Below are 144,179 nucleotides of genomic sequence, written 5' to 3'. Positions count from 1 at the left end.
CTAACACAGTAGGCAGAACAATGGGAAAAAACAATGGAGACATAGAAAAATGTAATGAAAATAATAATACATTTTATTTATAAGCACCCTTTCAAGTTACCCAAGGCCACATTATTATAGCGTTGATCTTTTTGAATTGGACTGTTTTTGCAATGAGGCTCATTTGCATCGAAAGGGGCTAATTTTACACTAAATGTATGCATGTATACCTAATGTAAATATGTGCAAATAGCAGGAGCACTGAGACACTATTTTCCTGGCAATGCAGTTAGAGGTGCATTTCGCCCTTTGCGAGTGCTTTGAGAATTACACAATTTCTTTTTCACTTGTTTGTGCAGGTCTAGCAGCCGCAAAAGCCGCACAATGTCATAATACCAGACTCCTACCCATCCTGTTCTCCTGTGTCCAGATCCACCACGCCTGCCAGCCGCTTCCGCTCTGCTCGCCTGCCACTCTCCTGCCAATTCACTCTCCGTTGCTCTTATTTGGCCCTCACAGTATTTTTGTGCTCTACTCTGGAGGATTTTGGAACTCGCTCCTCGTGCCCTGCCGGCCCACCAACGACCCACTTTGTCCCCAGGACAAAACCCCCGTGCACACAAAGAGAATGCAGCAAAAATAATCAGTATTAATCAGCCAACTCTTAGACAGCTCTTGATATCATTAAATAGTGCATTTCCAAATGGAAAACTTTCCTAAAACGTTTTTTTTGCTTCAAACAAAATAACATTTTTATTTTAGGAAAGGAAACATATATGTATATATGGCTCATTATTTGTTGGACTGGATAGTTCTGATATTGTTTACTTGCAGTAGCCTTCATTTAATCTCATATGGAGCGATGTGTTACATTTCGGGGGATCTACTGGCAGAAATGGAATATAATATTCATAGCCATGTTTTCATTAGTGTAAAATCAACTGAAACTATGAATCGTTGTGTTTTCGTTAGCTTACAATGAGCCCTTCATATCTGCATAGAGAGCGGGTCCTCTTCACTGAGTTCGCCATGTTTCTACAGTAGCCCAGAACGAACCAACCAAACATTGGCTCTAGAGAGAGCCTTTCCCGTTACCAGAAGGCCACCGTAGTTCTCCGACTAGCTTGTGAAACTGCGGTAACGAGAGCCGCAGAGTGAAAACCCGTGGTTCCGCCAGCCGCCGTCTGACTTCTGTTGCTTCTAAAGTAGTGTTATTATGGTAAGGATGGCCTCTGAGCGAGGTGAATGGCGTTACCACGGGTATGCACTCGGCAGCTCACGTTACCGCAATCTTGGAAAAGGAGGAGTGATCGGAGGGGTACTCAGTTGGTTGCAATCTGCAACCACACTACTAGATGCCGCCAAATCGTACACACTGTACCTTTAATGATTATGTTGTTCCAGTTGTAGTTCAGTAGAGTAAATGTTCAGTATTTTTAGCTTCTGTTACAATACAAAAATGTTCTGTAAGGGCTCTTATGGTCATTTGGCGGGGATATATGATAAAATGTGATATCAGTGATTAAAGTGGGTTGCAGTAATGCCTTTTATACAACGTAAGTATAGGTCAAACTATTTCTGTAAGGATATATTCAAGTAATTTAGTTTCAGTATTTCTGTAAAAATGGTTTCTATAGACCCGTCTCTGCCTTTCATCAGTATAATTGTCTGGTATCACTGTCAGACATCAACCCGCTGCCTCTTCACATTGAAAGGAACCACTTGGTGGTTCTGGCATCTGAGGAAGTCTCCTGGCCACATCTCTGCATCAAAGCTTATTGAAAGAGGCTGGGACACGGTGTTGAGCTATAAGGTATGACACATGTGCTGTGAAACTGGAGCTATGGTCATATGTTGCTGTTGGCTCAATTTTGGCTTGTTCAGACCAGATTTGACTGCAGATGTGTTGTACCCCAATGATATGACGCAATGATGACGCGGGACACTTTTTTCACCTTCCTTGCCCCGCATCCAACTTGGAGGACATCCTGAGGGGATTACATGTCCATCTGGCCTGGGAATGCCTCATGATTCCCCAGAAAAGAACTGGAAGACATGACTGTGGAGACGTACGTCTGGGCTACCACGTTTAGCCTGCAGCCACAACTGCTTGCATAAACTCCAGAAAATGAATGGATAGAAAGTCTCTGTAAATATACTACTTGAAGCAGACCAATGGAAAAAGTCACCGCTGTTTGATGTTTTTTTAATTGTTTATTCATTTATTTATAGGGACACATTCATCATCATCTTAATTAGCCTGATTAGCTGAAGCGCATTCACACCCGCATATATCAAACACACAAAAAAAAAATTATTAAAGGATAGGTTCACATTTCAGACGTGAGAAGAGCTGCCCAAACACAGCTGTTCAGCCTTTCCTTCAGGTCCTCTGAAGGACACATCTTTCTTTGTGGCTTCAACATATCAAGCTTTTGTAAAGAGATGCACCTGTGTTAGTACACTACTAAAAAAAACACAACAAAAAACAATTCTAACAATTCATTTTCTATGACGAAGTGTTACAAATAAATCTTTTTAACCCTAATCCTACCAATCTATTTAACATACAAGGACTACCGACAGGAACATCAACAATACACTACTGTAACTCATTTTTTTCTCAAAACATTATTAATTATATAATTGTCATCTGAAGAAAAAAAAAAAAGACGGTCTATTTTTGTTTTACAATATGCAAATTAACTGTAATTTTTCTAAAATAATAATCTGAGCACATGAGGAAATCTGTGTCTGCGGTTTTGGTCTCTATAGCTAATTTCTCCGTTCATAACAATTGCACGGGGGGTGAATTTTTCTACAACTCACCCGTTTAAATTATATTAAGGCTTAAAGTTTGGCATAATTAAGGATGTTGCCGCTTTGAGTGACAGGTGGGTGCCATACCAGGTCGCTATCTGCTTGCTATCTGCTCTGCTGCGTCACCCGGCCCGCCTCATCTCCACCAATGATCCACGTCTTTGCCCATTTTTGGATTAGCCGGGAATTAGGCATGTGTTCTCACTGCCAAGCTGGCGACGGCCGGAGCCATCCACTTTGAGCTTCACAATAGCTCTTCAGAAACCTATGGATGACGTCACGCAGACTATGTTCGTATTTTATATAGTCTATGATTAGGACCCATGGCAAACATTTGATCTACCTATTCTATTTTAGCTATTCTAAAACTACATAAACTGCAATTGGGTGCTTTTAACTGGGATCCCCCAGGATTCCAATACATGGGTCTTTTTGTTGAAGCAAAACAATGATATGAAGCCATTAGGAACAGATTGATTGACAAAGTCGTGAAAAATGTTAAAGTGAAGCACCTGTGACTGAGATATGACAAAGAGTATACATGTTGGGTCTGCAGGGACCCCAGTCTGTAGGATGAGGGTTAACATAACCAAAAAAATCTGCCAAGATGTGAGATGTTTTTCTAGAATCATTCTGCCCACTTTGTCTTGTTTCAAGATATTGACACTTACTTCTATTATATTCCTGGAACAAGAAAAATCTATACTGGGAAATGAGTGGTGTTGTCTCGTGTGTTGAGCTGAATATTTTCTCGCTTTATGAAAGTCTTGGAAGCTGAACCTGAGACCGAATGAGTTGTTGAGATGAATATTTTTTGCAGTGATATAAGTATTTTTTCCAGCCACAGTTAGATATTAAAGTTGCAGAATAATCAACGTCACTCACATCTCCTAATGGTCAGATATTTTCCAGCTTCCTCTCTCGCACACTCTGAACCTTTTCTCTCACCCTCATTTCTTGGTACCATCATTCAACACCTAAGCTCATGCGTCATCCTCCCTTTCTTTGAAAGTCAGCTCACAGGCAGTCCATGTCATCATGACATTTCATACCCAGATCCTGAATAAATAATTCATTAGAATTCACATATTTTCACACCTCTATATGTCAGTGACATATCAATGAAAAATCTTTCGTACAGATACCAGCCAGATTTCATATGATTCATATAAATTTACAAACATCTGCTACATCCAGGTGCCTGTGAACACTGTGGCTGCATGGAAATGAGTGAGAGCCATGAGTTCCTGCTCATAATAACTGCAAGAAATGTGGCCACCTTACCACCATCGTCTATGAGTTTTTACACTGTAGGCAGAGTAAGAAACAGGATCTCACCTGCACTGTGAAGAACAGAACAAGAGAGCTTTTGCCCTCATAATGATCCTTCACTTATTTGAACCTATTTCAGCCTCCTTTTCAGTCAGAAAGACTTGATTAAGAAAAAAACCTTTGTGTAGTTTAAAGAACCTTGAATTCTTTTTAAATGATTATGATATTGTTTTATATTATTACTCAAACAAAAGACCAATGTTTTTTGTCATTAACAATACGGAACATACAGTACATCAGCGAAAAGACTGGAAAACAGTAAATTTGCTTTAGAATACTTAAACATTTTGGGAAATACTGTATGCTTATTCACTTTCTTGAGAGTTAAAGGTGCTAAGGGATTGGGAGCATTTATATCGCCTCTCAACACAGTGACGGGCTAATGGTGCAAAAAGTGCAAACAGCGAAAGTGCTCCCATTCATTCCTATGAAAGTTGCTCAGTGGCAGATGAAGTAGAAAAAAAAAAAGCTTGACTTCGATCATTCGGCGATCTTCCACATCCATTGGACCCATAGAGCAGTCTGGGTCTCATTCACATGAACGGAGGAAGGACAATAACTCTGGATTCGGCTATTAGTGCATTTTACAACTTTTAAAACCTAATTTAAATAAGGGCTATTCAAGTGTTCGTACTAGGAAGTTGATTTACCTAAAAAAAAAAAAAGTTATCCGCTGAGTTACAGACGTCTTTCCCAATGTAAGTCTATGGGAAAAAGAATTTTGGGCCCAATGGCATTACGTGCGAACACGGAAGTTGTAGAACCGCCGTTTTGCTACTACGAATACAGCCAATACGAACACTCTCTCTCTGAAATTACCTGTGAGTGGCCAAAGTCTCCCGTCACGGGCTATTTTTTAAAGCCTGAAAACAGAGCCATGAGGAGGTGCAGAAGTCTAGTTTTCTCTCAGAACACTTGAATTACAATATGCTGAAACGTTATTATGGAATTTTTGCCCAATGAAGCCAAAAACATGTTGCCTACTGAAGCTTTAATGTAATTCAACCATTGTTCTTTTTCATTATTTATGCCTGTGTTTTCCCTGCGTTCCGTGAATAAGTCCTATTACTTCATACCTATTGCTGAGCTATAACCCGTTGACATGGTCAAATGTTTAAATGAGAGACAAACACAAAATTCGAGTTAATTTAAGGCACCACGTTGTTGTCAGCGTGCACATTAACAAATGAGTGTTCAAATATTTTTCTAAAATTTAGGATACCTCTTAGATGGCACTGAAATACAGAAACAAGCTTTTAACAGCTGAAGGATGTCTTCTACATATTTTGGTTTCTTTGGTTCAATAACAGGAACAGGAATAGCTTGAGTGTTATGAATGAAAATACCACACTGTCTAAACTGTGGTGTGTCATACCCAAACAATGTCACTAGATGCCTCTGGCAGTGAAAATACAGTCAACTATTAAATGGGTCCATAATTAACATTTACCGTAATGTTTGAAAATAAAGACTAAACACGGGCATGGAAAGCTCGCCTGTCATAATGGTATTTGGTGGGATATGGAAGGAATGCTACCCGCAGTCTGGCTCATTAATCAGGCTTGTGGCAGGTATTTGTGTCCAACATAGTTATGCATCCTGGAGGAAACATTTTCAACAACATTTACGTTCATGTTATCCTAACCAAGTACAACTGCTTTGATAACACAAGGGCAGGTCCAAGGGGTGTTGTGCTGCTGGAGAGCACCAAAATGAAACTCCACCACTGTTTATCTACAACTGAGGATATACAATACTCACAGTTCTAATAATCTGATTGAAATTCATATATTTTGAAGCACATATATTTTGAAGCGCTAAAGCGTATGTCATACTAACCTGACCATCCAGATTGTTTGTTACACAGAACCATCTGAGAAGGCGTCATTGGAAACTGTTTGGAAAAGGGCAAACACTTTCAAAAAATACTTGACAGGTGATTGGATGAACCATCTGTCAATCAAACTCTTGCCGAAGCCAGTCGGGAGAAGAGCGATAACATCTTTTCCATCGAGAAAAGCCTTCTGTGTTGTTCTTTGCTCTACTGTCAATGAAGAAATACTCTCCAGTTCTGATGCTATTGCAGCTACGCTAACCGCTTTAGGAGCCACTATTTATGGCAAGCCATTTTAACATTAAACAGCTAAGCTTGACTATCTGGAATTAACATTAGAGATATCCACAATTGCATTTTGACTAGTCGCAATTACATTGTGTCTAGTCAGAATTCTTATTCAAGATATTTATAACGTCATTCTGACTAGTCAAAAAGACAGTTAGAGATTAGAGAGAATTGTTGTGCATGACGTTGCTCATGCAAGGCTTCCCATTGGATATCGGCCCAACAAAGCATTTGAACAGTGTTAGCAGAAGCTTTTGCTAACTTGGATAGTTCGGTAAAGTTGGAAAAAGATAAAAACATCACTGATCAATAACTCATAAGCGAAACATTGTTAAAACACAAACTACGGCGCTTTCTAACCGTAGTAAGGTAGACAAAAAGCTACAACCTCATTTGCATCAAAACAAGCCGTCCTCCGAGCTGGACACACAACATCGGTCTCTATGTGCAGCCAGCTGTGAGACGAGTGGTCAGGGACCGCTGTGGATAAGATAATTAGAAAATGCCGTGAAATAGAAAGAGCTCATCATCAAGGAATTTGTGGCGAATGAGAGCTTTGTTAGCTAGAGAGTTGTGGTAGAAATTTACAGCGTTTTGTAGATTTATTGTCTTCAGACACACTTTATAAAACCCAGCTTCAGTGCAGCGCCATAGTACGTTTGAATAGCTTCCGCCTCCCATCCCATATATCTGCAACGTCATTTTGCCTAGTCAAAACTTTAATTCAAGATATCTTGTAATTACATTGTGACCATCCCAAACTCCAGTTAGAGATATCTACAACATCATTCTGACCAGTCAACATTTAATTTTAGACATCTAAAAAGGACAATGTAGATATCTTCAATTGAGGGGAATTAAAGATATCTTGAACTGGAATTCTGACTAGTTAGAATTAAATTGTAGATAATCTGAAAATGGAATTACGACTAGTCATAATTCAGTTGCGGATATCCGCAAAGTGAATTACGGATATCTGCAACTGAGTTGTAGATATCTGTAATGACAAACCCCATACACATGAATGGCAAAAGTAGTTTGAATCGTACTACTCAAAATGTAATTACGGATATCTAAAATTAAAATTTTGCCAAGTCAAAATAGAATTAGGGATATCTTGAATTAGAGTTTTGACGAGGCAAAATGACGTTACAGATATCTCTAATGAATATCCTGTCTATCTATTAAATGTTAAAATGGCTTGCTATACACCATTGTTGTTTTGAACCAACAGTCGCCTCTCCGTGTCATCGCGTCACACATAAACCATGCTCATAGCTGCCAGTAGCTCCTCACAGGGCGCTGTTTGGCCCGAGGTCTGGCTTGCCGGACACAAACGTATTACTTGAAGCCTGACAAGACGGACTTTCGTGTGATATATGAGATCGCGAGAATCCAGCTGCCGTGCAAGGTAAATGTCAGGCAAGAGGGTCAAAGTTGTCATATTGACATTTCAGATGTGTTGATTGATTCACAACGCTGGTAGCCTCTGAGTCTATAGCTAGCTAATGTTAAACTAGTAAAGATGAAAGGGCAGCAAAACATCCTTTCATTCTTTTGGAACAGCTAAAAAGGTAAAAGTTTACAATGATCTAACATCATCATCTATATTGTTTCAAGGTGCAGCGTGTAGGATCTGCCGGTATCTAGCAATGAGGTTGCAGATTGTAACCAAATGAAACTTCGGCCATGTGCCAAGCATTTAGGGGAACTACGGTGGCCGACGCAAAAATGCAAATGGCCCTCTCTAGAGCCAGTGTTTGGTTTGGTTTCTGGGCTACTGTAGAAGCATGGAGGCCAGCTCCGTCTGTAGATATACACATTCTTAAATCTGTCTAATATTTAATCGTGTGGTCAGTTATAGCTGACTAATAACTTGCCACCAAGAGTTGTTGCATAACCTTCGAAACGAGCTACAACTAACGGTGCGCGCATCATAGATGCGCTACGGTACTTAAACAGATAGAGCTACACCCCTGGTCCAACCCAGACTCCTGAATAAGGAAAGGCATCCTTGGACTGGAATGTGATCTATGTATGGAGCCAATCCACTCATTTCAAAGGTTAGTCGTCATCTTGATGTTAAACATTTCAAAGCGGACAATTAACGAGGTGTCTCAGGAAGTAACAGCCCTTTTACATTCCATCAATTCTTTAGCTGTGTGACTAGAGATAAAAAAAAAAATCCTGTTTCCAAATTCAGTGTTATTCACAATGGTATCCCTCATTCCCTGTCTTCCTTTCTGCTTGTGTTTTCTCTCTCTGTCCCTGCCTTCCTCCTCCCCTCAGTGTTATTCTCACCTCCAGCTCCCAAAACTGCAGCCTGGCTGACTCATCACTGGCCTTGCCATTAGGCTCCTGCCAACACTCACTGATTAAATCATAAAGGAAGAGAAAAATGAGGGTTATTGAACATACTGGGCCCTATGCATGTGCCAGTGATAAATAAAGAGAATACAGTAAACAAGGCGATAAAGCTTGCACAGGCAGCAGTCAACAGTATATTTAAAGCATATTTGAAAAGTTGAATTCTCTCATGTCTGGCTAGTATATAACATGAATTATAGATGTATACAGACTGGACAGCAGAGGACAAATTCTGAGAATGTGGACACGTGTTATTTTAACAGTGACCATGGAGATGATGAGTCCCACACTTAAAGCTGCAATAATCAATTTGTGGCCACTAGAGGGTAGAAGAACTCCAAAACCAGCTGATAGACACACAGCTCTTAAATATTCATCATCTCATTGGAGTCGAGTTCTGGCAATAAGTCCTACAAATTAAACAATAATATGTTTTTTGATGTGACGCCCCTATCGACAGGACAACTTAATTTGTATATGATGTTACAGCACTTAAAGAGGTAATAATCAATAGTTTTATAATAATGTATTAAATGACAATGTGTAATGCTCATAGTGATGAACCTACAGAGAATTATCACCCAACAGCAGCAGCTCCTCTCGGCTTTATGGCGCTTTATAATGAGTTTCAGCTCAATGGTTAGCTTTTCGGCCCACAAATGTATCGTTTTTGTTCACTCACTGCTCTTATGGCGTCGTTTTTGGCCCCAGTAGGCAGCTGTTTTCAGATAAAAAAAAATCTAAAAACCCGCTGTACACTACCTGCTCCGCAACAAACAGCAGACAGACACAGTTAGCAACTAGCTGTTGAATACAGTGGAGTATTTAACAGCTAAAGAGCCAGATAGGAGTTGGTGGAGACCAAAAATGGAGCTAAAAGAGAGTGAATATTTGACTTAAATTCATCAGATGGCCAGAAATACGACTCCAAATGAATGATAATGCAGCTTCGTAACTGCTGAATGTTTAAATAAGCAACTGTTTGCAAACAAGTTTGTCCAATCAAATTAAAAGGTGATGATATGTCATTATATCAGAATCAGAATTTGGTTTATTGCCGATTAGATTTTCACATACAAGGAATTTGCATTGCTTTATGCATAAGTGTGCAAAATATTGTCCAGGGGATGTGCAAACGTTCACAGTATTAGGTATGAATAGAACATGTGCAATGTACAAAGATAATAGACCAAAAGATGTGCGTTAATGTAACACATAGAGACAGATGTGCAGACGTTAAAACAAAAAGTAGGCTACGTTATGAACGCGACGTAATCTCTGTGACTTAACGTAACATGACTTAAGGAGCAGTAGTCAGAATGACTTCGCCGGCTGTGTGTCTCAAATACTCGCTGCCTTGATAACCCAGCTGCACACGGACCACAGAGAGATGTGCCGAGGCTTTTCAGGTCAGCTAGAATCTAACATTAACGTTATCTCTGTTGATCCAGTTCGTTTGCTTGCTTCCATGGCTGCAGACGGCTTTGTTTGCGTGCCAATTTGTTTCATATGTGGCAACGGGGTGTTGAAATGGGCAGTGGACGGGATCACGCCAATCCAAAACAAAAACAGACATTTTGGACCGGAAAGGAAATTTCAAAGGAGAACATACTGTCTGTAGCATTGTTGTCGGAGAAGCAAGTATTTCAATTTAGCATGTTTCCTTAATCTCTGATGACATATTATGGTAATTTTATGATTTATTACAGTAATTATATTACATATTGGTCCTTTAAACATTGACTTAAATTAAATCAAGTTTCACATGGGACACAAACACCAGTCTCCTGGGTGATAGTCCTGGGTTTTTTCCGTACATTGACTTTATCACTCTTTATACTATGGCACCTGACTTCCTCCTTTACTCGCGCCATAACTACGGCCACGTAGAGCGTCCGTTTCACGCATAGGGCCATATTTGATGACTTGGGCGTGAGAATGGGCTGGTCTCAACAGTAGTGCTTTTATTCTTGGAACGCTTTTCACATTGCTGTATCTTGTGATGCGAGGAACGTAAACAACAGTCCAAAAATAGCACCTCACATTGATGTTTCCAATTCTTTTTCGAACACTGATTAGACCACCTGCTTTAGGTATTTAGAAACATTATTTATCTTGTCATCTATATGATCTACCGAACATATTTTTCTTTGCTGCAGGGTAAATTTACCTTTTCAGTAAATTTCAGTAAATCTACCTCTTCATGACATCAGAATCCCTCGATCATATAAATAGATATACAGTTTACAATCAATTTGTCGCCCCTCTCTGCCTTTTGCATCGGCTTCTCCATTTCATTATAAGGTGTGTGCAGTAAAGTAATCCTGTAGTCCGACGATGGAGAGTGAGTGCTGCTCCCTGTAATAAGGCAGGGGAGATGAGTCATCAGCAGAAGTGAGGCTTGGAAATAAGGAATGTGGAGACTGTGGCCTCTGGCTGAGATGAAAACCTTTGGTTCTGAGAAACAGACACACTCCCGCACAACTAAGGTGACCCACAAAGATCGCTGCATCAATTGTTGTATCAGTGAGCCTCTTCTCAGTTACCATAAATCAATGTTGTTATAATTCCTCGTGGCTCCAACACAATAATTCACTTTACTAATAAATAAAGGTGACAACATTTAAACCCCTGTGATATTCTTTTAATTTTGTTTAATTAACACATGAATGCTGATAATTCAGAATTAATGGACACTCATTGCCTTAAAAAAAAAAAAAATTCTGGTCAACCATATCCTTCAGTAGTATGTCTCATAGGTTTGCAAAAATGTGGCTAACCACACTCTATTAAAGATATACGCTACGCTATATTCCTGCAGATATATTGGCAAATATAGGACTGCAACCAGGACAACAGAAAAATACTAGTCATAATAAGTCTAAAGAGCTCCTCCATTCCCAGATAATTCCTACAGTAAAAGATTCTGTAAAATATGTAAATGTGTATTTATTTAAAAGTCCCAGAGTTTTTCTATATGAAGTTCTTTACTCAGGAACAATTTCTTCATTTATGTATTTCTGAGTTTTTCATGGCCTAAATATTGTCACATTTCAAGATACTACACATTATTGATATCTGATTTTTAAAACTCCACTTTTTTTTAACTTGAAATTCTAAAATATAAAATACACTTCAGGTCAGAATATTCCCTTGGGGGAAAAATACTGCAGACTTCTGTGTCCTCAGTGGTAGCTATACAACGCTGTTTGCAACGTACTGAGCATATGGCTGGTCAGTGAAGAGGTGGATTATGCAGCATGGTTTGTTGGAGAGGTTTTTGTTTTGATTCTTTTATTTTCTGCAGTAAAAATGTGTCACCATTGGAACTTATTTTTGCCTGAACACAAGCTGACCAAATATATATATATGGTTACTTTATGCAAATATATATATGTACACACACACATTTACAGTTACCTTAGCTGCTTTTTTATGTCAAGGTGCTCACTGACAACATTTACATCAACTCAAACATTATAGATAATACTTTAATGAGCAGAGACATACCAGTTCTCTAACTCCATTATCTCAATGTCCGTGTCTAAACAGTGTTCTGTGTTCTGTCAGGCAGGGACGTCGGCCGACACCACAACCAGTCTGGTGAATCTAAATAAAAGTGAGCTGGTTCTTTTTGTACATCACGCTGGAAGAATGCATAGTATGTGCAGTATTTTGCCAAATGGACACGACCCAAGTCACGCGTACGTCATTTATAAGAAGAGGGTGAAATGATAAATGATGAGGTGCCGTGGGTTTGCCCTCCAACCTCACAACATGATGCTCCGCGATTAAGGTAATGTAATAAAAGTTTACTATGAGGAGAGAGGGGCTGGTGAGTCATAGGTCAGCAGTGGGTGTAAGGTGAGAACATCGGAAAGCCTGAGGCGTTTAGGGAGATAATGAGGCCTCGTGCGTCTCCCAAGTGCCCAACATTAAGAGTTATTACTTCCTCTCCTGCTGTAGCTACAAGCACCTTGTTTCATTCACAGCCTCTGTACAACTGCTCTATACACAAAGACACGCGTGTACGCACACATGTATAAAACAACCTGCTGGACTCACCTTTAATACTTCCTTTTGTCTAAGAACAGAATTATAATTTCTAGCGTCACTTCACTTACATCTCACATTTGTACCTCAAAGCTTTTTCCATATTCAGGTCAAAGCAAAGCGTGCTTATGTATTTCACAAATATACCTTTTGAATTGTACTAATTTTTTACAGGGTAAAAGCTGCACTTTAGCCTGATCATTCTCAACAGTCATTCTGCATTTTCTTGATGAATAGGACAAGGTAGTAAAACCTTAAACTGAGACAAAAATATGAGTAAAATCAACCTTCCTTATCTCAATGTACAACATTCTCTACCAGTTAGCTCAGGCAGACATTTACGTCATCCAAAGCACTGAGGTGGTCCTTTAAAGGTGTCAATGCATTGCTCACTTTTGCTCCGTTTCTGTGGCTGCTCATATTACAGCATTTCATTAACCCCACCTTCATTTATTCGTTTAATTTTCTCCAGAAAACCATGTGCTTGGTTAGTTATCAGCCTCTTAAAAAGTATTGTTTAAAATTGTTTTTCCAGAATCTCTATGCAATTTTTTTGCAAAACTGGTCTTTAACATTTTAGCAGCGTGTTTTACGTTTTTTACTCTGTGAATGGCAGATCCTGAGTGTCGGCAGGCAGCTCAATCTTGCAGTGCATCATTTTTTGTATGAAGAGAATAAAATTTATTGAAAAATGTAAATGTTACAATTACAAGGTTAGCTTAAACCTTAAGTAGGCAGAAAGGTTTTGGCATCATTGGGCACAATTTCCATAATAATCTTTCAGCATATTGTAATTCAAGTGTTCTGAGAGATAACTAGACTTCTGCACCTCCTCATGGCTCTGTTTTCAGGCTTTAAAACATCTAGCCCGTGACGGGAGACTTTGGCCAATCACAGGTCATTTCAGAGAGAGAGAGCATTCCTATTGGCTGTGCTCCGGCTGCCCTGGTGGGCAACCAGGAGACCGGTGTTCGTGTCCCGTGTGAAATTAAAAGTAACATTGACTTATTTTGTCATGTCAGTCACTAATCAGTGAAGTTAACTTCAACCACAACCGTTTCCTAACCCTACCTAAGTGATTGTGTTGCCTAAACCTAACTTCCTGTGAAAATGGAAGTTTATTTTGAAAGGCGATATGCATACAACAAGCGTATATTGACACACCGTTCCAGGTCCGTCCAAAAGTAACACAAGGGGGGTACCCTGTGCGTCAGTCTCCGTTGCCGAGGGGCACTGACCAAGCGCCGGTATTTGACGAGTTGGAAGTGAGAATGTGTCGTAAAAAAACACCACAGAGTCAATAAGAGCAGACGTCATAAAGGACTGGTGGTAATGAATATGAGGGGGAAAAAATGTTCCAGAGGTTGTTGAGGACACACCAGGATGTTTTGGAGTCGAAGGAAGAGCATACAGTAAGAGGAGGCGTGTGCATATCTGCCATTCATTCCAGCTCGCTCGTGAAACAAGTTATCGGAAAAAGTTAACAAGACTTCCTGAAGCCTAACTGCTTTATTGAAGTCAGTGAAATACTCCACTGACGATGCTGATGTGAGATATTTATGCAAGACTCATTCAGAAATATGTTTCTCACAACTAAAATATGTAAACTGCCATTTGCTAGCCGGCTTTGTTTCCTGCTCCCACAGCAGTTCCTGACAAGTTTCAATATTTACATTTTTCCGTGGCATCAAAATGCAGCAGACTTAACAAAAGAGGGATGAATATGGAGCAGAGCTCTTGCTTTGTTCTTCAAAATGAAACGGTTCGTCATCCTCAAAATATCTGAAGTGCTGTCACTTGGACTCCCTCCGTGGAATCTGAAGCATTTACAGGCTTTGTCTTGTAACTGTCAAAACGCTAAGTGTTGAGGGTCAGCGTCGTTTTACAGTTTTGGCATACCTTTTTATACCTTCTTTCACTATGTGTTTTTATTGTGTTGAGGATTTATTGAATGCATTACTGTAGGGCTGCAATTTAGGATTATTTCATTATCGATAGTTTGGTCTGTAAAATGTCTGAAAAAGAGAAAATTGTTTTTAAATTTGCCAGACTGACCCACCAGTGGAAAGCCCAAATACTGTCAGTGATATTAAACAGAGAAAAGAACCTCACCTTTGCGAAGCTGGCAAATGACTCAAAGGATTAATTGATTGCAGAGAGACTGCAGTAAGTTGTCGTAAATGAACAGCAGTGAGGATGTCGTCAGTCGTTTTGGTTTGCGCGAAGAAAATATCTTGAGTCTGACTCACGAGTTAGCAGAAGTACTAAGCCCTAAGAAGCCACAGGTGTTTTCAAAAAACTTTAACATACGTTTGTGTGAGCATCCTCCATCAATACTAAAGTTGCAAGTTAGAGAGAACTGAAATTGTGCAGGTTTGTTTTTCCTTTTATCCAAATTCTTGTTTTGTTCTAAGTTCAATGGCAGTATAGTGCTTCCACCTTAAAGTCCTCATGATCACACTAGATGTTGCTTACAAGATTGAAGGTCACAAAAAGCGGACAACAGGTCATGAGTGGCATCATGTCCGAAGGCTGAGGATCACCTCCTCATGCTTCAGGGAGGTACGAGGTGATCCAAGACAATCCTCAGAGGAACTGACAGACGAGATGAGATGAGGTGTAGATATAAAGTTTGAGGCAGTGAAGAAGTATTGTTGGATGAGAAATGTTGAATAAACTTCCAAACATATTCACACCACAACCTGATCTGAAAACGTTTAATGAAAAGGTGAAACAATGGATGAAACTAAACCAAACCTGTGATCACTGATTACTGATTTGGAACATACATATGCAAAGTGATTGTAATGTACAATGTTGTATAATGGGATTTTATGTATAATGTGGTATTATGTATTTTTATTTTTTTCATAAAAGCCTAAACAGGAACAAGGTCTGCAAATTAGCTACGGCTAGAAGTCCTATTGCATCGGCTGCACTTTAATTAAGTGTAACAATGTCTATGTATTGTCACTGTCAAATAAATAAATAAATAAAATAAACCACTGTGATTGTCATATGCTTGGAAATAAATGGAGAAAACCATCAATTATCATATAAAAGTATTCAAACAATGGGATGTGGCCAGCGGGAACAAATAAAGGCCGGTTGCTATTAAAAAACAGTCTCTGCTGTTGTTTATTTTTTTTTAAACAGAAAATAATTTTTAATAATTAATTCCAGTCATTTCTTCTTTGCCGTACTTTTGATTGATGTTATATTACTATCAGCAAAGTAAAAAATGTCAGATGTTTTTTCACATTAAAAGCCTACCTATAAATGGAGAGCAGCAGGACTTTTGATGTGAAAATTCTGGGTTTGGGGGAAAAGGCAAAGTGGAACACCTGACATGTACCGATGGTATTAGTGCTGTGGAAATGGACATTATATTGAATTTATTGAGACAAGATGCATTTACTGGGGAATTTCCTTTTCCACTATACAGTATATGATTGTTCTATAATGTTTATTATTAATAATGATAATAATAACAATAATAATCTTTATTTGTATAGCACCTTTCTAAACATAGCTACAAAGTGCTTGCACAGATACAATAAAATACAGACAAATTAAAAACAACAATAAAAGAAAAAAACATAAAGACCAAATAATGAGAAAACTAAAACCCGTAACCAGCGGTATCAATACACCAAAAGAGGACAATATAAGGTGTGGAAAAAGGTGCACCATGCCTTTTTATAAAAAAAATAGTTTTTAAAAGAGATTTAAAATTGATAATAGAGCTGGCTAACCTGTGGTCCTGAGGTCCTGAGGTAGGCTGTTCCACAGTCTAGGGGCAATGATGGCAAAGGCCCTGTCACCCTTAGTCACCAGCCTAGACCTGGGTACAACCAGTAAGCCAACCAGTAAGCCAAGTCAGAGGACCAAAGGTTACAAGATGGCACAGAGAGTGTAAGGAGCTCAGGGATGTAGCTTGGTGCCAAACCATGCAGAGCTTTAAAAGTTAATAATAAAATCTTAAAATCCTAATATACTTTCTCTCACATACATATTCTAACATACGTACACTATTTTACATACATGTAATGTCGTATTCCTTTTAATACACGCTTTCATTTAAAGACGGAACAGAGATGTTTTATTTTGAAAAAGAAATGATGAAAGTAATGTCTGAGTTCCTAATATTTCTCTGGGGGTTGGACTACTTTTACATTTTAATTTGTTGACTTTAAATTGTGTGTCTTTCCTTCAAAGAAAGTTGTCTTTAAAGTGTGAGTGAAATGAAAATGTAAATGTTAAAGGAGGAAGTTGAAGTGAAAATATAAAAAAAATATGTATGCAAATCCATAAGAAAAATAATAATAAAAAAATATATATTTTATTTATTTGTAGTTTATTTCAAATGTTTAGATTCCATTATTCAAATTGAATCACCTTATACATAGTTACATCAGTAAAATAATTAATTGATATTAATTCACCACTGAAAAATCTTTATCCTATTGGCACATTTCAGCCTCCGTAATGAAAGCTAAATTTCATGTCAAAATAAAAAGAAAAAAATGATAATATGATTATAGAATTGTTTTTTTAATTAGTCTGTTCTTATGTGACGTGACTCAAAACCTTCATTGATCCTCAACATTGTTCAAATCAGCCTGTTCACTTCTTCTCCCAGACCACTTCCTGTTTAATTCAACATTTTTATACTGTGTACTGAATGTATATAATCACCCTAACATTTCCTTTAATTAGTCAGTTCCTAATTATTGTTCCACAGTCGTTCATCCAATCGTTTTAGATATTTGTTTTCGGCTGAGTGGTAATAAAAAGTCAGTCAGTTAATGTGCCCTCCTACCATTCTAGACTATGACTCATATCTAAGCCTCACTGCAGAGAGTTATATGTGATGTGAATACTTATCAAGGCAACAATCCTAAACTTGTTTCTACACTTCAGCCTCGTAGTAACATATCTATCTTTTATGAGTAAATCAATGGGACATAATGTTTCAACAACTTAACACCACGAGTGAACAGAAAAGATGTAGATATGCGGCTGAAAAACGAATAAAAAGGGATGTATTTGATGTATTTTCTGGAATTTATTTCACTTTTATTGGTTTAGAAAGTGAACAGTAATTGGTTGCATTATATGATTATTAATATAAAATACAATGTTATCCTGCATGTTACTTGTTTACTAAGAAACATTTTATACTTGTTTTTTTTAAGCCTGAAAGTTGCTCTGTTATTGAGTGCATTTTGAGAAGGGAGGGGGTGAACGCTAGCTGACCAACTGAAATAACTGTTGTTTGACGTCATGACTTTATTTTTAGAAGGTAATATATGGGTGTGGAAGTGCCTTTTCATGTTAGAATCAAAATACAAACACATAACATACACACACTGATGCACCCATGTGCACATGGGCAGACAATCACGTGTGCGTAGTCAGATGAGAGCTTTTCTCCTAATACCAGGAAAATGCATATTCAAACCTGCTGATGAGCTACATTTGTTTGCACATGTACCGGCATGGAGCGACTGAATGGAGTCACTATGTTTGTGTGTGTAAAGCCATATAGAAACAATAAAAAATGTACCATCTAATCTGACAAATTTTGCAGTTGCATCAGACATGAAAGGATTTCAGATGTGTTTTTGTCTCTCACCTGTAATATCCTCACAGTAGGTGAACGTATTAACTGGGATTATCCGGTTGACTCCTGGTTCGTCACTCACATCCAGATCTCTGAGCTCACATGGAGCTGTGTTCAGCCCAACATGCCTGAAAAAGCATTCACATCAAATATTATAGTCTCAGGAGATGCAGACTGAAACGCAGATCAACAGATGAGGAGACAGCAGGAAGAGTTCAATGAGTTATTGTTGAAATAAACTTACAAAGTTCAAATTAAACTGGAGGTCCGGCAGGTAGGTAACAGGTTAATCCAAAAACAGGTAACAGAGAACAAAAACCTGGAACAACAAGCGCAGGGAAAATTAGACAAGACGGGCTGGACACGACTGTAGGTGAATAAGACAGAGACGTATAAGACGGATAGGGGAAGTGAGAACAGGTGAGCAGGAGGTCTGGTGAGTGCAGGACACGTGAAACTAATCAGGGCGGGGCAGACTGCAAACTGGCGGGAAAACGCACAAAGGCAGGAAGTGAAGTGATCTGAAACAAAGTCAAAGAACGTATATTGATAAAAAGTGAAAGCTAATTGTTCGTTCCATTGCAACGTCATTTTGCAACGTCATTTTACGCCAGTGAAACATCCTCCTACAAAGTGCTTTACAAAAGTAAAACAAAATGATTTCTATTCTATTGTCATAATTTGAATTGTGTGTTAAACAATAAACATATTATATTGTAAATACGCATACTATTATAATTATTTACTTACTTATTTATTTATGAAACTTTTTTGCCCGGCTGCTTCCCAGAGGAGCATAAAGTGAGCGATGGACATAAATGGAAGATAGAAAAATCCAGCACACAGATTTTGAGAACAATCTCAAACTTTTTCATGTCAAGGATCTCAAAAATCGATGTACAATAGACCACAGACTATGGCAAGCCATTTTAACATTTAATAGTTAAGCTTGACGGAAGTAACAATTGAGATATCCACAATTGCATTTCCACTCATCGTAATTACATTGAGACTAGTCAGAATTCTTATTCAAGATATCTATAACGTCATTCTGACTAGTCAAAACGACAGAGATATCTGTAATTCAGTTTTGACTATCCTAAATAACAGTTACAGATATCTCAAACCCTCAAACGTCATTCTGACTAGTCAGAATTGTTGTGCGTGACGTTGCTCATGCAAGGCTTCCCATTGAATATTGGCCCAACAAAGCATCTGAAGAGTGTCAGCAGAAACTTTTAATAACTTGGATAGTTCGGTAAAGTTGGAAAGATATTCACAGATTCAAAATTCCCGGATCAATAACTCATAAGCGAAACATTGTTAAAACACAAACAACGGCTCTTTCTAACCGTAGTAAGGTAGACAACGATCTACAACCTAATTTTCATCAAAACAAGCCGTCCTCCGAGCTGGACACATAACACTGGTCTCTGTGCAGCCGGCTGTGAGACGAGTGGTCAGGGACCGTTGTGGATAAGATAATTAGAAAATGCCATGAAATAAAAAGAGCTTATCATCAAGGAATCTGTGGCGAACGAGAGCTTTTTTCATTACAGAGTTGTGGTAGAAATTTACAGCGTATTGCAGATTTATTGTCTCCAGACACACTTTATAAATTCACACAGCTGCAGTGTGGTGCCATAGTATGTTTGAATAGCTTCTGCCTCCCATCCCATAACAGACCACGGATGTATAAGAGGTTGAGCCCTGTGTTTGGCCTACGTGTTAGTAAATAGCCTTCAACTACATTAAATTCTGTTTATGTCATACTACTAGCACTACTAGCTACTGGTCGATAGCTGGTTGTTTGGTAACAGAGATGTTAATACATCCACCAGAGTACAGGCTTACAGCATACAGCCCATGGGTGTATTACTAGATAATACAAATTATGAATTACAGCCAAAATATACATTATTACAGTCGCATACAGGAAGCTGGCAGAGCCGCATATGTCTTGTAAACGTACAGGGCGGTGCAGTCCTGTGGGTCTGATGCACGTATATTATTTATTATTAGGAAAATAAAAAGTCAGCTATTAATTTTACAACTTTTAGGACATAATGACTTAAGTGAGGGCTATTTAAGTGTTTGTACTGGGAAGGTGATTTAACCTAAAAATGATAAATTATCCTCTGATTTACAGACATCTCTTTATATATCCATGGCAATGGACTCTTTGGCGTTTTCAGTCCAAAATGGCGGCAGCGCTACCGCAGCACCGTCTTGCTGCTATTGTCAAAAAAGCACCAGAGTTTTGCCTCTTTGTTTCTATACTCTTTGACGGGTTGTGTCTCGAAGATAACCCGCAAATTGCGAACACTTGCAAACACTCTCGCGAGACTCGCTGCCCGATGACCTATCCTAACTTTAACCATTCAAGGTCAATGCCTAACCTTAATCATCTCGCGAGAGTTTCGCAATTTGCATGCTACCTTCTAGACACAACCCTGAAACGAGAGGAGAGGTGAGTAACAAAGTAAAACAGGTAGCACTAAACATGAATGATATGAATACATCAAACAAGGAAAGATATAACCTCAGGACAGAGTGGGACATGACAATGTGTGATACACCAAAATATGAATTTGGGAAAAGTTGTGGGTTGAAAGAAACATCTTTAGCACTTTCAAAATAATGGTTACACATTACATCACAGAGAATAAATACATGTAAAATGATGGCAAGACACAGTCGATAGACAAAAGACACTATACCAGACCCACTGTCTTTAGCAAAAAGTATTGAAAACGGTCAAGTACTAAACGCATCAAATGTTTACTCAGATTTGTAGTTTTATGTTTTTATTTATAGTTTAAGATTTAAATCATAATTTAGTCCAATTATTTTTATTTATTTATTGGCTTATTTATTCTTTATGGCTGGTTGTGTGCACAACACCTTTATCATTTGATAAGTTTGTCTTCAAAGTGCACTAGTATCAAACATTGAAATGATACCCATTGCCACAGAGAGAAGGCATTTGCAAGCTGGAGGTTGAATTAACATTAAAATGAAAAATATTATCATTATTCCATTTTAAACTTTATTTATTGTTATGTAAGTGACTTTATACAGCTGAGCTGAAATCTAATTTTCCTCTACAGTCCCTCAACAGCGGTGTCACGTCCAGGTGATGATAAATCGGTGATTATCTTCATGCAAGCTTCAGTGTGCAGTTTTGGAGTTAACATTAACGTTTTTATTGCTCAATTAAGCTGTGAAATTATATATTGATACATTAAAGTCTTGCCTCCTAAAGGGACCATCTCTGTTTTTTAATTGTTTATAAAGCACTTCTTGCAGATGATTCCTATTTTCAAGACAGACACACACAAACTCAGTTTTAGGTATAAAATATGTAAATGTTTTGTGTAGAATGCAGTATTTTGATTGAAAACGTGTAGTATTTGTCATATATTAATTTATTAATTTAATTTGATAAATAATTATGTAAGTGATTAGGTTTCCCTTTTATACCAAATTGTGTTTCGATTCAATTCGGTTGATTTTTATAAAGTGTCAATTCATAATAGACGTTATCTCAAGACACTTTTCATATAGAGCAGGTCAGAACCGTACTCTGTAATTTAGAGACTGGACTATTGGACTTGACTACTATTTATGTTTTTACTTTTCTGTGATAAGGACCAGAGAACACACATTTAACAGACATAACTTATGATATTGACAGCCGACAATTCAAAGGCAAATCTGATCTGGCCTGTTTCCCAACTGCAAACTACAACTTTTTAAAGTAATTAAACTAAAAGCATGTTTGTCTGAGTTCAACTTCAAATTGTGACAATAACAATAAAGCATGAATCTTTTTCCTTGTTTGAGATTTCAACAGATCAGAAGCTCAGATCAGAAAATAATTATATCTTCAGATTTTTTATTATTATTATTATTATTATTATTATTATTATTATTATTATTATTATTATTATTAATAATAATAATAATAATAATAATAATAATATAATTATTATTTATTGTTTATGTTGTTGTTACTATTATTATAATTATTATTATTATTATTATTATTATTTTACAGGAAATATTGTTTTACCACATTTAGGTGATCTGTATGGAAGTCCAGGATTGCCAATATTAAAATCAAATCAAATTTAAATTGAATTTACCATTTCTGTTTTGAACTATGTACAATACAATTTATATTCAAAATATCACCTTTTTAAATTATGTCAATTTTATAACTAGCGTTGTATGTGCAACGTACATTACTGTAAACTGCTGGTAGTCATATGCTAATGCTTCCCGCTACATTACTACTTAACTCATTGGTGAAACTAACCTAGACACATGAGGAAAATGAAAAATGTATAAATATTTAAAAACAGGTTCCTTCACAAGGGGCTGGCCAGGGTACAAGTGCAATGATAAACTTCTGCAGTAGGTGTCCTGATTTAGAAAGATTATTTATATTGTATACTCAACTGATATACGGTACAATATTATGGAGGATGGAACCTGCCAAAATAAAAAATGAATGAATAAATAAATAAATAAATAAATAAATGAAGGGAAACTAAAGAGAAGAGTAGATAGGTCGGAGAAGGTCAATACATAAAAAAAACTAATTAAAACAGAAATATCAATTTATGACACATTTATCAATTTGTTATACATTTTATTTTTAATATATTTTTTGGCACATTTAATGGCATATTAACTTTTTATATATTTATTTATTTATTTATCGAGTTATTTATTTATTTTTTATTTTTTTTTTATTTTGGCAGATTTTGTCCTCCATACAATTTACTGGGAGAGCAAGTTGTGCATATAGTTGTGCTAATTTTCAAATTAATAACTAATAATATGACAGCATTAAAAACCATGTACTACTGAAAAACGTATAATTTGTCAAGGCTCTACTGCTTGTTAAACCACTACAAAACACAAAATACCTCCACTGACTTTTTAGGGTTAAAGAACTCTTCCATTAAAACAAGGGAATGGTGAATGAATGAATGAATGAATGAATGAATGAATGAATGAACGTGGGTCTGTGTTTGCATCTGCGTGAAATTCCCACTGAAAACACCAGACAGTTTTTGCGTCAGTAGGGGGAGAAAACACGTCATCCCACTCTCGGTATCAGAGCTCTTGGTCTGTCTCTCTTGCCTCCCCCACTGTAGGCAACACCATGAGTCAGAGAGTGGCACATTGACATGAGTGGCATGGCCAGCCTCACACGGAGTCAAAGATACAGCCTGGACTTTATCTCACTGTCCAGATTTTGTGAATATATGTTCTTCTTGAGGAGCCAAAGACGTAGATTGAACAAACTTTCAGAACACACCGTAACTCAAAAAACAGATTTATTGTTAGCGAACACAACGTAGAAGCTGCCACAGTCGACAATCAGAGCTTTGACGCACAAAATTGAAATATTTTAATGGCAGGTGAGTGATTTAGTTGTGATTCCTCCAGTTGGTCCAGAGAATCACACCAGCAACATTATACCAATCACAGAGCTTACACATTATTCAGTCAGATTCCTGTCTTTTTTTGCATCTGTCACAAATTAGGAAGTTGTCACATTACATAGATTGATACATGATTAACAGGGAAGTAGTAATACTATGTAAATGCATGCTTTCAAAAGTGGAATCAGTGGATTTGTCGGATAAACTAAAAGCGGTACAGAGATATTAATCAAAGGTGAGGCTGAGTTGAAAGGTGATAGTGAATTTAATTCATTCACAGCACAAATGCCAAATGTCAATAGAAAAGAATACAAGCTATAATAAAACACAAACCTGTCTCCTACAAAATTATGTTCCCATACAACTAAACTCCATTCTCAATTACGTTTTAACGTATTTTCTCCCGGATTACGCTCGCAATTTTTTTTAACAGTTTTAAACACGTGGTTGACGTTGTAAATTTAAACAAAACATTGTAAAAAAACATCATGGTTTGGCTTAAAATTACTATGTTTGTTACGTTATTAAACTACGGGCATAAATTAAAATAAGTGAGCAAAAGTGAGTTTTAGTCCTTGGTGTTTGTTTGCCCACCATCCCGACATCCTCCATATGTGGACTTCCTCAGACTGTGATTACAAACATTTTTGTGATACGTCAAAAGCAAACGTAATCCGCAACAAAATACGTTACCTTCAAAACTTAATTCACAATGCAGTTTCCTCGTATGGGAATGTAATTTTTAGGAGACAGGGCTGCCTAGTAATTACATTTATATACTAACTTGAAACACATGTTGAGAGAAACACAATGCCACCTGAATTATACTTTGTATCTTCATAATTAGGAAACGTTTTAATGAACATATCAAAATATTTTCTATTATAATCTTAAAATGTTCTTAAAAATGTTATATAAATGTGTTTTAATGTGTGCTGTCTGGATGTGATATGTGTGTGTTTTAATGCTTTTAATAGCAAAGACAAATTTCTGCATTATGTACGCAAAAAGTAGACAATATAAAGTAGACAATATAAAGTATTTTCTAATCTACTTCTATTCTATTCTAAAATGCTGATTGTAAACATATCAGCAAAACGTTCACTGACACTCATAGCAACTAAAGTGGGATTGTTTTTATGACACTTGGTGATGTTCACTTGGTTAAGATTAGAGAAACATTGTTGTCAAAAGTGACTTGAGGCATGAGTTTACTTAACTAACATGTAAATACAACCACAATCTTTCCCTAACTTTAACCTTAAGTGCTTTAGCTGCCTAAACCCAGCCACACACAGGATGTGAAGCGCTATCTCTGATGTTAAAGTCAAGCACTTTGTACACCTCGCATCCACACCGACCATCTACAGAAAAACTTCAGTGTGGTACAAAAACATAACACCACTCTGCTCCAAAGCACTTCCTTGCCACTGCTCATAATCCAGTTTCCTTCCAAACATATTTGGCAAAATAAATTAGTAGTATTTTAACATTCAGACAGGGTTTCAAAAAGTCATAAATAAGATGGATGCAAAAAGCTAAATGTGCTACAAATTGAAAATTAGTCAAAAGTTAAACGATATAGTCAGGCTCAGGGGACACACATTTCTCATACCAACATCCCATTTAACCACCTGACAGTGGTTGAGTTAATTTAGTACCTTTCACTCAGCTCTCTCTGTCTGGAAGTGCTGAATATTTTGTGAAAGAAATATTTCAATAGTGTTCAACTCTGCAGGCATCTGTTTGAGTCTTGTTTTGTTTTCCTTTGACTCAGCTTGGAGGTGACAGTGATTATGTCCTCTTTAAAAAAAAAGCTTACTACCAGATTCTAACCATAATACCAACATGCTCTCAACCCCCAGAAAGAGCATCCAACAGTGTCTTGGGAGGTGCAAAGGGCAAAGGCCGGGATGCAGCGACTGGCAAAGACGGAGCAGAGGTCAGGTTAGGTCAGGTCAGGGGCAGGCCAGAGACGGTCAGAAATGGAAAACAGAGGACATGCTTGGCAAGTTAATGAAGTCAACATTCATATTGGTTTGATAAAACATCACTGAAATCTTGGCGTCTTTGTCCATTTAGGGGTTTGTTTTGTTTTGTTTTTTTACATGTGAGCAGTATTTTCTATACCTATGTAGTAAATGATTGGAGAAACAGAAAATGTATGTAGTATTTGAGGCATCTCAGATTTCTTAAATATTACGAATTCTTAAAATATTTTGACAATTTGGGAAATACACTTATTTATCTTTTTTGCGAAGAGTTAGATAAGAAGATCGATATCACTGTCTGTATGGTAAATATGAAGCAACTGCAGCATCTGCTTAGCTTAGTTTAGCTTAGCTTAGCATAAAGTCAGAAAATTATTATTATTATTATCAGAATTATTATATCAGTTACAATGGCCCTCAAAGGAAAGAGAACAGAATTATAAACCTAATAAAAAATAGCGTGTAATAATATATAGCACATAATTCATTACTAAATTAAAAATAATGTTGATTGTTAACCATTGTTTTTTTACTTCACTACATTTATTTGGCAACATTAGTTTCTAGTTACTTTACAGATTCAGATTACTAAAGGAACAGTATGTAACATTTCGGGGGATCTATTAGCAGAAATGGAATATAATATTCAGAACTATGTTTTCATTAGTGTATAATCACCTTAAACTAAGAACCGTTGTGTTTTCGTTAGGTTAGAATGAGCCCTTCATATCTACATAGGGAGTGAGTCCTCTTCACAGAGTCCGCCATGTTGCACCGCCATGTTTCTACAGTAGCCCAGAATGGAAAACCAAACACCGGCTCTAGAGAGAGACTTTCACGTTTTTTTTTACCTAAAGCTCACCGTAGTTCGCTTGTGAAACTGCGGTAACGTGAGCCGCAGAGTGCAAAACCGTGGTACCACCAGCCGTCGTGTGACTTCCATTGCTCCTAGAGTAGTGTTATTATGGTAAGGATGTCCTCTGAGCGAGGAGAACGGCGTTACCACTCCTTTTCACTCGTTGGCTCACGTTACCGCAGTCTTGTAAAGGGAGGAGTGAGTAGAGGGGTACTCAGTTGGTTGCAATCTGCAACCACACCACTAGATGCCGCCAAATCCTACAGACTGTACCTTTAATCGTCAAGCATTTGGTAAAATACCACAATTACAAGGAAAGCCACAAGGAGAAACATTTCCCTCATGAAGAGCTGATGTTGAAACCTTTTATCCTAATATACAGGATTGTTAAGTATTTATAGTATTTTTCTTCTCATATGGTTATGCTGAGCATGTTTGCTCTAACTGGTAGTTTAGTTGCTAAAAGTGAATGATCGATTAATATTAGCCCTGCAATATGAGTTCCTTTAAGAGTAATTTCAGTAAGCTGTTTAGGACAACTTGCTGTCTTTAGTGTTTATGTTTCACTATATTTCTTTTTTGAATACCTGTAGCAAATGCAGTTTTACAAAACATAGCTGAACAGTGACGTTGGTGTCTGCAGTAAGACAGGGTTCATGTCAGTGAACCACACATACGCTCAAATCTAAAAATATAACAACAATTTGAATATTCTTAGATAGCTTGCATAACAATACATGAAATACAAATGAGGAAGTTGCCATGTCAGAGCATGATAGATGGGATAAATACAACGGCTGGATGCGTCTTAAAACCAATCAGAAAGCACGGGCAGACTAGTAGGAGAAAAAAAAAGTGAGTCACGATTTCTATGCCTGCCTTCGCCATATATATTGGGGAGTACATCCTAAATAACATGGAAGCTATAAATAGAAAAAATGTGTAAATGCCATCACATGCAAAGACACACACACACACACACTCACATTCACACAACACAGACATGTTGTGCATTTTAATTGTCTCACCGTTTGAAGTAACTCAAAGTGAATATGTGATTTGTCAATTGATTCTTTTTCTCCCAGGCTATGAATAAAATGCTTTAATTATTGATGCTCTGACGTCAGATGTCCGCTTGAATGTTGTATGTGGTGCAGACCTCTTTCTCCGGGCAAGCTACTTCCCCCACCCCGCTCTCAACCCAACAGCACCCCCCACCACCATCATCATCACCGCCGCCATCACCACCCCTCCCCCAGCAGACACCCTCACGCTCCCCCTAGCTGAGCATGCTCTACCTGGCATGAATGGAACTTGAACACGTTGCAGGCAGCTTGCAGACAGGCGACCAAATGGATGGAAGTTAATATGAAAATTAAGTCTGCATATCTGCCACCCCTCCTCTACTGCAATCCTCCCCACAGGAGGCTTGTCTGTGCCATGCCATCGTAGCACCGCTACCCCGCAGAGCAACTGGTATCTCTAGTAAATTGCATGTCAGAAGAGCTGTCCGTGTGTAGAAATGTTCAATTCTGGGTTTTATAGTCAGTTCTGTAAACATGTTGTGAAAGTTGTTTTTCACAGAAATTCTGACAAGTCGGATTCTGGCAGTTGTTGATTTTAAGATTAAAATCTCTGGTCCATTTCAGAGTGTGTTCTCCTCAAGCAAAACCTTTTCCATAGAAAAAACAGAGTTGTAGCATTGATATTCTTTTCAGTCCTGCTCTGTATAGATGTAGAGAAAGCAGTAATGGGACAAATTTAAATAAAACCAATCTCATGTCCATCCTGGTAGAGGGACACAACAACTAAGACTAATTGACAAAATGTGTTTTATTTGTACACAAAATTATATTAAAGGGATTAGGGCTGCAATTAACGATTATTTTCATTACCAATTAATCCAATGATTATTTTCTCTATTAATTGATTCATCATTTGGTCTATAAAACGTCAAAAAATGGTGAAAAATTACCATAAGAAGTTCCCAGAGCCCAAGATGTCATCTTCAAATGTCTTGTTTTGTCTGACCAACAGTTCAAAACCCCATAATATTTAATTTAGCAGAATATATAACAAGTACTGTAAATGCAGCATACCCAGACATTTGAAAAAGCTGGAGTATGTTTGACATTTTGGCTAATAAAAGTTTACTTAAAAGAGCAGTGTGTAGAATCTGGTGGTATCTAGCGCTGAGGTTACAGATTGCAACCAACTGAAGCCTCTCCCATGTGCCAAGCGGAGAACTACGGTGGCATTAACAACGGTAACGTTATCGAATCCGGCCCAAAACAGTGTTTGGTTTGTCCGTTCTGGGCTAATGTAGAAACATGGCGGTGCAACATTGCGGACTCTGTGAAGAGAACCCCCTCCCATATGTAGCTATAAACGGCTCATTCTACGGTAATGAAAACACAACAAATCTTATTTTCAGGTAATTATACACAAAATTATACAAAAAAAATATACACATTATAGTCCATTTCTGCCAATAGATCCCCCTAAAAATTACACACTGGTCCTTTAAAACAATTCTCAAAATAGTTCCCAACTAATTTCCTGTCAGTCGACTAATATTTGAGCACTACTGCGACCTATCTACGTTCAGGTTTGAAAGTCAGTGAAATGACCATTTGCAGATGTCACGTATACTCTGATACAAAAACAGTCACTAAGACTAACTTACCGCTATTTAAAAGTATTTTACTTGCTCTCATTTTGATGTTTGAGTGATAAAAGCTTAAATAACCGATGTTGATCTCTTTGTTGGTCAGTCATTAATGACTGTGATGATAAAACTCACCTATCTAAGATCTATTAATCCTCATTCCTAATCAGCGCTGGCTGTTAGGAGAGGCCCTGGGTGGGTTAAGCGCTGAAGGTTTACGATGTACTTTGTGTCTGAGCGGTTCCTCAAAAATATTTAAAGTGTTGTTGTGCTAGCGATGGGTGAATCATCACAGCTCTGATGTGCCAGCCCCGATCCATCACTAACAGTATATCCTGCATTAATGAGCTCCTTATCAGCATAAAGCTTCACTGCTGAGATACAGAGGCATTTGCTCTCTTAACCTGTACATGGTTAGGTCTGGAGGATATTAGAGGATGTTGGTCTGTTCTTTGTCTACCAGTGTCGAGCATAGGTGTGACTCACTGCACTTGCACCACCAAACTGTGCTATTGTTTGTACAACATCAATACAACACTATCGTTTTCACAATGTCAAGCTATCTAAAAAAGCTTTTTCACCTAAGGACAAACTTGATCTTGTATGTTACTTCTTTTTTCAGCATCTTTCTTCAACTACATTAGAAAAAGACAGAAAGCTTTCACCGTCATTAGATATAAAACATTTCATGCTTGATGAGGACCCACCCCAAAGTGTGGAGAGAGACAAAGACAGACAGGCATAGCTAGGACTGGCGTATGCCATGGATGTGAAGAGATCCTCTTGAGGAGGCGGAGGGATGGAGAGAGGCAGAGGCACATTGAAGCAGATGCAGAGAAATGTGAGAGGGTGTCAGTGAGACTGGTGATGACGCGCTCATGGCTGCGGAGAGCTGGCGAGGCCGCGGCCCTGGCTCTGACTCACCTCATCCCCACGGGGCCTCCTGGTTGACGTCACTCAGCGTGCGCTGTGGCATTTCTCTGCTTCAACTTCTTTGTGAGCAGCAGCCACACTTGAGCCTTTCTCACATCTGAGAGACTCTGAAAAATATGCATTTGTCTATCTATCTATCTATCTATCTATCTATCTATCTATCTATTTATCTATCTATCTATCTATCTATCTATCTATCTATCTATCCATCCATCTATCTATCTATCTGTCTATCTATCCCTCTGAATAGCCTACCAGAGCTTTGTCTGTTGTGCTTTGTCTAACTACCAATGTCGAGCAAAGGTGTGACTCATTGCGCTTAAACTAAAAACAGAGTACACTCTGTACTTTGTCAATACTAAACTATAGTTTTCACAATGATAAGGTATCAAAAATTCTTCTGTCTAACATCTAATGACAAACCTGACAGTATCTTACCTCCACAGGGCGGATGAAATTATAAATAATATAAATAATAATTTAATGGTGCAGATAACCCTATGTACTGTGCAGTACATTTCTATACATGATGATGTGAATAATGGAGCAGTTGTTGCTCAGAACCTTCACCTTCTGCTTTCACCGCAGCAGAGTCACAGACATTTTTTTGTATGCTTTTATTCCATGTAAATTGGCGGAGCAAGTGAAAAACAAGGATTTCTACATGATGGGTGGCTGCAGCAAGTAGCACACCTTGCTCTCTTCTGCTCTCACCTTTTGGATGTACATGAAGTCCTGTTGGCAGGTAAATCACTAAGGTGCAGTCGAGAGCAGTAGGTGGAATGTTGCATTGCTCCGGCAAGTCATTAAAGTGGTCTTTACTTTATTTCTGAAGGCCATAGGGAGCCATAAATCCTGCAGTTGAAGAGAAAAAAACCTGTTTGCAGAGGCAAGAGGTGCAGGGCTAACATTTGAATTCAACACTGTTTTCAGCGTAAATATGCTTTAGGGCAGTATTCATATGTCATGTTTGTTTTTTGCTTTTGTTTTTTTGGGATGTGGAACATTTCCATGTCTTGGCTTCAGGGAAAAAAAGAGGCAAATTATTTATTGCTGTTGCTATAGCAAGCGCAAATTTCTATCGGTCTGAATCGTTATATTATGTTTATGTGTCTGACCATGAATCAGTACCAAAACAAGGAAACAATTATCCAGAGATTCAGATATTGAAAATCTGCTTAGCACACTGATATGCTTTACTGAAATTTCTGGATTAGACACCACATTACTGTAAATACTATATTATGTGTAATTAGTGATATGAAGGACATAGTCATCTGCATATAAATAGTCACATAGCTGTGTATCAGGCCACCTGCGCCATAACAAGCCTGTTAATAGAAGACAGTAAGAAGCAGACGTGCATAAGAGCATGTATGCTGGTATATGTTCTGGCATGTTATAAATATTTGTCATCAGTTATTCTTGATATGCACATTTTTTATTTTGATAACTCTCTGATAATAAGTCACAGATGTTAATATCAAACTGCAGCACTGCTAATAATTAGGACTGTGTTCTGGCAAGAATCTGGCGATACGAAACGTATCATGATAAAGGGGTTACCATTCAATATATCGCGATATATTGAAATATTGTAAGCAAGGCGTTATATTGTGATTTTTTAAAATCTACTTTTAGGAAAACAGTCATAGTATAAAGAACACACCGCCATATGCAAATCTGAATAAAAACAAGTTTACTTTTTTTATGCAATCAAAACAGTTGGATCTGCATTTGCATTTATCACAGTCTCTGTAACATCCGACATCATAGCACTACTTTTTGTGTAATCTGAGCCACTGTCTACCACAAATCATTGCATGTAAACTATTAATTAACAAAAAGATAGAGTTTTTGAGAATCGATACAGTATCACAAAACTTAATATCATTAAGTCTCTGCATGTTGCTTTTTCTAAAAAGACACCACAAGTGGGCAGTATATAGAGGAGTACGGAATGATTTAAATAAACCTATCTTTACATAAACCGTTACATTTTAGGAAACACAAAGTCGTTTCTGGGTCTTACAAGGCATAAAAAAAACACACCACTAAGGCGAGATCTCATTGATGTGTCTGGCATGTGACTGACATGAATAGTGCAATGAGCTGTTTTCATCTGTTGCTGCCCAGATGCTATAGCCCTGAGCAACACTGACCAAGAGGAGGATGCACCACTTCCCACCCAGCCTTGCTGCTGAGGAGAAAGCGAAGGTGGGGGTGATGGGGGTGGAGAGCTAGCCAACACAATACTGGCTTCAGTGTAAAGCACTGGAAAACACACACCCACAGGTTTATTCCTAGTGTCACGCAAGCATCCAAAAGAGTCCAAAAGTGCGTCACCTGTCAAGAATTAGCCACCACACCCCAACTGCTAGTCTTTACAGTGCACACAGCACGGAGTGACACAAGCCAAAAGCCTTTCACACCCACACATTGTTTCTTGGTGCTATAAAGATCTGGAGAGACCTGGTGACAAACAGACCACACACGCTTTTCTGCCTCTATATGTTGAATGTGTTGGCAGTATACCCAACACACAGATAAATCTCACACACTACCTAATAGTGGAGAGCTGCAGCAGGATTAGGATCCTACGGGTCCCAGGGGACCCAACACAAATGTTGCAGGAACAGGATGTATTTACTCTAATGCAAGCAGAAGTGGGCGGTCAGCATCATAATCACAAGATGGACGCAGTATGAAATTTCATATACCGTACGGTATAGAAATACGAGAGGCCGTTATTATTGGGCAAACTCTGCATGTAAATGTATCATCTTCCAGTAAACTGTACGCACCTAAATGCGATCAATATACTGTTTTATATATTGTGTGTAGATTTAATTCTGTTAACAGTAATACTAGCACTGCAGCTCTGAAGTCTGACACTCAAAACATCTGGTTTGTATCTATTGCCAAAGGAAACTGCATTAAGTATCAGAGAAGCAGTAAAGCAATCCCTAATGTTTCTATTCAGTTTTAGTTCCTACTGCCTTGTTTTGCTTTTTACTTTTAAAGGCTTTTATCAAAACCTTGTTGTCATTTCATGTCTTTAAAGATGGCTTATTGCATTTCTTCGGATTACAATATTTCTTCTTCTAGGTCTATGGGATGGGGCAGACAGATTTTAAATTTAACATAACGTTCAGAGTGGAGTGAATCTTTGCTAAAGCATCTGCGGGAGTGGGTGAAACGCACAGCACTGGTTGCCATAATGTGCAACCTGTAACATTTAGCAATTATGGCTAGCATTAGGCTACTGTTAGCGTAGCTGCTATTGCCGATACACAGGTCACGCCTTTACATTTAGAAGGCAATAATATTGTTTCAAAAGTGTAAATGTCATTTTGATAACACAAATGTCTTAAGTGCTTTTTAAGGTTGGCATAGAAAAGTATGGTCCAAATGGATAAATAAATACATAAAATCAGTATATAAATATACACAGGATGGGGATGTTAATAATTAACCGTTAACCAACATTAAGAATTTTGTCCGATTAATGTGATCAGTTAAACGGTTAAAAGAAATATTAAAACTTGAATAAAAAGCTGAGAAAAAAACAGAGGAGTGGCATGTCACTTAAAGGAGAATAGCTGGTCCACCTTAACAGCCCACCTTAAGTGAGTCTGAGCCATTGTTGTTGCTAATATCAAGGCTAACCTCCTTCACTTTAATCTGCAGGTGGCTAGCAAGACATAGGAGCTTGGCTTGGGTCTTGAGGAGTTGTAGCATTTATTCACAGACAAATAAACTGCACACACACTGCACTGTTATGTTCACAGCTATAATGTTACTGATAACTTCATACTCATTACTACACACACGGTCTGTCGGACACTCGCTAACGTTATGCTGGGCTGACAGAGTACGCCAGGCAGACACACAGCTGACAACCTCGCAGCTAAACTAAATGATGCGAGACTTTTACTGGGAAAGTGGCTGCATGTGTCCTCTACAATGCATGCAGCTAACTCTCCCGGACACTGTCTTTTTTTCACAGACACTGCAACTGGTAGTAAATGGTGGATTTAAACTGTTTGTGCATCCGTTTATCATTGCAGCTGAGCGGCTTTTTAGGCGCTAAAACCACAGCACCGCATGCAAAGCACTAATCTTGTCGGTTAACGGTTAATGATTGATTAACGAGGGTCGACTTTCGGTAAGAAAAGAAATTCAAAATTAGCATCCCTAATGCCTAATTGCAAGAGCCAAGTATGGAGAGCTTTAAAGGTGATTTGAAATTGACTGGGACCCAGCCAGGACTGGGGTAAAGTCAGGTAAGAAACCTTGCTGTATTCTGCATCAATTTCAGACATGTTTTACTGAACCACTAAACGGGTAAAGAGAGAGTTGTGGTTATCAAGGTGAGAATAGATGAAGACTAATCTGATCTAATGTTGGCAGTATTACTGAGTTGTAGAAAGCTGGATTGAACAAGGCTCAAAGTTCAGGACCATTTACCAGAATTTCAGTTTTGCCCAACTTCAACTGCAGGAAGTTAGACGCCAGACAGTCTTCATTGGAGTAAAGCAGCTTCCAGTTTAAAACAAAATGTACAGATGGGTGTCATCAGCATAACAGGAGTAGACAATTTTAAAGAGATCATATAACCAAGAGGGAGAATATACAAACTGAATTAAATCAGTTTTGGTCCTTGCTGATTCAAATATTACATGTGACGGGCAGATACAAAACCAGAAACGGCAGTTTAGGAGTAAGATGATTTCATGATTGAAATTTGTCAAAAAAAAAATTCTCCTTCAACTATTTCTAACAGTTGCTTGGCAACCACCTTTATAAATGCTTTAAATGTGCCCAAACAAAACCCTTGAAGGTGGTGTGATTTCAAAACAGCCTGTAGGAACATACAAAGTTCTTTGAGCCATGTTGATGTTGTGATGAATGACTGAAAGAGTGTTTGACTTGATTTTTGACAAACATTGATGAATGCACTGCAAATCCAAGTTGTATTCAGGTCCTGGACCATCCAATTAATATGCAATGAAAAGACGTCACTATTTCATTACCTAAGCTGAAGTCAAGCCTCAGGCTAAATCAAATAATGCATTGCAGTAGTCCAGATATGACAACACAAAAGCAGAAATAAATATCAGTCTAAAAAATGTTGAAGCAGGTCTAATAATGGTAATGTATTTCAGAGAGGTTGAACTTTTAGCCACGAATGTCGCACAAAATTAAAAGATTCACCCAGCCTCTTTTAGGTCGACTACTTTAAATGTCGCTGTATCAACAAATTCTCTGAGAGTGTCCTCCCAAAAAGAACGAGCACACAGGTCGTTTCAGCAAGCGCCCCAAAAGGATGTATGAACCCCAAATATTTTTTATGTTCAGGTGACGTTGTCATAGAGCGACAAAGGACGAGGTCAGGATGGATGAGTCAACAAAACATTAACATGGAAGACCGCTGTTCGACAGTCGACATCAACATTTAACACTAGAACCACCAATGAGTAAAACCGCTCCATAATCTTAACCATGTGTTTATTATTGTCACCATAACAATGAAGGTCCACTAACCTCAGCAAACTACTTATTTTAACCAAAAGCACAATGTTTCCCAAACCTAACTAACCTGAGCCATATAGCGTTGTCACATCGGATTGATTTTTCAACAGTAGTTTGTAACAATTTTGGGAGAACCAGACAGATGATGTCGTCGTTGATCATCACATCAGAAAACGCTTCTGTGTGTCACTCTAGAGGACATGGAGAACTTTTTTTTCGATGGAGTTCAGTTGAAAGAAGTCAGAAGAACTTACTAAGTAGAACACGCCAAGCACACTTCAATTTTATGCAAATTACCACTACTTCTGTTCATTTTTGGGTGTTAAACTGAACTTCTGCCTCTGCAAAAATCTTTAAGGAAGGCTTTTACCAGAGCTTTTAACCAGTAGATGTGGTTGGAAGCTCTGGAAAAAAATCTATTAAAGGGACGATATGTTATGTGTATATATGTTTTTACACGTATAAACTTTTTTTTTTAGTTTTTTTTTTAATTGTTTTTCATTGCCAATGTGTGAACAGGTTGTAACATAACCTAAAAAATGAGACCTTCCAAGACTTTCTGGGTTTCCTCTATCAGACTGTAGACTGCGTTTAATGTGAAGAACCCGGGCCGAATGTGACGTCATGCACGCTCACGAATGCCTTTACTCTTCAGCTCCGCAACAGATCTAACAGTGTGCAACTATAGCTAACGTTTCGGTTAGAAATGTAGATTGCTAATGCCAACAAACGACCAGCCCCCACCACAACTCAGACTCCAACACAAGCTCCATGGAAACACAAAAAAACCCAAAGTTATATTTAGTGAAGCCCATAGTGAAAAACAGGAATGCAATTAATATTATTAATATTTGACATTCTCCTTTAGAGCAGTTGCTGATGCTCAAATGGCCTGACACAGGGAGTGGAGCTAAACGCAATATTACTACAGAGAATAAATCTACAGCATCTGTGAGTTGCTCTGACAGAAAATTACCAAAAAGACAGAATAGATCACAGTCTCAGTCCTGTGTTGACATTGTCACGGCAAAATCCACACGCCAACAGGACTCCCACTGATAAGAAAATGATAAAACAAGACTCAGAAGGTATCCATTAAAGACTGGAGTGAAGGTGTCCTGTGTTATACAGTAATTTACACTAGCACAAACTCTATCATTTTAACCCCAGGGTGACTGTTCGGCGTGTGACCTCCGTTTCACTGTCATTTGAGAGAGTGGTGCTTCTGTAAGAGCCAAATGGACGACTGCTGGGAATATTGCAGGCTTGTACCCAGACAGGCAATTTTCCCTACGGTGAGATAATGGCAGTAAGTGGGGGGGTGGTAAGATTTAGTCATATACTGTACACCTACTTGGAGGGTGGTGATTTTATTCTGCTGCCACCATCCAATATATCGCCTCATTGGTGTTGATTACAGACAGCTCCTGGTTTCAAGGTTTTGCCATCTCACCTCCTACAACCTAATTTGAAGGCAGTTGGGTTTTTTGTCTTCCAGTGTAATTTTATCTCTCTCTTGTTTTGTTATTTTTCTACCGTATAGGAAAAATGGCAGTTATTTTCCATTCTCAGAACTGCTGTGGAATGAAACACATTTTGGTGAAACGGCTTGAACTAAATTTCGGAGAGCACAAAGTAAACCACAAGACATCAACTTCCATTTTCAGGGAGAATATCATGATGACATTATAGAGCTATGTCTTTAACCTGGTCTCTACCTTTTGGTGACAATTATATTTCTACACATTGATGAAGCTTAATCCCTGATGAAAATTTCCCCTGCAGATCTCTTGTTAAAATAAAAGCATTCTTAGTATTTAAACACCAAAATCTTTCTATTTTCTCCTCCTGTATAACATAAAAATATTGTTTAATTACTTATTCTGCACTCCTAAGAAATATCTGTGTAGTAACACTTGTATGACTGTATATTTTAAAAGTAATTGTCCAGAATCACAGGTGTATTTCTGTTTATTTACATTTTGAATTGCATTATGGGACCCTGATCTTTGCTCCGACAACTTCTGGCAGCCATTAGAGGCAGCAACCGCAACCAGCAACCGCAACCGCCAGGCACATCATAACAATTTATGCAAGTCTGCATTCCAGCGGTAAGCATTTTTATGGAAAAAGGAACTAAGTGAGTATTTTATTGGCAATTTCCTGGATATAGCTAATATGGCTAATGTTAGCTAACAATGCCAGTGAGCTGATGTTCATGACACCATTATCAGAACTAACCAGCACTTGGTTTGGGAGATTAAAGAACTAATTTTAGTTAACAAACTGAGCAGCGTTGTGTAAGATCATTTTTGTAACTTCAATGAGCACCTGTTATTTGGTTATGCCAAATACACCATTAAATAATAGAAAACGTTCTGTTTTTACTATAGATACACTATTAGTTAATAGAAAATGTCTTGTTTTTTTACTGTGGGCACACTGTTAATTTTTTAATTACGGTACAAAGTCCGGGTAATGAGCGGTTTTACGGATGTTTCGCTTAGAGTGTAATTCAGGGGTGTAGACATCATAACATGTGAGCTGCATCTGGATATATTATCCAGATAACAGAATCTGATATCAATAAGCATTCCCATTATCTCCATTCTCCCTGCATTGTGATTGGATCACAATATGTAAATGAGCTAGGCAGAGCTGGCAGTCTTATCAACAAACATGGCGCATGAAGGTCAAGTTAAGTGAGGTGGGTTACTCTCGAGAGACGGCTATGACCTGCAAGGTGAAGGTCATGTGACAGTAGGCAACAGTCACTTAAGACAAGATAAGATATACTTTATTGTCCCCAAGGGGAAATTTTTCTTGGGCAATATTGCTAAACACAAACAAGACACAGTAATAAATTACATACAAAGACAAAGAAGACAATACAAACAATACAACGAAGAAACACATTTAAAATATTGCCCATACCTTGTGAGATAAAAACTATAAATACTTTGACATTACAAAAAATGAGGAAAGAAATCGTAAAACAATAAAACATAATGCATAACTTATCCTGAAAGAAGTTAACTTAAAAAATAAGTTGAAATATTAATATATAATAAAACAAAATGTGACAGAGTGAAATGGAGACGGACTTAGTGAATAAATCATGGCGTACGTGAACAGTGTGACTTACACGTTCCCTGAAACTTCTGCCCCGCTGGAGAGAATGAAAAATGGCAGCAGATGGAAACATCAGATCTGTGTGGAGCAATCAAATGAACCTTCCTCAAAATAGTACATAAAAGAAACATAAACGCCATATTTCCGTTTAGTTTTCCATATGGTTTTATATCTTTTGAGGTTTGACTGGCGCCCTTTTAGTTATCATCTTAATGCACCCAACTCCTAATATTCAAGCAACAGTAGAAGATGGAAATGAGCATTAATTAGCATTTTCTTTTCCAGATTTTCGGGATATTTTGTTAAAATTTGCGCCACATTTGCATATAAATTTGCATTCTATCACTAATGCTCGCTTGGAGACCCCTGTCAGTCGCATGACCCTTGTCTTGCACTCTGTGATATGCAATATGAGGGTCTCCCAATGGCAATGCTGCTGTATGAGTTCTACTTATTATTCCAGTGCTGAGGAAAGCTTCTGGACTGGTTAGACAGGGCAGCTTGAGATAACAGAGAGAGCTTTAAGAGAGAGTTAGGTAAGATTGTGGCCAAACTGTACATGTTGTATTCACACTTTGCTGAGATCCGAGCACAATGCACGCCAGACCACATCTGATTATGAATACAACCACACAATACACGTTCTGATCCCAACTCGTCACATACTGAGGCTTTGTCAGCCCCCTCTGCATCACTTTCCTGTCGCAGTAAACACGTGCTTAATGTTGTGAATTAAACAAAACCACTAGTTAGGTTTAGGAAAAAACTAGATGGTCGGGCTTTAAATTACTATGTTTGTACAGTGAAAATGTGACTTGACGTTGTGAACACAGGACACAAACGATTAGCTGATTGTAAAGTGAAACATAAGGCACGGGACACAAACAGCGGTCTCCTGAATGAAAGCCCTGTTTTGTTAGACCCATCCACCTCCCTTCCCACCTACCTTGTGTGTGTCTTTCATTCTTTAAACTACGTCACCACACTCCCGGCGCACTTTCCCAGAGCATTTACTGTTGCCGCGGATGGGTTTACATTGTAGTTGATGGAATGCATTTCATACTGCCGCTGATGGGGGCCTTGTGCAGCAGTATCGAACGCCGATGGCCGTGAAAAAATTTTGGTATTTGATGCCCTGGGAATGAGAACATGCTGCATCCAGATGTGGTCTAGCCGATCTGATTGCAATATTTTCTGTTTCATGCATTTACACCTTGCATTAGCACGTATCGTCCTTACCTAGATAACATATCCAGATACTGATAACATGATAATATTGTAAATAAGGGTCAAAGCCTCCCTCGTTCTCAGCTTACTGAACTAACAACATGTTTTTTACAATTTAGACTTTATTATAAGATGAGAGGAGTGAATTATATATTTTTTTACGGGACTCCCTCTTGGTCTGTGGCAGGGTTTGTCATACAGCCAGACAGAAATAAACAGGTGCAAAAATGCCATTAGCTGTTATAGAAGGAAAGAAAGGCGTTGTTGCGTCTCCTTCAGCTCCAGACTCTCGAGTAAGTGAGCTGACATCAGGTCACCCTGTACACCACCTGACACAGCAAGTGGTGCTCCGATGATGGGTCGGACATAACGAAGACGCTGCGATCCGCTTAAGCTCCGGGATACACTAAACACCTCTGATTTATCTCTGGCAGCTTAAAGGTGATGAATTTGGGTAAACTCTAAAGAGGGTTGGACTCGTAATTAATGTTTTCAATGTCATATTTGAATCCCTTGAACTAAGTTTCAAATTGAAAGTCAGCAAAACGCGGTAGTAGCCCCTGGCTGTGCACTATTGCGCTATTATCCAACATGGCTGTCTTCTTTCACAGTTGGATCTTCTTCCCATGAGACCTGCCGGCCCTGCGTCAATCACAAAAATTATTCAAATAGCTTTGACCTCAGTGTTTTTCAGTGAGAAGTCTTTTTATAGCAGGCGGAGCAGCAGAGATGGGCGGGGAGTGAGAGTAGGAGGGAGGGGAGTAAAGATGTGGACAGAATGAGCTTTCTGTGGCCGCCTCAGTCTGTTCTCCAACACTGTGAAACTCATACATTCTTCAGTCTGTCAGAGGGGGAGCCACAGGCTGACGCATGTCTCTCTCCTCACACAGACAGTTAATGGTCACAGCGCCTGGCGAGCTTCTCTCCGCCAGAAATGGAGACATAACAAGAAGCTAGAGTCAGAGGTAGATGAATATCCAGACTTATTGCTTCATGCTTTACAGCTCATTTTTCTTCTTTTTTTTCAGTTGTCATATTTTTTGTCTTGTCTTTGTCTTCTTTTATTTTGTTAGTTTTACATGCTACTGCTGTTCAAAATCCCAATATAATCCTCCAGTATAAAAATACTAGGGCTGTCAATAGATTCAAATATTTTAATCACGATTAATGGCATGATTGTCCCAAGTTAATTGTGATTAATTACAAATTAATCACACATTTTTTGATCTGTTCAAAATGTACCTTAAAGGGAGATTATCAACATAAGAGTGGGCAAATATGCTTGTTTTATGCAAATGTATGTCTATATGTATTATTGGAAATCAATTAACAACACAAATGAATGACACATGTTGTCCAGAAACCCTCACAGGTACTGCATTTAGCATAACAAATATGCTCAAATCATAACATGGCAAACTCAAGCCCAACAGGCAACAACAGCTGTCAGTGTGTCAGTGTGCTGACTTGACTATGACTTGCCCCAAACTGCATGTGATTGTCATAAAGTGGGTATGACTGTAAAGGGGAGACTCGTGGGTACCCATAGAACTCATTTTCATTCACATATCATGAGGTCAGAGGTTAAGGTCAAAAGGGCCATGACTCACCAAAATTTAGCATAAGTTTGGAGCATTATTATCGCTTTAACTTTGACAGCCCTATAAAAATGCATGAGGCGGTCCATCAGTAATCACAGCCTGTATAGTATTTACACCCCTAACTCTTTTTTTCTTTAAAGGCTCAGTACAAGCCTACAACTGAAGTCCAATATAAAATCTGTTTTCAGTGGATCATACTTCACTCCAGTGCTTTTACATATCACTATTGGTAAAAGTTTCATATCATCTCAAACCCAACATTTACAGAATATTCTGAAACCATAGAGCATATATACAATAATACAAAATAGGTTCAATATTAAGAAAACACACAAATTGAAGTTTTACGGGTATCCAACCTCCTACAACTCATGTTAATGTGCAGCTATTTTGCGTAAACAGACTGCAGCTGCAACTGATGATTATTTTCATTATTAATTAGATGCAGATAATCGTTTTAGTTAATCAATAATCGTTTAGTCTGTGAGATGACAAAAAATAGTGAAAAATGCCCACAACTTCTTTAAATTATATATATTATTTTTTCATTATATATATTATTTAATCATATATATTAGGGCTGTCAATCGATTCAAATATTTAATCGCAAGTAATTGCATGAATGTCCATACTTAATCGGGATTAATCACAAATTAATCGGACATTTTTTATCTATCTATCTATATATAGATATATATATATCTATATATATATATGAGCGTCAGTCTGCTCCCATCTAATATACCTTTTTCTGATAAATTGTTTTCTATATAAAATGTCAAAAAGAATGAAAACTTCCCATCTCAAATCACCAGAAGTGAGGTGATAAAATTTCAGATCAACAGGTACAGTATTCAGTCGGGAAGTATTCACATTCGAGAAGCTGTAAGCGACAAAGGTTTGTTATTGCTAGATTAATTACTTGGCTTATTAAATGACTATTAACTTTTTAAGTAATTGTTTCCTCCTTTCACTTCAAGTTGTATAGTACAAATGATGTAAACAGTGAGATTCAATTGTTGTCGTCTGTCTGAAACTTCACCTTTATAATCAAATACAGTACACAGTCTGTATCTGCCTTTGTTGTTGTTACCTCCCCCAAGGCCGAAGGCCTAGGAAGGAAAGTATGTTTTCACCAGCGTTGGTTTGTTGGTTTGTTTGTTTGTTGGTCTGTGACCAGGATTACTCCAAAAGTTCGTAATGGATTTGAATTAAATTTTTTGGAGGGGTGGAGTGTAGCACAATGAACAATCCATTCGTTTCATGCCTCCTTCTGAGAGCAGAAAGATACGTGTGTGGATGTGTGGCGAGACATCGAGGTGCAGGAGCTGCTTGCCGTCTGCGGTGACAAGGAAAAAAACGATAGATGACGGGATGATAGACAACGTAGTGTAACGTTATACAGACATAACAAGGCTGTTGAATGAGAGAGGCATCGGCCGATACGTTACACGGAAACACACCGTGTTAATAATAAGCCGACCACCTCAAGGTACCGCCAGCTGTGAGCTGTGATCTGTTTTTAAAGTCACGAACTTGGCGGAGGTCTGCCCTCTCCGAGTGCCATTCTAGTTGTGTTTTGTATTTTTCATCTGTTAGTGGGCAGCCAGACAGACTCTTTGTGTCTGTCAGAGCAGACCTAGAAGGTTTATTCTGTATGTGGTTGAGACATTGATAAATGATAGTATTTCTTTCTGTGCTTTTGTTTCTTATAGATTAAAAAAGGACAACTTTGGTATTTGGTCTCTTGATAATCATCTGTTTACTCAACATAAAGCAACTACTAACTAACTAAGACTATTTTCATTGATTCATTTGACAATTAGTCTTGATTAGTAATTTTACATATAAATTGTCATAAAATATATAGTGCAAATATTGAAAAATGATACAATCCCACAAAGCCCAGTAGAGCTATAACGATTAATCGAATAACGATTAGTTTTCAACTATTAAATTAATTTCCATTTTCATAATTGATTAATCGGTTGGAGTAATGTTTTAAGGGGAAAAAAAGGTAAAAATTCTCTGATTCCAGCTTCTTAAATGTGAATATTTTCTGGTTTCTTTACTCCTCTATGACAGTAAACTGAATATCTTTGAGTTGAAGACAGAACAAGACATTTAAGGACGTCATCTTGGGCTTTGGGAAACACTGATCGGAATTTTTCACCATTTTCTGACCTTTTATAGACCAAACAACTAATCAATTAATCGAGAAAGTATCAACAGATTAATCAACAGTGTATATAATCGTTAGTTGCAGCCCTAAAGCCCAAGTTGATGTCTTCAAATAGCTTCTTTTGTTTGATCAATAGTCAGAAACAAAAGAAATATCTATTTACCATCATATACAACGAAGAAAAACAAAACATTCTCACAATTGAGAAGCTATGTCAGATACAGGACTTACAAAAAGTCATATAAGTACACAGACACAAAACACCAAATACCAGTAAGATTCAATGTCTGCACCTATTTTATAACATTCACAATGCAAGACTACGGTGACACCTACAAACAAGCATAGAACAACGCACATGTCGTAAAATCTCTCCATTAAATAAGTTTCAAAGGACCTTCAATTGTCACGACACGTGGCTGAACACATGATATCGGACATTAATGATACTACTGAAATACAGTTGTTTTCTAATCCTGAAAAGTGTTGGTATTTGAGCATTGAATTGGATTTGTCTTGGGAATCTGTTTTTTCACTCTGAACTATGTGAAATCAAGTATTTACTCACTCATGTGAAGGAGTTATGGGCAACTGAAGTGTCGCCACAACAGGATTACAAACCAGATTGGAAAAGGACTGTTGGAAATGAGAAATGCCACAAGTCTCATTTAATTAAAAGTCGTTAAATACAAGGTAAGAAAAAATAACTAATAACTTTTTGTATGTTCTGTGTCTGACATTCCAGCTCTCAAAGGTCAAGGTCACCGTGACCTCACAAAACACGTTTTGGCTATAACTCAAGAATTAATATTCTAATTATGACAATTTTACAGAAACGTCTAACAGGATAAAATGAAGTGATGACATTTTGGACAGACATGGATGTAAAATGCAATGTTACTGGTTGGCAGAGGTATACAACCGCGTGGTGGTAATTCTAGTTTACATCATATATGCTAATTATTGCCTTAACATACGAGCCAATCTCTAACAGAAGAGGCACACCTCAAACAGCACAGGACCAGGTTTGTACAGTATACCAAGTGTACTAAGTTTATGATTTTGCATGACTGGAATCACTTTGTCATCACTAGGGCTGGGATTTGTTTAAAAAATGACGATACCAGTACCATTGTATTTTAATTAGGGTTGTAATCTATCTATCTAAGTCTTTTTTTCTTACATTCAAAGCTTCTATTGAGTTTTTCGGATAAAGCATCGAATGTCTATTCATTATTGACCTTTGACCACAAAATTCGAATCAGTTCAACCTTAAGTCCAAGTGGACGTTTGTGCCAAATTTGAAGAAATTCACTCCAGATGTTCCTGAGATATCGCATTCACAAGAATGGGATGGACGGATGGATGGACAACCGGAAAACATAATGCCTCCGGCCATGGCTGTCGCAGAGGAATAACAAAATAGTGATTAAAATTTAAATAAAGAAGGCTAAAAGATGTGATTAAGGGTTGGCCACTCTTGGTTTTACTCACGCATAATCGTTTAGTGTCATTTGAGGCAATTAGTGAGACTGTGAATGATTGAATCTTGAATCAAACACCCTGCGCTGACGTACTGAGCGCACACTAGCGAGTTGGACTCATTCATTGTACCTCTAAAGCCTGCTGTGAATCAAACTTACTCTTGACATCAAACTCATGTGAAGTGCAAATATCTAACATTAAAACAGTATTCTTAGGCACTATTGTGGTGTATTCTTTTGTTGAAAAGAAACAGTGAAATAACGGTGTTTTGTATTTCTTATCTCTGTATCAAGAGAAGACGTTTGTCCCGTCTGCAGGTCTGTTAGCAGCAGGTTAGAGGAAGCTCCGTGTGTCTGCCTGCAGTTTCAGACACGTCATTCAACAACAGTAGCTATTAGTTACATACCTGGTAGTCAAGTTATGGATTGATCCAAGTCTACAATAATACCATCGTCTTACAGTATATTTACTGTTATCTGAGGTTACTGTTTCCATGGCGATTGAGAATTTGCAGTCATAGATAACAATAATTTATAATCACTGATATTCCTGTCTTATCTTCTCCTGTATCGAGCAACAAACACCAGTTGTTTTGGAATTTTAAACAAAAGAGATTTTTTTTAAATATAAAAACAACTTTAAGGAGTGTATTTGTGTATAGTATATACACTGGTTACACCGGATATACAATTGAGTCTGTCTCTTGCCTCTTTGAAACCAATAAATAAAACATGCTTTGAACTTTAAAAGATACACACGTGGACAAGATGCTTGGCAGTAATGTTAGCTGACCAAACAAAGGTCTCTCCATGAATCACTGCTGATCCTAGTGTTGGCTTTTCCTGCCTTAGCGCAGGCTCAGACAGCAGGGCTCCTCAACGAGTTACGTTATCGCCTCCCGACCGCAGCCGGCAGCCGCAGGGAGACACCGGCACCCGGTCGGTAACGAGACTACAACGTAACACGTGGAGGAGCCCTGTCACTTCACAAGACACGGGAAACCTCTGTTGGTCTGGAGGAGCTGCAGCATTTATTTCTGCACAAACGTCCCCTGTACATTCACTAGATATTCTCAGAGCTAAACTAACTCTTCTGCAGTGTGGAGTGAGCGCGCGTTCACGTCTAGTAGAGGTGGAGCGAGGATGCGCGCTCTGTCTGAGTGAAGGTAAGCAGTCGGCGGAGACGAGGCTCCGGCCACACGCGAGCGCGCATATGCGAACGCGCATGTGTGGCGACCCGCTACATTTATACGCTTAAAAAGTTACAAACAGTCCCTTTAACAATGAATTCTTAAATATTTCTATGAATTATGAAATTCAGACATCCTTGCTGCAGGTACATTGCGCGTGGTGATTATTAGGTTTGTATAATCTGTAGATGCTGAGTTAGTGTTCAGAAGATTGTATTAAAACATGCACCCAACCACACACATACATCAACATGACAACATCACGCCCTGCATAGCGGGTAAAGTGGTGGCAGTACAAAAGACCACTTAAGAATATTGAGGATAAACCTTTCAGAACTTAAAAAGTGGACATCTCTCCCATGTTTCTTTATTGTTTTCTATTTACAGTATATGAGTACTTTTACGCATCAGTGTGAAATGAAGTCGTGAGTAACATTTCTTTTTACCATAAATGGTAAGCGGTGTGATCCAGTAAAGATATTAGGGAAATAACATAGAAGCTAAGTTTCCAAAAGATTAAATGTCACGACGTGTTCCACATCCTCTGATGTCAAGAGGGAGGGACATTCAAACGATATGGCATCATTTCATATTAGATTAAAACAGCATGTAATTTTAGACACAGTTAAATGTTTCTTGCGCCATTTAGTTTCCAAGGTAACGAGAAGGGTATATTTAGAGAGCACTAAACTGAGACAGAAGAAAAAAAAGTGTTAATAATCTTGATGGAGCAATTACAATTAGTCAAAGTCAAATAGTAAAGATCAAAACACCTCATCTGCTTACAGTTGAAGGTGAGAGAATGCTCAAGAACAACCACCCAGCTCATTCAGCACCACTTCTGACACTTGCGTCATTCAGTATTTAGTGGCATTACTGATTCATATGGTACAGTAGAGGTTTCACTTGAGCGACTCATCAAGGGAGGTTCAGGGGAAATACAGACGTCAATGAGAAAAGGTCTTTTTTTTGTTTTATATGTTGAGATATTTAGTTGCAATAACCACATAATATGCTGTCAAGCATCGGTAATGCATGAAAATCAAATTTATTAGAATAATACACAGAAATTAAAGTTTTAAGTCATCACTCAAACTCAAACACATTATTATAGAGGATCATTACAGTGCCGTATCAAACCAGGTGTTTGTAAAGTAAAACTGGGGTGAAAAAAAAAATGTTAATTGTGAAATTTGTCTGTCATTTCCTGTACATTGTACAATACAAAAGGCAAACAACACAAACGTCATATACTTTCACTTGGGTATAAAAAGTTTTTTACTTGAAACTTTAACCAGCTTTCACACAATTTGGATTTGAAAGAGGCAACCTCTTAATTCAATAACACGTTTTTCTTATGGCCAAACTTCCAGTATATACAGTATATATTACATCAAACTGTGAAGTCTGGATAAGCAATATCTGGCCACTGTGTTGGACGAGGAAGACTGAGGAGACCTACCTTAATTTCTTAACGTATAACGAACGCTCAGGTTCAGGCAAGGTCGCAAAATAATTATTAGACATGTGTATAAAACAAACGTTTGTTTAACAAGACATGAATGCATACGAACATGTCAAAATTACAATCCAAACACGTCAAATTGCATTGAAGTCTATGGGATCTTCGGTTTTTGTATAACTGCATCTAAATCCTTTGCTTAACTTGATTTGAGTATTAGTTGTAAAAAGTCAAATAAAAAAAGCTCAAACGTTTTGATGAAAATAGAGAGAATTTCTGTTCTTTCAAAACTGACGTCACATAATTAACGTCTGAGTGCTGCCCTCAGTTTAGCAGAGCGTCCCCGAGGATTCTCTGTTACATCGTCCCTTTCTGGGGTGATCACTTTTCTTCGCAGAGGAAGCCAATAAGCACTCCCACCATCTCTTTTTTCATCCACCAGTTTTTCCTTCCTGGTTCCTTGCTTCCTCGGACTGAAGTGATACTGATCTAGATTAGACAAGTCCTCTCCCTGGAGGAAACGTTTGACCAGTCTGTCTTCTAGCGAATGAAAGGTGATCACGCCGAGGCGTCCTCCAGGTGTCAGTACCGACTGGGCGGCGCGCAGCCCTGCATGTAGTTCGTTGAGCTCATCGTTCACAAAGATACGCAGAGCTTGGAAAGTCTTAGTGGCCACGTGTGCAGGTCGTTGGAGTCGGTCTTTACGTGCATAGAGAACAGCTGCAGGAAATGATCCTAGAGACAAAGAAATGGTCAGAGTGAGCGGATCTTGTAAAAACTGTATGAAAATGATGATAGAAAATGATAGAAATATGCAAGAGAGGTTAGAAAATAAAGATTTACAACTTTAAAGAAACACAAAAATGAGACCTAAACACAAGCAAGACTGCAGGAGACCAAGAGAGGCAGATGAATGAAGTGAGATGAGTGTGGTCATTAAGGCTTGTTACGATACCAGCATCTGAAATGGGTCCGAAACTGCCCAAAATTCTGTGTCAGGTATCGGCGACTACGCCAGTCTATGCACCGATCCGATACCATAATTTATTAACCCAGTAGCCCACTGCTTCAGACTAACAATTAATGACCATGATCATGTGCAGTACTTTTCCTAACTATGTCCATAACCTTGATCTTCCTCTAACCTTACCAAGCATAGTTGTTGTCACTATTCTATAACATCAGAAGGGCAATACAGTACGCAGTCCTCATGTAGTAAGCTCAAGAGGTTCAAGTCTTCAGGTCAAGACTACACCGTCTACATCTATCTAAAGTACAAGAGACACTACTGTGAGTTCAGCTGTATACACATTTTGGACAGAAGAGAGAGGTCATCTGAAGGAGGGGTGAAGGAGGCCATCTGTGTCAAACTTCAACCATCCATGAACACAGTGGAGGACTGCCACACCACTTATCAGCTACCACATCACCAATTTATTCCTTGATTCTTGTGACTCTGAAGACTGATCTGTCCTAATGACTCATAATTGACCTGAACAACCCACGGGTGTTATTATCGTGTGAATTACACAGAAGAGGTCGAGATGTCTTAGATCTCTCCACCGGTCAGGAGAATAAAAGAAGCCTCTTGAATGAAAACATGCCACTGACTTGGTACTTGTAGGTATGCTATCTTCTGGTAGACTGAGAATCATAAAGCATAGTAGGCCGCCTTATATCATTAATGCAAGGAGGAGATCAAAAGAAAACAAAAAAAAAGAGAAGAAGAGATGTAGCATGACGTAGCACAAAATCATCGCTTATTGAAAAACACATACAAGTGGAGAGAGAGCTGCAGCAGGACTGAGCGGCGGGTCCATCAGAGGCTCTGTGCGGAGCAGATGGAGGGTGGAGATGGTGTTGATATGGCTGATGTGTCACTAAAATACCGAGGTAAACGCAGCCAAATGGCTCCGATGATCTCTCAGTTCACTGAACGCCAAGTTCAAGTTAAATCTTACTGGGCACAAAGCAGCTACATGACATTGCCATGATTTCTGTATTAAAAATACCAAAATATTGTGTTTTTTTGTAGTTATTGCTGTCTGACTGGTGCACTCTTGCTTTCGTTAAAATAAAAAGTGATTGAAGTTTCTCTCCCTGACCTCAACAATCCTCTTTAATACTCCTGAAGAATTTGCACATGCCTTTTAGAGACAAAACGTTTCATATCTCATCCACTTATTTGGGTGATTATCGAAATACATGTGAAATTAAAGGAGTAGTGTGTAGGATCTGGCGGTATCTAGCGGTGAGGTTGAAGATTGCAACCGAATGAAGCCTTTCCCATGTGCCAAGCGCGTAGGACAACTACGGTGGCCGACGTCAAAACGTGAATTGCCCTATCTAGCGCCAGTCGTTGTAAGAGTAGAGAGCTTAGAGTGTGTGTGTACGTGAGACGTGAGTGCTGAAGCAAGAGCGAGAGAACAGCGGCGACGGCAGCAAGTAACATTATCGACTCCGGTCTACGCAGGAAAAGTTAACAGAGTTTGGTTTGTCCGTTCTGGGCTACTGTTGAAACATGGCGGTGGAACATGGCGGACTGCGTCGAGAGGACCCTCTCCCTATGTAGATATAAACGGCTCATTCTCAGGTAATGAAAACACAACAATTGTAATTTTCAGGTGATTATACACTAAAGAAAACATACTTATTAATATTATATTCCATTACTGCCAATAGATCCCCCTAAATGTTTCACACTGGTCCTTTAGGAGAAAGGCATTACTAACTGCAGACATGCAGAGAGGAAAACTGCACTTACAGACTTGTGTACCTGTTTGATAAACAGCATGCAGGGTGCAGAATGCATCCAAATGTAAAGGTCAATAAATGTGGATATTAGAGGTTAGGGCCAACACTGAAATGTATTAAAAATTTGTTGCACATTAAAGATGGGAAAATATTAGTTTTATGTCAATAACAGTTGATTACACCATGACCAACTCTGAACCCCCACACAGAAGGCAAAAGAACAATTAGACACTTATATAGACCTAAAGAGAAACTGCAATAAATAGAGAAGTGAGTGATGTGGCATTTCTTTCCTCCTGCACTAAACAGCCCAAGGTGTGACTCACACTGCAATCAATACAAGGACCAGCCCTGGTCTGGTCTCACCAAGCCATATGCTCTCTCTCTCTCTCTCTCTCTCTCTCTAATTCATCTTTCAAAGGTCCTACAGACAGATCCATGGAGAAAAGAAGAGATTAAGATGTGTACATAAAGAGGAAATCAGGTAGTTAAGAAGGAAAAACAATACTGTGAATGGGCAGTATTAAATAGGACGACATGCAGAATTCAGCTCTTGCTGTACTCTACCTTTGTGTTATGTCTCATCTTAGTTTGCTGTATTTGATGTTTGTAGCATGCACCAACAAAGGCAAGAACACTTTCCACAATAAGATATTTGGACAATAGTGTTTGATGCTTGTGGTGTCACTGGCCAAACAAAAAGCAGGAGTTTGTTCACAACTACAGAATAAGTGGAACAGGAAAACACTGAAACAACTTTGTTTGAGGTGGCACAACCGCTTAGATGATGTGCTCAAATTGAAATATTTCAATTTGAGCACAGAAATCGACTGAAACATTGTTGGACTGTTGAGAATAAATTGGCATCACCACAAATCAGAAATGCATCAAATCTAAGTGCTTTGTCAAACCAGAAAGTAGCACAGTGTAATTCATTTACACGTCCTCACGAAGTAGGTGGTGCTGAAAGCTTGGTGATGTAGTGACTACTTGCGGGGCTAGCTGCTGTGGCTGGTAAGCAAACTGGTAGCATGCCATCTAACTGGGAATATGCTAGCAGTAGCCAGCCACGAATAGCCCTGGAGGTAAAACGATAACTGGATACAGCTCCTGTTCATTCCTATGAGAGTTACTCAGTGTCGCATGAAGCCAAAATGGCTCGACTGCCGAGTGATGAAGTACCCGGATCATCCGGCGATCTTCCGCATCCATTGGGCTTATAGAGCAGGCGCAGTAGCGTTTTCTTTAACTCCGCCTCCCAGCCTGCGGTCCAGCCGCGTTCTGGGTCTCATTCAGATGAACGGGGGAAGGGAAATAATTCTGGACTCAGCTATTAGTGTATTTTACAATTTTTAGGACCTAACGATTTAAATAAGGACTATTCAAGTGTTCGTGCTAGGAAGTTGATTTACCTCAAAAAAACATTATCCGCTGAGTTACAGCAGCCCAATGTAAGTCTATGGGAAAAAGTCTTTTTTGGGCCCTGAACAACACGGAAGTTGTAGTACTGCCGTTTTGCCACTACGAAAATTTGCTTCAATGCCTGGCGCCCCTCATGGGTGCTCGCTAATAGCCCACTATGCTAGTAGCTTGGCTGTTAATCATGTAATAATGTAACGCCTTATTCAAAAGAAGTATTTGTACCATTGACTCCGGTCTCATGACTGACTGCAAACCACGCCTCTATATGTGCACTTAACACATTTACAAAAGTTTAAAAACCAAGAGGACAAGAAAAATTTCCAAAAATAAAAATCAGCTATCAGCAGATATTAGCTTGTCAAAGATATACTGTGCAACTTCGTCCAAGTGACAACATTTATATTTATCAAACATTTTTGACAGGAATCTACAGTATTACTCCGGGGCCTTTTACCAGTTAGACGTGCCCAGAAATCCTCTAAAGGGAGGCGTCCTGATCAGTTGCCCGAACCACCTCAGCTTGCTCCTTTTGACGCGAAGGAGCAGCAGCTCTACTCCGAGCTCCCTCAGGATGTCTGAGCTCCTCACACTATCTTTAAGGCCTCCCTTTAGAGGTTTTCCGGGCACGTCTAACTGGTAATACGCCCCGGGGTAGACCCAAAGAACACTCTGGAGAAATTATATATCTTGTCTGGTGTGGGAACGCCTCAGGGTCCCTCAGGAAGAGCTGGAAAACGTTGCTGGGGAGGGTGACGTCTGGAATACCCTGTTAAGCCTGCTGCCCCTGTGACCCGGTTCTGGATAAGTGGAAGGAAATGGATGGATGGATCTACAGTATTTCAAAAGGAAAAACACAGGGTGCTTTTGTTGCAATTTTGTGGAACTCTGCAACAGGTTGAGTTTTCCTAAATGCATTTTAAATTGGCAGTGAAAGCTTATGTGCTAATTTTGAATTAATTCAAGTGGATCACCATACACGTTTTACTGTTGTTGCTTTGGGTCAAAATTAACGTTAAACAGCTTGTTGGCATCTCTAAATCAACGCATCCATGTCCTCCCCACTGGCTATTCAAACAAACACACAGTTAAATACAGGGTGATTATGCCATTTATTGGGTTGTTGTGTTAAACGCATTTGGTGCTGTAATGTAGCTAAATGTAGCTCACTTGACTCCTGATGACAGCGTTCAGCAAATTAAACAAACTTTCCTTTCAGTTACATGTTGGGTCGAATTCAGAGAAGCTGCTCTGCTTTCCATTTCAGGCTCTTAAAGCACCTTCAACAACAACAACAGTTAATGGCTGTGGGATATTTCTGTTACCTTCGCAGCTGTATGACATGGTTGTGTCTCCATGGCTGCCTGTGCCATGTAAATGTGTTTTTATGCAACACTTTTAGGTCACTTGCGTGATTTTGTGTCTGTCTTGATCCCATTAACACATAAAAGGAAAACAACCCTCCCACCCAGAGGCAAGACACATACAACTCTCGACTAAAACTTGTTTGTAAAGCAACAACGTGGTTCAGTTTTAAGAATCTCAATCAATCATGAAACTGGCCGCACTTGCACAACCACTAGACCACTACGCACAGCGGTGGCTCTTTATAGACCCATTATTATCACATCTGTTTGTAAAGCCTCCGGCAGTGATATCTCACTCATTATTGTCAAAGGGTTCTATGTGTTACTTTTTACATGTATTAATCATTTTTCATTGCCAATGGGCAAACAGATTGTAACGTAACTTAAAATATGAGACCTTCACCTACTTTCTCGGTTGAACCCGCCGTGATCCCCGGCACCGGGTTTACACTGGCTAACTGAAGGTCCAGAATTGGCATCTGCTCTCCTCCCAGCGAAGTAGTCTCAGCAGCGGGGAGTGAGGTGAAGGGATCACGGGTGTGCTAGCTAGCTAACTCTTGTCTCATTTGGGGTCTGATAAACTCATCGAATATGAGCAACATCGTAAATTCATCAAATTCAGCTCCCAATATTGCTATTTTCCAAGCTACTGTAGGGTTGGGTACCGAAGTCGGTACTTTGAAGGGTACCGACCGAATTACGTTGGTAGTACGGAGTACTACTCAATTATGGCAAAAATCATAATCACGATTACTTTGGTCAAAATTGAGATCACTATCATTTCACACGATTACTCAATGACTTTGTAAACATCATGCATTTAGAGAGAACATTTTAAATTGAAATGCCTCAATCTGGTGCACTTTGAGAGCAGAGGCTAGATCTGTGAAGAACTTTGTGCTCTTGTAAACAATTTAATCATAAACACATTGTGCAGAAATGTGATGACACGGCCAAAAAAACACAAAGCGTGGTAGGGAGCTCCATCCCTCCCCGCCGGGAGAGAGGGCACGGTGGGCACTAAGCAGCGCGATCTGGGCGAGGGGTGCTGTAAAGCGCCACCTTCACTCGGGGCCTTTCCAAGTTAACCTACAGCCAGTCACGACACACCACCACGGAGGAAATACGCCCGGTGGGGGCCAGCCAGTGTCAGTGTGGAGTTCCCACGAAGGTATCCGCCCACACCGAGCGGGGTGAGAACGCACAACTATAAAGGAAAGGGCTGTTCTGGACAAAACGAGGGCGTCTTTGAAAAACGAAATGCGGTACAATAATCGCTTTATGTCAATTATCTTGTTTTCATAATCGTTTCAAAATCATAATAGGAATTGACGCAGTGGATGCTGATCCAAAAAAGTAATACTGCAATACATTATTTGCTGCACTATTTGTTATTTTCATCTAGAAAATTCAGCATTTTGAATACATGTTTACTGCTGTGCAATGTGTAAGATAAGAGAGAAAACGTGACTAAAGACCTTTCTGATATGATGTCTCAATGCCACCAGGTCCCCAAAGTGGTTCCCTCCCACCCTCGTCATTCCTCCTGCGACTTTAAATTTTTCCTGTCAGCATCACTGTTGACTTCTTCATAGACCCCCCCCCCCCCTACCCCCCGAACTTTCTTGAATCAAAACCTCTTGGATTGTTTCAAATAAGCAGTGGTAGTGACTCGCTTTGCTTTTCAAAAAAGATCAAACAGCTGCTCTTACTCACACCTGTTCTCCCAGGGTGACACTGACGCACATACTGCTCTGTGCAATAACTATTGAAACGACATCTCTCTCGTTCAGCAGCTCAGATCTAGAGGCATACGGCTAAAACAAAAAACAATCAGTGAAGACAAACACTGTAATCCTGGTTTTATGCACGAGTGTGTCAGGTGTGTGTGCATATTTGTGAGCAGAGAAACAGGGGAAAAGAGGGGGAAAAATGAAGCAAAACGTGGAAGGAGAAAGAGAGAGAGAGAGATGGGTTACTTTGTGTGAGATACTGTTTGTTTTCAAGGCATTAGCCACATTGTGTTGCAGCCACCTCCAGCTCTGTCTTTGTCTCAAAGGTAGGTAGGTAGAAGAAAGGCAACCATAACAGAGGCAGGAAAGAAGACGATGACTGAGGTCACAGTCCGCGTAATTTTCTGAGACAAATACGTCCCACCGGGAGACAGCCTTAATAACTCCACTCGTGTTTTATTTTCCCTCGCAGCCTCCAGAATGCTGCGGGGAATTAATCAGGATAGTGTCTAGCTACCTGCCACCACGCTGGCCAGCTGCTGTGTCTGGGTGATGGGGTTGACACGGCGTGCCTCCACAATGGCTGAAGCTATTTTCCTGGCGTGTCTTTCTTCCCCGTATGCAGTGAGGATGGATGCAAGAGCCTGTTGATCTAAGGTATTCACAACGTCAGCAGCACAGGGCATGTCGGGGTACCTACGCACAAAGAGAAGCCCAATTAAGCTGCTTGACGTCACGTCCTTGCTGACAGTGGCGAATTCTGACAACTCTGAGATACAGCTGAAAACCTTTATGGCTGACAGTTATGAATAGAATGATTGTGAGGGAATGAAAGGAGCAATGCAGCTTGTGCAATAGCTTATAATGGGGTTATCTTAGCTGGTAGATTCGCACATTATGCTGACCTTGTGAAATGATTCATATATATTCATGAAAACATTTAATATGCTATAAATTGCAATACATATAAATCATATACATATATCCATATTAATCTATCTATCTATCTATACATACATATGTAAATGTATATACTTACTGTACATGCAGATTTAGGCTTGATAAATATTAGAAGGGCATGCATGACTGTGCTCAACATGTCTGTCTCAACATGCAAAGGTGTTTTAGTCACACTTAAGTAGTATTAAACATCAACCTTCGGTAATGTGGACTTTAAATGCTGCCATAATTCAAACAAAAATTAAAATTAGAAACTGCTACTTTGTTCTCTTTTTATAGATGAAAAATGAATGGTTAAGGATGCACCGATGTGAAATTCTGGACCATTACCAACGTTTAAAATAACAGTTTGGCTGATAGCCGATGCCGATATCCATGTTTTTTGTTCTTGTTATTGTTCTTTATTTTGTTTTTGCTGATATTTATTCCACTTTTGTGCCAGGGAAACAAAGACATCTTCATTATAAAAAAAAATAACTGAGCTGTTTTAAAGTCATTCATCATTTCATTACTGTCTTTGAATGAGCACAAATTCAATCACACATTAATGAAACAACCTTTAAATAACCTTCTTTCACATAAAAAGATACATTTTTTTTTTAAAAAGAATTGCTTCAAAAGCCTTTTCAGCTGCTATTCAACTTCCTACTAATGTTACAGTATTTGTATTCGAAACATAAACTAAATGTAAACGTAAAACCGATTAGAAACATAACGTAGCGTTTAGGATGTGAGCTGCGCTCGCCGCTGGGTTCAGCGCACATCACACATTATATGTATAATTATTCCTCTCACATTTAATATTATCTGCGTCGCCAATTTCACCTGCCTCCATAATATGCGTACGCATGGGTCATAGTTTCTGTACTATTCTGTGTTTCTGTTCTCTTTTTAGAGATCACAACTATTGCATAGTTGTGGCGAACGCCTCTTTCAGGTCCCGTTTTGTGCGTACGCAACAGTTATAAATGAAACCCCTGGACATTTTACAGTTAAAAAATACACTTGTCAGTTCCCTCTGGTGGACAAACTATGAAATGGTGACACAGTTTTAAATCAATATAGCTTAGGATTTCTTGACACTTATCGGAGGGTATATACACCAATACCGATATACATGGAATATGCTTCAATATTGGATTTATCGGTCTGTCTTTACTTTAAAGTTTATTTTGTAACATTTAATTTTCACACACTGTGACACAAACCCAATCGTACTTAAATTGACCAAAAACTAAATTGTGAAAGAGTATTTTACTACTGTAAATTCCACAATTCATGATTAAAAAAAAGAAAACTCTCTTTGGCATTTTAGGACCAATAGGACCAAAATTACCCATATCACAATTTTTATTTTGATCTGTTACCCTAATGTTAAGGTATGGTTAGGAAAAGATTGTGGTCATGGTGAAGAGAACGATCGCCTTCATGGTTACGAGACACTTCCGTGTCGCACATTTTGTACACTCAACCACACACCTGAAGAGTTTGCGATGTAACCCCTCTTCCTTTGCTACTAAGAAAGGACAGCTGTATTCACATACTAAAAGGTCGCTTATCAGGAAAACATAGGTTGTTTTAATTGTTTAAAAATAACAACAATTATTGTTTTTTTTAAATAAATAGACATAGTGTTTTCCAACATTCACTTATTCAATTTTATATAGAAAGTTTGGAGAAAAAAATAATAAAATAAAGTCTATGAGGCCCATGTTATTGGTAAACCATTTTGATTATGCCTGTTTTATTAGCTGCACTTTTACATTACTGCTCCAATTAGTAGAGAAGTAATTTCAAGGCACCAGTAAATCTGATTATCCAGCTCTTCCCAACATCATTTATTAGGAAAGTGAAGTCTATGTTTTTTATGTCCAGTTTTTTTAATGTAAAACAAATTGCGATCCATCAGCCAGACACACCTACTGTATGGTCCTCATGGCTTTTATTTGACAAGCAAACATTTTTGATGTGCTATTATGTGAAGCTTTGTATTGTGTGTTCTTTCAATTATGTTTTTACTCTGTACTGTTTGTTATTGTGTTCTCTTTGTTTTGACCTGCCAAGGGACTACATATGTAAATGAGTTTATAGCTATAATATGTTTTAAACTGTACATGGCCCCTTTTAAATTAAATAAATGAATAAAATAATGTTGCATATCTCTTACCTCTCTCCATCCATTCTCATATCCAGGGGGCCGTCCTTGCTGAGGGAGAAGCCTCTCTCCGCCTGATCCATCTGCATGGAGGAGCAGCCGGCATCCAACAGGACGGCATCAATGCTGCCTGGCTTAATGTTCATGTTAGACAGCAGGGCTTCAAGCTCGCTGAATCGGCCAAGCAATGGTTTCACATGACCACTGGAGAAAAGAATAGGGAAAGGAATAGCTTAATTAGACATCTGATGCATATTGCTGCTGTCAAAATACTGGCCTTGTTTAAATGCAATGGGAAAAGAAATGCTACATTATTTCAGTGACATCCAGTATTTTCAAAAGCACATATTTCATTGTCATTCAGCTCATTTGAAATGTTCAGGAGATGAGAAGGACAAGTTATGAAACTAATAATAAAATGATACATGCGTGCAAGCTAGATGCATTTATCTTTGTGTTTATAGTTGATCCGTTTATGTTGAATAAACATTTTAATACATTGAACTGGTTGGCTGGGGGCATTAAAACCAGTAAAGTAATGTGGAGAAATTGTGTTTCATGGAGATTAAAGATTATGGTTGTAACAAAAGATATGTTAATGATTGCAATTTTGACTCTGAAGTAGAAAACGCCTTTATAAATGTTTAAATTGTGGAGAGGAGGAAGTATTTCTAATACTGTATTGAATTGTGTTCCATATTTTACAATCTCTTTAATCTAAATTTTACAAAGATCTTGAGCCCTAATTATTATACACAGACGATAAAAGGTTGAGTTCCTGAGTGATGGCTCTGGTAACAAGCTCAAGTCCTTTAGAATTATTCCTTGATGAAATAATACAGTGCAGAGGACTTACAGCATGTAGTTGATAATACAGAGTGACTTCCTCTCTATTATAATACAAGGAGAGGGTTTCTGAATGTTATACACTTAACTGTAGATTTTACTAACTGGTTCGATAAGTTCTGTGATGGGAAGTGACCAATTTGGCAAGAATAACTGCATGAAGTATATAAAGAAATGTTTAAGATGTGCCCTGATCTGACTATAAATTAGGGGTGTAAGAATATATTGGAAAAATCGAATTTCGCGATATGTTCTGTATCGATTCTCAAAAACACTGTATTGATTTTAAATTTGCAAAGATAATCACCCTCTCAGTCTATGTGCCCTCTTAAAGTAGAGCTATGATGTCGGATGTTACACGGTCGGTGATAAATGCAAATCCCACTGTTCTGATTGCATGAAAAAAGTATTTTTTTTTTACTCAGATTTCATGCATGTGGTGGTACGTTCTTTATGCTATGACAGTTTTCCTAAAATTAGATTTAAAAAATCGCAATATATCGCCTTACTTACAGTATCGCATTATATCGCAATATATTGAAACGTAACCCCTGTATTATGATACGTATCATATCGCCAAATAAATAAAGATTTATTTTCTACTTTCCATGGTAAATGAAAATACATTAATCCATTTTTTCTCTCTACATTAATAGTTACATGATTTACCTATAAATAAGGCTTTAAACTTTTTTAAACTTTTTTTGTTTGTCATATTGTTTTTATTTATCTAATAGCTAAACATTCTCATTATTATTATTATTATTATTATTATTATTATTATGTATCCTTTTTCTACTTGTATTACTTTATATTTCATCCAACTTTTTCTTATTAACATTTCATGTCTGAATTCAACTTGATGTGCAATGTAACTTTTTTGTAAATTCTTCTATTTACTAACAATTAAATGGATGTCTGATGTTGTGCCGCTCAAATAAAGTTTGAGGTGGAAAAAATAAAGGATATATTTTTCTCTCCCTCTTTTTTTCCCGCATTTTTGCCTTTATTTGACAGTGTAGAAATGGGGGAGAGAGACTGGGGGGGCGGGGTTATGACATGCAACAATGGTCCCAAGGCCAGAATCCAACCCACGACGTTATATGGCATGCGATGTAACCACTCGGCTACCAAGGCGCTCCACGTGTTGTGTGCTTCTACTCCCAGGTACATACAACTGCTACTGAATGAGAATGGTCAGTAAAGTCCCCTCTTAAGTTCACAGGAAATGTTGGCTGTTTTCTATATTTCACAGCGTCATCAATACATTATAGAGAGAAAAACATCCAGCAAGTCAAGGTAATTTTAAGCATTATGAGCAGAGATGTTCGTGTGCAGGCCACATGAGATACACAATTCAATGGAAACCTACAATAGCTTGAGTAGCTTTCCAGCCAACCTTTTATAACTGAATCAATGGTTTCTTTGGAAGCCCACTAGCTGTCTTAGCTAGCCTATTCAGATCCGTCCTTGTCACTGACGGAGAGCAAGATCCTGTGTACACAGTCACTTCCTCATGCACGAGTGGTGAGATCCTTCAGCCACGTTCATGCATTTTTCATGTGACCTTTTAACATTGTGTGAACAAAGATGATGGCAGAGGAGAGCAACAGGAGCTAGCATCTATACATTAGGAGCAAAAGGTCTTCTGCAGCTTTCTCCGTCCATTGTTTCTAGTGAAGTTATCACTCTTGAAACAAAAGCCACCAAAAATTTTTGATTCTCAATTCTTAATGACAAACAGCTCATTTTGTACATCACCGACCGAACTGCAAAAGCTAAGCAGCTCAAGTTGACTACACCTTCCTTATCCAGCACTCAGTGCAATGGGTAATCGGTATCATGCATTGGTTTTAAAGGCTGAAGTAATATGTTTTAAGACCTCAATATGGGACCTACAAACAGGGAATTCATGCTCTAGTCATAATGACCTCGCCACATGTTGTACAAAACGCTACCGCTGCTATTGGTATCCCATGTCAATCATTCACTCATTTAATGGCATGCATTTTCAGTTACCTACTGTTAAATAAACATCTTCCCAATGTCTAGCCATTCACATTTGTAAGCTTCGCACAACTAAGTCATTGTTCTATTTACGTTCTGTGGACTATACTTATGATGGATAGGTTTAAATGAATGGAACAGAGGGGTAACATTAGCAAAGTGAATGAAAATATTTGAATAATTTGCCCTAAATTTGCAGTGTGCAGAAGGGCTGAACGGGGAAAATAATCGAATTGCATTTTTAGACCGATATTGCGATTCAGTCCGCCGGGCCTAAGTTGATAATTTTTTTAAAATGTTTATTTAAGATGATTTCTGAACTACAGTTACATTGGGGCGGCTCGGTTGGAAACAAAGATATAATGGTTGGAAAGCTCACCAGCAACATCTGTTGGTTAGATCGTGAACACACGATAGGAAAACAGCAGGGCTGCGTCCGAAATCGCATACTATGCACTACATACTCAATAGGTGTACTATCGTTCAACATACTTTTGTGTGAATAAACAGTATTATGTATCTTTTCGGAGGCACTGAACTGTAATTACCATGTCACTTCATGAAAGTCTCCTTGCCGATAGGAGATGCGTAACCATGGTAACCCGTAGTAACCTCATGTGACCAAAAGATGACTTGTGAGAATCAAAGTGTGAACTAAGTCAAAATCTAGATTACGCCTAAAGCAAAGTGGAATCTTATACTTACTATACTGCAAGTATGTTACAGAGCTGTCCGTCAACGTCGGTTATGAATAATGTGACTAAATGGCTGCAGGTATCTATTGCCTTTAGCCTCCTATTATCTGTTGCTCTATTGCTCCCCTATTTCTATACAAGTTTAGTTTATTTGTGGTAAAGCAGCACCAGAAACTTTAATGATTGCTTGAAGTACTGTATCGATACCAATAAGCAGCATCGGTATCAATATATGCATCAATAAAATAAAGGTATCGACATTTTTTTAAATTTGAAACTTGCCCCTTTTATGTACACAACAATGACTCCACCTTTCTCAAGATTAACTAGGGGCATGCAAGGAAAGAACACAAATTGGCAGGTCCTCTATTTCAAAACCCACTGAAGACAAAATGGCAAGGGAGCATCTCACCCACGCTGCAAGGGCCTTCCTTTGCTTTGCTGTTGTTATTCACTATCCTGCACAGTGATTGATTTGTTGAAAAATCTATAGTAAAGGCTTTGTTGTTCTCTCCCCCATCACCTGCGCAATCCCTTTCTCTTACTGCCTCCTCAGTAGCACTCTACCCACCATCTCCAATTTCTACATTTTTTTGGTTATTCAAAGTATAAACTGTCTTTTTGGAGAGAGTTTACAAACTTTTTATCTAATTAGTTTTAGAACATTTTAGCCATTCTGGTTTCTGTTGAAGCATTTTTTACTGGAAGTCGAGCAGTGTTGTGCGAATTATTATTTTGTTGCCTCAAAGCTAGTTGCTAACATACAGCAAGTGCTGGCATATGGTGAGTTTACTGAAAACAGCTCCCTCCCTCTGCTGGAAACGGTGAGACTGAACCAAATTGTAAATGAAAACAAAAACCAGGCATCGGTCATAATGTCCGGTGAAAACAATTCCCTCCAAGCACAATTTGAATTGTATAGACAAAAATAAAATGTCCACATATCCTTCTATAAATGAATGAATCTTCATTTTTTATGAATGTGTAGGTGGTCTATTACTTCTCAGTGCGTGCCTCCCTTTGTGTGCACCCGGAAGAACAAAAATGTTTTTTTTGAAAGGCTAAATGCCAACAAATGTGGATTGAAGAAGAACATTTTGTTAGATAAAACATGTGAATTTTGAAAATGATTACATCTATCTTTTTTCAATCAATTTTGACTTTTGGACATTACAACGCTCTGGAAATTACTGGAAATGTTTGGATCACACGAGTCGGGAACAATCCTACGCAGCCACCACTCTAATTCTACAAATATTATAGCCTAATATTCACTACCAAGCCTGTTTTTAACTGGTGCAGACAACGTTATCTCCAATTCTCTCCTCTGCTTCGCGCTGTGTGTATGCCGAGGCTCGCCCGGTGTACTCGGTGAAACACGAGAGCAGAGTGGAGCACTGCTGCAGAATGAATATAAACACTGATTAGTGTAGAATGAACAGAAATACAAAAATGTTGACTTAGAATTAAAATGTCAACGTTATAAATAAAGCTTCGAACAATTCAGTACAGCCTTTCTGAAACCAAGCAGGTCTAATGGCAATGACGGGAAGTGTGAGATACAGTCCGAAGCTGAACTCAGCTAAACAGTACACTAAAATATGTAGTTTGATCGGAGTCCACAAGCAGTGATTCACAGCTGCGTTAGAGACTCCTCGGCTCTGATTGGTTGTTTTCCTTCGGGCATGGTGGAATCTTGCAGATGCTATTAGGAGCTCTAGGAGGAGGCAGAGAAACCTGATTTTTTTTCACAGATTATCTGTCTATTGCACTACTGTCAGGATATGGTGAGCAAATATGATATAAAGTCATTTTTTATAAAACTTAACAACTGAACTTTTAAGACAGAACGTTACACTGATCCACCTGTGGGTGAAGGTCAATGGCTTCTGAGATAAATGCGAGCATATTTGAAACGGAATAGAAATGCACTACAAACATGAATATTAGTTGTTGCACTTAGTGTTGGTGTTAACTTTTGCACCATTACTGAATGATGATTTTTGAGACCCCATTGCACTGAAATCATTTTGTTTAGTTTATTTGTGCAAATGAATAAATACACATAGTATAAAAATGCCAAAAACAGCCAAAAGGCTATTTTTCATCAATGAAATAATGGTATATCACTAAGGAATGTCGACGTTTTGTTTCTGTGTTAAGCTCATCAAATGACCTACATCATTACTAAATGCATTTGATGTTTTGTTTCTTTCATTAAATTAGTAGCTATAACTGAGTGATGGGGTTACAGTATCCTACTGGTGGAAGTGCACGGTCATAATCTGACCTTCTGGTAGAGAGGAAACAATCTGTGTGGTCCTCTCTATCATCAAAGCCCATCCCTGACCTACAGTGAAAGAGTGGCTCATCTGTATGAATGGCCAGAAGAGAGGAGAGGGGACAGAGCTCCACTGACTGGTGGGCACATTTTTGTGGTGCTGTCAGTGCCAGCTAACATACTGACTGGCAATAGAGGGGTCAGAGCAGCAAGTTAGGCAAGAGTGTAGCTTCAGACTGAGCGGGACCACACAGCTTTATTTGAAGGCAGTTTATGTTGTTACTCTGTTATGAAGCAGTTCTCAACCCTGCCCAGTTAATTTTCATGAATGGGAGATGGTAAATAATTGGTAGACTGATGTAAGTCAACGATCTAATACAAAAGTGCCTTTTTATTATATTTGTATAAATAATTTTATACACAAAAAACATTTGAAGTCTATAACTTAAATATATATTTAAAGTCAAATTCTTGTAATAGCTAGCTATATATAAAACACTGAAAGCTCTATCATGCTAATCAGAGGCTACTTCTACTTTTTAATTATTGGAAATTAAAATGATGTCGTCTGTGTGTCCGCCCACACGCAGGTGATGAACATACCTTCCACTAGACACTGCGACTTCTTCACCAACACGTTTTTGTAAGCCACTGAAGGATTTAAAAATATGCAAAACAGTTACATAACATTTCTAAATTATTAACTTCTTTATGTGGCTTAGACACAGAGTTGGAGATATAAATGCCTTATGTAAGGTCTTATATTATTAAAGAGGACAAGTTTCAGCGGTGTATGTGCTGAGGTCCAAGTGTGGGCTCATAATTGCTTAAGAGATCTGAGCTATTTATAGTTGTAGCACCCCACAACATTGACATCATGCAAGTTTTTGTTATTCTGGCATCTCACTGGATCAACCTAACGCTGAGTATGATCTTCCAAAACCTCACACAGAGACAGTCCAGAGCGTTGCAGATTGAGTCACAGGATATGTGAAATGCCAGTGACAGAGATTAAGAGCCAGAGCTGATGATACTAGCGTAAGTCAATGGTGAAGCCAACCACCACAAACAAATGCTGGTATATTCCCATTTGCACTGCAGCATCCTCTTTTAGTAAAGAAACCATGTGCGAGGTAAAAGTTAAAGTTAGGAGATTAAATAAAATGAATGAATGAATTCTCAGCATATTTTTTTAATTTTCAATGCCTTGGTTTATAACCCAATACCGGCAAAACGAACGACCGTTAGCTAACGCTCGAGGTGCGTTCAGTCGGAAAGTGACACGGATTTCGTCACACGCCAATCGCACAAATTTTGAACGCTGGATAGTTTGTGCAGTCCTTGTTGATTTGCCCCAAACAGCTAATATACCGTCTATACAGACGGTAGGTGTAACTGTGTCTGTGTTCAGCTCAGCCTCTTGTTTCCCTCCAGTCTCTCGCCTTTTTACGGGGGTATGGTAGCAGTTTTCCAGAGGGTGGGTACTGTGGCAGTATGGTAGGATCCACAGAAGAGTGAGTGGAGGATTGGTGAGAGTTCCTGGGCGCAGGTCTTCAGCACCCTTGCTGGGATTCCGTCAGGCCCTGGGGCCTTGCCTGTCTTACACTGGCTAAGCTGGCGCTGTACATCCACCTCTGTAAAGGGGGCCGGTTCGTCTGGGTCTGGTGAGGGAAGGGCTCTCAAACATTCTGCACATTCAGCTGGGAAGTCTTGACTGTCAAAACAGGCGTAGAATGTGTTCAGTTGTTTTGCAAAGGATGCTGGGCCAGTTATTGCAGAAAGGTTGGGTTTTGGTTCACACCCAGTGAGGGTTTTCACCCTCTGGAATGCCTTCTTGGTGTTCATGTTGCCAAATTCAGATTCTAATCGGTCCTTGAATATCAGTTTAGCCTTAAACACCTAATTTTTCTGATATGACAACCAAGCAGCAACCTCTGGTGCTGAGAAATGAAGCCAATGCAGAAGTGCCAAAAAACTGCAGTTCTTCAAATGGCCACTTGTGGCTGGCTCCAAGAGCGAGTCAATCCCACAATGGCTCTTCAAAAAACAATGGGTGACGTTACAGAGACTATGTCCATATTTTATACAGTCTATGTAGCCAACATGGCACTTGTTGATGTGAAATCAACAAAGTGCATAGTGAATGCAAACAGTTAATGTCATATCTCATATCAGCCTTTATGTGACCCCATATGCACACATGTAAATCCAATGTTTTCCTGACTTGGCATTTCAATAATGCATGGTGCCTTTTCAGATTCATAACATTTACTGTGGGCACAACTCCTGCGTAGCTTCAAGCGCAGGGAAGTCATAGCAACAACCAGAAAGGTGAAAAGCAGAGAATAGCGAGGCTCAACATGCAGTAGACAAATCCCATTAAAGACATCAGGGAACAGAGGGTTACTTTCATAAGCTAACGCTTTTAAATAAACGTTAGGAGGTGAAATGATTCTTTTTGTACTGTAAAACAGGGTTCAGATTCACACCGACAGTCAACAGTTTGCATCGAGGTTATACTTTCCTCAAGACATGGGAGTACCGAGGAGAGAGAAAATCCTCTAACCCTGTTGTGCGGATGCACTGCGTAGGCTGCCAGGGTCTTTTACTCAGGCTTCCAATAATATTGGTTAATTGCTAGATTTCTCTAGCTTCTCTCAACTTGCATCACGAGTGGGCGTGGAAGAGTTTACAGCAGGGGTATATTGCTGCTGACAGAATACAATGTTCTCATTCTCTCTCTCTCTCTTAATTGTCATTCCCTGCTCACAGGCACATTTCTCTGGCAGATTCCCTTGAGAGAGGTTTCCCCAGAATCTACGTAAAAGGATTCCTTCCCACGCCATGGTCTTAGGAACATCTCATTTTCATCCTCCCGCGCCTTGCTCATGCACACACTCCCTCTCACCCTGGCATTGTGTCCTCGTGTCTCCCTGTTCTCTCACTCTCGTGTTTTCATTTTCTTTTCCTTTTTTTTCTCTCTCCACTTTTTAACTTCTCTGGGCTTCTCTCTACTCCTCCCCCCACCCCCCTCATATCTTATAGATCCTCCGTGGGAGGCAGCATCTCCTTCACACTGCAGGCGTGGGCCCTTACTCTGACAAATGACATGCCGGGCCCACCAGCTTTGCGTGGGGGGAGAAAAGCTTTAAGTTAAGAAGGAAGAATGGATTTGATTGGATGGTGAAACTCAGGGGCTGTATCTTGGCGAGCAGTATTTGATCGGGCTCTGGCGAGAAGTGAGAAATACAGGGAGAGCTGCAATACTATATCACACCTACAGTATGTTTTAAGAAATAATGACCACAAACCAAACACTGCTCAAAATGGTCAAGCTGTCAGCTGCGACAATAAAAATTTCTGATAAATTTATTCAGTATAAACATTTGTCTAGACAGCTTATAACATAAGCTTTTACTTGTGTTTTGGTCTAGTTGATGTTTTTCAATAAATCACTTACGAGTGTTCCTTGGCTAACTGCTGGGCCAGAGAAATGGCGGAAGGATCTCGGTCTAAGGCCAGGACTGTGACTTCAGGAACCATATTCAGTATTGCTTTGGCATGACCACCACCTCGAAACGTCATGTCCAGGACCACCTACATGCGAGAAAGCAAGAAAACAACACATTCTTCTCACACCAGGACTCCATATACACAATTAATCATCATCATCATCTTATCATCACAATGTTAATCCTTCATTTAAGTGTTTAATTCACAGTGGTGCACTGACGAGAGTTATTTTAAATCGGATTTTTCTGAGTCTGTCTCATCTCAGGGTACTTACTGTCAATATTAACGCTGGAATGAATTCAAAATTGCGGATAGGCCTGTAAGTTCATGATTGTTTCCAAGCTAACACTATGACATAGGGCAGGGCAATATGGCCAAAATCATGATCTAGGTCATTTCATATTTCCATAACAATATATATCACGATATAGTGTGTTTTCTAGTAAAGCACATGGTAAAGCTTATTTTTATATACTCCTGTGTGAATTAAATACTTGAAATGGAATGAAAAGTACTGAGTCTTTTCTCATTTTAAGAACTTTAGTGCAAAATTTAAAGAAATAAATATAGGCCTAGCCTATGTCACGATAGAAACGATATAGAAAAATATATACAATAGACATTTTTATATCGTTTTGATGATATGTATCATCATATTGCCCAGCCCTACTATGACATTCATGTCTGGACTGATAATAAAATAGATTTTCGGCTCACAATGCAATAAAACACTTTTAATCAACATGTTAATATTCTGTTTAATAGCTACACACCCTGTATGAGAGGCAAACAGTAAGGTTAAAAATCATCTAAAAGTCATTTTTATGTTGTTATTTTGTTCTTCCCTATGACAGATTCAAAAGTTATTGTGGGAACAGGTCATCTGACAGAAAACACCCAATGACACAAGATGAACATGACAGGGCCAGCATTTGTTTCATCATTATTAGAATTAGCTGTAATGTTTTGCAAGTTCTGGAAAATGTCGATTACTTCCCTTGTTTTATTTTGAAGTCCGACCGCAGTGTTTCTGTAGGCCAACTAAAGCATTATTTATTCTCCGCAAAAGAAATCTGTGGTGAGGTTTTCCTTTCACATCCCTTCCTGACTGTGACGACGTTTGACTCAACTTTTCTGACTTTATGAAAACTCAGGTTTTCTTTTTTTCTGATCTTGCTGCTCTGGGTGATTACGGAAAAGCAAACGTACAATGCGATTGATCAATCAATCACCTACTAAACGGAATAAGACAGATCCTGATGGATGTCGTCTCTTGATCAATTTAGTTGTGAATTCATGGTCTGAACCATAGACTGTATGGAGAGGTGAAGTCCCGCCCCTTCCGGTGGACCACCATGGGACCTTATTTTGGAAAAATATGAACGGTAGTCAACGGCGAACAAATATTTTTTTTGATCCCGTTTGAATTGCACCACATATGATGTCTGTCAATTTAAAAGATAATGTTGCAAGTCAAGAAAGTCGCAGTTTTTTGTTAAACTGTTGAAGTGTCAAACTGTGAAAATACATAGTTAAAAAGACTCCACACCCAAAAGTTGCGTAAGTATGTTGTCCTCACTACAGCGTAAAAGCTGCAGCTATCCAACTAGCTAAACTCTTGCTGGTAAAATGATGACTCGAGTAGTAGTAAGCTTTACTTGCTCTTTACTGTGGCTCTTTACACCATCTTACACAGACAGTGAAAACTGTAACGAAAACAGAATAAACAATCACCAATTTGTTTCCGAGCATGAATTTTTCCAATGTACATACATAATAAAACCCTTCTAATTACAAACAATCAAATGCTTTTTTATGTAAATAAAGTTTTTTAACATTAACTTATAAGTACAACAATGAAATTAGTTACTTACGACATTGCCTCTGTGGCGTTTACAGTCTGGATGACAGTGGATACAAAAAGGCACGTGGACAGATTCAGCCAGCTTCCTCAAAATGGCCGACAGGAAGTGATGACTAACACTTATCTTACACTTAATAAACACGTAATAAAAGCCTTTTCAAAATAAAAGTCCGCCAATTATTTTGCCTTAAAGGCAACACAGTAAATGACGTCTCTCTCGCTGAAGCTACGATGCCGGTGTGTTTTGTACTGGGATGTACTCACACAAGCAACGGGTCTCGCTCGTTCTTTCGCTTCCCGGCTGATAAAAAGACCAGGAGTTGCTGGATAAAACACATCAGGGAAAATAACATTACATTTGTGCATGGTCATAGCTAAGTTAGCTAGCGAGTGTTGGTGACGTATATTGTTGGAGACGAGAGATGTAGTTCACTGAGCAGTTTCACACAAAAGGAAATGATACTACGACAAACTGTGACTTTCTTGACTTGCAAAAGAATATTTTAAAGTGACAAACACCATATGCATGATTCAAACGGGATCAAAAACAAATTGGCTCTTACCGTTGTCTACTTATATATTTTTTTCCAAAATAAGGTCTCTCTATACAGAGATGGACGACAAGTCTCCACTTCCTGCAATTGTAAAAAAGTGAAAACGAAATATCCTGGTTACGGGAGCTGACACCTTGAGATTTTGATTCCATTTGGAGCCAGAGTCTGCAGAGTAGTGCCTAGTGCCGTGGTATCGTGGTCCCGCCCACACACCTGTCCGAGCCAATCACAAGCCGGGCACTGCCGCAACTTGTTAGCGTGAGCCAAGGTAAATAAACTTCCCAGTATGAACACTTGAATAGCCCTTATTTAAATCATTAGGTCCTAAAAGTTGTAAAATACGCTAATAGCTGAATCCAGTGTTATTTCCCTTCCTCCGTTCATGTGAATGAGCCCCAGGCCGAGGCTGGACCGATGGCTGGAAGGCGGAGTTCAAAGAAACGCTACTGCGCCTGCTTTATGGGCCCAATGGATGCGGAATTCTGCCGGATGATCCGGGGAACTTTATCACTCGGCAGTCGAGCCACATTGCCTTCATGCGCCACTGAGCAACTTTCTGAACGAGAACCCGTCTCCAACGCTTTATCCAGTTCTCTTTATAAATGCATGGTCCGAACAGTCAGCTCACTCAACATTAGTGACAGTGCTCTTTATTTCGAGTGGCGTGGGTAACCACCACTATAACATGCTGCAGAAAACCCTGTAACCCATGAAGAACTTGTGTTTGAAAAGTTGATCATTTTGAAGCCAAATGGACTCTTTGTTTGCATTCTTTTCGAGATGACACATGTAGTAGTGTATCATGCTGTTAGCCAGAAACACATGGATTGGACAAGCAATGTGATCATCTAATTTTTCCATTAAAAAGTCCTCTCAAGACAGTCTTGTCAAAAGACAACTATACCACTCAGTGACGCCAAAGTAACTGTACCACTCACTGTGCCAACAACATGCTAGCTAGACCCTTCCTCTCAGGGCCCTATTTTCGTAGTGGACCAATGACCAGCATAAGCAGAGCTCGGACTGTTTGGTATTTTCCTGATCTTGATATTCACTTTGCCTGTCTGTCTGGTGTTTTGGTGCCACGCGCAGGTGGGAGGAAAGGCGCAAACAGGTGGGAAGTATATTCAAGTGAGGCAGCGCAAAGCGAGTTGTTGGTATTTTGGTAACAACAAGAGTAAACTAAACTCTTGGAACAGATGCCCAGCAATGACAGAATACCAGCTAAAATCTACATAAACTTAAATAAATAATATTTTAATTAATCCCTCTCCAACCAGTAGATGCGACTGGCTGAGAGTGCATTTATTAATCATCACACCCTCCGATTTATATTCCACTTTACCCAGCCCTTTTGCACTTTGTGCCCAAGACCCACTGCTCTGCAATAGTTGCATTTGTAGAATTAAAATAGGGCCATCTGTCAGAAAATAAATAAATATAATTGGTATGAAGAATAGTACTGTCTCTGCATTGCTGGTCTTTTCCTACCATGTGGTTTTGGTGCCCGATGTTGCTATATTTCGCTACAGTGATGAAGAGAATTTCTGAGACATACCACCAAAAACCATAGACTGTACAGATGGACGACATGACAGCTCCCCAAAAGTGAAGCCAAAACATCTGGATCGCCCCCTGGTGGCTGGCTGCAGTACAGATCATAAAGCCTGCCCTCCTCCATGTTAGTGGATGGGACATGAGCCAAACTAAAAAGTCAAAGTACACATGAAATAAATTTTCCCCAAAGATGATTTCTGTCATTTTAGGTAGTTCTTATCACGCTGTTTTTTGTTCAAGTGTTTGTTTTGCGGATAAGTTTGGTTTTAATCAGTTATTTGATGCTATAAAAAGGGGGTGAGACATCATGATTGACAGCTGCTCTGAGTGAAGTAGTCGCAGAGCTGGAGGAATTGTACGAGAGAGGAGATGTAACTTAAACTTTCCATAACTGTAATGAGTCTGAGTAATAAAATATGTGTCGATTTGATCATAAATGTAGTTATAGAAATATTATGGTTAGTTGTTGTGTATTTCCAGCCAAACAGCTACCGTGGTGCTAACGTAGCAGCTAGTTGGCTCCCGCTAACAAGCTGCGGCCGTGCTCAGCTCGTGATTGGCTCTGGAGGGTGTGTAGGCGGGACCTAGATACCGCGGCTCCAGCACCCCAATCACTACAGCGCAGACTCTGGCTCCAAATGAGGTGAAAATCTCAAAATGGCAGCTCCCGTTTCTGGGATATTTTGGCTTCACTTTTGTACAGTGGGGGGAAGTGGAGACGTATCGTCCATCTATATGTACAGTCAATTTCAAAAACATTGTTATATTTTGTAGTGAACACCATTAGACACCATATTTACAATGCTTTTTTTTCCCAATGTGGCTTTAATTTATGCAAAAAATAAGGTCTGTGGTTGTTTTAAAAGTTTTCTTGTTTTATGCATGAGAAGACGGAGCACTCTGCTGTATAAATAATAAGGTTGAAAATCAGCAAAGGATACCTTTACCTTGCACTGTATAGCATGCACTTTATATTAATGAATTCACATCTTTATAAATGTGTAAACAACTATTTCAGAATATTCTTGTATTTGCATGTCAATGTGCTACAATCATGTATTAACTGTTAAACACCATTTATTAATCAGATAATGAGAAGGAGGGAGTGGGAAAATGCTTCGTCAAGGAAATGTCCAATACCTGCCAACCACTCTGCCACAGCAGCTCAGATTATCAGCTAGCTGTAAACTCAGCTGTAACACTTGCAAAGCAGAAAACATCTCCTGTCCAGGCATATTTCCTTATATATTTCCTGGCTGCCACTGCTACAAAAAAAATCGCAGCCCTGCACTGACTGAACAGTCTGAGATTGTTTGAATAATGTGTTGGATTATGCTTTACTTTTTATTTTTTAAATGCCTGTTCTGTGATTTATTCTAATGTCAGCTAATGGTAGGGAACAGATGTAAAATGACAGAAAAGGAAATGCCAGCTATTCCCCACAAAAACATTAAACATGTCGATCGATAGTGACGTTGAAGGTGGGGTGTGTGCGTGCATGTGTGAGGGAAGAAGTGATCAATGGCGGTTCCCTCTCCTTTCCAGCGCACAGCAGCAGATGGGGAGGGGGTGTGGGCTAGTGGGATGAGTCACACGCATAATGAACTTGCCTGTTGTGCTATTCAATACAAAAAAAGGAAAAGGAAAACAGAAACACAAACAGCAAAGTAGGCTGGCTTTTATCGAAACAGTCGACACAAGCAACCAGGAGACAAACTGGTCCTCTACTGGAGTGTGCAGCACTTGTCACAACAATGTTTTGTCACATCTTGAGGAAGCTGTGGCCAAAAGAACAAAAGGTAAAGCCTGTTTGTCGGTGCAAATGACAGAACAGACTGATACTTAATGTTGATCGAGGTGGTTGGTTGAAAACATAAATACTGTACATTTAATCACATTTATATTACTGCTGCATTGACTCTATCCATCTTTAATACAAGTTTCACCCCTCTTACTCACTCCCACTCACACACACACCAAATAAACTAAGCTCAAAATTAAGTGCGTGCAACCAAAAATGGAAAATTGGATGTTTACAAGGTCATTTATAAGGTAAATTGAAAATCTAGTTCCCTCGCCTTGAGGGAAAACAAGCTTCTTCAAAAAGCCCTGAATGCTGTTGTGAAAATCTTCCCTCTGCTGCTTCTGCCACCAGATGGACGAAACAACTTCTTGAAAAGATTTGGTGATAATGGGTTTGGCATTTGCGATGATGATTGACACCAAACTTGGGAGTGAGTCATTCGCATTGATATTTCATACAGAGGAGTGTCAGCAGCGAGGCTCTCACCTAGACCAGGCAGCAGATTGGAAACGAGCCAGAACACAACGTGGGTCATCTCAGTCTCTACACGCAGAGATGATACTTAAAATACTAGTAATTACTGTAGTCTGTGTTTTGTACTCTGTTTTGGGTGTGTAATATCTGCCTTTCCCAGCAGAGGGAATAGGAGAGTTAGGAGTGGTCCGAGTGGTGCAGTCCGACAGTGAAGCTGCAAGGTGCTATAATGCAGGACACTTCGGCAGCAGTCACCCCACAGCATTCTTAATGAGAGCTTTTCTTCCCCAAAATGAAAAGGTTAACACTATACAGACTCATTTAGTATGTTAAATCAAAAAACACTGGTCTGTTAAGAGTGACTTTATAAACATATTTGATGTAGCAAAAGTATGAATTTTGCATTAATGAGAATTTGCAAACATAATCCAGCTCACACAACAGTAAATAATATCCTGGCCATGTGGAAAAAAGGGGCCTCATCTTGAGTCTTCTTATGGTTGAATTCATTAGGAAAAGGGGAACAGGAACCTGAGAGAAGAGGCTGAGTACTCACCTAAATCCTACTTGTGACTCCCCAGCCCAGGTCAGTTACAGTGGGGGATCTAAAATGTCATTGAGGGGAGTTTTTACAGATCTTGTTACACTAACACACAGACCATTAGGGAGACAGATACACAGGTACAGGATCGCTTTTCTTGTCGCGTCCGTTGCCATGGCAAGAGTGGAGGTAACCGGTTTGCATTTCTTTCTCTGTCACACAAAGTTCATGGCTTTGAGATACAAGTGCGCACAAATTTTAGCCGGTTTCGGCACGAGAGCACGGTGTGAGTAGATGAAGGTGGAGGTTATGATTATGGGGATGATGGCGGTTTTATCGACAGCAGAGAGAAGTGAAGTGTCTACGTAACTGGTCGTTGCCTTTGTGCTCTTGGCACTGGACATAAATCTCACGCTTCAAACTGCTGCTATGCTCAAACTATAGGAATATTATCTTACAATAAAATGACTTTTTGAACCCCCTTTTGAGCAGCTTCAGTACTTGTTGATTGACTGATTTCCATTTTTCTTTAAAGGCGTCTAAAGGGGTCTGTAGAGTGTTTTTTCTTCTCTCTACTTTATTTAAACGATTGGGATAGGTGTGTTTATTAGTCTAGCAGGTAGGAGGTGGAGGTGGGGGTGGGGTGCACAAAACAGATGGCCAGTGAGGGCAGACGAACTCAAAAGGCATGAAAGCTTCCTGCAATTACTCTGTCAAGAGATAATGTTGATGGTGATCAGTGATGTCTGAGATGCATGCGGCCTTTTGCTACCTAAATTTAAAGTGTACTAAACATACTACCTGTGTGTCTGAGAGTAAGTAAGAGAGAGTGAACGAATGAGTGAACGAGTGATACAGGAGCACAAAAATGTTGACAAAACTCTTTGCCAGAGGGCTGCTTCCAAATGCCTCCCTGTATGTTAAGATAATCTCTCTTTTGTCGGAGGAATGCTGCAGAGTTACGGCAAATACTTTCTTTCCTCATCTATTCAGTGCTGTTTGCACTCTTTCAGCACAAGTTTAAATAAAAGGCACTTGAGGAGGTATTTGAGCTAGTTAAGACAAGACACATCTACACGCAGGAAAAAAAAACAAAAAACTGCATTCGCTCATTTGCTTCCAAAAACACTCATCTGAAGTTTGTAGGTCAAACGAATAAGTGAGAATCAACAAATCCTATCGGAGGCTCTTAGAAGCCATAAAGAAAGGCCGGCCTTTTTCAGAGTCTGTCAGTGCATATGCGAGAGACTTAAAAAATAATTTAGTATTACTTTTTTTTTTTTTTAAGGATTCCCTGCTGAGTATGCTAATTAGAAGCTGAAATTAATTATGTGAATTTCGTGAAGGAAGAAGCGACCCAGCTGTTACAGAACTTTGTCGGAGCTCACATAAGGATCATTATGTCACGAAGTTACTCCACTTTTTTTCACCAATAAGGACAGTTTTTTCGTGGGGCTTGGTTTTAGCATTTTGGGTGTCAAAACTGCATAATGACAGAAACTCTGGTTGTGTCCGAAATCATTCACTCATTCACTAGTCCCATACTCACTATCCAGGGAGTACTATAAAGAGGACTATATAGTGAGTCGTTTTCTCTGCGCTGTTAATTATGTCATCGCTGTTGCACAATTAAATTGTGCCAGATCAACGTCTGCTGGTAGATCATCCATAATAAATACATGTATTTTTGTTTGTGATAAATGCAAGCTATTTTGTTGACTTGTCTCTTAGTGAAATACTCTGAGTGAATTCAAATTTCCCTTGGTAAGCAGTGACGCAGCGTATATGTCTAGGGCTTTTATTGTGAAAGGTAAGAACTAACGTCCGTTCTGAAAGTGTGGGCAATGAGCGTATTTTCCCAAATTAATAAATACAAAGTACTTTGTCGCTGTTTGTGTTGTGATGGGCTGCTCTGCTCACATTAAATATATTATTTTTGCGCCACAACTCACTGATTTGTCTCAATCGTGTTGCTTTCTCTCCTCTCGTCCATGTGCCATTTTTCCTACAGCGCAATGCATGATGGTACATAGTGCTCGGTTAGTGACCATTGTTAACCACTACTTTTCACGATGCATTGTGGGATACTTTGAGTCCACTATATAGGGTATAATAATTCTCACTATACATTCAGACAGCACTAAAAATTGCCAAACTCACTATATAGTGAGTAGTGAGTGATTTCAGACACAGCCAATATATTATAGGTCAAGGCTCTGTGATGGCTTTCCTCCTGTTAGGGGGTGAGGCTGTTTAGCTTTGAGAGTGTATAAAGAGATCGTACAACACGGTTATTTATGTGTTTGAAAGTTTGAGATAAACAAGCCTGTGATAAGGTGTGAAGAGATAATGGTATTGGGTTTTATTGTTATCAGCCCGTCCCTCAGTCCTCTTGTTGGTCCAACACTTTGGTCCACAGATAAGGGTCATGAACACTAATGGACGGATTAATGCCGTGAAATTTGGTGCTGATATTCATGGTCCCCAGAGGATGAGTTCTAATTTGGTGAACGTTATCATGCTAATTGTAGGTGGCGGATGATTAGCTGTGCGCTGGTGCTGAGCAAATAGGAAAGTGAGTCAAAAAATCAAAAGAGCTGGAAAAAGAAAAATATGAGAGTAAAATAGAGGTTTTTATTAATTTCCTCAGATGTTCTGAAGTAGGGTTTAGATGGTGTTTTTCATTGATGTATTATAAATTTGATCTGATTTCTCATTTGTCCAACATGATGCACCTGGACTCTATTGACATGGATTCTCCTCCTGGCCCTTAAGAAACTACCTGTTGTTTTTAAAGGGGTTGAGAGGAGATGAGTTGATTAAAAATCCTGATTTATTTCCACCTACACATAATGTATTCATTGTATTTTTTTATCTTTTGTTTTTATCCCAATTGCACCATGCAGATTGCTGTTTCTGTTCATGTTTTATTTTAAACAAGCAAGCTGGGTCACACTGTTTGTTTTGCTGGAAATGCTCCCCCACCTACCAACATGTACACACAGGTATAACAAGGCTGAGGAAGGTTAACACTGCTTGGGATCAAACGAAATCTAATGAAGGGCTGATGCTACATACAGGGCTACTAAGTAGATCCTACTGACATCTTCACACACACACACACACACACACACACACACTTCTGGGTAGTTCACACTTGACTAGAGTTGCAACTAATGACTCATTCAACGATTCATGCTCCCAAGATGATACCAGACCCAAAGGGATGTTTTCAATTGCTTATTTTGTCCTGCCAGTTAGAAAAAAAGTATTCCACTTTGAATTAAATGTCACTGTTAAAAGCAACACAAACCTCCCATTGGAGGCCACCATGATTATTCAATTATCACAGCTTTCACCCATTTAATTTTTGATTTGTCAGCGCCAATTTTGATCTAATGGGTCATAAAACGTTGCTCACATGATTCTGTAAAAGAAGCAACAGTAAACTGCAACTGCAAGTCAACAATCTTCCCCCAAGGTGCTTGACTGGGAAAGAGAGCGGCTGAAGAGCCATAGACTAACAGAGACTGGTAGTAAATGTATATACTGCACTGCACAGCCATTTCCACAGAGACACGGAAAAAATGGGACTGTGCAGCTTTCAATGGCAGCCACGGACACTAAGAGTGAGGAGCACTGAGTAATACCCAACATTAAAGTTTTGATGAACATAACTTCTGAGAAAAATATGTTCAGCTGCTAAATGTTGAACTCACTAGCTTTGTTCAAGGGGGAAACTGGGCATCCTTGAGTCTATTTAGCCAGTGTTTTGTTTTTTTACTGGAGACATCCCTTTTTTGGATTGGTTGCAACAGGATATGGGCTGTTGGTCTACAGAAGGGTGTGCTCTCAGCGTAGCAGAGGACATACTGGAAAACTATCTAAACAATTTCAGTAAGCTGGCTAGTCTGGTTGTCGCAGTGTCTTCCAACACCATATATAGCAAATTTCAGACAGCTGTTATGAAACACATAGGCATGGTTAAGTGTCTTTATGTTCCTTCTGGTGTCACCTTGTTTGAAGTATAGGAAACATTCATAAAGGTTCATAAAGCCATGGACATAAAGCAGCTTATTAATTGTATTTGTGCTGAAGCAAGTAAATAAATAGTGTTGATCAAATATATGACATATAGTAAAATATTGTTATTAATAGGTCTACATAAGCTGCACAAAGTATCTCTGTGATGTGAAATAAATCAACAGTGAGGTCTGAATAAGCACTTCACAGACACAGTGAAACAGTAAACACCTGTATGTTGGAGGTCAAACAGGACAAGATCCTACAGTAGGGCTGAGCGATATGGAGAACATCAAATATCGCAATATGTTTTACCAAATACCTCGATATTGATGTAGCGACGATATTGTAGGGTTGCCTACTGGTGCTTTCACAAAATATTTACACAATGAGATTTTTGATAAATAATCATCAGTAATGTAATGACCAAGTGGGTAAATACAAATAATAGAACAGCTAGAACAGAAGACTTATGCCATATTACGATATCTGGACAAGACAATATCTGGTCTCATATTACGCTATCAATATAATATCGATTAGTGCTGTAAAAGTTAATGTGATAATAATGCGTTAATGCAAATTCCTTTTAACGTCACTAATTTCTTTAACGCATTATCGCAACTTTTTAGGCTATAGTGCGCTCAGTTTTAAAGCTTAAGTGAAGATACTGATATAATAAACTACAAAAACCCAAGGAATTCAAAGAATTGGTACCAACCATGTCATACTAGCTCATCACGAAGGAGGTTAAATAACGCTCCAAACTTGCGCAACATTTTGGCGAGGAAAAACTGGCATGTCCATTTTCAAAGGGGTCCCTTGGTCTTTGACCTCAAGATATGTGAATGAAAATGGGTTCTATGGGTACCCACGAGTCTCCCCTTTACAGACATGCCCACTTTATGATAATCACATGCAGTTTGTGGCAAGTCATAGTCAAGTCAGCACACTGACACACTGACAGCTGTTGTTGCCTGTTGGGCTTGAGTTTGCCATGTTATGATTCAAGCACATTTTTATGCTAAATGCAGTACCTGTGAGGGTTTCTGGACAATATTTGTCATTGTTTTGTGTTGTTAATGGATTTCCAATTATGAATATATACATACATTTGCATAAAGCAGCATATATGCCCACTCCCATATTGATAACAGTATTAAATACTTGAAAAATCTCCCTTTAAGGTACATTTTGAACAGATACAAAATGTGCGATTAACCACATTAACTATGGACAATCATGCAATTATCGCGATTACATATTTTAATCGATGGACAGCCCTAATATCGATATATTGCCCAACCCTACACTACAGGCATGTAAACCATAATACACAATGAAATGTCCTGTTTAGAAAAGTAGAGGGAAACCCACTGCTATCCAAGCTAGTCCCTGGTTTGCCATTATTATAGATTGTGAGGAAAGGAAATCCTCATTCAATAAAATAATGGGGGCCTCCAGAAGAATGAAAAGTCCATAAATAAAAAATCCATGAAAGAAACAACACAGAAGCGAAGATATTTCAACAAGACACCTCTACTAGCTCACTACCTGTCAGACGGCACTGTAATGCTAATTTATGGGCAACCCCACGGCTCGACTTTAACAAACACAAACACAAAATCTCTCTATTTACTGTAAGAAGACTGTGATCATGATTCTACCTGAGTATACTACACATGAACTGCATGATTATGTGACTGATCTGCTGGTCACTGGGATGAGGACAGATAAACAGGGGATGAAACTGCCATAAACTGAATTTAATTTGACAAAATAGCAGCAGGATACTTGAGCAAAGGCAAAAAATAACTCCTTTAAACATCCTGCAAATGTGATTTTTTTTTTTAAAAGATAGATTTTAATGGCGTGCAAGCAAAGCTACAAGGAGCCAATTTGAAACTGTTAGAGCTATGTGTATATTTCTTTAATGATATATTGACCCACTCTTGTATTTTTCCAATAGGGGCACAAGCAGGGGCTCTGGTTAATGAGACTGCATCTATCTGAAGACTCCGGGATGACAACCACGGTACAGTGAACTGAAAACTTAATTAATGTAAAATAATATTATGATCAGCTCTGGTAAAGGTTCAAGACTACCAATGGATCCTCCTGCTTTAAGCTCAGGTGGATCATTTTTTACATTTTGTACATAAGGGTGCCATGATCGCTGTCCAAGGTGCTGATCCTGGACAGCCAGGTATGTGGGAGCTGTCAGAGGATACTCAACATGGTCCCTTATGGAATGAGCACCACAACACAAATACCACTCACTCTCACTGAACTGGGGTGGCAGCTAAAAAAATCAGAGACACACGTCAACAAAACTTGACACATGAACATCAACCGGCTGTTCTCATACACCGTCTAGCTATACTTGTGAAAAGTAAAGCATTGTAATTTGTATCTATCCCACAAAATACATTTTTATGTAATCCATGTAACTATGAACCAGGAAGTATAAAGAAAGACAAATACCACGTAGGGAGGAGTTCAGGGTGGATGGGTGGATCTAAAAACACCGAACTTTCACCCAGGAGACTGGTGTTTGTACCCCCATGTGAAACCAGAAGTCAACAATGATTTTTTTGTCACATAACTTCCGCACTAACCCAAACCGCGATCTTTTCCTAAACCAAACAAAGTAGTTTTGTTGCCTATACCTAACCAAGTTGTTTCCTGTGAAGACAAAAGTTTATTTTGGAAAAAAAAAAGGAGCAGAAATTGACCCGTGCGTCACGTGTTGCTGGACATTTGTAGGAAAACGCACGAAAAATGAGGAATAACGTAATAACGAATAATAAGTAAAGTGTCATATGAACCGTTGTATGAGGATACGTTGAGATAAAACTATGGCTTTTAATTTCACGAAACTGCTAATACTACTGCTGATGTTTTTTTACTGTGCATACGTACACTCAGAGGCCACTTTATTAGGTATACCTGGACAATCTATTGCAATTCAGTACTATTGCAATAATACTACTCAGTACTATATTATATTGAGGGGCAAGCCAACAGGAAAACGGCAGTCAGCTGGGAAGATTTGATGGTTAACCAGCCCATTGATTATAAATGGACAGAAATCCAACTGGTATTGAAACTTTGTCTATTTAAATAAATTTATGGTTTGGAATCAGTCTGCAGAAGCAGCATTGTCGCACCCAAATTACCTGCTAGTGTTACCAACTAAAATGTCAGTGGAATCAGTCAAGAGTTTAGAGCCCTGATTGCGTATCACTTTATCACTATTTAGGGTCACAATCACTAAAGTGGGATGCCAAGCTAGAAGCCTTAATGGCTCCTAATTTAATGGATGTTTGGGTGGTTGTTTGTCTTACTGGAATGATTTTTAAAACTATTGCTTTAATTCCCTTGCAAGCCCCAGATTGTGTAGCTTGAGTGTCAACATCACCCTATAACAAGAAGGTGGACGTGAAGATAGACGTTATCCCAGCCTCTGGAGTTCTTCCTAGATGTTGTCAGCGCCATCAAAAAACACCAGACCCTCCTTAGCAACTTCCTTTACTTGATGTATTGCTCAATTTTGAGTAACCTTGCATCAAAAGAATTTGAATTGACATCAGTGGCGGTGACAACCATGGTGATTATGATCTTGAATGATCTACTGATGCTCAGTATCCCCAAAGACCAAACGTGCACTGTAGTAGCCGACCATAACGGGAACACTATGAATGCTATTCAGTAAAAACGATCTCACTCTTCTACCATTAGACATTGGATTATTTTATTTTTTTATTTTCTTCCTTTTTTTTGTCATCTTTTTGGAGCCTAAACTTTATGGATTAATGGTTTTTAAAGTGAGTAGTTTCAAAGCTCTCCATATATGGCTGCTGATATATTATGAAGCGTCTTGTAATATTGTAATGTAACCTCCTCTCACTCTACTCACCCCAAGTCAAACATCACAACATCTTCAACGCCCTCACATTTTCTTCCTTCTTCTCCTTTATGTACTTTTTTTCTTTCTCACCACCACATTCAGATAATTTACGCTAGCTCTGCCTTTGTTCTATGGTTACATTGTTATAGTTTTCAATAAAAATCTGACTGCAAAGAGGAAAACCCCAGTCCCTGTCCTCCTCTACATAAAGCTCATAAAGCCCATGTCAAGCATCCGCCCACTTGAAGGAGTCCTGAGACTGGCTCTTACACCACGGTGGTGCTGAGGAGATCCCTGGAGGAACAGGGATAGCAGGCGCTTGTATCTTCTCTGAAACTATGAGCCAATAACTCAATATTTACTGTACGTGGGCAATCCAAGGCAACGATTAGTCTTTCTGCCGCCTCATAGGCTTGCTTGTGTTCTGAAAAAGTAATCTGAAAGTAATTACATTTAAAAAATGATGAATTCATCTAGCTTCTCGGAGAACTATTTTGATGAAGTATTAGACTCTTTTCTGTAAAAATTAAAACATAGTTCAATGTGCTTAAAGTAGCAAATTTAAAATCTCTTCTGTCGCATTCATGTGTGTTTCTGCTGAATTTGTGGCCACTGCATGAACAAAACATTCTCAATACAGAGGATTCTCATCTGCACTGTAAGGTAATCGCATTATCAAGCAACAATCAAAAGTGTGTCAAAATGATGTGATTGTGGCATTTTTATTCACCTCGCAAGTTCTAAACCTTTGCAAATAAAGTGATTTGCAGGGGATGGCAAAGCATTGTGGGGATCTGATTTGGAGGCAATGAGTGACAGCTGGGAAAGAACTGATTGGACACTGAAAGAAATGGAAAGGGAGGGACCTCTACTGTGTGCATGAGTCATCACTCTCCACCCCCACCCCCCCAGCCAAACTGTCTGTTTTTGTCTTGCAGGTTGGAGATTTACTGAGCTACATTTTCTCTGCTGGAAAGATTCATTTCCACATAAAACTGAATGCAGACTTTAACAAGCAAATTTATTGTGAGTAACATCATGAGTCAAATTTGCAGGTGCATTACAACAAACATCCAGTAGCTGTTAAAAATAAATCCTAAATATAAATATGTGTTTAATTATAACAATGTCAGAGTTTAATGTTTATGTTTATTAAAACATCAGGAAGGTGCTGAGTCTGCTAAAATGTAGGCACTAACGTACATTTTCAACATGTTATATCAGCCTAACTAGAACTAGAACAATCTAAACTATAAGGATATAATACCTAAAATATTATGAAAAATGACACCTAATTCACAAAACAGATTCTTCTGTATACTCAGCATTGTGGGTGCAGGATACACACTCTTACATCAGCCTCACTTCTGTGCTCTGCAGCTGTGGGAGACAGTCATTCATGATAATCAAATTAACGTTTCCCACAGTCGAGCAGGTTAGTTTGGGGTTGAAAATAGGGGCAAGAGGGTTACGGTGTGTGAAATCCTCCTCATTACTTTGTTTAGTCGACTCGAATCACAACTGAGCTTGTATGTAAATACCCAAGGGGACTATATTTCTGCATTTTATTTGGCATTTTACTTTAACAAACTCAGACATTATTATATCAGTCTATTATTTACAAGGCAAAGGAAAGCCTTGGCAAACTTACTGCTGCAACCTTAAAGTCCTCCTCCACTCAAAAATTCAGTTTTGCTTATGGTTTCTTCTCTTGGATGTTTGAGTTTCACTGTGCAGAATGACGCATGTGCAGAGTTTGACACTAGGTGGCAGTTTTCATGTTCATCTGCTCACCTTAAATCTCAGTTTAACACGTGTACGAACATGATTATGTGACATCACAACTAGTTTGGATGCCAATCGTGGCCCAGTATTCAACTTACACAAGTGTGATGTAGAAACATGAATCCTCCATCACAAACACTGACAATTTATTTTTCAGTGAAGTAGGAGACAACTGTTAACGTTTGAACAAAAAATATTAGCATATTCCTAGATTCTGGTTTTCAATGAAGGAGAAGGTGTAAATGTAATTTTAAGAATTTTGACAGAAGTAATTGAACTTTTTTTGTGGTTGTATGTCTCTACCAACCAGTCAAGGTGCAGTTTATGTTTGTCCAAAATGTCATCATTACATAATTTTATCCTATTAGACATTTGTGTGAAATTGTCATAATTGGCATAGGAATGGAATCAGTTCATCCTTGAGTCCAAGTGGACATTTATGCCAAATTTGTAGAAATTCCCTCGCGAGATATCGCGTTCACAAGAATGAAGTGGACGTGAGGTCACAGTGACCTTTGACCACCAAATTCTTGTCAGTTCATCCTCGAGTCCAAGTGGACGTTTGCGCCAGATGTAATGAAATTCCCTCAATGCATTCCTGAGATATCACATTCACGAGAATGGGACGTACGGAATCTTGACATTTTTTTTATTTCTTCAAAAAATGTTGTCCATCCGTGATAACGCACATCAAGAATGACTCCACCACTGACCATGTGTGTTGTCCTTAAGACAAGAGTGCTTTCTTGCACCTCCCCTTACAGCAGTTTCCTGGTCCTTCCCTGAATTTCTTCAAAACATGTCTAGAGAGGATCTTTAAGAAGATCATTACGCTCCCATAAATTACAAATATATTACTCTTGATACTGGTCTGACGCTAACCAGGAAGCTGCTCACTCACTGCAGGAAAAGCACTCTTGTCTTAAGGACAACACACAAGGTCAGTGGTGGAGACAGTCTTGATGTGTGTTATCACGGATGAACGAGCACTGGTATACACTACTGTCCCATTTCCCATCGTCAATGCACGTCAACTATTTTGCTCCCTGGATGGGCACATACCTGCTAATGTCCTTTGACTTTTTACCCTGTCTGTAGTAACACTAGGTGTGCACTACAGTTAGAGAAAGATCACCTTCATAGTTAAAGAAACCAACATTGAGTGTGGGTAGGAGAGGAGATGCAAACCCTGGTCTCAACTGCATATTGCCACTCCCCTCTACGACATTTTGCTGCCTTGTACGTCACACTAGCTCTATCTTTAGCACTAGAGGTAAACATAAGCCGTTTTAAGCAGTTTGAACTACCAATGCTGTTTTTTTCCTCAAGAGGCCTGTCTCAACTGAAAATAGAAACTCCTTGTTTTCAATCTGGTTGTCTGCCCTCATACGCTGTTATTCTGACTTGCCTACAAATGCGTCGTCGTTAAAATACAAAATATAGACTGCTAACTTCCAGTGGACAGGAAACGCCACAAACTGTGACAGAAATGCCAAAAGGCTATTTCTTTGTTTTAACAGGAAACAAGAATTAAGGTCAAATATGATGCAGTGGATCTATTCAAAATGATTACATGCTTCATTGCTCTTCTTCACTGCTCTGAAAGACTTCTCTTCAGTGTGACACTACTGTCAATACAGTGTGCCAAGGAAACAATGCAACTATATAAAGCCCGAGAGAAAGCAAAAATGAAACTGAAAAGAGGGGGTGGAATCATCTAACTATATTCACAAAATGTAAAGAAGCATCAGGAAAGAGGACTTCCTCTCCTGAAGGTGAATTTCATGGCACTAAAGGAAGACAAAAGAAGAACAGGGCCAAGTCCATTAGGGAGTGCAAAGAGGAGTCAAGCTAAATGAAGGCTTCGTGGTGGAAGGGGAAAAGACTTCTAGAGGCATTTAAGAGGATGCTTCCAGTAGTTTGAAGACTGGGTTGACAATACAATATGAAATGAAAGGAACTAGGGAATGGGGTGGGGGCAGTGGATGTGGCTTGGGGGAGGTGGTGGGCTCTGAGGGAAGCTTCGTAGGGAAGCTTCGTAGGGAAGCTTCGTAGTGCAGCGCTGTATTTACAGATCTTTGATAAAGTTGCCCTGGGCCTTTCCATGACTGGTATCATCATCAGTGCACAAATTTAGTAGTCTGTATTCGGCATTCAAAAAGGGAAACCGGAAGACCGATGAACTGCGGATATACAAGCCGTTGTTATGATACTTACATGAAACAAAGCAGCGTTTGCCGACCGTTTTCACCACTCTCACTCAGCACTTAGCTTCATTCCAGATGGCCATGTTGTTGTGAAAATATTTGTGTATTGGAATGATCAGATGAGATGAGCCCTCTGTGTGTACCCTCTTGACTTTACTCGTCGGCTTGCTTTCCTCAATTCCGTTTCTCTTCTTGTGCACTTAAGCCAATCAGAGTGATTTCTCTCACCGATGGGTTCCACACACTGAATCAGCCAAAAAAACTCCAAAACGGGAAGACTAGAGCCAACGGTGGAGGACACACTGCAAAAACAAGGGAGAGAGAAGCTCACTGATGGCCCCATACTGGCCAACGGCTGACCGTCGGCTTGGTTAGAGTTGTGTACTGACCAGAAGATGATGCAAATCTCATGGGACTTAATGTTAGAACTGATGCAATGGTCCTCAGAAAGGCTTTCCTTCAAATGCTTGCGAAGGGAGAAGATTGTGGCCATTGTTGTTTTCAAGAAGACCCAAGCAGACATTCATGTTAAGCAAGGTGTCTGCAATATAGTTTATATAGAATCATCGAGTCCGAGCAGGGACACTCCGGTTAAACTGTGGAGGTAGACATGGTGTAGGAACAGTGAGAAGGAAGGGAGGAAATTTCTGCTGCTGGTTTAGGTCAGTTGTGTCATGTAGTGTCGAGCGGACATGCTCTTCCCTGCCAAATTAGTCAGGAAACAGAGTAGGCAAGGAGTGGGAGCACTCCAGCTGAGAACAACAGCGCTTCATCTGGATGCTGCTGGGAATATAGATAATGTTGGTTACACAGATAAGGTCACTGCAACTGACTTTTATCAGAAAAGGTGTAACAGCAGTTTAATAAAGATCATTAAGATGCAGGAACACAACGTGAGAAATATGAGGTAGAGAAATCCCGTTTTAAATTACCTCCACATTAAATTGGTCACAACACCCGGGTTTATAATATTTTTTACAACTGGAAAGTCGACGGCAATCATTTTCCTCCATCTTGACAATCAGGTAAAGGTTAGAATTACCCCGTTTGCATATAACTTGCATGTATTCTGGACAACGCAGCACCTTGCCTGATGACATTGCATTGCGTGGTGTCAAAAGTTGAGCCAGGGGCCCATTTCACCACATGTGCAAGCTGCAATTTACAAGATGAGATCATTTCCTCTTGCTGATTTTGACCTCTTTCAATCGTGAAAACAACTACCATACTTGCAGCTCATGAGCAGGTGAGAGCCCGGTAGGACTCGCAAATGTGTCTGCAATTTGAGAGCAACATTCATTTCTGAAACACAGCGCTGCCACCATTTGCGATCTGTGTGTAAGCAGCCGTGCTCACAAATCGCTTTTGTGAAATGGGCCGCACCTTTGATGACATTGCACAAAAAGCAAGAGTGTGTTGGCTGGTGTTTGCAGATCAGGTCACCCTTATCTACATCACCGCTTCCAGGCGCATCACCACACATCTTTAGTGTTTACAATATGGCAGCCTGGTTGTAGCGCTTGTAAGTGTGGCTGGGCTCCGAAGTAGACTTTAGTGATACGACAAAATGATAACGCTGTTAAACACAATTTCATGCAAGAGAGGAAGCATGTCAAACATAACAAACAATTTACTGCAGCAAGGTATAAAAATTCACATTTTCAGAATCAGTTAATGCTAGGGCGTCAAAATTAGTTACAAAAAAGTGCAAAATATTCACCTTGTGCATGGCCAATAGTTTTGTTTTTCTTCTATTTTGCTGTTTTACAAAAACAATAAATAACACCAAAATGTTTAAACATTTGTGACAGATCAGCCGTTCTGCTAGTCTAAATCAATTGAAAATATCGGTATCTTTTGCTATCAGCACATTTTCATAATCTAATTATATGACAAGAAGTGGAACCATTTGTTGAAAAAACAGAATCAGAAAAATAGGAATCAAAATCACAATCCATTTACCTAAACAGTAACGGTGATAGACAGTAACTAGACTAAATGATGAATGTTTTGCTATATAATTATCCTGAACATATTTAAAAGAAAGACCGCTGAGATAATGCAGTTGGACCTCACACAAACACCAATTGAAGATGTGTTGCAGGAATGAGTCATCTAAATCCAGCTGTCCACAGGGCATGTATCTCATTAGCATACCCACACTCACACACCAGGAACAAATGTAAATATTGCAATAAAACCTGCTGTAATAGTATCAATTCAGCGTCGAGGATGGGTTCCAGCTTATTTTTTACGTTTAGCAATATTGGATGCATGTGAGTATAGAGTTATACAATTTCAATAATTGTTATTAAAGCTACATGCAAATATAACTCAATAATTGATGTTGTAGCAGCACTCCTCTCCGGTTTGCCCCTGTGTCGTGCACTGTTATGTGCATGCATCAGTTGTAAAGAGATTTCTCTCTCACACCCGCCCTCTCTCTCTCACACACACAAATAAACACACACAAACACAAAGTCAATGTTGTTATGGTAAATTCAATCAAACATTAATAAAGTGCAACATTTCAGAGAGTATTTACTTTTATAGGCGCATTTAAGCTTTATTGGACAATATACTGTACTGTAAACTGTGAGATATACAGCTTTGTGAGCAATGTAACAAAACTGGAAAAGTGAGCAAACATAGTTTGGAGGTTGGGAGGGAGGTTTACTTGAACTAAGCTATGACACCATCAGCTCAGGTAGGCGCCGGAAGGGTTGCTTTATTTGTTTAAGTTGTTGTTCAAGTGAAGCCGAAGCTGAAGAATGTGTAAGACGAAAGGGCTAAAACAACTCTACAAGACAGTGTGGTGAAGCACCCACAAAGGGGTTGTCTGCTCAGCAAGGCTGAACGATTTGGCGCTCTGTAGACGGAGGCACCCCATTTGGCTAATGAAGTCCCAGACTGTCTTCACACCACACCCCCACCCACCGCTCCGCTATGAAATGTTCTACTCATGAAAGTAATGAGGCAGGGAGGGAGAAAGACTCTTCTGGCCACTGATAACCTCAGACTAAACTTGCAACCTTACGAGACAAGGGCCTAATATCTGGCCGTCAATCAGCCCCAGCATCCCTGGCTGGAGTGTTTAATTACAAGGATCAATTATTTACCAGCCTCCTCTTTCACTACTCAGTGCTCCCAAAAAAGGAGTGTAAAGAAAAAAAAAAAAAAGAAAAAACATTAAAGACCCAGAAGAGGTTGTGGTGGCAAATGTAGTACAGAGAAAAGAATAAGTTGCTTGTTCCAGATAATAGAGATAGTGTTTTGTCTGTGCATTATATATGACAGATGAGTTACTGTCTGTTGCACCTTTTTAAAGGATCACTACAGAACAACTTCAATATGTGTTGTCAGATTAGTGTAAATAAAATGTCAATCTTAAGCATGTGTGACTTTCAACAATTGAATATCACATTTTAGTACCTACAAATACCTACGGATTGCAGTTGAAATTGAAAATAAAAAAATAAAAGATTACAAGAAACTCTTGGAACATTCAGAAAATACCAGTTGTATGTCTTATGAGACATTGACTGGAGCGCCTGTCTTAACAGTTTTACACAGTTATTTACAAAAATAAAAGATGCAAAGACATCCGTTTAGACATACAGCTTAACTAATAACTGGAACTCCCTGCACTTCATATTTACTTCTAAAGCCATTTCTTGACTTCAGCTGCACAGCCCAAACAGCAACTGCAAGGCTTTTAACTAATTTGAAGAGACAAGATTATATTACCCCTTTGCTTGTAGTCACAACAGCGCTTCACCTGGCTGAAGCTGGGAATATAAGTTATAACACAAATGTTGCTCACCAAAAAAGGACCTATTTTCTGAAATAGTGTACGTTTAAAATGCTGCAGTATATATCACACTTATTTAAATTCCCTTCAATTTCTGCCTGTCAGTTTACAATACATGTAGATTGTAGATTGAATATCAAGTTTCTAAATATACTTGCACAAAAGTACATGGTGCTCACTGTACTGTAGACTTAGAGAGTCATTTCTCACCTCAGCTGGCCCTAAAATTTAGCTGTAAGACTTCAAACTAATTTAAGGAGACAAGATCATATTAACCCCATATATGCCCCTCTTTACAAGCTGGTACACTCAGTACCCGGTAAAAGATTATCCTCCGCTGACATTAGCACTCTGATAGGGGACACATTTGAAGATATGCTGGATTAACTTGCATCAAATATTGATGTGTTTTTTCCTCCCTGACAACCTCCATACGCTATAAATACCACAAAAAACACATTTAATGTAAAAATGGGGAAATGACAGATAAAACAGATGGTAACTACGTTTTCACGTCACACACACTACTTTTACTAGTCTGTGTTCTATCTTGAATCTAAAAATGCAAAAAAGAAAACATTGACAAGCAGCAGCTGGCTGCTGTGTTTTGTGGTCATCTATCCATAGAACAGAGTGCCTCTTCATGTGTCCGAATTACAGCCAGCCAAATAACCCAAATAACAGGGGAAGTGAAAAATGCAGCACTCAACTCAGTCTGCTGTGGTTCAGGGCCTTAACAAGCTACAACACCTGTGATTTGTGGTTTGCCTGTTTTGCTGTATTTTTGTGCTAGATTTCCTTTGTCATCATGAGCCTAGCCTGGTTTTTTGCTATTTATTGTGTGCAAGCTCCACATCAGCGGCCACCTGCTTTCTACATAAGCTGGCATTAATGCTTCGTGATGACCCCGGAATTCAAAATTCCAGTGCTTTGGTGGTCTTAAGTAGAGTTTAAACTTTTAGGAGTGTTTTATTGTTTATTGATGTTGCCTTCGGATTTGTTTAGATGACCCGAATTGAATTAAATAGACTAATCATTTCATCCTAAGACTAAACTAACTAAACAAGGGTTAAACAGAAACCACCAGTGACTGTGAACAGGATGAAATGTGTATATGGAAATTTCTGTCTGACATGATGCCTTTGGTGATGCTCGCATTTCAGCAACATAATTATACAAATGCAATAAAAAAATTAAAAATAGTTTAACTTTAATTAAAAACTATAAAACGACTTCATTCATTCAACATTAATACTAACATATCTTCAAGCCTATAATTGTGAGGAAAAACAAATCCACCTAATCCTACTCAAAAATGAGTTGATTGTTGAAAGACACTGGTATTGATCCAAAAAAGTAGGTTTAACACTTATGGCCTCATTAATTCCACAAGGGGGAGTGTGTTGAGACTGAAATGTAAGAGTAGGCAGCTCGTTTCTCCTTCTACAGCAGCACAGGGTTTTTCCCCTGGACTCTCAGCTGATGGCTCATTAATCTATTCTAGAGGAGGTCCCCTACGCAAGCAGCCTGCGCCAGAGGAGGACTCCTCATGCTTCGTCCTTTTCAGCACAATTCTCTTACTTAACCATGAGTATTAGCGAGTTCAAGAGGAGGTTTCATGAAAGCATTATAACAAAGAAAACACAAACCTATTATTGTTGCTGAGTGGCAAAGTTTGAAAACTCTATTTAAACTCTATTAAATTAAATGTCTCGCTGTAGTTTACAGGGTCTGCCAATTCCACTGAGCATTGAACTGTCACTGTCTTCGCGGACTGTCCAGTTGAGTCCCTCCAGCTCTCATTGACCTCCCAAGATAAAACTAAGTAGTCACTCCCAAGTCTTGACTGTAAACATCTCTATCTGGTGGACAATTAGAATAATACATTCTGAAAGACACTTTGACATTATTAAAAATAAAATTACGGTTTATCACAACCAGGCGGCAACCTCCAGTTCTGAGAAGTGAAGCCAATGCTGAAGTGCCTTAAACTTGCATTCTTTCTAATAGCCAGCAGGGGCGACTCCTCTGGTTGCAAAAAGAAGTCTGATTGTATAGAAGTCAATGAGAAAATGACCCTACTTCACTTGATTTATTACCTCAGTAAACATTGTAAACATGAGTTTATGGTCTCAATCACTAGTTTCAAGTATTCTTCAATACAGCATGATGTTCATTTAGTAAATTATGGTCCCATTTAGAGTCAAATAGACCATAAAGTAGGGTATGCTTTAGGGCGTGGCTACCTTGTGAATGACAGGTCATTACCACGGCGGTGTCCGGTCTGGGAGTTGTCCTTGTTTTTGTTTTACAACTTTAACCCTTTCACAGTGTGTTTTCAGTTCATGAAAGTTAATTGTAACATTTTGGTTGCCTAAAAATGTCTTATACAGTGTTGGGTTGTAACTCCACCTACTCGTATAACTTCTGGTTGCAAAAAAACAAGATGGCGACGGCCACAATACCGAAGTTGAGGTTTCAAAACGGCAGTCCACAAACCAATGGGTGATGTCACGGTGACTATATCCATTTCTTATATACAGTCTACGATCACAAAGTGGGTTTTATTTTTGTAGCTGAATGATAACATTGTACCCAGAGTAACTGTTGAACGTGGCAACATGGCTAAATATAGGTCCAACAGGGAAAGAACCATGAATGATCAGATGATCACACAGGATATAAACCAGCCAACGGCTTACCCAGATCAGCCACTTTATTTCGAGGTAATCCCAGAGGTGAAGGTTTCCTGTCATTATAAGTGTCACAATAAAATCATGGCAAGTGGGTCAAAGTTGAACCAAGACATCAGTTGGTAAACTGTGATGGATGTTTACAATGGACAGTTTGGGTATTCATTTTACAATTACTTAGCTAACCTGGGCCTGTGTTTACTAGTGTTGACTTTGTCAACAAAAAAACTATGACTTAAAATATTTATGATAACCTTTTTTTCCCACCGAAAATGAGACTACAACTAAATAAAAAGAAACCATTGAAAATGAGAACTATGATGGAATGTATAGATCAGTCAACCATCTAAATCTTCCTGTAGAAGAAATATCACTACATTATGTAGCGTATTAGCCTCTCCTCTCAAGCTAAACCCAGAAAATGAACTGTATTTTAGTAACAAGTGAGTGAATCCAGCTTCAGTGACACGGACACTGTGTATGTGTGTGTGTGAGCCAGTAAACAGTGCCTTTACAACTAACCTCACTGTAGATGAAAACGACCCATGTAACCATGGTAACTGTACACAACAAAGATGGCGACAACTGTAGCCTCAAAATGCTTAGAAGACATGAAAATTAAATCCTAAGAACTGTCAAAACCAACAAAAGTCAAATTTCCTGAAAACATGCATCAAACTGAAAAAAAAAAAACGTGTTTCCAGTTTTGTAACGTTGTGTCCCTATCCCTGCTGTGTGCTATTTCACTCTCTCTTTCTGTAAGCTCGATGTGCGTCAACGAATGAATTAACCAGTGAATCAAAAACCTTGGCTTTCTCATTTCCTATTTGCAAACATATTTTCCACAATGGAGAACACCAAAATGACATGTAAATAAAAATATGATCTTAACTTTTGCCATCCCTAATGATCACATCAAATCTATTGGCCTTCAGTAATCCTAGAGCTAACTAAAAATAGTAGCAGTAATGTGTATGCTGTGTATTTTTGGCGTCAGTAGCTCCTTTCTCCTCTGTCAAAGACTCAAACATGCGGTGCAAACCTGCATGGGATAAAACATGTTAACGAGGTGTTAACTAAGAGTCTACAGCCAATCTAGCAGCTCTGTGAGGCTGCACTTATAGGCACTGCAGTGATTTGAGCTAAATGCTAACGTCAGCATGCTAACATGCTCACAATGACAATCACAATGATGGTCCTGAGGGGGACCTGAGCGTCTTATAATTAAGAGTCTAATTTAATGTTAATACATCCCAAGAAATGTTTCAACATTTCTCTCAAAATCCCAAATGTCTCCTCATGGAGGCACTAAAAGAAAAGTCAGAGAATCACGAATGTTATTAGGATACATCATCTGGGAACCATAAATGTCTGTACAAGTTTTGTGCCAAAATGATAATCACGAATATTTTGATCAATATTGAGATCACGATTATTCCTCACGATTATTCATAGATTTTAGGGCTAAAATATTGTTATTGTAATTTCACATTTTGAATAAACAGAGCGCTGCTTTCACTTCCATGTGGTGCTGCATTTCAACTGTCAAAAACTGATGACGTCACGGTGACAACGTCCACTTCTTATATCCAGTCTATGGTTGAGACCAAAGTGAAGGACCAACTGACTGACATTATTATCCCTAGAGCCATGTAGCTAGCATGGCTAAAAATCATTTCCCACTTTACATTTTAAGTCCTGTTCTAGCATGATTTCTTCATAGAGAAACACATCAAACCAATTAAGAAAACTGTCTCAAAGCCATTTCACTGTTCCTTTAAGTCAATTAAAGGATATGGAGTATGTGTACTTCCTTGTTAAGTGAATGTAAACTTTCAGTGAAGAAAAAGGACGAACTATCAATCCAGATCCAATAAGCATTGTGGTTATTTGTAAAACTGTGAAAATGTAGTGCATGCAGGCTACCAGTTCAAATTAGCTACCTGTATACACATTTCCAGTCAGACGTCCTGTGTGGGAGGCAGCAGGGCACTGAAAGGCTCCATTTACACACTTTGGTGTAACTGCAGTATATGCTCTGACACCCATCATCGCTCAAGTGCTCCATTCATACATACTCTGCTTCAGCTGGCAAGAGCAATTACATTTTGGTGATTATTTTACAATAGTCATTCAAATTCTCACTGCCCTCCGCAATTTCAGTGGACATTTGTCTGATATCAGGTTTTCCTCCTCACAGCAACTGATCTGTTAGTGACACCATCACTTAACCACCACAAATTTGACTGCTTAAATGACAGCTCCATCAGGGAGTCATGTCAAATTTCTGATTGCCTGACTGAGCAGGCGGCTGTCTTTATAATTTAGCTATATGAATGCGTAATATGGCAACATGTCAGCACCCTAATAAGGTTGTTATGTTGCTGTGAATAGAGAACTACACATGTGTCATCATATAAATAAATAAATTATCTGCAGTGAAGCAAACATTTAAAACACGACTTCTGAATGTAATCATACAACATTTCCACAGAGAGTCACACTAAGTGAGGTCCACAGCATGTACTGTACAAAAAAACAAAATCCATCAAACTGTTTTTAATAGCATCTGATTGGCAAGCTGTCTTGGGACAGTTGGCAAATGGGCGGGCAGCGGAGGAGTTTAGAGGTGCTAAAGTTCAGGCAGGAGCGACGCAGCACCCTGTGTCCTGCCAACAGCCTTACAGTGGCGCAGTTCCTGACTAAGTTGTTGACCCATGGCCCCCACCTGTCTTGACCATGCATTATATAGGGGGGGGGGAGGGGGCATCACTTCACCCTCCTATGCTGCCTGCCACGCCAGAAGGCTTTTGACTCATGCCCATCTGTCCTGGTAGTACATACATTAAGTGAAAGCCAAGCTGCTGGCACCCTGTCCAATTCATCTGCGCCTTTATAACAACAAGTTGTGATATAGAGTGTGAACTGAATTTTTACCTTGGCGACAAACATCTCCGTAAAGAGAACAGTAAAGATTTCTAATAGTTATCTTCAGATTGCAATGACATACTATTGAGGTGTTATAATGCACACATTTGGAAATTAATTTCTTAACACTGGTGTTGTTTATTTTTTAATCCAATCCAAAACCAAATAATGGCTTTGTTACTAAACTAATACAACAGACCGGCAATACATGTTATCTTTGTGGAGCTTATAATATACATTGATGCTGTCAGGGAGGTGTTGATTCAACTCATCAGTCCTTTTTGAGACCGTTGTTGGTGGTGGTGTCAAAATGTATGACATTCATAGGTGTTTCAAATGTTCTGACACACATTAGAGGGACTTAACATAAGAAACACCTCTCAGTATGAGTTTGCATGCCTATGCCATTACCACAGCAACCAAGCCAGACAGGATAACAATGCCTGAAAATACAAATACAACCTAATCGCTTGCTAAAATCAGTGAGGGCAGTCAGTCCTTGAGATTCAATGTACAAGCACATCAGATTTGCCTACAGTCTGAACACACTCTAGGAGCTTTCTAATGTGGAAATACATCAGTGGGTGAACACATTATATTGGTAATAATGGTAATAACAAAAAAGTAAAATTACACCATTGCTTTTGGGTGAGTTACACAGCACTCAATTCATCTTAATGAATCTTTGACTTATTAAAAATAACATTAAAGGGGACCTATTATGTTTTTGTGCTTTTTCCCTTTCCTTTTGTGAGTTATATACTTTTTTGTGCATGTAAAAGGTCTGCAAAGTTATAAAGTCCAGCCAAAGGGAGTTACTCTACCCTACAGAAACACTGCTCCTGAACTGTCTAAAACGCCTTGCCAGAAGTCCCGCCTTTTCTTCCGTAACGGGGTGATGTCACTAAGTAACACATATGCATAACGGCTAGTTTGGCACGCCCTCAAACAAAGCTAGTTAGAGCGGAGCTGGAGCAGAGTCCAAAGAGTTTGGTTCAGTTGACCAATCACAACAGAGTGGGCCAGCTGCCCAATCAGAGCAGACTGGGCTTTTCAGAAAGGGAGGTGCATGAGCTTGAACAGAGCGTTTCAGACAGAAGGTGAAAAGAGGTGCTGTAGCACAGCTGGTATGAGGAAAATAAATCGTTTTTTGAACATTAAAAAAAAAAGTTTAAAAAACTTAACATGTTCTAGTAGAAATCCAAAATACAAGTATGCACTTGAAAAGAAACATAATAGCTCCACTTTAACTTTCTTTCAAAAGCTTACAAAAATAACGAAGATGCAAACGTACCTGACCTGGCTGGATGTCTAAGTAATGAAGCACCTCTTTGAGCATGACAGGCGTGTGAGGAGGCTTTTTGGTTGAAACAGAAGACAGTTCATCAGATCTGTCCAGGGGACCAGAACCAGAAGATGCACAAACTGTAGAAGAGTGCAAGCTTAACTTCCATGACCTCCATGCTCTCCACACAGCCAGATTTGCTTTCCGTAACATTGGGTTGGAGCGCACAGAAAACATCATGATTCTTATGACGATCTATGGAGAAAACAAGAGCAAAGTTATGTGATGATATAAGCAGAAACATAGTATTTACCAGTGTAACCATAGTGTAACAACGTGTTTAAGCCAGGGAGCAGGGTTTTTAATACTGTTGAATATGGGTGAGTATTTTGAAAGTCAAAGTAAGATTGTGATGGACTTAAAGTGACAGGTGACTGCTGATTTGAAAACAACTAAATGTTTGTAGTTACTATGCTAGTATTTGGAATAACAAAAATATTAAGCCTAAATCATGAGTGCAAATTTGCAGATATCTTGTGCTGCAGCCTTACAAAGTAGCTTTGATATTTCCAGACGGGAGGAGAATTTTCAATTGACATAAGCAGCTGGTCTCCAACCTGGGGTGTCCAACCAAAACAAGAGGGCATCACAGTTTTAACAAGCCGTTCGAGATCACTCTGAAGGTTGAACTCTTCTAACAGCACACATCTGTGACTCCCACACTGCATCACCACCACACCCACAATACGAGTGGTACATCTTTGGCTAATTAGTTCAGCATTTTGGCATTCTACATGAACAATACTGCCCACAGTGAGCCACATGGCTAAAAAGGTATTCAGGTGTTTCCTGGCAACAGGATGCATTGAAAATTAGAGCTCGGTTAGTGACGCATGATCCAATGAAATAGAAATATATGCAGGAGCTGAAGGAATTCAACAGGTTTGCGCATGGCATTGGTGAACGCAAAGCAAACCTTCAATGGCAGCAAAACATTAGTATTTGAAGAGATGGCAATAAAACATTGTATTATTGAGTGACGATGCATGATTGCTGTCAGATTGTGTGTCATAGCTGCTGTACCTTACAGGAATCCAAATCAACTTTGTATACACATTATTATTACATTACCGGTGCGTGCATCTAGATGTAAATCAAAAATATTACATCTTTCAGGTAAGGTAAGCTATCCTTTACCAGAAGAGCAGAGAAGAGAATGAATGATGGACTGTTTTGAGCATACTTATATTAACTTATGAATCATATTGTGATTATTTTTTATCTGTGACATCGTTACAACTTAAAGGTGCCATATCATAAAAAAGTGAGATTTTCATGTTTTTTTTATTATAAAGCAGGCTTAAGTCCTATATAAATAGTGTGAAAGTATCGAAACACTCAATCCACAGGGAAATACACACAGCCCGTATTCAGAAACTTTGCATTTGAAACAAGCAGTCAGGATCTCTGCCCATTAGTGATGTCACGAATATACAATATTTGGACCCTTGACACAATTTTAAACGTAAACTTTCTAAATGTGTCCCAGTTTATTTCCTGGTTGCAGTGTATGTAAATGTCATCAGCTGACAGGAAGTACACATGGACCCAAGCTGTTGCCTAGCAACGCAATTCTGTTGCAATTCCGTCAGAATGTGCTAAAACGGAGCGTTTCAGACAGAGGGTAAATACAGGCATATTCAGGCTGACAGTATGAGGGAAATAAAGTTGTTTTTTTCAACATTACAGCATGTAAACATGTTTTAGTAGAAACACAAAATACAAGTATGAACCTGAAAATGAGCATGATATGGGACCTTTAATAGTACCGCTTTCTCATGACATATAAGTCTATAAACAACCCGTCCCTGTTAAAAACTAGGAGTATTTTTCATTGATGATTTACATATTACTGATGTACTTATTTCTGTGTAGTATTATGGGGATTTGTGTTGTACCACACAAAAATCACAGCTTTGGTGTGAAGCAAGTTAGCTAGCTATCTTGCTAAAAACACCAGAGCTAACCTTACACATGCTCACACTTAACAACATGATTAAAGGTGTGTTTGGCGTAGCTATATCTTGGGGATGGAAAAGAAGTGTTATGCAACGTTTAGTAACCCATAGGTTGCTCTTTATCACGTGTGTGTAGTAGCTTTAACGTTATTATAGCAGCAGTGGCTGGGCTTGCAATAGATATTGTTGCTATGCTACCATGTTGGATAACTTACACGAACTGTGGAACGAATTCACGAATAGCTAGGCATAAGGACACTCAAGTTACATTTAAACATGTTAAGCTAAGGTGGGCTGTGACGGAGAGAAACGTGTGTACACCTCTGGAAGGTTAACAGTAAGCTTTCTTACCGTAGTGTACCAGAGATGAGCTCCACCTTCAGCAGCAGCAGCATGTCCGGCGCGTCACCATGGTCACCATGGTACCGCCCACTGACCGGCGCCTCTCGTCCAATCAGCTGCGAGAGAGGAAGAGGGCTGCTTTTTCAAAATATTGGCGCTTCGTGGTGCTAGCTATGACCACCGGCTATCTGCCTGTGACCGGCTATCTCTCTACCTCTACGCTTCACTAGCGACTTTTACTGTTTACAATACGAGCTGCTTGTGTCTCATCAGAAAACGTATCTGTAGGTTGCGTGAAATGAAAGAAAATCGTTACTGAAGGTAAGCCATAAACACACACGCTAACTAACCGTTGGAAGTTGTGCTAGCTAATGCTAGCTGTTGCTAGCTGTTGTAGCTAACTCCTGCCAACTTAACGTTGCTGCTTTGTATTCAAATATGTATGCTAACATGTTAAGTCGCACTTTTCTAAGTTAAAACACCATCTCGTTTCTTGCACAGTGACTTTTTTCTGACAATAGAGTAGTTAACGTACTAGGCACGTTTGACATGTAATGTTATGATGTCGTTATTAAGTCAATGTAACGTTAAGAGATAAACTGCCACCTAGCTACTATCACCTGTATGCACTTAGTTGCCATTTTATTAGGTACACCTGGTTTAGATGCTTTATTATATTTATTTATATAAATGAGGATGGACTAAATAAGATAAGATAAGATATTCTTTTATTAGTCCTGCAGTGGGGAAATTTGCAGTGTACAGCAGCAAAGGGGATAGTGCACAAAACAAGATGCATCATCTTAAATAGAAGGAAGTATAAAAAAGGAGCAGTATATACAGTATTGACAATAAACAGACTATTAACAAAATTGCACAAGTGGAAAATGATATTGAACAGTGAGAATGACATGAAATTCCACCTGAAAATATTGCACAGTATGAATTACACCTGAGTAGTAATAATGATAATGATATTGCACAGTCAGTGTACAGTATAGTGCAGTTATTGTCAGTTTTTGGTGTGTAAGTGGTCTACAATATAAAAATATGCTCAAATTATAATATGGCAAACTCAAGCCCAACAGGCAACAACAGCTGTCAGTGTGCTGACTTGACTATGATTGCCCCAAACTGCATGTGATTATCATAAAGTGGGCACATCTGTGGAGTACCCATAGAACCCATTTTCAGGTCAAGGGACCCCTTTGAAAATGGCCAAGCTAGTATGACATGGTTGGTACCATTGGATTCCTTAAGTTTTCTCTTTTATATGACGCCAGTATCTTCACACTTGCTTTAAAACTGAGTCCGCAACAACTTCTGAAATATCGTTTGCATTAAAGACATGAGTGGAGTTAAAACTTTGAATTTCGATTATAATTTATTGCACGGCTGTTGTTTTAAAATGCATCTCCCAGACCTCATACAGGACATCCTTGGTTTAACTGGCCTATAGTAATGTAATTTTACCCTGTACTGACATAAAATGTTGAAACCATGCCCTACACAACCTGTACCAAAAGCAAATTTCGCTAGCCTGGATATGTGACCATTTAACAATGAAATTTTGCCTTCACTCTGATTAGCAAGCATATAAATTATTATCTGCAATACCATCAGGGATAAGCTGAGACAAAAATTCCAGGGAGGCTGAATAAACTTGTTGTGACTTACGTTAGTAATTTTATTTATATAGCCCAAAATCACAAATTTGCCTTAAAGGGCATACAACATCCTCTATCCTCAGTTCCTCAACTTGGCACTAAGCAAAGTTCCATCACCTGCTGTTCTGTTCATTTTCCCCTGTTTCTTTCTCAATTTGTGTGATTTATTGAACATATCATTAAAAATGACCCTGATGTTTTCAATTTGCAATGTAGTTTACCCTTTGTTTATTGTTTTGCAGCAACACTTCAGTCACTGCAGAGGGACCACAATGGCAAGTGATGTGTGCAGCCGTGTAAAGGTGGTTGTTCGGGTGAGGCCAACCAGCGAGAACGAAAAGCGTGAAAACTGTCGAAATGTGGTCCAGGTTGTTGATAACCACATGCTCATATTTGACCCCAAGGAAGAGGACATATCATGTTTTGGGTCACAAAGAGTACGAAACAGAAACCTCAACAAGAGGGCTAACAAAGACCTGAAGTTTGTTTTTGACCATGTCTTCAGCGAGAACTCTACTCAAGATGACATCTTTGAGAGCACCACTAAAGGAGTGTTGGACGGAGTGATGAATGGATTTAACTGCACAGGTAACAAATTCATATGTAGATGCTGTGTGTTGAAGTTGCACCAGGCTGCCAAACATGTTGGCATCCCCAAATGGTAAAAAGATCCTCCATAGTGCAAAAATCACATAACATGATATCTAAATCATATTTATAATTTTTTTCCCCCTAAGATTACAGCTGCAGTATACTGTATACCCCAAGGGTAAAATAAGCTTACATTAAAATTAGTCAACCAATTTAAATACATTTAACAGCTTAATGACTGCATCAAGATAATATAACATGAACCACACCTCACCTTCCATGGTTTCAATATTTTATAAAGTAAGGAACCCCCGAAAGGTTTCCTCACAATGCTTTTGCGTTCCCTCGGAATATCTTTGCATTCCCGCTGATCCATAGGAACAGTTAGTGTGTTGGTCCAGTCCAGTTATACTGTAAGTTTAGGGAACCACTTTGAGGATACTACAGAAAGGAGAGATTATGTGACACTTTACATTATGTATTTATTGCTCATTACTCCCTTCAAGAGACCGAGTACTGACAGTATACAGCCACTGTCTGTTAACACAACTGCAGCTGCTCTGCCTGGCTGTGGTGATCGAAGCTGTGGTAGTCACAGGATTTAGGATTTGAACCTGCGATGCTTCTATCAGACTTTGGCCAATCACAGGTCATTTCAGAGAGAGAGTTTTCCTATTGGCTATTCATTCAACTGAGGTAGCTGTCAATCACTTGTGAACTCCGATTAAACGGTCAAACTAGGCAGCGCTGATCAAATATTAATCAATATTTTGTTACTGTAATGCCTATTTCTCGTCTCAAATGTTTTCAGAAACATGGTGGGCAGTGCTTAGTATTTCTTCAACTGATCTCAACATTTGAGGAGAGAAATAGGCATTACAGTAACAGAATATTGATTCATATTTGATCAGTGCTGCGTAGTTTGACCAGAGACGGCAGGCAGAGGCACATGATTTTTTTCAGATTACCTGTCTCATGCACTACCTGTCTCATGCATAACTTTGTTTAATCATCTTGGCGCTAATTCTACCCACTGCAGCTTTAACTAGCTCCATAGCTCCGCTAGTTAGTTATATATTTAGCTGCACTGATGCAGATGTGAGCCTAAGTCAGCTACAGCTGAGGGTGTATCAACTCTCGCTGTGGTCAGAACCAGGGGCGGTCTAATAAATAATACTATTTCATAATACAGCTTAGTATTGTCAAGAATATCGAAGTATCAATACATATCGATACTGAATATTTGAAATACTTTTTTGCTCTCTTTTCCCTCCGTCAGCAAGTTGACACACTACCATTTATCTTTTAATAAAAATCAAAAAATGTATAATATGAATAATGAATATCAATATTTTTTAAGGTATTGTATTGAAGTTAGAAATTCCAGTAACATGACAACACTAATACAGTTCAGTCTTCCTCTATGGATCAGAGGGGATGAAAAACGTATTGCAAAGTAATGCAAAACTTATAGCAAGGGTACGCAAAAGTATTGCGAGGGAAGACAAAAGTAGTTCAGGAAAAAAGTCTCACCGTGACCCTTCAGGGGCTACGTAATAAAGTGAGCTAATATGCTTTGGCAATAAACTTTTTGGATTTTCGACCGCTTCTCTTTATCCCCAGCATGACCAAATACTGAAGTTCAAATGCAGTTATGAGCGACACCGGCACCACTTTAGAGCCGTGCGTTTATTTTACTTTATTTTTTCTCAACATGGCTCGCTGACTCATGCTGCCGTATCATTAATTGAAAATGCTGGCTGCTGTTAATTTGCTTTGTCTGCTCCAGGGTTCACTTGCTGGTCACTAGCTCACAACACCGTGCAGTTCCAGTGTTTTAAATCAGCACAAATGGGGATTTTTGACAGCTAGGGTGCCCGCTGTAAACAGGACCCGAAACAAATTTGGCTTCAGAGAGTCATCATTGATCCATTGAAAGATGCCTGAATCAGCTGAAAATCTTGAACCTGCTGAACAATATTCATTCAGTTGACCGTTTATTAGATACACCTAGCTACAACTAATGCAGTCTAATACAGCAGTCCTGCAATAAATCCAACCTTCATGAAGATTATATTGTTCAGTTTTTGTTGAAGAGGTCAAAATTTGACATAACTTTGTTGGATGTAGTGATTGTAGTCTGCGGTGCTGTTGGACTGTATTGCATTGTACAGTGAGGCGTTTCTGTTATTTAGTCTACCCTCATGAGGTGGATAAAATAATAGAAACACCTGTCAGTATACGGCAATACAATTCAACAGCACCACAAACTGCAGCGTCCAAAATGATCATACAGTTGAATCAACAGCTCTAAAACAGCTTCAACAAAAACTGAACATTATAACCCTCATGAAGGTAGGATTTGTTGCAGGACTGCTGCATTACACTGCATTAGTTTGAGCTAGACATACCTAATAAACTGGCAACTGAGTGTATGCTGGCGGCAGTATGCTAATGTTTACCACCTAGCTTGTCTTAATTGAATTGTACTATGTGACCAGCAACTTTACAATTGTATTTGGTTCAATTGTGTGAGTTTAAAGCTTGTAATTTAGGTGGTGTTGTGATATTATTACGTACTGTAGGCCCACTTTCAAATATAGGCTGATTAGAACATCATCATTTTTATAATTTGTTATTCTTTTGGGGGGGGGGGGGTCCCACCTAAGCCAGGCTTTTCACAATAAGCACAGTTTTTCTGGGCTTCATTTTGCAATATAATATGTTTGATGCTTCCATTTTTCACATTACGATTTGTGGTTATTCTCTATCCAAAGTAAGTTTGATGTTGTAGCCGTTACTATTGTTGTAGCGATAAGCAAGAAATATGTCTCTAAATTGCAGTGTTTGCGTATGGTGCTACTGGAGCAGGCAAGACCCATACTATGTTAGGCTCTGAAAATGACCCTGGGGTCATGTACCGCACCATGACAGAGCTGTTCAAACGCATGGAGGATGCCAAGGAGGAGAAAGAGTTTGCTGTTGCATTCTCATATCTTGAGGTGATTATTTGAATTTTTATTTTTTTCTGTTTGTTTTGTTCTTTTTGTTCTCTGTATTAGCGCAGAACCTGTTCCTTTTTTTTGTCAAAGTGATTCTATGCGTTAAGTGCCTTAAAGGAATACTTCACCCACGAAATGACCATTTGTGTACCAATTACTTACCCCATGTTACCTTGAATTCTTGAAGTATTTTTTATTTTATCACATGCCTCCACGGTGAACAAAGAATCAAAAAATGGAGAAAAGTCTTGATGATTTGAAGTAAATGGGGGCCGTGTTTAACAACAGCAAAACCAGTGGTGTAGGGGAGGATATACGCCGGTATACGGAGTATACCCATTGCTTTTTCTGTCAGTTTACAATATGCCCACCTATCTGCCAAAAAGCTATTGGACTATATAGGAGAGTATACCCACTTGCTCCTTGGTAACCTACCCCTCTCTACCTAGTAGTCCACCCACCTTATCAACAAGCACTACACCATTGAGCAAAACTATATCAAAACATTTGTCACAAACTCTCACACAACTCATTCTGTATACTCCAAGTCTTAATTTATATAGTCGTATTCTCACTACTTCCCAAACACATGCATTTATGCTAAAACCTTACACTATTTCAAACACTTCCACACAAACAGTCTCACGCTTGCGCAGGCGCACTACTCGGAAGTACTGAGTATACACTGGATATATGAGACAATTCTTCTAGAATTCAAGGCAATACAGAGTGAGTATATTTTTTATTTTGTGGGTGAAGTATTCTTTTAACCCAATCATACATGTTTGTCTTGACTGACCTCTTGGGATGGTTTTGATGGATTTGCAGCTGTTTGCAGTTATATTTGTTGTTTCTTTACAGGTTTACAATGAACAGATCAGAGACTTGTTGGCTAATAGCGGCTCCCTTGCAGTCAGAGAAGACAGCTCTAAAGGAGTGATTGTTCAGGGCCTCACACTGCACAAGGTCAGTAGCAACAACTTGAGATAGCCCAGGTAGTAAAACTGATCAAACCAGTCACCTCTAACTATGACAAGTGTATACAAATTTTAAAATTCAGGCTAACAATTTTCTCTGGCAGTTTCCTCTCTCTTAATAAATGAAGGTTGTGTTTAAGAAAACGTTTTGAATTGAAACTTAAAGTCCGAATAAAGTAAAATCAGAGATTTGCTTCTAAACAGATTATACATGTACATACATACATGAAAATAATTGCTGAAAAGACTGTGAACTATATAGTACTGGATTGTGGAGTTAGATCGTTAAACTGTTTTTGGGCGCGCCTGAAATCATGGCTTGATGACGCACTGGAGCCATCCTTAGCATAACCCCTCCCCTAACATTATATAAAATCTAGAGCACATAGCATCAGTGGTTCTCCCACTCAGTTGCCAGTTACAAGACTTACTAACCACAGCCTACATTTTGCTAGCAGTGAAGCCGTCAAGAAATCCATAATGTTTTTTCCCGGCTGTCCAGCCCCGTCTGTCTCTCACCAGCCCTCTCTGTGTGCCGGTCATTGGGGGATGCACAGTTAGTTAAACTTGTGCTTACGTCATTGGTTCCGCCGTAGCGAACTCTGACGCTACTGTTGAGGCTGTAAAACAGTGGATAAATTAATTGGAGCATCACAGCCACCCATGAAATAACTGGTGTCACTGCCACAATTTTATCAATTCTGTCCGACAACATTTGGAGAGTCTAGAAGAGCTGCACGATTTAATTATTTTATCCCCATTAAAGTTAGCATGGGGCCAAATCGGAAGTTAGCTGGCTCGGCCGGCGGAAGTCTCTGGTGCACATGCTCTATAGGCAGAGCATGCACATTAACATTCTGCAAAAGTAGTGCACAGCAGTGGGATGGCCAACAAGAAGTGTTGTATATACTGTAACTGTACATATGTATTAACCCTCACCCGCAATTGGGCGTGGTTTCAGAGCCTTCAGCGGACACGCACCCCAGCGTTTCAGAGCAGGGAATACTGCTTATTTTTTCATGATTTGGAAACCTAATTTTATATACATTTTTCTGGTGTGAGAAGTTCTGAAGACATTTATTTTTGCTTTACCCAAACTTTAAACTTTGTAACATAGAAGATTATCAATTCTGCCAATAAATAAAGATATTTGTTTTCATTAAATACTGTCTAAACATTATTCTATAAAACTGGGTTACGTATACAAACTATTTCATGTTGAGCATCTTAACTGTTCTGTTGCTGTGGTGTGCAAGTACACTGCGGTGGTTCCAAATAGGGCCTTTTCCTGGGTCACACACCATCTATGACATTGTCTTTTTTTTGTGTATACAGTCCAAATCTGCAGAGCACATTCTTCAGGCTTTGGATACTGGCAATCGCAACAGGACACAGCACCCCACTGACATGAATGCCACCTCTTCCCGGTCCCATGCTGTATTTCAGGTATTTCAATCCAGTGTTATCGAAATCCCAAGGCACAATTAGGCTCTAGCATGATGTCATAACGTAGAAATAAGAACATAAAAAGACAATGATTAACAAAAGAATAAACATAAATATGAAAGCTTTACTGCAAGCTGCAAGCCCACTCCCCAATTCCAAGTGGGTAGTTACTAATATCTTCAGTTTGTAAGATGACAAGTATTTGAAGTATCTTGTTTCACTACAAACATCTGACAGTGCATCACCGTTCGCTTCTTGATAGTCTTGAACTGACAGTTTTGTATTCTCTTCTTCAGATATATTTAAGACAGCAGGACAAAACTGCCAGCCTCAATCCTAACGTCTACGTTGCCAAAATGAGCCTGATTGATCTGGCAGGCTCAGAGAGAGCCAGCGCCTCCAACGCCAAAGGGGCACGTTTGCGGGAAGGTGCAAACATCAATCGCTCACTCCTTGCCCTAGGAAACGTTATCAATGCTCTTGCTGACCCAAAGGTGAGTTTATGTTACCCTACATATACTGTATATACTGTAGATAACATACAGAGTGTTTCAAAAAAATACTGTCACAACAACCACACAAAGGAGCACTTTTTATTTGTATTAGCTAAATCGCAGATACAGATTACTTTTTAGATAAACATAGCAGTGTTCGAAACAGCATAAAGGTGGTGCACTGCTTAGACAAGCTGCACTTTTATTATTTTTCCAAGCATTTAAGTGGCCTCATCATGCAAAATAAGGGAAATAAAGTAAGAAAAAAAGATCCATAATGAAATTTAACCGGATTAGTTAAATTCATTCTTATTGTTATGAATGGTGTTTGTATCCATTTAATTTTAGCATTAGGCTTATGAATGCTCCGGTCATATAATAGTCAAGGGCGGTACCTCAATATCTTAGATTTTCCAAGATCATTATGCCCCAGTAGCAGGGTGCCCACTCGTTCCTAGAAATCTTTAATTGTTTTGGGACCCTGGAAAACAACATGTGGACTCGTTTTCTAGTAATGGGGAAATCAGGGAAAAAGAGAATTGGAAAATGTGGTCTCCCTTTAAACATTTAACAATGTTTCACATTTTGCTGGGAGCCGTCTGTCAGATGCCTTAATGACAGCTGGAAGTTAAGATTAGCGAATCTGTTCACAAAAGAGTTAACATTCAAACAGTGTTGTGTGCCTGGTGTTGCTTTTGAATGCACAGAAGACACCTCCTGGTTATCGAAGACAGCTGCGCACAGCAGCATCTGTCAGACTGTAGAAACTGAACAAAGTGTTTGGTTAGCTTGCTAACAAATGAAATGCTACTTTGTGATTCACTGCTTACCAAAAGTTAGAACAATGATTTATTTAGAAATATTTGAAATAATACTACATATGCTTTACAAATTAGGTCAAATCAAGCAAGATTCAACAGTTTGAACCAATAAATGTAATAAAATACACACAAACATTGAACTAATTCATAACTAGCCAAACTTCAAAAGAGACAAAACACAAGATACAGTCTGTTTGCAGATATGTAATTTAGAAAAAACTGAGTAGTCTGTATTGATATATTATTTTGTTTGGATGTGGCATTACTAGCTATTCACTTTAATACCAACTACAGATGTACCATGATACCACCATAATTCCATGTTTACAGATGATCTGACAAAGAATGTCACAGTCACAACACATTTAAAAATGTATTACATGTAGATTTGTCCAGACAGTGAACAGATACAGTGAATGTGAAGAGTTTTATCTCACCATGTTTTGTATTTAGTATTGTTTTTGTGCTTGTATTTGGTCCCCAAATCCTCAAAGTCATTTTAAGATTATTATGGTTATAGGTATATGAAGTTAAGCGCTAGCCTCCATATGAAACAGAGAGCCTGGGAAGTGGAGAGTCAACTGAGTATTTGGGTATTATTTCATTCCAGTTGCATACATTAACCTGTCAAGCAGTCTTCTCATTTTACACACCAGTCTCGAGGGACGAGGCGCAAGCAGGCCACATGCATTTAGGAAGTGCTGTGCAAATATACCACGGCCATGTTGAAATGTGATCCTCCTTCAACAGGTTATTTAATTCTTGCGTTAAAGCCGTGTCCAGTTAGTATCATACCCTGCTCACCATTCTTGAGTGTTGCAGTCATGAACTCATAGTTCAACCTGCAACGCCCACCGCAAGTCCCCACTCCTTCCCCACCCTATCCTCATGGTTATTGGCGCTGCAGTGTTTACTGTTGGCAGACAAGGAATTCATGTTGTGGCCATTGTTTACAGGAAAGAATGTCCCCACTTGTGTCTGGGCTGACATGCCATTCGTTTGAGTGAAGAAGAATGTCTGCTACTTCTGTTCGGGCTGTTCAGTGTGTCATCTTCATGCTATGCTGCACAGAGGTTTTTGTTGTAAGTTGTTTGCCTTAGGCGATGTCCAAACCAATGGAGATGCATTTGACGCAGCATCCTTTCTCTCCAGTTTGGCCTTCCATCCACACAAGGCCAGTGTTTTCCACCCACAAAAAAGGGGCTTTCTGAAAATGTTGTCCAAAGCGGATATATTTGATTGTGCCAATCTTGCTTAATGGTGCGGACAGTGAAAGCTGAGCTTTTTGGAAAATACTGATGTGTGGTTCTCAACATTTTAGGACATCATGTTTCTTGCAGCATAGTTAGGAAGCAAACTATCTGAGCAATCTGAGAGATTGGAGGTGGCAACAGATTGTATTTAAGTAATAAAACCGAAATCCAGCCCTGGAATTACTGTTATCCTTGGTGAACAAGTAGCACTCACAACCTGTGTTCAAATGACTATTTTATGATCATGCAGTTGTCAGAAAATGCATTGGAACTTGAATTTTGTATTGTGTGGTCTGCTATTATAACAAACTGTAAGTGATCATGGAGAGTAGAAGATGATAGTGCTGTTACGATACTGGAATTTCTAACTTCGATACAATACCTTGAAAAATATCGATCTTCAATACCACAGGGGAAATTGATAAAAATTGGGGGCATAACATTTTAGATTTTTATTAAAAAATATATAGCAGAGTGTTTTTCAACTTGCTGTCGCAGAGAAGAGAGAGCAAAAAGCGCAGCTGGTACCCATATATCGATACTGCAGAAAATGAGTACTGAAACTGTTTCAAATGTCAGTATTGATATGTTTCGATACTTCACTATTTTTGACAACACTAAAAGTTGAAAGAACAGAGTACCACATAATTAGACATAGCCCTTTCACACAGAGATTCCGCCATAAAGAAGTAAAGAAGATCCACCATTACGCTGGCTTTTTTTTTTTTTTTTTACACTGAACCAAACAACGGCGGCATAATGCCTTTTCAGTGTGTGATTTTAGATAGCACGCCGGCATTCCGGGAGCAAAAGTTGTGTGTGTGTAGTTTGGCTGTCCCTTTTACACAGATTCGGCTCTGTGACTACCTCCGCTGCCGGCTTAACGGGCGTAACAGCCCATTCTGTGTCTGTACCTGTTATACAAAACGGCAAGGCAGAATAACATTCCCGCCTTGAACAGGCTGTGTGAAAGGGGCTAATGTGGCACTGGGTTCCTTTTGAAGCCAGCTCTTGTTTTCCGCGGCCGCTTCACACCTCCCATTCACACCAGTGCAGGTCCCTCCATTCACCTGTAAATTGCAGGGGGTCATTTTACATTGAATCTGTGATAGTCGGACCAAACTAATGGAGTCAAGACAAACACTTGAGTTTACTTTTAGATATCGACTTCGCTGAAAGAATAAGTTTGAATGTCTGCTCTTATTAAAAAGGAGACTTTCCAAATTGGCACGTCTATCCTGAAACTCCCTGGACCTGACATGAACTATAACTAAGGTCTTTGAATCCAGATGTAAGCTTAGGGATTGGATTTTTCCAGGGAGAAGTGCAGGCACAGCTGCTAACCCCAGAAGAGCTCATTTTACACTCCTTTGTAACGAAACTTTAATGTGACTTTCTGCAATCCCAATGCCCACGAGATTGTGACTCACCTAAGCAGCTGTAGTCTATCTAATGCCATTATTACAGACTGAGCTGCGTTCACAGATCAGTTTTGTGGATGGCTGGTCCCTGTTTTCACTCAGAAATGAACACTCCACACTGAATTTTGTTACCGGCATTTTATCGGTCCCCACCACATAGTGTAATATGACTAAGCTTCTCTTGTGGAGTTTGTCCAGATGGAAAAAACATATTAAGGCATACCTCACATTTTGTGCTGTTCTGCATACCACACCAATAATACACTGTTTCTTTCTTTTAATTTTGATTTGTGTTTTGTCTGACAGAAGTATTGAACACCCGGATTCTGTATTTGTTTATTTCAAACTTTCATTTGATGTATTTTCGAGGAAAACTCAATGGAACCACAAGAGATTTTCAGATTTGTGTACACTTTAAGTGAACCCAAACATCGAAAATGATATTATTTCTTGGGCTAATATTATCTTTTCTCATTGGTTTCAGAGGAAAAAATCGTATGTACCATACAGGGACAGCAAGCTGACGCGGCTACTTAAAGACTCCTTGGGGGGCAACTGCTGGACGGTTATGATTGCCAATGTTAGCCCCTCATCCAAGACATACGATGACACCCACAACACACTGAAGTATGCCAACAGGACCAAGGAAATTAAGTCCTCGGTTAGTATTAAAGTTATCACATTGTTTCATAATCGTTAATTGTTATATAATGGATGTGATTCTTAGAGTATAGATGTATGAATTTCTTTAAAATCATTAAACTTTTCTCTCTACCCTTAATCATCAGCTGAAGAGTAATGTTGTAAACCTGGACAGTCACGTTGGCCAGTATGCAGTGATATGTGAGAAGCAACGGAAAGAGGTATGAAACAACCAACACTACCATGCTCATTTAAAAAAAAAAAAAAAAACTTCCATGATTAGTGGTTTATTTCTGACTGCTATTTCAATGTTCTGTGGCATTTCTAAAGATACTAGATTTGGAGAAGAAACTAAAAGAATATGAGAAGAACCTGGTGCCCGGGGCTTCTAACACGATCTCTTCCGAGAAACAAGCAGAGTTTAAAAGGTAAGCATGTACATAAGTGTGATTCAGAGTGTAAACTGAGACATATCAGGGCTTGTTTCTTTATGTGTCATAAATTATTTAATTGTAAACATTTTAATTGGAATACAGACACTGATTGAAACCAGAAAATATTCACATTCAAGAAGCTGGAATCAGAGAATTTTGACTTTAAAAAATCACTCAAACCGATTAAAGCTGCAGATGATAGAAATGGAGCAAATATGATTTAAAAAAAATAATTTTTATAAGACGGTCACTATATCCTGACAGTAGTGCATGAGACAGGTAATCTTAAAAAAATCATGTGCCTCTGTGTCCTCCGGTGCTCCTAATGGCATCTGCAGGCTTTCACAGACGGTCAAACTAGGCAGCGCTGATCAAATATGAATCAACATTCTGTTACTGTAATGCCTATTTCTCAACTCAAATGTTTTCAGAATCATCTTGTAGTGTACTGTTTAGCTGTAAAATGAGAACGTTTGTGACCCAGCAGCCATGTTGAGATTTATTGAGGAAATACCAAGCACAGCCCACCAGCCGGAGCACAGCCAATCAGAGCACTCTCTCTGAAATGACCTGTGATTCGCCAAAGTCTCCCGTCATGGGCTAGATTTTTTAAAGCTAAAGCCAGACTAGGCAGAGTAGCCTTTAGTTGGGAGAAGTAGAAGCTCCTCTCCCTGCCCACTTTCTCCAACTCTTCCAAAGGGTTTCCCAAGGCATTCCCAGGCCAAATGGGATATACAGTCCCTCCAGTGTGCTCCGGGTCTGCCTCTGGGTCTCCTCTCAGCTGGACGTACCTGAAATACCTCCACAGGGAGATGTCACTAATCAGACACTCCAATCACCTCAATTGGCTCCTTTAAATGTAAAGGAGCAGCGGTTCTACTCAAATCTCCTTCTGGATGTCTGAACCCCTCACCCTGTCCCCAAGGGGCCCAAGTACCCTGTGAAGTAAACTCATTTTGGCCCTTTGTATTCGTGATCTCATTCTTTCTGTCAGTGCAAGTCTGGTGCAACACCTGTGTTACTTCCTATAACGTACCAATCCACCAGTCTCATGTTCAGTCTTCACCTCACTTATGAACTAGAACCAAAGATATTTGACTTCCATGGAGTTCTAAAAGGTGATATTTTTATTATTATTTGTTATCTTGTGCACACAAGATAGCTTTTATCGATCTATTTATTTATGTATTTACCAGGGATAGTGCACATTAATTACCATTTCAGTTTCTACCTCTGTGCCAGAGTTAGCTCATGAGCTAATTTTCATCTGTAGTCCCTGGGCAGGTTATTACAAATTATTGTCCGTTATCAATATAATGCTTCAGTAAGCAATGTAATATAATACAACACAATAAAGTACAGTTTTGGTTTGCTTTAGGCTATATCTTAAGTTTACGTTTCAAGGTTTTGGCAATTAAGAAAATGGTTATTAATGCTCTCTCTTAATTCAGTTGCAAGACTGTCCCAGTAGTGTGTGGCTCTGACAGAGAAGACTGTTTGCCCAAACTATCTAAGTCTGTATTGTACAACACAGTTCCCTCTCATAGTAGCCCCTGTCACCCTGCCACTACTATCCTTCTTTTGGTGTCTGGATAGCCTGTCTTCACCCTTTACTTTTCTTAACAAAATCCCAAAGTACGAATGTAGTTTTCAACCAGGAGCAGCACTCTCAAGGTGTTGTGCACCAGAAAAACGTTGCTAAAATAGAAGCAAAGCAACTTCTTTTTTTTAAACCCAAAGCAGTTCTGCGCGCTTTGATCGGTAACTCACAGTGTGGATATCATTAGTTGAAAATGCCAGCTGCTGTTTATTTATTTGTTTGTGCTGCCATGCGCACGCACTCACAGCACAATGCATTAGTGGTGTTTTTGACAGCTGACCTACCCAGAGTGTACTGGAAACAAACTGTCAGAATTGATGTTCCAATGCCACTTCTGCTAAATTGCTGATAAAAGCCTTGATCAGTTCACCTACCCTGTCTAGATCAGCTCACAGCGTGCCTAGTTGACCTGATATTTTTTAATTTTCAACTTGTGTGTGATGCTCCTATGAAATTCTATCCCACAAAATGGGCATTAATATTGTTTCATGGAGAGAACTTCAGAGAGAGAAAATATGTCTTTCTTCTTTTTTTATTAGCCTATTATTGGTATGTGTATGTTTTGGTATTATTGTTTTGGAATTAAAAATGCAATATTGTACCAACACCTACACCAACCCATGTAAGAATTTGAACTCTGCAGCATGCCAATATTATTATACTTTTTTGACTTTTTTCCAAATTCACTCCTGACCTGCACTGTAGTCAGTGGACCTGCATAGAGCAACCAGATACTAAAATATTGATAAACAGTGTGTCTGTAATTAATTGAGCTTTCAGACAAATTTATGGTTAAGAAAGCATTATTCTAATTTTAAATTTAAAACAATTTTTTGTTATGTAAATTGCTGCTATATCTATGCTTACATGTTATTTGTATTTAATTGAAACAGAAACATTCAAAAACATCATATAGGACTGAGTACTGCTGATTTTCAATCTAGCTATCTAGTCAGGGACTATTTCACTGTTGGATTAAAAAACAGGTGTACTTTAAGGCCCCAGGATCAGGATTGAAAAACACTGGCATTTAGAGTTTTTGGGGGGGGGAAGGCAACTTCATTTCATTCTTCTACCTGCCACAAATATTCAGTAGGTTCCTCTGTGTGTAAACGTATACAAGTGTTTAATATAACTGCTAGAATCAATTATAGCTTTATTTAAATGTGTAGTTTTAATTTGATAGGGACAGCTGTGCAGCACCTTTATTCTAATTCAAATGACACATACACATTTATTTCTTTTACATAAATCAGATTAAGCACATCCCATCTAGTCATTTTTAAGGCATACAGTGGCATCTGTCGGGGTATTTGGGTTGGGGGCGGGGGACAGGGAAAAAGCTGAATGAGTCTCACTCCCACACATTTCATTCACTGGCATCAGAATTCACAACTCGCACTGCGAGAGGCTCTGAATAGAGGCTGCACGCTTCTCACGCTATTAAAAATTCAGCAGTCTAGCAAGGCCACGACGTCTCCTACGTCACTGGAGTTACATTGAAGAGTGCAGTCACATTTCAGCGACAGCTCTCCAGTCTTATTTACCTGCATGCCTCTCCTGTCTCTCCTCCTGCTTTAACTCAACCAGACAGCCACTTGCATCCAATGTGGATATCACCTCAACTCTGTTCCAGGAATACATATATACATCATCATATAGCTAAGAATATCTTTCTGGCTCAGTCCGAACAGAACTGGCATCTTGCGGAAGCTCTAAATTATATGAAAAGGTCAACAGCGTCATTAAGTAATTGTGGAGAATGTAATTTGATGTAATTAATTGGTATATTTTTACGTACCATTATTAGCTGTATTACTGTATTCAAACTGGTTTCAATGTGTTGATAAAAACTATTAAATGTCTCATGGCCTTTTTTAGAATGTGTTAAATACTCTAACAAGTGGTTTGTAAAAGCTCTTGGCACAGCAATTCATAAACATTTGCTCCTTACATGTGGCACACCAGCTTCTAATCACATCTGGCTTGAATCCCTGTGATGATGGTGATGTTTTATTGGATTACATTATACTAAGAGGTGTTTCTAATATTCTGTCCAATGTATTTGAATCAGTCGACAAAAAATAACAGTAGGGCTGGGTGATATTGCCAAAATCTTCTATCCCGATATAGGTCATTTTGTATATTGTAGCAGAAAGGAGGGGGGGAAATAGAGAAAAAGCACAGAATAGCCACAGGAAAAGAGGGTGGGCAAGGTGAGGAGATGAATGAGACACACCTGTGAGCTGGGGGAAGGGTAATCAACTAACTAAAGCAGCATGGACAGAAGTGAGAGTGGATAAAGAAGGAGATAATTCAAGTTAAATTCAGTTTCTGGACATCTTGCTCTTAAAAGAATACAGTGACATAAAAGTAAACTGAGTAAGTAAATGAGCAACAGGGCACTGCTGGAGGTGTGCTGATCCGCAGAGCAGGTGGGCAACGAGAATCTTGTTCATCTTGGACCTGTTCGGATGCTATTTTGGTCTCCTTGTCTTTGTTGGGCCATCAAGAGAAGTCTCCTTTTCTGACACTTTTCTCCTAAACCCCCCCCCCCTCCCCCTCCCCAAACAACAAACTGCCTTCATTCAGACACACACTGAACTGGATCGAACTGAACTGGCTTGGTTCAGATTTGAACGGACATTCAAACTCCCCCTCTCCTACAGTACACACACTCACCCCACATCTTTTTTTAGTAAAAGACTGACCTTTATCTGGAGCTTTTCTTTAATGAATGATGATTTATGGTTTAAGATATGATTAATGATTTAAATGACATTTGTTTTTCTTATTTGGACTCAGGATTTGAGTTTTTATTTTTCTTGATTTAATGGGTATGTCGTGTGTAAATAGTTTTGAGTGTAAACCATACCTTTTTTGATTTGATTACTACTATTTGGGTTGAATACCGCAAGATTTAATTTGATAAAAATGAATTGATGCTTTGTGTTTTGTTTATCTTATGCCTTTTGTAGCGAGGGTAGCATGCCATTCAGGCTAACTCCTGTCTGGCGCCCAACTCTTATTTTGGATATCTTGGGGTTAAACCTACGCTACAATATCAATAACAATATATATCCCGATATAGCAGAGAAAAATACATATATATATAAATCAAGACAGAAACAATATAGAAAAATATGGACGATTTTTCACAAGATATTGCCCAGCCCTACTTTTCAGTATAAAACAGTCCAAAACAACACCACTACAGCCTCAAAAATGACCAGAGTTGAATGGACGCCTCTCTGACAGTACCAGCTAAAACTGAGCCTTACAGCTGCAAAAAGACAGTTTATTAAGTCTATTGTTATCAATTCCATTAGACTACACATGTGTACCTATTTATCAATTTGAACCACATGAATTACAAATATATTTACTTGAAGGGTGACCCTTTTGTTTACATTTGTTACATTTGAATCACAGATTGTTCCTTTAAGATGGGACTAGAATGACCTGCTCTTTTAAATTTATGAAAATAAATGGTCTATATTTTTTTCAAAGTGAATTTTAGACGACTTTTATAAAGTTTGACAATCACATTTGTTAGATTCAAATTCCCTGATGCTGCCCTTTTTAAGTCGAAGCTTGTAACATTTGAACATCACTCTTCTCTCTCTCTCTCTCTCTCTCCCGCTCTCTCTCCCTCTCTCTAGGGTGTCAGAAGCTCTGCAGCGAATCTTCTCAGGCCGGGCCCAAATCAGGAAAGAACAGCTGGATCTGGAGAGACAACTGAAGGAGAATGAGCTGCGCCAGCGGTACAGTGAGGAGCACAACCTGCAGGTCCAATATTTCTGTGCCAAAGAAAAGACTGAGAAGGTAGCTGATGCTTACGTTGCTATCCACAGATTCCATCATCCCCGCAGAAAAACAGCTGCTGAGTCATCATTTCACTTCTCTGTTCTCTATGGTTGTCTTGGCTTCTCATTTACGCCACTACAGGACAGGGTCACTGCTCCCCTGCTCCTGGCTCCTCTCTGTTAGTCCCAGCTGTAAATGCCATTTAAAGTATAAAAAGTGAATTTACAGTACCAAACTTTGTCATCCAAAACAAACTAAACTGTAGGAACAAATTACCTGAGAGTGGTGCTGAATCATCTGTCTGCATTTTAAAACTTTTACAGTTACAGTAGTTATAAGACATTGTTTCAGATTAACCTCTCCAACAATGAACAACAAATGTTTCTAGATTCATCTATTGCTTGACTGGATCCTGGTTGCCACATTGTTGCTTGCAGCTATAATTAATGTTGTTTACACCGCATACACTGTTAATGTGTCATACTAATACTAGCACAAACAATGAATGATATCACTTAAATGGCCTTTTGTTGTTGTCACTTTCAATAGGCCACTTGTAAGCACGAGCGGAAGATTGCCAGCTTACGCGCTCAGCAGCAGCACATTCGCAAACGTTTGAAGGACACAGAAACACGTTTCCTGGACAATGACGGCTGGCTTCTTCTTGTCGAGAAGGACATTAAGCTGCTGAAGTCGAACGATCAGACCTCAGAGGTAAGAAGAACTAATTGACCATTTTGCATTTACTGGTGCTGAAAAACAGCTGAGTGTTTGACTGGCTAATTTGTGTTTTTGTTGTGACTCAAATTACCAGTATTGACTTTTCACACTTGATGTTTTATAATTTCTATTTCATGATTTAAAAAAAAATTGAATTACTTCAAGGTTTAGTATAACCTTTATATTTTTGATTAGAGCGTTTGTGTAAGCACAGTGATGGTAGCGATGTTTATACAAATTGCAACTACACTTGGCACTGACATTGGTGATGGATGGAGTACATAAATTATTGTCAGACTTTGGACAGTAGATCAGTAGAATCAAACAGTGAGTAAAACTAGATATTTAAATCACATAACTCGTGGACAGGATGAAATCGTTTGACTTAATGTAAGAAGACAAATGAGCATGATTAGAGATAGAGAAAAACTTCACAATGTGGGTTACATCCTTCAAAACTCATCGCTTGGTGTTTTTTTGTTTGTTTATTTTGGAAGGTAGGCTGTGTCTCTACTGGTGTCGTGACTGTCTTTGTTTTCTTCCCATCTGTTCTCCCAGTAATTAGAACCGTGCTCATTTTATTTCTCCGGCTCACTCGTGGATCACTGAAGAGAATAAATCAATACCCTTTACTCATCCCTCACACAGCAGCCAGTTACCTAAAACCATGCCCATGTTATTTTTTTCTTCTTTATCCTTTCTTCCAGGAACTGACCCAGAACTATGACGCACCCACCGGTCAAATGTTCTCTCTGCTGTTGTTTCGTAGTTTCTTTACGTCAGAGTTCTTTCCTTTTTTTCTCTCTCTCTCCCCTCCCTTACCCTGAGCAGACAGCTTTTCTGATGAAACATGGATGAAAACAGAACTTTGCATCTTCTCTGTAGTATCCTGACCCCCAGCTGCCTTTTGTTTCTTATAATTTTGCCCACCAGTGTGCTAATTCAATATGTTGTTATGTTAGAATGGCTATTGCCTTCTCTAAACTGCTCTCTAAACTCACTTCTCCCCCTTGTTCAGGTGTTAGATAAGGGCCTACATTGCCACAGACTGGAGCTGCAGGTTAACGATCTCAAACAACATATCAAGCAGATGGTCGAACTCACTGCACTGCAGGATCAGGAGAACAAGCGTATGCAGAAGTAGGTTGACGATACTTAGAAGCTTATTGACTTAACTATTACACAGTGCAGTTGAAGAAATTGCACTTCACCTCCCTGTAACTCGTGTTTTTGTTTTTTTCCTTGAAGAAATGTCTCAGTAATATATTTCCATTGCATTTCAGAATGGTGGACATCTTGTTGCCAGCTTATACTCGACACTATGCTGCTATGCGGTCGACCGGGCAGATCACAGCCGCAGATGAGATGGAGAACCATGAACTAGAGCACCTTGTGTTGAGGGAGAGAGGTGTGGTCTGGGCCGACCAGGAAGGGGTGAGGCAGCAGCTGAAAGCTGAAGGGAATGGACAGGAGTCACAGGAGACAAATGAGGTGGGCTGCAGCGAGTTGGCACCTGTCCTGTCTTTCTCACATCTGCTATACCACCAGAGTAGCCCCTCCAGTAAGTCATCATACTCTTATCATCATATTTTATTCTTCTGTTGTTTATCTAGCATATGACTTGTTTGGATCAAATTTAAAAAAAACTAGTGAAAGTTGGAAAATGTGGTAGGGCAAATTAATTATTAATTAATTTGATGAATCGATGAGTTGTTTGGTCTAGAAATAATTTTTTAAAAGGGGAAAAATGCTCATCACACAATCCCAGCATCCAAGGTGACGTCTTGAAATTGCCTGTTTCGTCTGACTAAGCGTCTAAAACAAAAAGTAATGAATCTATAAATATAAAAAAATATAAAATCCTCAAATTCGAGAAGCTAGAACCAGAGATTGTTTGGCATTCGTCCTCGATAAATTAATTCAAAGATAAAAATTGTCTGCTCATTTTCTCTCGATCGATTTATCCACTAAGTATTTCAGTCTTAAAATGTACTGCCATGTGGCCTGACTGGGAAGATGTCAGTTTGCTTGATAAATACAGGAAGACCTGACCACATGGCCACAAAATGCATGACCAACAAAAACATCAGATGTTGCGGTAATGAGTGATTGCTTATAATGAAGACATCGACTTGGAAAATGTCCATTAAATGTTATGTTATAAATAGCAACTGAGATGACGCACCACAGCTCCTTAATAAATTAATTGAGAATAGTCAGACAAAAAAACACAATAACTCACATATGCATTCATCATCTTGTGTATGTCTGAAGAAATATAGAGAAGGCGTCATTTTACAGGGAGGCAGGTCACCCTAATAATTACTAATACATGACTTGTCCCCCTCAATTAACTCTATCAAGTGGAGGCGACATTCTCACCCCTCCACCTCCCACAATGTATGAAAGGCCTTGCAGTGACTGAATCTATGTCAAATCAGCCATTCATCCCCCTGACGTGCAGAATCTTAGCTGATAGCTAGAAAGTTTTTTTGGTTTTTTTTTTTACTTAAATATGTTTAGTGAAGTTGAGTTCAGGCATGATGCACTGTAAGCTAACAATAATCAATAACAGTCAAACAGCAAACATCAATTTCAGGGTGTTTTGACTTTACTGTGCAACCCATTATGTTTTATTATTTTGTTAATTTAACATAATAGTAGGTGATATTATTTTCATTAGAGAGTTCTGCCTAGTCCCCCCCTACTGTGCTGTGATTGGCTAGTACTCGTTGTCTCGACTGTTCAGCTCATTTTGCACACAGAAGACGTTTGCCTTCAGGGCTTTCTGCCAGCAAGGGTTTATTTTAACCCAAACCATGATCTTTTCCTAAACTTAACAAAGTAAATTTGTTGCCTAAACCTAATGAGATTTCTGGCAGAGGCAAACTTCTCCCATGTGCACTCAACCAGTGTAGCATGGAGGTGGAATTAGCAAGCCAGCTAGCTAACTAGCCAGCCGCTAAATGAGTACAATTTGACAACTTAATGCTTCATCCACACACTCTTGTCACAGCGTAGAAAGCACACTGATATCGCCAAATGTGTTCGGCTCATGTTCTGTAACCGTTGTAGTATGAAAGCATGGCGGAATTAGCAAGCTAACTAGCCAGCTTCTAAATGAGCCAAATTTAACAGCTACATCGCTTCGTCATTCACATACTCTTGTCCATCTTTGTAATATAGTCTACACTCTCATCACAGCGTATAGGTAAGCACATTGATATCGCCAGAAAAACAAACAGTAGTAGTAGCCAGTACTAACCAATCACAGCACAGTAGGGCAGGACTAGGCAGAACACTCTCGGGAATATTTAATGTAGTATATTTTGAAACGGGGATATAGGCAAAGTACGTATATTGCTAAGAAGTGAAAGTCAATTGTTCGTTCCATAACAACATCGGCACCCAGCAGCAAAGCTAGATTTCCGCCATTTTGGACTGAAAGCAACTACTGGACGCCAGTAAAACATCCGCCTGAAAGTGACGTACGAAAGTAAAACAAAATTATTTAAATTCTATTGTCATATTTTACCAAAATGGCCTGTGTTGAAAAATAAAATATTTTAAATATAATAAGTGTTTTCAGTCCAAAATGGCGGCAGTGGCTGTTTTCAAAGAAACACCGGAGTTTCATCTCTTTGCTTATATATTCTTTGATATAGGTGCACACTTGGTCACGTAAACCAGTTTTGCTTTTTTTTTTTTTTTTTTTTTATTTAACAAATGACCACCTTTGCTGTTTAAATTTTACAGCTAACATGCCCCTTTCAAAATACACTGTTATGTTAAGTGCCAAGAGGTTACATATAGCAGCTACACGGAGTGTGTTACACACATGAATCCCATTAAGCACATGCTGCTTTTCTTGAAGACAAAAATTATATAATTGTAGTGTCTTGAACACCTCCCAGTAAATGTTCTGCCTTTAAAGACAGCATCTAAAATGGTAACGGGTGTGTCATTTTTTGCGGTTTGTTTTTTGTGGCAGAAAATCCGAAAATGTAAGATTAAAAACACATGTGACACCTGGGTGTAAGATAGTGTTAAATATGTTAGTCAGGGGTCCTGTAAGGTAGTTCACTGAGGCCCAGTGTATTTGGCATGAGTCCAGGTTTATATTGTAGGACTCATGAGATTGCACCATTCATTTTTAACTGTCATCTTAGCATGACCTGGCAGCTGCAGCACCAGGCCCTCATGACATGTAAGACATGACAGACAAAGCTGGCTAACCATACTCAATTACTATGATGATGTCTTATCATTTGTGAGACAGTAATTCTGCACCTGTCCCTCTCTTCCACTGCTGGCTTGTTTCAAATTGTATTACATTCAGTACTTCTTTAAAAGTGTTTTTGTTGAATTTTAATTAAATACATTGTCAGTAATACAAAGAATTTGACAACTCCTGAAGACAGATATTAGTGTGAGCCTCCTGTGGATCAAGGATTAAAGTTTAAACGATTATAAGAGTCTTGTATAAGACCCAAAACACTCCAGGTTGACTTGATATTTGGGCAATTCATTATGAATGACAACAGTTTCCTCTGACTTCACGTCTGGCTATCATGCTTGGGCTTTTGTGTGTGATTTGATTTTCTTGAACATTGTACAATAGCCAGATTGTACAATGTGTTTAGCTGATTGAATGTCTGGTACAGTCTGCAAAATGAAAACTCCTTGAATAATGGCTCTTTTTTAAACGTTGGAAAGCGTTTCGCCGTGGTCATTTTTCACATTTTTATATCAGAAAGCAACGTCTCTGGTGAATAATGTTGACTGACTTTCAAAAGTCCAGTCAAATAAGTAAAAGTTACATGTGATTTGCAATCATTTAAAGAAAAACCACATAATGGTCACAGAAGTTTTTTAAGCTTTCTGTGTTGTTGTAATCGTGATGATGTGTTTATGTTGCTTCTCCTTGAACCTCTTTGGGATTGTTTTGTTATTCTCCGGTGCAGAGGGGCGTATAAAAAGCACATCACTGTGCAATGCTGCTCCATCACCAAAAAGTAAATCTACTCTCCTCTCCCCCCCCCGTCATGCTAACATACTGTAGTCATTAATCTAAAACCCCTGCATGGCTGTTAATCCCCCCTCCCCCTCAATCATTCACTTCTCTCCTTGTCACCTTTCACTCAATCCATCATACTTCCCCAAACACACTTTAAGAGATGATGCTACATTTTTACTGAAGCCGAACACACACCCGTCATAAAGTTGTGTTTTTAATGTGCCATATAAATGTTCAATTGTTTCGAGTTAGCCTAAATTTCCACTTTGCCGTGTTGCTTTTTATTTGCTGAACATGTTTTGAGCAGTTTAAGTAAAAGTACTTGTTCGGAGTAGTAAAATAAACAATAAAAGTCAGACATGTAATATAATTTGATTTATAGTTGTGCTGCAGACATTCTGTCCTGGCCAAAACATGAATAATGGAATGATGTGGATACTCGCAACCAGTTTTATAGAGGGAAAACTGTACACATGGAGCCTTTGGGGAAATGTAACACAAAAACCTTTGTGAAATATTGCAGTTCAAATTGGCTGTAATGATATTTACTGCAGGTGGTCTACATTTCATTGAAACATATTGTGGGAAATTTAACTTTTGAAGAAAATACTCCTGCCAGATGACCAGAGCTCCTTGAATGGAAATGAAACATGAAAGCACCAGGGAGTTTGTCACCACTCCTACTAAATCTCCCTGCAACTTATTATGATACTTTTCGGTATCGCCTGTCTGTCTGGCCGACTGACCCTTCTCTCTATGTCAAGCCAGTTGTTTTATAGTTTTTTTCCCCATGCGGTCATTTATTGTAATTCTCTTTGCCAATACGCCGAAGGTCGTCTTTCTACAAGTGTCAACACCTCCACTCACTCTAATTGTTTACTATGGTGAGCTTTTATTTTTTAGCAAAAAAAAAACTTGAATGGCCAAACTTTTACTTCATTCATCGTTTGACACACCCACAATAAAACTTTGGGTGGATCTGGTATTTGAGGAATACTAATGAATACTTTTTACCATCCACTAATTATACAAATTATACTTAATTAATCCCTGTTATTAACCACGAAATGAATTAAGGGCGTAAAAATAACATAATCCGCAACAATCCTTTAGCTTTAAGAATTTAAATACATAAAGTAACTATTACAATGTATCTTCAACAATAGTGGACACAGCCGTACAGTATTATAGTTAAATATACCAGACACAAAAACATATATGTTAACAATATGTCAATAATAGCTACGTGCATACATACAGCAACACCCTATGAAATGATTGTCATTTTAACACAGCAAGCCTTTTAGAGGCGTAACAATAGATTTATAATAGTGATTACAATATAGAACTATCAGTGTAATTTATTCAGCCTTTAAATAACTATCTTTGCATCACTATGTCCCCTTTTATTTGGATCATGTAGCCACAGTTGAATGTACGCATTCACTGGCTCACACTTGCAAAAGCACCATGTCCATCTTAATTTCAGAGCTACCACTCATGCATGTAGTATATACATACACAAAATAGGTTCAGCTTCATACATGTTATGCGGCTTTATCAGCTATGCTAAATGGCCCCTCAGTTGCTGACAAATTCTAATTTATATACAGTTGAGATAACACAGATGTATTAATAAATAAGGCTTTTATTTAGCATTCAGACAAACTGCTCTGATATTATCCTGATGCTGTTTGGCAGTCCCTTACTGCTTCCTCAGCTCTTAATGGTAGTCACTGCAGCATGTTATGAGAAATAGCTCCACCCTGCAGCTTGCAAAGCCAATCAAATTTCATCAGTTTTAGAGAGCGTTGAGGTTTTGAAAGAGCATTAACTCTTTGTGGGCTGCTTAATAATAGCAATTCACACAAAAGTGATCACTTTGAAGGAACACAATCTAGTGTTGATTTCAAAAACGTGTCCGCACGTGCATTTATTAATAGCTTCCTGATTTTCCATTCAGCTACCTCCCACTGTCCCCTTTATGCTGTTCTTTTTATATTCCCATTCGATCCTCTACCTCTCACTTCTCTCTTATCTATTTTTTCCCTCCTTAGATTTTTGCTGTCCCTTCTGCTTCAAACGTCCGTTAGTCTGGCTCTTTCCTCCATTCTACCTTTCTTTCCCTCCTACCCTCGAATGTTTTTCTCTGTCTGTCTAGCATCTAACCCTCCCAATCCCTCTTGAGCTTCATTCATGAAAATGCAGATCCACAGCAGGGCAGGAAAAAACGTCAACAGACGTAAACTCCCCTGCTCCACCAACCAGAAAAGGCGCACTATAAAAAACAGGCAGCAGCAACCAGGCGACCCTAATTCAGTGCAGCCTCCACCAGAAATAGCAACTCATGCATGTATTAATCCCCTACAAGCCAAAAATATGTGATTGAAGGAACTCTGCTGCCATTTATTGCTAGGGACAACTCCTCTGCCACAGAAAAGGGCTATTTATCATCGTCTGCTCACTCGGTGCGCTGTCTGAGGTCTGACTCACATTTGCTAAATATTGCATTTTGATATTTAAAGTAATGTCTAAATCAGTCTTTCACCTTTGCATTTAGTGCTCTCACTTCCTTTATGTGCTGGCATTTTTCCTTTTTTAGCCCCCTCCCTAACCCCCACCACACTCCTGCAGGAAATGCCATGAGCATAATGTGATGCAGACACCGTGATTTAACCTCATTCTGCTCTGCAACCTGTACAAGTTTTTGTTGCTGTTGTTTTTAAATGAAGCTAGACAATGTAGCAAAAAAATAACCGGATAAGATTTCTCGCACCAATCATTATTTGAATACATATTGATATATAATTTGGTAATCCTGTTTTATTGTTTAAGATTAGTAATGCTGACAAACCAGAGGGTTCATTATCATTCAGACTAAACAGAATATATTTTAATTTCAACATTAATCTAAATCTAGGCCTATAACTGTGCAAACCTGGCTTTGTATTACAACTGTCTTGAAAATAATACAAACATCAATTTTGTTAGGAATTGGCTTTCTTGCAATAATTATCACTAATTAATGCAATTTCAACCTGTTCCTATGCTATTTGGCAGTGGATTGCAAATATTCTTCACTATCCGCTAGCATGAGCTGTCCGTCAGTACTCCACTGCTGTCTAGCTACAGTATGCATGGTTGGGAAATGCTGTCCACGGTTGGCTAACGCCAGATCATTTACTGACCAACAGACTCATCACTCTGTTGGTTATTTTGAACATCAAAAAGCCAGGCGCAATCCTCACTAGCTTCTTAAATAGCAAAACGGTATCACTTTGCAATGCAGTGTCATCATATAGCTTGGCTAACTTACAAAATACATGTTAATACAGCTTATAGAATTTTTGAAATCGATGCTGCCCTTTGCCTGATTTTATGGGGGACAATTGGGTGCAGAGAGGTTGGTGTAACAGGACATTTTTATGTTTTATGGGGGTCATTTTCGCAATAGCACACTCTGGCTCAAACTCTGGGGAAGGCTTGTCATTTTATTCTAATCAAAAGAATAAATCCTCTCAGCAAAAAAAATGTAATTGTAAAAAGACATACATGTTTTTTTCCAGTCAAATGCCCCAATCAAATACAATCAAACCTTGGAATTGCCAGTACAAGTTCCTAGCTAGCTATATGTCAAATTAACCGGTTCTTACTGTTAGAAAGCAGTGCATGGGGAAAAGTCTTTATGTAAAAAAAGAGAAACCCTTTAAAAAATGGCTATTTGAGATATTTGCTGTGTTGAGTCTCAGTAATGCAGCTGGTTTTCGCAGAACTGCTAGCTAATATTAGCACACTGCTTAAGGGCACATTTATCGCCCCATGATTTTATTGTTCCTTGGTACTCACTGGGATGGTACAGTTTAACGTCATGGGATCAACAAACTAAGTACCCTATGATATATGAACAAAATAATATATATATATTTTTTTATTTTGAACCTACAACATCTACAGCAGCAGTAGCACCTACATTTTCTCCTTTCAAAAGTAGAGTTCAAAGAGTTCAGTCGTGTGTTTGAGCATCATGTTTTCCTCTGTTTGAAAAAATAAGATCCAAGGCTGTTGGCAGGTGAAATCCTCGAGTTATGGTCTATTTATAAAATGGCAGTGCTTTTTAGGATAACAATGCATGTCACAGCTCCATTCTGACATTGTAAAGTTTATATGTGCAAGGAGGGCACTATAATGTTTAATTGCCTTGTGCCTTGCATAATATCTCCAACACTACTGATCACATTTTGATGTAACTTAAGGGAACAATCCATCTCATTTCTCTGTTGTGACGTTTTTTAAATTGCACTGTTTAGCCTAAGGCTGGCACTTCAGCGCTTATTACTGATTTAGTATGGGGGACGGCATCATTTGGGGAGGGGTGTGTTTACTGTTGCCCTGAATACTTTTTAAAGGGGTTTGATTTGCTTTCACTTTCAAAGCCCTTGTACCCAATGCATTGATGTATGCACTTCAAAGAATGCTTGTTACAGATGCTAGCATACATTTGAAAGTATTTCTCTATAAAATCTATTATTCAGGACTAAATAAATAAGCAACAATCAGAGTTAGAGTTTGTAAAAACATCCTTGGGTTCTAACTGTCAAAAACTCAATTAACCTGCTTCAACAGGGCTGTGCGGGTGTGTTTTGATCGGGGTTGATTGTCAGTGCCGGTTATAAGCATAGACTGTATATAAAGATGGATAACATGACAGCTCCCTTAAAGTGAAGCCAAAACATCTCGATCGCCCCCTGGTGGCTGGCTGCAGTGTAGGTCATAAATCCCGCCCCCTTCATCTCGTCCAATCAATAATGCGCAGACTCTGGCTCCAAATGACGTCAAAATCTCAAGATGTCAATAGTGAAGTAGTGGGATGAAGTGGAGACGTGTCGTCCGTCTATATATTGTCTATGGGTATAAACAACAAACCCACAAGCTCCATCAGATTTTGATTCAAATACTGCTGAACCCTGATTGGTGCATGACAGTATGTGACATCTAACTGGACCCGCCAGATGGTTTGTTACACAGAACCATCTGAGAAGCCGTCATTAGAAACTGTTTGAAAGAGGGCAGGCACTTTAGAAAAATACTTGGCAGGTGATTGGATGAACCGTGTGTCAATCAAACTCTTGCCCAAGCCAGTCAGGAGCAGAGCGAAAACATTACCTTCAGTGCCGTTCTTTGCTCGTCTTTCAATGAAAAAAATTCTCTCCACTTATAAGTGATGCTATTGCAGCCTCTATGCTAACCTCTTCAGGCGCCGCCATTGTTGTTTAGAACGAACAGTCGCCACTCTGTGTCGTTAAGCCGCGGCCGTGGCTGCCAGTAGCTCCTCACAGGAGGCTGATTGGTCCGTGGTCTGGCTTTCCCAGACGTAAACGTATTACTTGAAGTTTGACAAGATGGATTTTTGTGTGATATGTGATCTCGTGACATTGAGAGAATTCAGCTGCCGTGCAAGGGAATGTGACATCACCAGCCCACTTCAGACCAGCGAGAAGAGCACAGAAAAGACATAAATACAGAAATCTCTAATGTTAAATAACCAATACTGTTTTAACTTTGTTCCTGTGGGACCACGCCATTCATAGTAAGAAGCTGTTTTCTGGGCCACCTTGTTTAATTTCAATTAACTGTTAGAGATTTTTTTTTTTTTTTTTTTAGGTGAAGGAAAACAGACGGATATGAAACCGGAACCACGTCCCAGAATGCCCATCAGGAGAAATCTGTCTGCGTCACTGCCACCACAAAGCCCTCGGACCGTCGCCAACGCCCAAGTGTTTGAGGAGGGCCTGTTCCCACTCCAGTGCACACCAGAAACTTCTCAGAAAACTGTTCAGGCCTTGCCACAGATCTCCTTCAGCACCATGGATCCCAACATGACATTTGAAATTGTGGACAATGATGATCAAACCGCAAGTAATGCAAGCATAAGTAGTGGTAGTCCCTGTGGAGCATCAACGTCAACGGACATCTCGGGTCCCAGCCAACGACTCCATCCTTCCAGGGCCAAAGAGAACCAGAATCCTACCAAGAGGTGAGAAAATATTCATGTCTTAACTTTGCTTTTGATTTTTAATATGTTAAACCGTGTATATGATTATTTAGACACACTTCACATGATTTCAGAAGATATTTTTTCTGAAAGTCAGTTAGATTACATTACAAGTCAGCTTTCAGGCTGGCTTGTAATGTGGATTACAGTTCTCTTGACTCTACACATGCAGTATATTGGTTCTCTTGGCAGTCCATATGGTGGAGCCTTTTTAACACGCTGAAGTTGTCGTAAACGAATGCATCGATACACCCACATACCGCCTACTGCACTCCTGTGGTCCCTCCAAAATTTACTGCTACAATAGTGTACACTTCTCTTCACATAAACAGGAAATATTGTAAGAAAGACTCTAGGAAACGCTCCTCTTCATGGGAACTGAGACACTTTGGGGGGAAAAATATACTGCTGTTACAGCAGAAACCAAAACTGATATAACATCACAATCTAACTGTAGACATACATTTTTATAAATCAAGTTCAGATGGAAAAACTGCAGCAGCTGCCACGATGTATCAGAACCATTTGTCACACTTTCTTGCCTCCTGTTCACCAAACAATTCATCTCAACATGCACTTTTCAGCAATGAAGAGTTAGCCAGGGAGTGTTTTTAGCTGGCCCCTTTGTTAAAGCAGGACTATACCAGTGAGAAAATTTTCTACAGGCCATATGCCATTAATTTTGTCTCATTTCTGAGCCAGTTTTCCTAACATTAACTGCTATCTGATGTCACACACACGGTTTTGTATTTCTCAGTTTTTCATGTACTTCTTATCCTCTTCTCCGGGCTGCATTCACAATCCTCCGGATGACCGAGGTTGATTTGATCTAATATTGGTAATGTCTAGACGAGCTAGCCATTGGCCAGTCAGTAGCCAACAGCCCAGCAGCAGATCATTTTGAAGACTGAGTTCTTGTTCAGTCAATATAAAGTGGTCGCACACATCCAAAACCGTAGTAGGCCGGTGCTGGACCAGTAGAAGACAGCAATGGAAAAAGTAGAAGAATGTCCGCACACTGTAGCTCCCTTAGAGTGCAATTTATTGGCATATCTCCGTAAGTGACGTTTTGAGCCCAAGTTCTTCTTCAGAGTTCTTGTCCTGACAAGAGAATAGGAAACACAAGTTAAGGTGGGTAAATGTGCGTGGCAAAAAAAAAACACAATATTTTGTCATTTGCTGTGTGGTTTTTATTAGCAGACACTTCTACTTCGAGATTTCTCTAAATAAATTGATCCATCATTCCTTTTTTATGTCAAAACTGGCAAGAACATGTAATGAGGGTTGAAATAAGAATTTATTCCTTCACCAGGAATCTTTGAATTAGCTGTTTTGAAGCTTTTAATACGAATATCAAACACTAATAATGAATGTCATTAACTCTCGTTGAGTTGAAATTGTCAGCGACATCCCCACTTATTTTTCTTGGTGTTTTTTTAAGAAAGAAAAAAAAAAGAGAGAAAAAAAATCCTTATGTCACCCATTCTAATCTTGTTAAAATGCCTATTAAAAAAACAAGCAGGATAATTTACAGCTTGTTCAGTATTCATGCTTTTTAAACCCGGATAGTCCTTGTACCACACATTTTGAATTAAACATTACTCCCCCGAAAGCATAAATTATCAGATTTTTAAGCAAGCCTTGGTGCAGTAAACAGAAAATTGCATTAAGAAAAATTATATTTATTTAATAAAACTAAATCTATTGCATTTTTTAAAATTGGTTCACACGGAACACAGGCATCTCTCGAATTAGTTCCATAAAAATAAAACACACGTCTCTCTGGCTGCCCACTGACAGTTTCAAAGAAATTGAAGGATTCTGTGTAAAAGATGCTCAGTTTAGATGGCAACTAAACCATTCAGAAGTGATAAATCCCCCAACCCTTATTCAAAACAAGACAGAGACTTGAGTGCAAACAGTATACGTATTTTCACCAGCAGCAAATTTCCAGACTGGAACAATGGGCCAAGAGGCTTAAATCAGCTAAGAAGTGGCAAATAGAATAGGAAACATTTTGAGCCATAGCAGCAGACAGGGTTTTTGTGGAATGATGCTCCAAGCAGATGAGCTTTCACATTAATATATTGAGCGTGTATCAGTGTATTTGTTCCTAACCAACCTGAAAATCAAAATGCATGGCCCTCACTCAAGGAAATTGCATTTGCTTGGGAACATTTGTGCTACCCCACAGTCATACTGTATCATGAGGAGTTGTTTTTCATGATTTTATGAGAGCTGTTAGCATCTGGCTATTAAGTTGTCCTGCAACAGACAGGTCAAATCTCCCCTCCACAGCAGTACATTGCTTTGCTCCCGTGCGGCAACTCCTGTCTGTTTCTAATCTAGTAATACACTGACTATGGATAAGTACCTCATACAACCCCACTTCAAAACACCTGGACTATTCCTTTAAACCTCACATCAGCAAGTAAGGACCTGCTAGAGGATTTTGAGCCACAAACTGATTATATGGGGTTAAAAGATGTCTAATATGACTTAAGGCCTAATCTCTCCTTGTGTGGGCTGGAATCTGTTGAATTTGAAACTTATGGATAGTTTATGTAAAGAAGCTGAAATCAGAATGATGGGATCTTGTATTTAGAAGAAAACACCCAACATTGACATACTCATATTGTACCTGTAGGTGCCATGAGTAAACGAAATGCTGCTTCAGATTTATCTGACCGACCACAACATTTGCATATCCAAATTCCTGAATGCAGGTGCATCGAAACGAAGCATCAAATATCAAAACTTCAGATTTGTATACACGTAGCTTTTGCAATACAACACAAGCGAAATTATTAGTTATAAGCTGTTATGATTTTGAATACAAAGGGAAATGTTCCTTATGTGAAGTCTAAACAGCGGAGATGTCATGGTAACGTGAACCTCTGCTCTGTAGACAACAGATCCCGCCTTTACAAGACTTGAGACGAACCATCCCGACCTACATGGACATGACTTCTGCTGCACAAGGAAAGCGTAAAGTTAACTGGTAATGTGCCTCTGGCTTTTTCTCCTCTATTCATCTAAATCATCTTATTTTATACATACAGTGGATTAAACACTCTGCTTCAACACATTTATGGTTATTTGCGGCCGGACTAAGCCCAAACAGAACTATCACCAAAAAATAGCCAGTTGAGTGTTATTAGGAGGGAATCCAGTTATTGATGTTGTTTGATTACTTTTTTTTTCAATTTTCTCTGTCCGTTTTATTCACAGGACCAGCATCCAAGAGGAGTTCACACAGGCTGCCTCCGCACCGAAGCGCATAAAAAAAGACCCCTCGGTGGCCCGCATACCACTCAGAGTGCATCGTTTTGCTGGTAAGTGTCAACACAGAAAAACACAGTTGAAAAAGACACTGACATTAAAGACAAACTACATCAATTCATACGACAGACTGTCATGGCCAAGAGTGCAAACATACACCGGGTACTTTGCAATATATATTTTTCATTCGAACAAACTAGAACGTTTTTTGTAGTTTTTTTTTTTTTTTTTTCTGTGGTGAGTTACTCTAAGCAACCAGAATTATTTTGTCTTTCATAACTCAAAACTGTTTGTACAGTATATGTGTAACAGTGTGATGTTTTTTTTAATTCTTCATATTTTGTAGTTGTGTTCATTCTTGCTCGTGTCTGTCCCAAAGGTTCAGAGAACAAGCCTCGAAGAGTTGTGAGGAGCATTTCTGAAGGAAATCTACATGAACCTCAGAAATCCAAGTCCATTTTCTATAAAACATCCCAACAGTTCAAACGAGTGACCAAACGGATGTAAAGCAACATCTAGTTTGAATCACACCATTTTTGCCATTTTCTCAAAACCTAAAAAAAAATCCTCCATTGTGTAGGTTTCTCTGACTAAACTACGACGAAATGTAAAATAAGTTGCACTATTTTGTTTATTCTCACACTGTCGTGAAATTTTACTTGATTGTATATAAACATTGTATAACTAATGGTAATCTGTTTAGATTATTCTTTTGATAGTTTAAGGACAGATTTTTATCATTTTCAAGCCTGCGTTTGGCTTTTAAAATATGTATTAAAATACATGTACTCACTAACGGCAAGAAATTAAACGTGTCCTGTGGATGTTCTGTGTTTTATGTACTATTCTCTACTATTAGTACTATTCTCTAAATAATTAACAGTCTGGTAGGTGAACACATTTCCTGGGGCAGCTAGTATCAGAAGGAAGATTATCTCAAATGAACGTATGGCTGCAAAAAAAACTGAAACTGCTCTACACTGAGCTGTTTGTAATTTGTATCCTATTTTTCTCCTGTACAGTTAATAATATGGGGTTATAGATACTTCATAATAAAAGTGCTTGTAACAGAATCTGTGGCTGTTTTTCAATAAATAAATCCCTTTCTAAAATGTAATATCAGCTTTTTGTGCTATTGATGGTGAGTCTGAATGTGGTTTTCAATGACGTTTGGGTTACAAGATGTTCCAACGATAAATAAGTGACGTAGGCCAGGCTCAGGGAAGGTGAAAAATACAATGGCAAGAAAAATTTAACTGACCTAGGAGTGACTCACAGCATAACTCACAAAGATAACTTTCTCATTGTCTTCCTATTGAAAAACAACCGTTTCTTATGCCTTTAGGAAAAAAGGTAAACCCCGAGTGCAGTGATTGATATGCTATTTGTCTCTCCCAATGCCTTGTGGGGATTCAGGATGATAAGTGTCTTTCACCATTCAACAAAGGATAGACTCCACATTCAGTCTTGAAAGGCGTTGCCACTAACTCCAACACTGATGTATAAAACTTCAGTTAAGATTCACATTTTTTTTTTTTTTAAATGTCTGCAATTGCCAGGTCATACATGGAAAGATGGTGAATTAGCTCAGTTAATTAGGGGGAAAATTAATTTGAATAAAAAAAATGTCTGCATATCTATTGGTATGTTAAGGAGGAAAATTAACTCACAAATAGGATTGCGTATTGGTGTGAGGGTGGCTGATCTTTAGTATTTACAATAACAAGTGAGCTGCCAGCTATGATGGTCAGTAGCCTACATACACCTCCCACCAACCTCAGTCAACTGTAACATGTAACGACACATGTTTTTATTGAGACTGCATACAATCTAATTGGCAAGCGAGCAGACAAGTTGAAATGGCTAAGAAAAGGGGATAAATATTTGAAATGGTAGGCCAAGAGTAACAGATAAAATTAGCTAAAAGTACGTAATGTAAGTTAGTTTTGGTGTATTTGTCTGTTTCCATGTTCTTGTCACCTGCTTCATGGCCGTCACACGCAATATGTTAAAGAAATGCACGTCTGCTAATTTTATCTTTCCTAGTAAATCAATACCCAAGAGATTTTCTACTTTCAGAGGTTTTTTTAGGTCAAAAAAGTATTTAAGGTTTTTTCCACGTCTTCCCAAAGGGGTATCAATATTGACCTAAAAGTGCTTGATAAACAGTTGAAATAGTTACCTAAGAGCAACGGGGGAAAGAATTAGCTAAAAGTACATGCTAAACGGATGAAATAGTTAGCTAGTAGTGACTAAGCTCAAATTAATTGATAAATTATCGAAATAGTTAGCAAAGAGTAACGGATAATATTATCTAAAAGTAATGGCTAAACAATTTGTGAGCAAAAAGTAGGCTAATAGATACTGACTGCAATAAAAGTAATTCTAAATAGTTTAACTAGCTAAAAGTAATGAATCAATGGTTGAAATTGTTAGCTAAGACGATAAAGTTGGCTTGAAGTAATGGATAAATGGTTGAAATAGAAACCCAAATATAAGGGATATTGAAATAAATAGCAGGAAAGGATAAATGGTGGAATTAGTTAGCTAAAAGTACTGAATAAATGGTTGAAAATACTAAAAATAAAGGAAAACATAGCCTATTGTAATGTCCAGCTTCTGCCACTCCAAGTTTGCAAACTTGACCAAACCAACCTGAACATTAACTATATCCACTTATTAATTACATCCATTTTAAAGAGCATGTCAGTGTGGAGGGGTATCTGAGCTCATCTGAAAGGGCTGCGGTGGGAAAAAAGGTTGGGAACCACTGCTAAAATCCCACTTTTGAATTCTATTTCAAAGGTATTTTAGGCTTTCCTATGTTGCATTTTTAGCCTGACCAAATGCGCAGTCGCTGGGAACAATCTTTTATTAGAATTCTATACTAAAAACGAATGTCAAAAAATACCTCCTGGATCTATGATGAGGGTGGGACCTCATTGCTCTGTCTGGAGAGAACTAGACTTGTCACTTTGAATTCAGTCTTGCAACTTTCAGTGGCACAGCATTCAGTGTGATCTTTATTTTTAGCTCAGGAGCTCAATGCATATATCAGCACTGTACTGCGCAAGCACTGACACCCTCTCATGCTCTCATTCACAAGAATCTCTTCATTGTGTGTGTGTGTGTGAGAGAGAGAGAGAGAGGGATGGAGAGAGAGTGTGTGTGCGCACACAGGGAGGCAGGTCTTGGCTAAAGTTTATTAACTTTCTCTTAGCCAATGGGGCTCCTTGTGCGTTTTTCCTGCTGACCAATGGGACAGATTGAGAGGTTGGAGGTGGGTGTTGCTTAGCAACTGCAGGTAGAATCTCAGATCATGTCGGACCCATTGTTTTATCTTGCCTCCCTGAGAGACATTACATGCTATGTGTTGTGATTTGTTAGTAAAAAAAACACCTCTGTGCAAATGCGTCACAAAGTTGTTAACTCTATTTTTGTATTGTTAAACAAAGATAACAGCGACTTTAATGGCATTTCGCCCTCGAGTCAGAGCACTTTTAATTGATTCTCATTATGTCACTATACATGGAGCTGTCTTATTTTCATCGCCAAGTCGAGTGAATTTTGATTTTATTGTTTTATTTTTTTTCCTCCTGATTACAAAGATGATAACCTTTTATTGAACCTCATGCAGAGTCAGAGTTGAGTGGTTATAAACGCACCAGACGAGGCTACTAAGAAACATGTAGATGTAACATCAGCATTTTGCTTTTGAAGCAACATTTAACCTGCCACACCCTCACATACCGTCACATGCAAAGCACTGAGGCAATTCATTATGACTATATATATATATATATATATATATATATATATATTATTCCATTATAATTCAGATTCAAACCTTGAAGAGTGTTTTGGTGAATCCAGTGTTTGAAAAGAGCCTTTATATTTGTGCATGGCCATGAACAGAGACTACCACATTCAAATATAAGCATATGATTCCTCCTACAATGTTCCTGACTCCCACAAGGCAGCACGTCACAGCTGTGAACTTTTCGTCCCTTGTCTACTTAGATGACCTGATATCTTAAAGCAATATGTCACAGGGTAATAACTAGAGGAGAGCTGACCGACAGTACTGTCTGTGCTCTTACCACTAATAGTGTCGCTTGTTGGTTTTTTAGCCTAAAATGACATGTATATGTCACCTACGCACGTCGTCAGCTCACCGTGTAACACGCTGAAAAATAAAGATTCATATTTCAAATTCAAATAGTGATTTAAATGTCAAGAGCAACCTTGGTTTTATTTTTTTATTTTATGCTCCTCTGCTCTTCTTTTTTGGCGGACACTGATGCATTTGTGGATAGTTCAATTAAATAAGAAAATAAAATTGGAAAATTCAATGTATTTTCAGTCGAAAATACAGCATCGTGAGCGAGGCACTTAAGAGTTGCTTTTGCTCATCGTCCCGTCCCGTGATGCTTGATGCAAATATTTAAATGGGGGTTATGGAAATTCCTGGGATGCACTCTGGATTTGGCATGTAAATCAGTACCAGGAAGATTGTTGTTTACACCATGTACACTTTGTGTCCAGTACATCCGACAGTGGGAGGCAAAGGAATAGACAAGTATCAAATAAAATTAGTTGTATTGTCCATTTTGGGGAGAACTTGAAAGACAGTCAGACATAGTGATTCTGGATAAGGTAAGCACTGATAATTTACACCTTTACAGAGATTTCAACTAGTGCTGTAACGATAAGTCAATTTATTGATTAGTCAGTCGTCAGAAAATTAATCTGCAACAATTTTGATAATCCGTTAATGGTTTTAATTGTTTATCTTCTAGGGTTTTGGATAAAACTAGACATTTGAAGAGGTCATTTTGTACTATTTTATGGACTAATCAGTTAATCTATTAAGTGGAAATTGAATCAATAGATTAATCGACAATGAAAATAATCGTAAAATTTGTGGATTGACAAAAGCCCAGGAGCAGATTTTGAATAAGCACTGCTAGCCTTAGATGATGTTTTTTCATAAACATGCCATTTTTAAAAATGAGTGCCCAAAAAAAAAAGATTACAAAGAAGTTGGTTGTTGCTTGGTTGACTTTGAAAAAAATGAGGCCCTGTCGATCTGAGGTAACAACAAACATCCATCCTCAAAGGACATTATATGTATACTGTCTGTCACATACAGAGAGGAAGAGACATCAGAGAAGCCTAGATGGCGCACAGTGCTTTTTATTCTCAGTCGAATGTTAACAAACGGATTATTTTGCCTTGAAATTTATCTGAATACCTGCATATTTAGTGTTTGTTTGACATCCTCGCGGTTTGTTTTCAGGAATGCTTCATGGTATAATCTCCCTCTAGATTCTACTCAGCAAACAAATTTTGTGAGGAAACATTGTGGCAGCAAATACCTGGCTCCCTTTATCAATACACAGCTGACTGTTGACAGGACCTTGTGCAGTGGTTATAGTGGGGGGATGGGTAAGATTTACAGTTTCCTTTATCAGGTAATGTCTCCTGTTGTGAAACAATGTGACAGAAAATCAGTACAGCTGTGATGGCTCAGCAGTGTTCTTTGCCCCTCTACATTCTCCTCCAGGAGCTTATCCAAAGCCCACCTCAAATGTACTGTATGTAGCCTGTGGATGACTCATCCTCAGGAGAATGAGCTGTATGGTGCAGGTAGCCTTGCAAATAAACATTTCACGATTTGCAGAGTCTACTGAAGTACTTTGCTGACTTACAGTCTGAACCCACAGACTGCAAATACAAACTCTGACAAACCAATTCTGTTTTATTCTGTCTGCGAGGGAACACGGTGTAAAACATCCTCCTGTGATAATGTGTCCCTTCTGTGTTACATGACGATATCGCTAAAACACACAGCAATGAGACATCAGGTTAATGCTCCAGAATTTTTAGTCATTTTGTTTATTGAAATAGCAAATTTGTCATCATTGCAGCAATTGCCATGGAGACAGGGTTAAGTCCCAAACCTACTGGTATTATACAGTGCATGAGTGTATGCTCATTACCCTTTACCGCAACTTCCAGGAAACACTGCACACTGAGTGGATGGGTGACTCCACCTCTTTAAGATGGTCAGGGAATATGCAGACATTCAAATCATATTTGTTTCCCGGCATCCTTTCACACCTATTCCCTTCAAACGCCCCGTAAAGCCCCCCTAGTTCCTCATTCAGGTTGTAGCATCCTGTCTTTCTGTCGTCTTTGCATGTGCTGTCTATGTCATAAAGTTCGTCACTAATGGGGGGATTCTCCACCCAATGACGACATAGATTCATTTGATTTGAATTAGACTTTTATTAATCCTTGTAACAGAGCAGCCCGTTTGTAGGAAAAAGCGTACGAATGACACGATAACGTGCAAGGCATTTAGCATGAAATAAGAACGCCTTTCTTGATTTTGCCGTGTCATTTATAAGCAATGTAGTCTGTACATGTACTGACCGCGTAAATACGCAACGGTCAGAGTTAATGTCGTAGAATAAAAAGCGAGAAAGAGCACCTATAGGCGAATCGGTGTTCGAGACCCGTGTTTTGTTTTGTAAGTTATATTAGTGACGTTTGTCACGTGTTTTCCATACTTATGTTACATTGTCTCTGTACATATTTTTCTTAGTATACATTCTTTTTTTTCTTAATTTACAACCATGACGTTTTTCCTAAACCTAAGTGAGCGGTTTTGTTGCCTAATCCTAACTGCGGACGTTACCGTAGTTTTGTTGCGTGGCGTACAAATGACAAACAAAAAGCGGCATACAAATAACATGACACACAGAATGTCCGTGTTAAGTCGTGCTATTTATACGCCTTCCCGTTTCGGATCACAAACAGTGCGTTTTGAGTGCACTTACACCTGTACTTTCATGTGGTCAAGCACTATTCATTTTGATTCCAGGTGTAAAGGGGGAATTTGTCACAGATTGCCCTACAGGCTATTAACATAGAAAAGGGTGATTAAACCTTCTCAGATTGTTTCATTTTAACACTTTTAGGGGCTCGAAATAGTAAAAGCATCCAGTAATTCACAATAAAAAGCAAATATGAGAAGAAAATAATTATATTGTGTAGTATGGAAATGTTTTTTCTGCTTTCCTTTCTTGTTAGCCATCTCGTGACCCCTCAGATTTGTCTTAGGTGCCGACCCCCAGGTTGTTTTGACCGAGGACCTACTTTCTGTGGGGCAACAGTGCTAAACATTAAGCAACCACTAAGTAAAAGATGTAAATCTCTCACACAGGGCAGTGTAGGCGGCTGCCTGCCTGTGCGCTGGGGTGTGGCAAAGTTAATGTGTCAGTAGTGAAGACGTCCACCTGCAGGGGAAAGTGTAGCCAAAACACAATACCTTATAGGCCCTTTATTCATCCTGACATCCTTTCTGTTCTCCAATTGAACAACTTCTTATTCACACACTCTGTCCTGTTTCAAATAAAGTTAGAGCCTCTGCACATCCATGTTACGCCCACACAGGTGTTTTGGCTTGTTTTGCTTGATTAGACCTCCTTTCAGGACTGTGTGGGAGTCAACAGGCTGTGCTTGATTCACATCTGCATCACTTTGCTGTTAGTTTTGTTGCACCTGTTACGGAAACTATTCCTACTAGTACATCCGAATAGTTTGGTCACCTCAGCTAATGAGAAGTTAGATTAGTATTCTCCCCACTGTAAATTTCAATGTCTCTTTCACGCAATCCTCTTTGTTGCTCAACACAGAAGCATTTCTCCTTGATAATTTAACAATAGGTGTTTGTTATCACCTTCAGCTTTAATTATTTAATCTGCATTTCTGAGAAATCCTGTTTTTTTTTTGTCAGTTCGCTATGACTGATGGCTCTAAATGTTACGACACCTGTGAGCCTCAGCCACCATTGGTCAAAGAAAGACGCAAATCAGATTTTTGGCAAAATCAGAAAACTCCATCTTCATTTTGGGAACAAAATATTTCACTATAGTCGTTAAATTAATCCAACTTGACCCAGAATTTGAAAGTTAAATGATTTTTACCTGATGCAAAGTAAAATGATTAGCTTCAGTGCGATGTTAGCAGGGCACAAAACAGATGGCAATGCAAAGTTCAGTGAATGGTTGTTTCTTACCGAAATGCTCCATGCAACATTTTTATGTACACTGGCTAATACTGTTGACTATTTTATTTAAAAAAAAAAAAACACACACACATTTTCTAATGCAGTTGCTCATCTTTTCAACTGGGAGTTTTATGTCCATCCAAGCCTTGAAACTGCTCTAAATCTTACAGGACTTTTAGTTGTAGAACTCTGAAGTAACTCCTCCCTCTGAGTTTCTCTAATCCCTGCATAGCTCCACTCAACTTTAACTTTAGGTTTGCTTAGGTTTAGGCACAAAAGCGACTTGGTTAAATCCTGCAACGTATCCTCCTACAATGGTTTGTATGATATTTTATGAAAAGTTATTCTCATTTTTCATGCGTTTTCCTACGAATATCCAGCAACACGTGATGCACGTGTCAATTCCAGCTCATTACATGCATACAGTCTTTTCAAAATAAACTTCCACCTTCACAGGAAACAGCTTGGTTAGGTTTAGGCAACAAAACTACTTAGTTAGGTTTAGGAAAAGATCTTCTGGGCGAAAGTCTGGTGTTTTTGGACCCACCTGTCCACCCCGACCTCCTCCCTGCGTACAAAAAAGCTTCTAGTGGTTCAAGCAGCGCTGAAGCTAGTGGATTTTCTTTGGCTGTTTTGCAGTTAGTTACTGATAGTTATACAGGATGTAGTAGTTTGTGTACCTACGTATTCTTGCAGTCTCTTCAAGTGTGATCACCTTTACTTTGAGTCCATACGGACGACCCTATGGTTTCGTTCATCAATTAAATTCTTATAAATATTTTAAGAATTGTTTTTTTTTTATTTGTTATCAGTTTGTATTGGTTTCTTCGTTCATAAACATGGTGTTAAAATGCAACATCCACGGTGCTTTAATCCACTTGAATGCCAGGCTTACTCTTTTAAAAAGCTTAACTGTGTTTTGTTTTTAGCCAGGGCTCCAGCTAGCTTGTTTACTATGTAGCTAGCTCTGCTTCTGGTACCGTCGTTATCGCAAAAACAACCAAAGGAATAAGGACACACCAATCTGACTTTGTCAGTCCTGATACCGATAGTAATACCTGGGCTTTGGGTATCGGCCGATACTGAGTACCGATCCGATATCAGTGTTTAATTAATAAGCTGTATGCCTCACTGTGTGGAAGTGACTGGGATCATTCTGGCTTGACTTAAACATTGCTTTCCTAACTTAAAATGTAAAACGAAAGATTTAAATTTACTGAATTGTTATTTATTATTAAAATAATAAATCATACACCAGCAATTTGGTAAAAAATCTTCAAAAATTAACACGAATTACAATTCAAGTGTAAACGGTTTTAATGCATCAACAAATTGGTAAAAAAAAATTAAAAAAATTCCAGTATATAATGTATATAGTATATAAACATAGAATTAAATTGAATAGATCTGCCCCGTTGTCCCTGATACCCGATACAGCTATTTGAATCGGCATCGGCCCGATATCCGATCCGGTATCGGTATCGGTGCATCCCTACAAAGAAATATCATATTGCCAGTTTCTGGTGTTAAAAAAGAAATCTTTTTCTACGACCTTTTGCATTTGTGGGCAAGTCTGGCATTACACTGTCATGTAATTTGAAAATAATGTCCCTTTCTACGCAAAATGACAACTTAAGTCTGTGATAAACATGCAAGGCATTAAAAGGTATATCAAAATAATGCAATATATTTATTAATTTATTTATTTATTATTTTAATTCTTCAGTTTTCTGTGTGGGTGTATCTACATATTTGTTTTGTTTCATTTATTGTATCTTTGTTTATGGTGGAAAAATATGAAAACCAATAAATATATTCAACTATAAGGTACTATTACACTTAGCAGTGTTGCAGTTGTTTTGCCTCTGCCGTGCGGAGGTAATAGAAATGATCCCAATCTCGCATTTAGCACCTTTAATAATTTCCTTGTACGATGGTAGAGTTTATAGGCTTTATAAAGAAATGATAAAGTGACATTACACTGCCGGAAGTACCTTTGGGTGATGTTATTGACTAAATGACTCTTAATGACAACAATCATAAACAATTATGAAGTTGAATTCATGATCTTGCCATTTTTCATGAGAGTTTTCATGAGAGTGCAATGCCAGCCTGACGCAAACCCTTTTAAATAAAGTGTTACCATGGATATTATAGTAGCTATATGTGGGCTGGATTTCTGCAGATAGAGCTTAATTAAATTTTCTCCTACCTACCATAGCCTTTAATTTTTAAAACCTGCGAAAAAAAATTGCACCTGCTTTGTAGAGATGAAAAAAGTTCCACTTAAAACCAGCCTTCAACGAGTGTGTGAACTTTAAGAAATGAGGCGGAATGTGCAACCAACCACACTTTTCATATCTCCTCCCACCTTTCGTGCATTCCTCCCACAAATGAATGTGGGAGGGAGGGAGGCTGACACACAGAGGGCTTCTCCATCAGATGAATGACTCTCCGTCACTTCCAGGACGAAGCGGCTGTTTGATAAATAAGACGCGTGGCTCCGGGCGCACAATACGTCTCAGAGACTCAAAATGTGGCCCTCGGTCTTTGTCTCTCTGACACACATACTGTACACAGCCACACACGCTCTCTTTCATACGTACTGTACACACGATCACAAAAACTAGGGTCTCTCTTTCTCACCCTTTCCCTCTCTCCCTCCAATGATTAAAAAACAATATCCAGCTTATAACGGCAAGTTAGTCAGACACCCACACTCATTTGCAGTGAAAGGCAAATGACCCTGGTGATGAGTCATTGCATTCACTCAGAGACTTGCTTTATTCAACACGCTGAAATCTCCGAAGGCAGAGTGAAGCAGTGGTTCTCGCCATTGTGCCTCTGAGTGAGCTCAGGTGTGCCTTGACATTTTTCTCAAATGTAGAGAAAAAAAAAAGCAAAGCAAAAATAGCTCATAAAGTCATTAAAATCCTGTGAAATCAGACTATGATTTCCCGGCCTCTCACACACTCAGACCTTACAATTAAAAATGGCTCCCTTGTGCCGTGATCGTACTGGGCTTTATATAACATTTCCAGTCAATCAATAATTAGGTGTTCCTCGGAAATTAGTTTCTTGGGTAAACGTGTCGTTATAATGAAAAGAATCAAGACTGCCAGCAGGAGTAATTGTGCTCTGCAAGGTAACTAACTGCTGTGATAATAATAATGGTGACAACGGCAGCTGTATTTTATTCATTAAGCATTTCATTGCATGTACAGTAAAAGTCAAAGTGTGAACACTCTACTGCATTTCTTCTTTTCATCAACCAGGAGTCCTCAGTGAAAAAATAAATGTGTTATTAGTCTGATTTATAAATCGCACATTT

The 144,179-nt window shown here is 38.9% G+C and overlaps 2 protein-coding genes and 1 long non-coding RNA gene across 5 annotated transcripts; 2 read left to right on the top strand and 1 right to left on the bottom strand.

Moving 5' to 3' along the window:
- Nucleotides 1-47,588: 47,588 nt before the first annotated feature.
- Nucleotides 47,589-99,690, bottom strand: mettl15 (methyltransferase like 15). 2 transcript variants are annotated; one of them, XM_037749370.1, is made up of 7 exons: nt 99,555-99,690; nt 97,195-97,440; nt 67,697-67,833; nt 58,420-58,611; nt 55,810-55,988; nt 48,308-48,754; nt 47,589-48,148 (listed from the first exon to the last, which is right to left on the bottom strand). In XM_037749370.1, exons 2-6 carry the CDS (start codon nt 97,423-97,425, stop codon nt 48,324-48,326), a joined length of 1,170 nt encoding a protein of 389 aa, XP_037605298.1. In that variant the 5' UTR covers nt 97,426-97,440; nt 99,555-99,690; the 3' UTR covers nt 47,589-48,148; nt 48,308-48,323. The 2 variants fall into 2 exon arrangements, with proteins under 2 accessions (XP_037605298.1, XP_037605289.1); XM_037749361.1 differs by lacking the exon at nt 99,555-99,690 and adding an exon at nt 97,737-97,930.
- Nucleotides 72,137-77,761, top strand: LOC119476134. Its single transcript, XR_005203945.1, has 3 exons — nt 72,137-72,466; nt 72,571-72,577; nt 77,750-77,761. It is a non-coding gene; the product is annotated as an uncharacterized LOC119476134 (long non-coding RNA).
- Nucleotides 99,691-99,698: 8 nt separating the features above from the next.
- kif18a (kinesin family member 18A) lies at nt 99,699-133,888 on the top strand. 2 transcript variants are annotated; one of them, XM_037749336.1, is made up of 17 exons: nt 99,699-99,866; nt 101,455-101,800; nt 104,648-104,805; nt 105,667-105,771; nt 107,118-107,228; nt 107,525-107,722; nt 111,702-111,878; nt 112,006-112,080; nt 112,190-112,287; nt 117,556-117,718; nt 118,250-118,414; nt 119,439-119,560; nt 119,704-119,981; nt 129,099-129,471; nt 132,398-132,490; nt 132,721-132,824; nt 133,151-133,888. In XM_037749336.1, exons 2-17 carry the CDS (start codon nt 101,485-101,487, stop codon nt 133,276-133,278), a joined length of 2,664 nt encoding a protein of 887 aa, XP_037605264.1. In that variant the 5' UTR covers nt 99,699-99,866; nt 101,455-101,484; the 3' UTR covers nt 133,279-133,888. The 2 variants fall into 2 exon arrangements, with proteins under 2 accessions (XP_037605264.1, XP_037605274.1); XM_037749346.1 differs by lacking the exon at nt 132,398-132,490.
- Nucleotides 133,889-144,179: the final 10,291 nt, after the last annotated feature.

Source organism: Sebastes umbrosus, chromosome 2 (genome assembly GCF_015220745.1).
Source record: "Sebastes umbrosus isolate fSebUmb1 chromosome 2, fSebUmb1.pri, whole genome shotgun sequence".
In the NCBI taxonomy this organism is placed as follows: Eukaryota; Metazoa; Chordata; class Actinopteri; order Perciformes; family Sebastidae; genus Sebastes; species Sebastes umbrosus.
This window is presented reverse-complemented; position numbering and strand designations above follow the sequence as displayed.

Coding starts and splice junctions, on each gene's coding strand:
- mettl15 (XM_037749361.1), bottom strand. CDS start 97,913: ATGCAGTGTGGGAGTCACAGATGTGTGCTGTTAGAAGAGTTCAACCTT. Junction 58,612..67,696: donor CAGTTAGCCAAGGAACACTC/GTAAGTGATTTA, acceptor TCTTTTCTCCAG/TGGTCATGTGAAACCATTGC. Junction 55,989..58,419: donor ATGAGAATGGATGGAGAGAG/GTAAGAGATATG, acceptor CTTTGTGCGTAG/GTACCCCGACATGCCCTGTG.
- kif18a (XM_037749336.1), top strand. CDS start 101,485: ATGGCAAGTGATGTGTGCAGCCGTGTAAAGGTGGTTGTTCGGGTGAGG. Junction 105,772..107,117: donor AGGGCCTCACACTGCACAAG/GTCAGTAGCAAC, acceptor TTGTGTATACAG/TCCAAATCTGCAGAGCACAT. Junction 132,825..133,150: donor CAGAGTGCATCGTTTTGCTG/GTAAGTGTCAAC, acceptor TCTGTCCCAAAG/GTTCAGAGAACAAGCCTCGA.